The 144,179-nt window shown below is 40.4% G+C and overlaps 1 protein-coding gene across 2 annotated transcripts; it reads left to right on the forward strand.

The window, feature by feature from the left end:
- Window positions 1–17,142: 17,142 nt before the first annotated feature.
- Window positions 17,143–78,152, forward strand: fbxl18 (F-box and leucine-rich repeat protein 18). Of its 2 annotated transcripts, none has more exons than XM_059979523.1 (4): window positions 17,143–33,091; window positions 44,846–46,425; window positions 53,439–53,490; window positions 55,062–55,200. In XM_059979523.1, the coding sequence occupies exons 1-3, from the start codon at window positions 32,789–32,791 to the stop codon at window positions 53,443–53,445; spliced, it is 1,890 nt and encodes a 629-aa protein (XP_059835506.1). In that variant the 5' UTR covers window positions 17,143–32,788; the 3' UTR covers window positions 53,446–53,490; window positions 55,062–55,200. The 2 variants fall into 2 exon arrangements, with proteins under 2 accessions (XP_059835506.1, XP_059835505.1); XM_059979522.1 differs by lacking the exon at window positions 53,439–53,490 and adding an exon at window positions 77,272–78,152 and having other exon boundaries at window positions 27,492–33,091; window positions 55,062–55,280.
- The last annotated feature ends 66,027 nt before the right edge of the window (window positions 78,153–144,179 follow it).

Here is a 144,179-nt window from a genome sequence, read left to right on the forward strand (position 1 = left end):
CCATTTCCTCCCCTCAGCAACCCTATCATGCACCCTTTGTACACCCTGATGTCGGGTAACGGCAAAGACATTACTTGGGACGAGGAGGCCATGGCCGCTTTCGTTAAAACCAAGGAAGCCTTGGCAGATGCCGCAACGCTGGTACACCTCAGAATGGACGTTCTGATTGCCCTCACTGTGAACGCATCCGACTCAGCAGTTGGTGGGGGGCTGGAGCAACTCATACAAGGGGCGCTGGCAACCCCTGGCATTCTTCAGCAAGCAGCTACGAACACCCGAGCTCAAGTACAGTGCTTTTGACTGGGAGCTGTTGGCACTGTATCTGGCAATCCGGCATTTCAGGTACTTCTTAGAAGGCAGGCCGTTCACCGCGTTCACGGACCACAAACCGTTGACCTCCGTGTTCACGAAGGTGTCCGATCCCTGGTCGGCTCGCCAGCAGTGACATCTGTCCTACATCTCCAAGTACACGGCGGACATCCAGCATGTCTCAGGGAAGGACAAGGTCATGGCGGACACACACTCCAGACCAGCTGTCCAGGCCCTGTCCCTGGGGGTGGACTATGCAGCACTGGCGGAGGCGCAGCAGGCAGATGACGAGATGCCCAGCTATAGGACTGCAGTCTCGGGTTTGCAGCTGCAGGACTTCCTCGTAGGCCCAGGTGAGAGGACCCTCCTGTGTGACATGGCTACCTGCCAACCTCACCCCATCATCCCGGCAGCCTGGAGGCGGTGAGATTTCGACCATGCACGGTTTGGCGCACCTATCTATCAGGACAACCGTCCGGCTGGTCTCCAGCAGGTTCGCATGGCACGGACTTCGCAAGCAGGTCAGTGAATGGGCCAGAACGTGTGTGCAGTGCCAAACAGCCAAGGTGCAGCGGCACACTAAAGCCCCGCCGCAGCAGTTCGAACCCACCCACCGGAGGTTCGACCACACTCATGTGGATATCGTGGGCCCCCTACCAGTGTCCCAAGGAGCACAGTACCTCCTAACTATGGTAGACCGGTTCACGAGGTGGCCAGAGGCGCTCCCGCTCACCGACACATCTACCGATTCCTGCGCCCGAGCGCTGATTTCAACCTGGGTAGCACGCTTCGGGGTACCGGCCCACATTACCTCCGACAGAGGCGCCCAGTTCACCTCCAGCCTGTGGTCGGCTGTGGCCAGCCTGTTGGGAACGCAGCTGCACCACACTACTGCCTACCACCCACAGTCGAACGGACTAGTGGAACGCTTCCACCGTCACTTGAAGTCGGCTCTCATTGCCCGCCTGAGAGGACCTAACTGGGTGGACGTGCTTCCCTGGGTCCTGCTTGAAATTCGCACAGTACCCAAAGAGGATCTGCATGCCTCGACAGCCAAGTTACTATATGGTGCACCCCTGGCCGTCCCAGGAGAGTTCATACCAGCCCCAAGGGGGCAAGAGGAAGAACCTGCAGCAGTCCTGGACAGACAGGCTTGGCAACCTGGCCCCTGTACCAACTTCACGGAACGGACGGACCCCAACCCATGTACCCAAAGACCTGCAGAACTGTAAGTTTGTATTTGTACAAAGGGACGGACACTGGGCACCGCTACAGCAGCCATATGAGGGGCCGTTCAAGGTGATCAACAACAATGGGTCCACGTACGTTCTGGACATTGGGGGGAGAGAGGAGGTTTTCACGGTGAACTGACTCAAACCAGCCCATGTGGACTTGGTGTAGACAGTCGAGGTTCAGGCACCGTGGCGCAGAGGCAGACCTCCCAAACAGAGGCTGATCCAGTCTGTGGACATTGGAGGGGGGTGTTTCTCCGGTTCTGGGGGGTGGTTATGTGGTGACCCACTTCCTGCGCAGGCGAACCAGCTCACAAATAGCCAGCGCGCAGGGAGAGACTTTGGTAATGCACCTCTGATGTCATGTCCGCCTGGAGAGGGCGGGCGCTAGGGATTAAATGCCAGCACCGCGTATTTTAAATAAACTAGTCTCAAGACAACTTACCGACTGCGTGTCGTTGTCTCTAGCTCTGTATGTAGTACATTGCTACAGGATATCCATTTAGAACAGAGATACAATACATTTCTTTAGCCAGGGAATGGGGAATCTGTGAAATTCGTTGCCGCAGACAGCTGTGCAGGTCATGTAACTGGATATATTTAAGGGGTGGAGGTTGATAGGTTCTTGATTAATCACAGTGTCAAAGGTTACGGGACAAGGCAGGAGAATGGGGTTGACAGGGAAAATAAATCAGCCATTCCAAAGTGGTGGAGGAGACTCAATAAATTGAATGGCCTAATTCTGCTCCTGTACCATTTGGACTTATGTTGCTGCCAGTTCCTAATCCTAACCCCTAACCCTGACATCAACAGTCCTAACTGCACCCCCAGATGTTAACCACATCCCCAATCCAGAGCAACCCTATTAATCTTGGGCAATGCTCCCATTAACACTGGGCATCTCTACCAAAACCCACTGACTCTCAAGACCCTCCACCTCCACACAGGCACAATTTGAATCAAGAGCCCCCCACCCCAATCCAACTGCCCAGTTCACCCCACCCCCACCTTGTACACATAAACATATGACAATACCTAGGAATTTTTCCCCACTCTTAATAAGATAAATGGTTAACAAAAACAGATTCCAAGAAAGGAAAGTGGAGTAGAACCAGGTTCATGAAGGTTTGGATAATTCCAAAGAGGCAGGATCCAGAGACACTGAATTTTCACTATTGAGATTGACAAACACAAGAGAGATAGTTTTCCCACTGACCACATACTAACACAGGGTTTTCATTGCATCTATGTTTACCTGTATTTGTGCATATGATAATAAACTTGATGTTGACTTTGATTTTGATGATGGCTCACTATCATCATTTTAAGAGAACTTGGGGATGGGCAATAAATGCTGGCCTTACACACAAATCATGATATTACTTCTGCAGTATTGAATTGAATTGTCCCAGTCACACATGTTAGACTAACTAACCCTTAGTTTTATACTTCCTTTGTCCTTTTTTTAACAGTGGTGTTGAGTGCAATTCTCCAGTCTGCTGGGATCTTTCCTGAATTTAGCTTTAGAAACATAGAAGCATAGAAAACCTACAACACAATACAGGCCCTTCGGCCCACAAAGTTGTGCCGAACATGTCCCTACCTTAGAAATTACTAGGCTAAGCTATAGCCCTCTATTTTTCTAAGCTCCATGTACCTATCCAAAAGTCTCTTAAAACACCCTATCGTATCCACCTCCACCTCAAAGTGCACACTACTTTGTGTAAACTTTTGGAATTTCATTGTAGGGGAGGAGTATAGAAAGGGCAAAACCTTTTTAGTACACAATCCATTTTCATTAGAAGTTACTGGATATATAAGGACTTTGTCCACAGCACAGACCAAATCTGGCAATATGGTGGTCTCTATAGCTCAGATACTCACTATATAAAATTGTTGAAGTGCTTAAGTAGACACGTTTGATTCAGCAAAAGTAAACAAGGTTTTAATGCTGTGAACACTACCTTAGACATCACACAGTGATATAATAAGACATTCGACTTCCCCTAAAAGTGTCTTTGTAGAAGGAAGAGGTAAATTTGTTCCACTCCCAGGCAATGGCAATAGCACCATGTACAAATATAAGAAGTATAACAGAGGTAAGACACACGCCTGTTCTGCCCTTCAACAGGATCTCAGCATTGAAGTACAGCAAAAGGAACATATCTTCAGAATAGGCCACTTAGTCTAATCCACCACACTATATCATCCTTTGTTTCAGTGATGCCCTCCACCGTCTTTCAAACATTAGACTCCCCCAATCTCCAGCTCTGTCATATCTGCTTTGATAAAGCACCTTTTCCACCAGTGTTTTGAGATGTTTTACTTTTCCTTATTAACGTTTTCTCTATGCTGCTGTTAGTAAGTTCTACTTGTCCCCACTTTCATCTTACCAAGCTCCACATTCAATCTTCTATAATATCTGCCCCCTTCAACCTTTGCTGCCATCAAACACAAATTCCCTTCCTCGCACTTACAGCATTCCAGATAGACTTTTCCCATCACCACCTCCTGGCTTACTCTTCCTTTTCCACCAACTCCCAAACCTCCTCAGAGCACCATCCCAAACAAGTGCAACAAACGCAACCCCTGCACTTTTATCTCATCCCTACCCACTAAATAAGGAACCAAACTCTGATTCCGGATGAAACAGTGATTCACTTGTTAATCGTTAACATTTTAGTGCAATACATTTGGGGCAACTGCTTTCCAGGACACTTCCATCTGGTGCCCAAGAATGATCCTGAACTTTCAGTTACATGGTACTTCAATCCTCCATCTCAGGGTGTTGTTGGTGTAGAACTCTGCAAAGGACTTTATTAAAGGTCAAGAATTCATTGAGATCAGATATTTGTCACTAATAAACAGGATGATTAGAACCGGTTAAAATAAAACAATGAATTCTGGACATTGAGTGAATACGTGGTTACGTTGACACAGTGATTCTGAGATGCTCAGGATTAACCGTAGCAAATTTGAGATACAGCATGAGGTTAAAAGAAGCAGCACATAAAGAGACTGAGTGTTGACTAAAAGCCACTTTTACAGTGGAGTATCACTGTTAACGATACACATCTGACTGTGCTAGCTTCCGGGGTTTAGACACTCTGACTGTCCAGAATATGGATAGCTGGCAGCCATTAATTGGCAGACATGTTTTGGCACCAGTATTTTAATAATTAAAGAGCACCTGAACTAAAGTTTGGTCCTCAATCATCAGCTCTACTTTGGATTCTCACCTAGTGTCTAGTTTAGAACCTTGTCCTCGTTTCAGTCTCATATCGTGTCTCAATTCTAGTCTTGGATACGCCAATGCTTGGGTCCTTGGGTCACAGTACAATTAAGCCTAACATGGGCCCCACATGACATTAGAGGCTTGTGTCAGCTATGGCCATCCACAACAAGAATATTTCTCAACAGAGCCTGGAGACACACAACCTCCAGGTCGCCATGCACCAACTATGCAAGGAGGGAGCCAGAGTCACTTGGGTGATGTTGTAGGTCACTGCAGAGTCAGTCCATCTTCCAAACCTGGAGAGATTCGGCACTGACCTAGGCTCTTGCCATGGCTTCCTCACTCAGTGTCATTGGTGTTTGAACTCCAGCCATTCTGGTTCCCTACAGAGCATGGAAAGGTGGGCTTCATGATCTCTCCTGACTGTAAGAGCCCTAGCCTGGGCCACCAAGCATTAGCAACAGAGGACGGAGATTTGCTTGGATTTGGAGGAATTCAGGAATGGCATGAAGAAGCTGTTCCATCATCCCGCCAGAGCAAACAGCGCCTTGGACCATTCAATGAAGGTGCATCAAGGTTGTCAGTCAGTAGCTGACTTTGCTGTTGAGTTACAGACTTTGGCCGAGGAGCGTGGCTGGAACAGGGAAGCCTTGGCCACTCCGTACTGCCACACACTCCAAGGTGAACTAAAGGATGTCCTTGCCCTGGGAGAGCTGGGAGAAGTCTTAAAAGTCCATCTGCTTTGATAATCACCTGGCGGAGCCAAAGTAGGACTGTCTCAAGAGGTCGAAGGGGGCTAGCTCAAACCCGGCCTCAATACATCGCACTTCCACTTCCCAACCTCAGACAATGATCAGCCTGTTTCCAGCACAAAATCCTATCGAGCCAATGCAATCGACTGCACAAGACTCTCTGCCATCCTATTGAGCCAATGCAATCAACTGCACAAGACTCTCCGCCATCCTATTGAGCCAATGCAATCGACTGCACAGGACTCTCTGCCGATGAGAGATCCGACCGTTGGAGTCAAGGTTGCTACTGTTACTATGAGGGAGCATGAATCTGCAGCCGTCAAGTGGACTGTGGCTGTAACTCCCAACCCTCCTGATTCTGGAGTTGTGCTGTAGGAGGAGATCTCCTGAGGAAAGAACCGACAGGAGATGAATGCCCTTGTGGACTCTGGGGAAGCCAGAAATTTCCTGAACTTGGGATAGCCCATCAACTCAATGTCCCTCTGCAGGAGTTGAGCCAGCATGTGACTGCAACTGTGCTGGATGGTTGTCATCTTCGGTCTGAGCAGATGCTGCAGCATACATCAGTTTTGTGAATGTGGACTGGGGTACATGTGGAGGACATCTATTTCCATGTCATCAATTCTCCTCACATACCCCTGATCCTCAGACACCCTTGGCAAAGCTTTCAGGAGACCCAATCCTGCCCCCAAAGCCAGACAAGCCAGCTCTGGTCAACAAGATTGTGTGAGTCCCTGTCCAGTCGGGGATGTGCTGGAACTGGAGGGAGAGGGTCTCTAGCTCAGGAGCATGTCATTCTATCTCTGGTGTTGCCACAAACAGCGATCTTACTCTAAGAACTTGTTATTTCATGCTCTCATTATTTATTGCTTAATATTTATTTTTGCATTTGGACAGTTTATTGTTCATTGATTCTGTTTACAGTTACTGTTCTATAGATTTTCTGAGTGTGCCCACAGAAAAAAGAATCTTAGGGATGTCTGATAATAACCTTTACTTTGAACTTTGATCTGAAGCCAAGAACAGAGAGGGCATGGAGCAACCACTCCCTGCTGAACATTGACAGCTCCTCGGTAGAGATCGTAAAGAGCACCAAATTTCTTGGTTTTCACCTGACGGAGAATCTCACCTGGTCCCTCAACACCAGCTCCATAGCAAAGAAAGCCCAGCAGCGTCTCTACTTTCTGCAAAGGCTGAGGGAAGTCCATCTCCCACACCCAATCCTCATCACATTCTACAGGGGTTGTATTGAGAGCATTCTGAGCAGCTGCATCACTGCCTGGTTCGGAAATTGCACCGTCTTGGATCACAAGACCCTGCAGTGGATAGTGAGGTCAGCTGAGAAGATCATCGGGGTCTCTCTTCCTGCCATCATGGACATTTACACTACACACTGCATCCGCAAAGGAAACAGCATTATGAAGGACCCCATGTACCCCTCATACATTCTCTTCTCCCTCCTGCCATCTGGGAAAAGGCTCCAAAGCATTCGGGCTCTCGTGACTAGACTATGTAACAGTTTCTTCCCCCAAGCTATCAGACTCCTCAATACCTGAAGCCTGGACTGACACCTTGCCCTACTATCCTGTTTATTGTAATGCCTGCACTGTTTTTGTGCACTTTATACCGTCCAGTGTAAGTCTATGGTCTAGTGTAGCTTTCTCTGTGTTGTTTTTTTACGTAGTTCAGTCTAGTTTTTTGTACTGTGTCATATAACACCATGGTCCTGAAAAACGTTGTCTCATTTTTTCTATGCACTGTACCAGTAGTTATGGTCGAAATGACAAAAAAAGTTGACTTGACTTGACTTGAAGAAGCCCACCAAGGAGGTGGCCATTCAGTCTGGACCCCTAGAAGCTAAGGCCAAAGAAATCAGTTGCCAGGTCCCATTTAAGATAAAAGGTCTTTACATAGACCCTTGGAGCCTGGTCCCAGGAGCACAAAGACCATTGGTAGCATCTCGCCATCATTAAATGAGGATTTGGACTCTCATTAGGTCTCTATTGCAACAAAAGACTCACGTGAACCTATTGAAGAAACTCTGAGGTCTGCCAAATCACCTCCACTACTCAAGGAACCTCTTGAATCATCCTCGGACGGATGTTTGGGAGTAGTTACAATACCCAAGCTGGTTGAAATTCCTTCTGTCTACAAGGATTTGGAAGAAGTCTTCAGCAAGGGAGAGGCCCTTTCATTACACCTACCCTACAACTGTGCAAAATATCCACTGCCTAGTACTTGTCCTCTACAGGGTTGGTTATACACGCTCTCAAGCCCAGAGAGAAATTCTATAGAGCAGTATGTAAAGGAAGCTCTTGCCGTGGGATTTATTCGGCCCTCCACCTCACCAGCCTATGCAGGCTTCTTCTTCATAGAGAAGGACAGGAGCCTGCGGCTATGCATTGATTATAGAGGGGTGAATCATATAACAACCAAGAAGTGTTGCCTCCTTCCACTCAGAAACACTGTCTTCGAGATTCTCCAATGGGCAAGAGTATTCTCGAAGCTAGACTTGTGGAATGGGTATAATCTGGCCCACATAAAGTAGGGTGACAAATGGAAGACTGCGTTGAACACACCAGCAGGGCACTATGAGTACTTGGTCATGCGCTGTGGCCTTGTGATCATGCCAGCAGTTTTCCAAGCCTTTATAAATGATGGATTCTTTTCATAAGTATGCCTTTGTGTAATTGGAAGACATCTTAGTTTTCACGAAGTCCACAGAACAGCACATCATTCACATCAGAGATATCTTAAGGAGGTTTCTAGATCACGTACTTTACGTCAAGTTGGAGAAATCTGAATTTCATGTAACCACCATTTCATTTTCAGGTTTTGTCACATCTAATAGCAGTCTCAAGATGAACCCTACTAAGACACTGGCCACCGGAGATTGGCCACCACCATTCAATTTGAAACAAGTCCATCGATTCCTGGGATTTGCCAACTTTTACAGAAAGTTCATCAGGAAATTCAGCTCAGTGCCAGCTCTGCCTACGAGCACTAAGAGATCCACAGGCCCTTTTGTTTGCACTACCGAAGTGGAGGCTGCTTTTGTACAGCTGAAACAGTGGTTCACGACAGCTCCCATTTTGGTTTCACCTAACCCAGACCTTCACTTTATTGTGGAGATGGATGACTCAGACAATGGAGTGGGTGCAGTGTTGTCTTGATGGACACCTCCAGACAATAAACTGCACCTATGTGTGTTCTTCTCTAGGTGGCTATCCCTGGCAGAAGTGAAATACAACATCGGAAAGAGGGAGCTACTTGCAGTCAGGTTGGCTTTGGAGGAATGGCATCACTGGTTTAAGGAGGACAAGAACCCTTTTACTGTATGGACCGACTATAAAAGCCTGTCTGATTCTCAGGAGGCCAAAAGGCTGAATTCCAGGCATGCCAGGTGGTCTCTTTTCTCTAGCTAGTTCAATTTTTTTCTGACCTCGCAATCGGGGTCCAATATCAAAAAACTTATGCTTTGTCTTGTCAGTTCGATGAACCCAAAAGAGAGGAGCAGCCTACCATCATTTTGCCCCAAGCTAAGGTGACAGAGCCCATTCAATGGGAAATCGATGCACTTGTTCACAAGGCCCAGATGCAAGGGGAGATTCTCAAGAATGCTTTTCTGTGTCGCCTGTTTGTCCGAAGTTCTGCCAGGTCTAAGGTACTCCAATGCACCTAGAATGAGCCTCACCCAGGGGTTGCCAGGACCCTTGAGTTCATCAAGAGAAGATACTGGTGGCCTGAAATGGCTTAAGTGATTGACAATACATGCGGGTAATATGTGCAAAATGTGCCAGATGTTTTCCCGGAGCAAGGAGCCCCACACTCAACCTCAAGAGTTCCTTTACTCTCTACTTGTTCCGGACGGATCATAGGTGCACTCCTCCATGGGCTTTGTCACGGGTCTTCCGCCTTCCAAGGGGAAGACTGTCAATCATGGAAATTGTAGGTTGTTATTCAGAAGCCTGCAAATCCATTGCATTGGACAAACTACCTTCAGTGGCGGAGATGGCTGAGATTTCCTGCATCAAGTCTTCAGGATCCACAGTGGACATTGTGTCAGATCGGGGTCCACAATTCACATCACATCTTTGGAGGGTAATCTACACACTGATCAGGGCTACAGTGAGATTTTCCTTTGGGTTCCATTTGCAGTCCAATGGCCAGACCGAGCAAGTGTACCAGGATGTTGAACTAACACTGAGATACCTGGCCTCAGAAAAACTAGATGAGTGGTGCAACCATGTGATGTGAGCAGATGTCGCCCATAACACTTTACAGCATTCTGCGCTTGACATGTTGCCGTTCAAATGCCAATTTGGGTATTCTCTGCCACTCTTTCCTGAGCAAGAGGCCAAGGTTGGGGTACCTGTGGCTGAATATCTTGTCTGATGTTGCAAGGAAAAATGGCAAAGAAGATTTTGTTGGCCTCTTCTTGGAAGGCTGAAATGAAGGCAAACCACGTGAGATGACAGGGACCAGCTTTCCAGCCTGGGCAACAGGTCTAGCTGTCTACTCAGGATTTGCCTCTCCAGGTGGAGTTTAGGAAATTGGTGCCCAAGTTCATTGGATCCTTCAAAGTTCTCAAGAAAGTCAACCCAGTGGCTTACACCTTGTAGCTCCCCAAGGCTCTCAAAATCTATCCCACTTTCCGTATTTCCAAATTAAAACCTGTAAGCACCAGTCTTTTGGTCACACCACCATCGTCCCCACTGCCACCTAGGTTTGTCAATAGGGAACAGGTCTTCACTATAAAAAAATTCTGAATTCACAAACTATTTGGCAGTTCCTTGTCAACTGGAACGGATTTGGACCTGAGGAATGGTGGTGGGATCCTGAAAGAGACATCTTGAATCTGGCTTTTATCCTTGACCAAGCAGCCAGGCTATCAAGTGTCAGTCATAGGGGAGGGGTCCTGTTACAACATGCACTCAACTATGCCAGCTCCTGGGGTTTAGACACTCTGACTCTCCGGAATATGGGTAGTTGGTGCAGCCCCTTTAAAAATTCAGGCCTACCCCACTAATTGGGGGACACGTCTTGGCACTAGGATTTTAATATTTAAGGAGCACCTGAGCATAGATTTGGTGCTCAGTTGTCAGCTCTACTTTGGATTCTTATCCAGTGTCTAGTTTAGAACCCTGTCCTTGCTTCAGTCTCAAGGTGTGTCTTGATTCTTGTCTCGGATACTCCAGCATTTGGGTCCTAACCACCCTTGCCTGGGTCTCTCATCACAATCATTTCATCTCCATCTTAATAACATCAACTCACACCAATATTCATTGGAAACATCACTTGTTTGCGCCTCTCAAGCAGTTAGAATCATTTGAGAAATGTCTTTGATTTTATGTCCTTCCTTGTTATTCTCAGATTAAATAGTCAGCATAGATTTAATGGTATATCTTTCTAATTTTACAAAATTATTTTTATTGATGTACGTTAGATACCATCCTGTCTGGATGCATCATAGCTTGGTATGGCTCGGTCCAAGACTGTAAGAAACTGCAGAGAGTTGTGGACACTGCTCAGTACATCACAAAACCAGCCCCTCTTCATGGACGCTTTCTACATTCTTGCAGCCTCAATAAAGCTGACAGCATAATCAAAGACCCCACTCACCCCAGATACTCTTTCTTCTCCTCTCTCTTCCATTGGGCCTGAATACATGTACCACCTGTCTCAAGGACAGCTTCTATCCTATTGTTATAAAACTACTGAATAGTCCCTATAATAACATGGACTCTTGACCACACAATCTACCTTGTTATGGCCCTGCACCTTTTTGTCTGCCTGCACTAACTTTCTCTGATTTCCCCTTATACAACCTCAATGCACTAATGTGATCAACTGATCTATATGGATTGCACATAAAGTAATATTTTTCTCTATACTTCATTACGGTTAACACCAAATCACTTTGTCCCACAAAGTGTCAGCTATAAGGTGGCATCTAAATACAAAATGACTGGAGATTATAAGGAACTCTTAAAAAAAGTGGTAGGTAATGAACAATGTTCCCTGCCCATATCTTAAGAGTTCTCAAACCAGCAGTTCTGCAAAGATCATTCTGAGTGCAAAAACTGGTGCATGGTAGTGCAACAGCTAAATGAACACCTTACAGTGCCAGTTATTTCCCATGACTGTCTGTAAGGAGTTTGTATGATCTCCCCATAATCATGTGGGTTTCTTCCAGATGCTCCAATTTCTTCCCACATTCCAAAGACTTACGAGTCAGTAAATTGTGGGCATGCTATGTTTGCGCTGAAGCATGACGACACTTGTGGACTGCCCCCAGCACATTTTCAGACTGTGTTGGTGTTTCGATGAACATGTGATGAATAAAGTTACTCCAAGTATGTAAAATTTGTTTATTTTAATTTTAGTTATCATTTCAAAAATTAACAATTAGGCAAAGTAATGTTGGCTGAGAACAATGAGTGTTATTTTAAAGTTACCATCCTTTTAAGCACTGTTTAATATAACTATCTTCTTTCTAAGTTGCAACATATTTTGTAAATGTTTCAGACAGCAGTCTGTGAAGGGGCCTTGAATAAAAATGCACACTTCAAGTTCTTCATGTCTCACATATGTAAGCTTGCACTTTATGCAATGAATGTTCAGACATTAGGAATCAACTAAGCATATATAATTTTTTCCCACCTTTGTACTAAGGCTGTAATGAGGGCAAGAATCAAGATTTCTAGCAGAAACAAGAGCTTTAGTCAGCAGGTTATTGCTAAGTGCCACATTATAGCACTCTCCATCACAATACTGATGGCTAAGCTTAGAATAATTGACCGATGACATTTGTCTAAGTTTTTTTCAGATAGTTTTCCATTTTGTCAGTTAGATGTCAGTATTGTAACGATGGAAATTGGCTAGAGAAAATCCAGTGACTTCAGTTGTTTATTGATATGACATGGAGTAATCCATGGGGAAGGCAAGTTGGATCACAGGAGGTGACTGGCATGGATCATCCATTGAGTTGATAGCTGAATATTTGTCATTTGCTCCTCCTGCTGCATTCAACCATCATTGAGGATGGGGTGGTCTTGGAACCTTCTCATCTCCTTGCTGGTTAATTGTCCACTTCATATAGGATTGGATGTTACGGGACTACTGCTCTTTAATTTCAATCCTTTCTTGTTCAATTAACTAGCTATCCAGAATATATGTGTATCTGTGTGGTAGCTTCGAAAGACTGGCAGCTCAGTTGTAGGTAATGCTCCTGAAATTGAACCAGAATTGTTCCCCTGTCATGATGATAATGTGGTGAAATGAGACAACCTTATTCAGCTACTTTCATAACCCATTTTATAGATGCTAGCTTGAGTTGCCGGATGTGTTTTGAATCTGTCCTATTTAATACAGTGAAAGCAGACTACAATAGTGACCTAACTGTGAAGATTGGAATTCCATTTCCACAAGAACTGCATGATTGTCAATCTTACCAATATATTCTCATGCACAGTTTCACAGCTGCATTTACAACAGGTAAATTGGCCATTAAAAAAAAGTGAAACAAGTTCTTTTTCCATATTGATTTTCCCAGAACCTGCTGAAGGCACTTCTGATAGCCTGTCTTGATGATTCTGCTCGTGCAGTCTATGGTGATGCTCCCTTTGGTGATGGACATCATATTTCCCATCCAGAGTAATTTTGAGTCCTTGTCCTAAATATTTGTTCCCAGTTGTGTTCCAAATGACAGAGTATTGATACATCAGCTGAAGAAGCAAACCTGCCCAAGATTGAAGCAAGGCCATTAGATTCAATGAGGTCTGGATTTAGCTTTGGGAGGTCAAAAACAAAACTGCTGCCTTTGGTGTGTCTGTCATGCTAGGACAGGTCAAATCAAGGAATGTCAAGTCAAATTGAGTTTATTGTCATATGATTGTCACATGTGTGCACAGGTGCAATGAACATCTTACCTGCAGCAGTATCGCAGACACATAGCATCATGTAAGTAGCATTTATACAAAATTATACAATTAGAACACAAAGAGTCCATTTTAGTACAAAGTGAGGGAAGTGATCACTTTGCAGTGTGACTAGGTTAAACTATAGTGATTATGGTTTTGCCAGTTGGTTTAAGAACCAAGTAGCTGTTCTTGAATCTGGTAGTGTGGGACTTAAAGCTTCCGTATCTCCTGCCTAATTGCAGCTGAATAATGATTGCATAGCTTAGATGGTGGGCGTCTTTGATGATGTTGCCTTCTAGAGGCAATGCCTCCTGTAGATTCTACCAATGGTGGGGAGGTATGTGCCCATGATATACAAGGCAGAGCCCATTACACTGTGCAGTTTCTTACCTTCTTGTGCATTTAAATTGCTGTATCAGCCCATGATGCAATCAGTCAGGATACTGTCAACAGTACATTTATAGATGTTCGTTAGAGTGTTTGGTCACAAGCTGAACCTCGTTAATCTCCTACCATCTCCTAAAGATGTTGCCATGCTTTCCTTATGCCCAGGACAGGTCATCCTTTATGTTAACCCCATGAATTTAAACCTTCTGACTCTCACCACTGCCAATCCTCTAATGTAGATTGGTGCATGCTTGCTCTCCTTCATCTTCCTGAAGAGAACAATCAGTTCTTTGGTTTTGCCAATGTTGAGAGAGAGTTAATTTTTGCGGCACTCGAACAGGTGACCTATCTAACTCCAGTAAACCGACTCATCACCACTTTGGATTCATCCAACAAAAGTATTCATAGAAAAGGCTGAATGTTAGCTGAAAGTTATAATTCTGCAAGTGTGACTATGGCAAGATATTCCTTGATTAGTTGGTGGGACAGCTCTCCCAATATTTTGATAAAATCGCAGATGTTTGTGAGAAGAACTCTGCAATGACAACTAAACAGATCATATGATGCCGGATGATCTGTGTACAGTATTTTTATTTTTACTAATTTTGTTTTAACCAACTTGATAACCATTACCAATTTAGAGTTAAGTACATGACCAAATGTCAGGAAGCACATATAGGGGATATACTGTAAGGAATCCCTTAATGACATTGGTAAACCAGGTGAGTTTTTACAACTGGCTGATTTTATGTTCAGTATTATGGATACCAGCTTTCAGTTTCAAATTACCATAGGCACAGACGGTCACAATGAAGAAGTTTTCTCTTTCCCAGGTCTTCTTCATTTTAGCCTGTCCCCCAGAGGTGAAGAATGACTTGGCCCCACTAAATTGCACACAGGCTACCACTTTATCCTGAGAGAATAAAAATATTGGCTCAGAGATCCAGTGGTTAGGAGGCTTAATACAACTGGAGATGAGGCTCTAGTGCATGAATGGAACACATACAGATGCTTACTCATACTCTAACCATAAACAGACACACTTTGCCAGACCCACGTACCCAGACCAACACAGGTATACACACACAAAATGCTGGAGAAACTCAGCAGGCCAAGCAGCATCTATGGAAAAGAGTAAACAGTCAATGTTTCAGGTCCTGATGAAGTGGCTCGGCCTGAAGCGTCAACTATTTACTCTTTTCTATAGTTGCTGCCTGGCCTGCTGAGTTCCGCCAACATTTTGTGTGTGTTGCTTGGATTTCCAACAACTGCAGATCTTCTTGTCTTTGAGAAACTTTCTTGTCTCACAGGTACGCATATTTCTGACTGCCCCCTGTTCCTTAGCTCCTTTACTGAGCTGCTAATTTCCTAAACCTGTCTGAAACATTTTCCTCTTTTATACACACGTCCTTCTCACTCTCCACCACACACCAGTCCATCAGTTTCCCTCTCCTTAAATATTTTCCACCCTTAATTCTTGCATTAGTTTGCACATAGCAAGGTCAGATAATTTGCTCATATATTTGGAAAAGGCAGAGTGATCTTTTGGTTCCACCCAAGACACTTGGGTTGTCAGGGTCACAAGGTCACATCACTAGTGATTCTCACTCCTGTCTCCTTTAAGGAAACTATCATTTATCTTTATTTTTACTCAAATCGATAGAATCAGAGGTTATGGTTTGAAACCCAGGTTAGCCATGAGATTAGTTATCTCAGCTGTGATTGTAGATTGTGATAAAACCTACTCTCACCCTCCAATCCCAAACTGCCCACAAATAATTTTTATCACCTGTATGTTTCTGGCAATTTTTGGTGTATGCACTTTGAAATCATTCAAATGCTGCCCTGGAGTTTGAATAGCTCTGTGCTTAAGGGTATGGGGGAGAATAGTCATCTTGAATTTTAATAGTAATGAAGTGAGGCTGATGGGAAAGGGGGGAAAGTGACAAAATTATACTGTTTTCACTTTATGATTTTAGGAACAAGTGCTTGGAGATTCTTATCCAGAGGCAGTCTCATTCCTTTTTGAAGAACCAGATTGGTATAGTGCAGGGGGGTTTCCAACCTGGGGTCCACGGATCCCTTGCTTACTGGTGTTGGTCCCTGGCATAAAAAAGGCTGGGAAGTTATGTGTATTGTACATGGAAGCACATGTCAACATAATTAGGAAGAATAAACATGGTTTAATTTGGAAGTGAAGTCTGTATCATACTCCTAGGCATATTCAGAGGACTATGTTGGTTGCATTCTTATAGAGTTAGAGTTGATATATTTTTAATAACCAATTACATACCTATATTTAGATTTTTTTGTATCTCTTATTGATAAATAGGTGCTGAAAGACCATAAGACCATAAGACAAAGGAGCAAAATTAAGCTGTTCGGCCCATCCATCAAGTCTGCTCCACCACGGCTGATATTTTCTCCCTCCCGACCTCATTCTCCTGTCTTCTCCCCATAACCTTTGATGCTTAATCAAGAACCTATCAAGCTCCGCTTTAAATATACCCAATGACTTGGCCTCCATAGCCATCTGTAGCAATGTAGTTCTGTGGTGAACTATGTGCCTGTCTGGACACGCTCCCTGCTGACTGCTCCTGTGGCTCCTCCCACAGGCCCCTGTATAAAGGCGATCTGAGGCCTGACACTCGGCCTCAGTCTCCAGGTCATAGTATGATGGACACTCACTCCTGGTTCCTTCTTCCAGTCAATAAAAGCCGATATCTCGCCTTACGTCTCAGTGTGAGTTATTGATGGTGCATCAAGTTCACAGATTCATCACCTTCAGGCTAAATAAATTCCTCCTCTTCTCTGTTCTAAAAGGATGTCATCTGGTCCTACTGTAGGAAACATCCTCTCTGCATCCATTCTATCTAGGCCTTTCAATATTCAATAGGTTTCAATGAGATCCCTCCACTCCCCATTCTTCTAAACTCCAACAAGTACAGACCCAGAACCATCAAACGCTTGATAACCTTGTCATTCCTGGAATCATTCTTGTGAACCTCCTTTGCACCCTCTCCAATGCCAGCACATCTTTTCTTAGATAAGGGGCCCAAAATGCAAAAATAGAAATAGTGTGAATATTATAAGCACCTTGTCATCTTTGCAAGTTTGGAAAGTATTACAATAAAAGTATTTACTTACAACATTGACCAGAATAAAGAAGATAGAAGAAAGAAAATCAGTTATACTTTTATTGTTAGTAATGCTATTACATTTTGTGAAACCATGATTGATTCCTTTGATTAACTTAATAACAACAGGACCACTGATTTTATTGTGGCATTTCCACATTTTATTTTGTAGATAGAAATATATCTACTGTATCTAATAACTGTTACATGACAAGAAAAGTACCTTAGGTTTCCAGAGAGTTCTTTCTAATTGTTCTGAGCTTTGATAGCCCAGGGATGGGTTTATGAATCTGGACAAATTTAAAGCAAGCATCATCTTTAAAAACATACTGAGTAATTTCTGGCAAAGACTAATAAAATTCTACCATCTAATAACAGGATCTATAGCTTCATAATTGTTATTCAAGGGATGCTAACAATATTGAATTACTCCTGTTACTACACGTCAGAGGTAAGTTTTTTAACACAGAATGGTGAGTGTGTGGTGTTACGAAATTCCCGTAACTGGATCACTTACCAGCAAAGATAGAGAGGTCCGCTGAAGTCTGATGGTACTATTTTTAAAAGTCTTTATTTATAAAGGGGCACAAAAATAAGATTAATACAGACATTCAGATAATATACGTCGTCAATACTCAATCTAAAAATGCGGGTATAATAATAATCATCAATTAAGCAATAGCTCTATCATTTGTCTAGGGGATATTGTATTGTCCGATGGAAAGATAAAAGTCACTGTCCTTTCAAGCTGCAGCTCTTTGGGTTTAAGAGAGATGGGTTTAAACTTGCCCGGGTCTTTTATGAGGCCAATCCGTTGAGTCGGGGGAGTCGGTTCCCCGTTGTTAGTTCCAAGTCGTTTTCTGTGGTACCAGCCACCAGCCTCCAGGCAAGGGAACCGAACGCACTTGGCTTCCTTCAAATGGCTTCCCGCTATTACGGGATCACTAGCGTTTCTTCTGGTGCATCTGAGGGGCTGTCCCTACAGCCCCTCTTTTATCTTAACTCGCAGGGTAGTAGATGTCAATCAGGTTGGGGTGATGCAATCTCTCTCTCAACCAGCCCACTTTGCCCGAGGGCCTGCACATAGCATAGTCCCCAATCCACAAACGTTGTCTCCAGGAGACAATGGCCATGTCTCTCTCTCATTTCCTGGGTCCTCTGAGCCAACCCAATAATGCTCTTGCGATTCTCACAAAGGAGGGGGCTACCCCGCACCCTTCGGCCCCTCAGAGCTGTGGTACATTCATAACAGTGGAATGGGCTGCCAGCAAAGGTGGTGGAGGCGGATACGATAGGGTCTTTTAAGAGACTCCTGGATAGGTACATGGACCTTAGAAAACTAGAGGGCTGTGGGTAACCCTAGGTAATTTCTATGGTAAGGACATGTTTGGCACAGCTTTGTGGGCTGAAGGACCTGTATTATGTTGTAGGTTTTCTATGTTCTATGTTCTACTTTTGAGTATGAAAAATGGATGGTACAGATGAATATACAAGATGGTGAGATGGCTTTTGATTTTTGAGATATCGGGGTCAGTTTCAGTCAGGTGATGTTGGTACAGACCTGACATGTTGTATATCAACAGAGCTAGGATAATATTCTTGTGAAGAGATTTGCTTGTGCTGTTGCTGGGGGTATTTAAACCAGATTAGAACACTGGAAAGGAGAAAAAGTTGCATTGTGGACTGAAAGATAGCTAATGCTAGCGCAATAAATAGTAAATGTTGACATTTTTAAATGATGACAGGTTCTTGGGTTTGTGGGATTTTCATACGAGGAGAGATATAAGTAAGCTCGGCCTCTGTTCTCTCGCATTTAGAAGAATGAGGTAACCTTGTTGAGATGAATAAAATACTTAAAGAGAACTCAGAAGGAGGAAAGCAGGGAGGATATTTCCCCTTGCCAAGGAATCTAGAACTGGTCTAAAGTAGGGTTACTTTGAAATAAGATGAGAAAATGTGCTTAAATTATACAAATCACCAGATCTAGATAGAAACCATCATAAGTTGTGTACAGCACTAAAAGAGGAAAGTGTAAACACGTTGTTCATATTCTTCTGACAATAAGAAGAAATAGCATCTATAGAGAAGGCAGCAACTATGGATAGAAAATTTGTAAAGTAACTGAGAACAGAGAGATGCAGTGACAGATCTTTTTTCAAACTGCAAGGAAGTGTTCAGTGGTGTTGTCTGAGGATCAGAAAACTTTCCAAGTTTGTAGAGGACATGAACGAGGAAGAGCAATGAACCAGAGAACTTCAAGGAAGATAATAAGAACTTTGAAGAGTTACAGATCAGTTGAAGGAACGAATGTGTGTGTGTATATACATATACATACATACATACACACACACACAAATAAATAACTAGATAGATAGATAGATAAAATGAATGGTAGGTAAATCTTAATGAAAAAAGATGTATAGCACCAGGACCTTGTCCAATATAGGTGGATCAGAATAAAGACAACTTACAATTCTCCTCTGGAAGGACTGATAGATACAGAAATTCTCTAGCTCTGTCCATTATATTCAGAAATGTAAAAATATATTCTAAATAAAATAAGCAATTTAAAACATAAAGGCCTAAGAAAAATAAGCATTTTAACATAATTAGAAAAAATATATATTGCAAGCACTAGCTTTTTAAAAATACATACCATTCCTTTTTTCCACAGCCATAAAAGCTCTATTAAAATGAATGGGATTGTTAACCAGCACTGTCTAATCTGGTCTATGTTTTGAGATCAGGTTTGCCAATGTAATTGCTGGAGAATTTTAGCACAAATTTGTTAGACTATTACACCTCATCCAAGGACCAGCCAGGAGTAGTGAATTTCTGATAGAGAATTACTAGTAAAGTTCAGCCAATAAGTTTGGGATTCTGCAGAGATTAAGGGAGCTAAGAGAAACCTGGATAAACTTTACTCAAATAAGGAGTTTTCTTTATCCAAAGGATTACGGAGACTCACCAGGCCTAGAACTGCACTAACTGATGGCAGTCCCTGGAAGCCTACCCAATGGAGAAGCCTACAATTCTAGCAAAGCCCTATGCTGTGGCCTAAAGGAAAAGTGGACAAACTCATCTCAACTTCAGTATAGAGTTCGAACAGTCTCCAAAATGCAGCAAAGAGCAATCTGAAAAAGCATAGCAGGATTCAATTGCAGCAATCTGGAATAATCCAAAGGCTAGGAAGCTGATAGTGACATTACCTTGACCTCCATAGAATAAATAATTCAGATGCATATACAGTATGAGCTTGTGTTTCCACATTTCAGTGAGAGTAGAGAATATGCTTTTAATATTGGTTCTTTAAGAAGCATGATTTTAAGGGAAATAGGCTTAGCGAAAGCAAATTGTTTTGTGAGCAAGTAAGAACTATCAGAATCAGAATGAGAATCAGGTTTATTATTACTTGACACATGACGAAATTTGTTATTTGCAGGCAGCACAAGCCATAAAAAATTACAATAAAAAATAAAAAGAGTAAACTGTGCAAAAGGCCAACGGTGAGGTAGTGTTCATGGACCATTCAAAACTCTGATGGCAGAGGGGAACAAGATGTTCCTGAAAGATTGAGTGTGTGTCTTCAAGCTCCTGTACCTCCTCCTTGATGGCAGTAATGAGAAGATTACATGTCCCGAGCGGTGAGGGACCTCAATGATGGATGCCGCACTCTTGAGGCACTGCACTTGAAGATGTCCTTGATGTTGGGAAGGCTTGTGCCTACAATTTTTCAGAAAATAATCCAGTGTTTGGAGTCACACCTCATACAAAGAAAAATAGGTATGGTTGCTGAAGGACAAGCACCCCAGCCTTAAAACACAGGATACAATTCCAAAGAGTCTATATTCTTCAGTACTTTCTCAACTCATTCTGACATAGCCAACTCTTAGATTATAGCCTAAAAATTCCTCTGCAAACCTCTGGCTAAAATAATGATGGACTGGTAAAAGACTTCTGGAGTAGAACAATTGTAGAGGCTTTCTGACTTTTTTGTGCCTAGTGGGAAATTTTAACCTTGAATTTATGTCATGATTTCCATTAGTACTAGAAACTTAATTGTCATAATTCTCTCCCAAATGAAATCAATAATACTGCAATTGCCAAAATTTGCCTCTAATCTCACTTACTGCCTCCTTAGTCACACTGATGATATACAGTAGTTGAACATGATTGGGCATCGGACAATACTAACAACTCCTACTATGATGCCCTGGGGCTGTGATGTTTGCTCTTTGGCAACCACAATCACTTTCTTATGCAAAGAATAACTCAAAATTCAGCTCATTCATCCATGTCTGGATCAAGCAGTGATTGGGACTGGAGCCAAGAGGTCCTGGCAAAAACTCAAACTGAGCATCATAGAATCTTGGACACATAGATATACAGCATGGAAACAGGCCCTACGGCCTACTCAGTCTGTGCCAACATACAACCAGCCATCCGTTTACAGCAATTCCACATTAATCCCCATTTTTTTACTATTTCCCACATTACCTTCAGTTCTTGGATTTGGCAGTCCTTACACAGTAGGCACAATTTACTGTGACCAATTAATCTACCAACCCACATATCTTTAGGATTTTGGATGACAATAAAACCATAGGACTATAAGACATAGGAGCAGATTTAGGCCATTCAGCCCATTGAGTTTGCGCCAATATTCTATCACAGCTGATATATTATCCCTCTCAACCCCATTCTCCTGCCTTCTCCCCATAACCTTTGATGTCCTTACTAATCAAGAACCTAGCAACCTCTGCTTTAAAAAAATGACTTGGTCTCCATAGCTGTCAGTGGCAATGAACTCCACTGATTCACCACCTTCTGGCTAAAGAAATTCCTCCTCATCTCTGTTTTAAGGGGCCATCCCTCTATTCTGAGATCATGCCCTCTAGTCCTAGACTCTTGTACTATAGGAGATATCCACTCCACATACACTCTATCTAGGGCTTTCTATATTCAATAGTTTTCAATGAGATCACACCCCCCACCTCATTCTGGTAAACTCCAGCAAGTACAGGCCCAGAGCCATCAAACACTCCTCATATATTTTCTCTTTCATTCCTGAAATCATTCTCATGAACCTTTTCTGGCTCTCCAATGCCAGCACGTTTTCTTACATATAGGACCCAGACTTTTCACAATACTCCAAGTGCGGTCTAAACAATGCTTTATAAAGCCGCAGCTTTACATCCTTGTTTTTATATTGTAGTCCATTGCTTTTGTTATCCTTATCACTGACTCAACTTGCAAGTTAACCTTTAGGGAATCCTGCACGAGGACTTCTGAGTCCTTTTGCACCTCCAATTTCTGAATTTTCTCACCATTTAGAAAATAGTATATGCCTTTATTCCTTCTATCAAAGTGCATGACCATACAGCTTCCCAACACTATATTCCACCTGCCACTTCTTTGCCCATTCTCCTAATCTGTCTAAGCCTTTCTGCAGAATCCCTGCTTCCTCAACACTACCTGTCCTTCCACTTATCTTCGTATCATTTGCAAACTTGGCCACAAAGCCATCAACTACAGCATTCAAATCATTGACATATAATGTGAAAAGAGCAGTCCCAACACTGACCCCTGCAGAACACCACTAGTCACCAGCAGCAAAACAGAAAAGACCCACTTTATTCCCACTCTTTGCCACCAGCCAGTCAGATGATCTCCTATCTAGTATTTTTCCTGTAATATTGTGGGCTCTTACCTTGGCACCTTTTCAAAGGATTTTGTAAAATCCAAGTAGACAACGTTCACTGATTCTCCTTTGTCTATCCTACTTGTTACGTTCTTAAAGAATTCTCACAGGTTTCTCAGGCAAGATTTCCCCTTATTGCTTTTATTTGTTTGCCTTCTGTTGGCTTTTAAAAGCTTCAGAAACATTTAAATTTTGTTATGGTATTTGCCCTCTCTTTTCTTTTATGCTGTGTTTGATTTCCCTTATCATCAATGGTTGCCTCATCCTCCCACTAGAATACTTCTTCCTCTTTGGGATGCAGCTATCCTGCATTTTCTGAATTGCTTCAAAAAACTCCAACCATTGTGTTCTGCTGTCATTCCTGCTAGTGACCCCTTCCATCAGCTTTGGCCAGCTCCTATCTCATGCCTCTAATTCCCTTTACTCCACTCTCATACTGATTTATCCAATTTCACCTTCTCCCTCTCAAAATGCAATACAATCTCTGCCTCCTAAGGGTTACTTTACCTTAAGTTCCTGAATCAAATATGGATCATTACATAACACCAATTCAGAATTGCCTTTCTCCTAGTGGGGTCAACCACAAGCTGTTCTAAAAAAACATCTTGTAAGTGTAATGCCCTGGTTAAGTTTTTTACTCCAAATGTTGCAGGATATTTCATTTAGTAGCTTTCTGTAGAAGCAGTGCGTCTTGCAGGTGGCATGTTGGGGTTTCAGGTAAAGATAAGGGCTGTGATATTCAACTTAGGAATGTTGTGTCAGCCAATTAGGCTGGTGGAATTGGGAGAAGGTTCTCGAGAAAGCTGGATGGAAAGAGATTTGTGGCAGACACTGATGGGGTTTGTGGTCTTTTTGGTGGGAGCTGCAGAAAGGTCAGGAGAGAAGATGGCTGAGGATGCTGTGGGAAGGAGCGTCCTCATTGCACAAGGTGCTTTGTGCAGATGAGAGGCCTCAAGGAAGAAGGGCCAATACTCCAGAGAGAGTACCCATTTGTTTGAGATGGATTTCAGGATGTGGTGTGTGCTTTTACACAGACCATGGGTCCAGATCGTGAGTAAAAGACAACTTCAAAATGAGCTCCGCCAATGTGCACATTTAGACTGGTTTAATTGTAAAGGGCCTTTTAATTTTTCTGTAAATATACTTCCTTTATAACCTTAGATGGTGTATGACTTTTTATTTCTTGCTGACCAACATTTGTGTATGGGCTGTATTTACGCAGCATTTGCTCAAATTGAGGTTTCTTTAATCAGAACATCACAACGTTCATGCTTGGTTGAACCCCGAATCATACCAACCCTAAGCATCTATTGTTTATGAAAGGTGGCTTTCTCACCACTGAGTCCCATGGCTGTCAGTGGGGCTGACAACGAGCCAAGTTTCCATATGAACCGGTAAGGAGGCTACATTGTGGGGGCTTGTCCGGGATTCGCTGAATGCTGTTTAATTGCTGTTAAGAATTCATTAAGTGGTTTGTTTGTTTGTTTAAGCCTGTGTGTAAGCTAATGTCAGGAAAGTGACTAAAGTACTTCATTATGGGTGCCACTGGAATTAAGGGTTGGTACAATTCAAAGAGATTATCCACAAATAATGCTGGTGTTTTGAGCAAGATGGATGGCTGAATTTCCAATGAAGCAGTGCTAAATTCTATAAATATTTTGGGGAAAGTTACACTGACTAAACGGCATTTTGACCAATTGGCTGGTGAGGATGTCATGTTAATCCAGACCAGCAATGACTGAAGTCATGCCGCATGATAGGTTGGGAGACCCTAGAGAGGCGGGACCATAGGCAGTCCATATTTTTAGAAAAGTGGGGCATGTAATTGAAGGGCAAAAACTTTAAAGACAAGTTGTTCTCATTTCTGTGAAGTGAGGGAAAAGAGTTGGCTGATATGAGAAGTCTAACGGGTCCTTCAGCAGTTGATTTAAATGCTGAGCTGGTTTTGGCTATGACATCACTGGTTGATAAATGCATAAGTGAATTTGAGGAGAGCCAAAGTTATAGTCAGCTTGGAGTGTTCTCTGGGGTCAAGCCCACGCTTGATGTGGAAGAAGAACATGGGGCTTGGACTAAGCAGACATCTCAGTTTTACTGGATGGATGGCAGTGCTCAGATAATGTGAAAAAAACAATTTCTGGTAGAGAGCTTAAAGGGTTAGCCAGCTGATATAGTGAAGTTCCTAAAAGCAGAAAATCCATTAGTCATGTTAGCTAATTACCTGCAAACTCAGGAAGATGTTTTTGGCACTGCTGAAACTGCAGCCAATCTTAGGATGAAGTTTTGGCACATATTCCAGGAGGAAGGAGAGAAGTTGTCTGCCTACTTTTTCAGATTGGAGAAACTGCTGTACAATTTGTGCCACAAAGAGGACATTCTGAGAGAAATTGCTTGAGGATTGAGCAAGTTGTGAAGGGTGTGCAGACTCGTGACTTGATTGCTCTACATATTCAAATGACCTGCAAGGTGCGCCCTCCTCCATCTTTTACAGAGTTACTCAGAGAAGTTAGAAAGGAGGAAAACACGATTGAGAAGTGGGACATTTCCAAAATCCGCGTAGTCTCTTCAATGCTACTTGTTGCCTCTGTTGCTCAAGCGGTCCGTGATGCCAAAGATTTAGAACTTCTGAGGAATGAGATGGAAAACCTTTGAACTGAGCTGATTTGATGGATGTTTGCAAATGTTTCAACTAAACATGATACATCTGCTGGGAAACCTGCCTCTTCTGTAGGATTAATGATGAAGCAGACTGCTGCTGGAAAGGGTCTCTTGACTAGAGAGGTGACAGGTATTTTCTGTTACATCTGTGAAGATGGGCACTTCAAGTGAAACTATGAGGGACAGGAGAATCCTTGAAAAGTAAGGTAGTGGTTAATCAAGCAGAGAAGAAAAGAAGCAAAACTATGGACAAACCCAGTAAAGGAATGGGCTGGCGTTTTGGAGAGGATATTTTCTTATCAGTGTAGCAAGGGAAATTCTAAAGTACAAAACACTAATCCTGAAGGTTTAGTGGGATCAAGCTCTGATCAATCCATATGGATTGAAGGTGCTAGAGTCATACTTGTCACAAGTTCTCAAGTTACTTTGCTTTATAGATCCTTTTACAACTGGTATTTGGCACATTTATCATTGATGCCACTCAGTTTCTTTGAGATTTGGGGGCTTAGTACTGATGAGTACCCGTATAATGGTTACTTGTCGTTGAAACTGGAGTTTTCAGGAGTAGATGTTGGAGTAACTGAGACTATTGATCCATCAGTGTTGGTCTGCCTGGATCCAGTCAAAAACGGTGGAGCATCCATTCTTGTGAGAACAAATATTTCTGTTATGACAGGGCTCATGGGAGCATGCAAGAAGAGTAATGGAGAGAACTTTTGGAAAATCTTGTTCATTCATCCTGTGTTCAGAGGACCTGTGTGATAAACCCAGTCAAACCCTATCATGTTGTGTCCTGGATGAGTGGCTAGAGTGATAGGAATCCCCAAATTCCAGAATGCCCGATGCCTTTGGCCATCCGAGTGGATGCTCTTGTTAATCCGGAAGAAGAATCATGCTTACCTGAAGGAATGCTGTTGAGACCTGAACTGCAGAGATCTTCAGCTGTCTACACAAACAGGATGACAGTGATTATCAGGAACACCTCAGGGAGAGAGGGCACCCTCAGACATGGGGTGTTGACTGTCCCTCTTTTTCCTGTGATGGTAGTGTCTAGCTTTCCTGGGGAAATGAAAGTAAGTCGACATGCAACTTTGATGACTCGCTGATGTCTGAAGAATGGAAAAGGAGATTAACTGAGAAGATGATGGAATATGGAAACACCTTTTCTACTGACAAGTCTCTTGGTTGCTCCAAAAGTATTTGCCACACTATTAGATTGACCGAGGACAACCCTCTCTGAGAGAGGTCTTGACAGTTAGCATCAGTGGAGGTTGAAGATGTTCTGCAGCACCTGCTTAATCTGAAGGAAGCTAAATTCAGTCCTGGAGCAGGGGGACCTCAGCCGCCAGAAGGGTATGAGTGAAAGACAGGGTCAGGCAGCATCTAGCAGGCAGAAAGGATCACAAGGAGTTGTTGAAGCTGGAGAAGCTGAAGATGAGATAAGGAGGTGTCATAGAGTCATGAAACCTCCAGATAGCCTGGTATATGGTGCACCAAGGAAACAGTGTTGTGCCTATCCCCATAGTGAGATAGGTTACTACCATTTATAAATGGGATGGGTGTTCCTGAAATCAATGAAATTCCTTTGAATACTGTGTTACTAATGATGGTTTGATAAATTTCAAAGTCATGAGGACATGACTGTTTTTGGTGGGCAGGGGTGGGGGAAGAAAGGAATGCCCTGGTAAAGATTTTTTCTGCTAATGTTGTAGGTTGTTTCATTTAGTAGCTTTCTGTAGAAGCAGTGTGTCTTGCTGATAGCATGTATAGGTTTTGGGAAAAGGTAAGGGGGTGTGATATTCAACTTAGGAATGTCATGCCAACCAGTCAGGATGGTGGAATTGGGAGAAGGTTCTAGAGAAAGCTGGATGGAGAGAAATTTGTGACGGACACTGATGGGGTTTGTGGTCTTTTTGGTAGGAGCTGCAGGGAGGACAGGAGGGAAGATGGCTGGAGGATGCTGTGGGAAGGACCATCCTCATTGCACAAGGTGCTTTGTGCAGATGAGAGGCCTCAAGGAGGAAGGGCCAATACTGCAGAGAGATTTCGAATGATGTTCAGGATGTGGTGTGTGCTTTCACATAGTCCATGGGTCCAGATCGTGAGTGAAAGACGACTTCAAAATGAGCCTTTGAATCTGGACTAGATCACATAAAATGACACTGAGCTCAACTATTTCCTGATACCACTTGGAGCTGGCTTCTGTGATGGTGGGGATCTTGGGAAGAGACTTGCAGGTCTGCAGATGATATGAAGGTAGGTGGAGGGGTAGATAGTGCTAAGGAAGCAATGCGATTGCAGCAGGACTTAGACAAATTGGAAGAACAGGTAAAAAAGTGGCAGATGGAATACAGTGGGGAAATATACGATAATGCATTTTGGTAAAAAGAACAATAGTGCGAACTATTATCTAAATAGGAAGAAGGTTCAAACGTCAGAGGTGCAAAGGGACTTAGGAGTCCTCGTGCAAGAATCAGAATCAGAATCAGGTTTATTATCATCGGCAAGTGACGTGACATTTGTTAACTTAGCAGCAGCAGTTCAATGCAATATGTAATTTAGCAGAGAAAAAAATAATAAATAAGATTAAAATAATAATAAATAAAAAAGTAAATCAATTACATATATTGAATTGCTTTCCACAGTACAACTATAGAAGTTTTTCAGTGTATTTGTTAACATGCCAGATCTCTTCAAACTCCTAATAATGTATAGCTACTGTCTTGCCTTCTTCATAACTATATCGATATGTTGGGACCAGGTTAGATCCTCAGAGATCTTGAGACCCAGGAAATTGAAGCTGCTCACTCTCTCCACTTCTGATGGTATGTGTTCCTTTGTCTTACCCTTTCTGAAGTCCACAATCAGCTCTTTCGCCTTACTGATGTTGAGCGGCAGGTTGTTGCTGCGGCACGACTCCATTAGTTGGCATATCTCACTCCTGTACACCCTCTCATCACCACCTGAGATTCTACCAACAATGGCTGTGTTGCCAGCATATTTATAGATGGTATTTGAGCAATGCCTAGTCACACAATCATGTGTATATAGAGAGTAGAGCCCAGAAGATTAATTTACAGGTTGAGTCTGTGGTAGAGAAGGCAAATGCAATGTTGGCATTCATTTCGAGGGGAATAGAATGTAAAAAAGGAGATAATACTGAGCCTTTGTAAGACACTAGTCAGGCCAGACTTAGAGTATTGTCAACAGTTTTGGGCCCCGTAACTCAGAAAGGATGTGTTGTCATTGGAGGGTGTTCAGCGGAGGTTCATGATGATGATTCAGAGAGAGAAGGGATTAACATTTCAGAAGCATTTGGCAGCTTTGGGCCTGTACTCACTGGAATTTAGAAGAATACTGGTGGGGGGGGGGGCGGTGGATCTCATTGAAACCTACCGAATGTTGAAAAGACTAGATAGGGTGGATGTGGAGAGGATGTTTCCTATGGTAGGGTGTCCAGAACTAGAGGGCACAGCCTCAAAATTGAGTGGTGACACTTCACAGCAAGGGTAAGGAGGAATTATTTTAGCCAGAGAGTAGTAAATATGTGGAATGCACTGCCACAGACTGTGGTAGAGGCCAAGTCCTTGTGTATATTTAAGGTGGAAGTTGATAGTTTCCTGATCGGTCAGGGGAATCGAAGGATATGGCAAGAAGGGGTAGAGTGGGATCCAGGATCAGCCATGATGGAACGGTGGAGCAGACTCGATGGGCTAAATGGCCTAATTCTGCTCCTATCTCTTATGATCTTATGGTCTAAGAAGCAGAGATATACATCCATTAATGACATCCTCCTGCCTTTATACCACTAACTGCCCCTTTTGATGGATTTGTCCTACTGTGGAACAGGGGTTATCTAGACCTTTGATGAAGGAGTCTGTCATATTGTTTATAGGGTAAGCTAATGGGAGTATGGCTATTTCAGCCACTATATGACTAGTTTTTGTGAAATGTCTCCCAACTTAGTATAATTCTCTGGATATTTTTGAGAAATACTTTGTAATACGTTGTTGGCAAGGAAAATCAGTAATTAATCAAAGTCAAAGTAAAACTGGAAGTTCAATTTCATTATGCTTATATGGAGTTGAACATTAATTTTAAAATTCAAGTATTGAAAAAATGTGTGAGTTGTCACTTGATGGGCATTGGGGAAGAGATGGCATAGGAAGGTGTAACAAGTGATATTTTATAATGAAATTCCAGATTTGAAAGCGATTGAATGACCTAAAATACAGAGAACAGAGCTGTTTAAATTCTAACCATATGAAGCATGTAAATATTTAGGTACATAAGATATACATATATGATGCTCAACAACAGTTGAATACTTAGCATTCAGGAAAAGGTATTGATCCATGAACAATAGATAAAACATCTAATCATAACTAAAACATTCTCTCACAATTCAATTTTAAACTTTCAATGCCGATCTATAATCCTATGGACAATTCTAGTATGATAGATTTGATGAACGATCAGACAGCTGAAACGCTATCTGCTCAGTATTCCCAGCATTATTTACATTTCTTTTTCCCAGTTTTATAACTATATTTATGTAACTATATATTTATATAAACACATAACTATATTTTATATTTCTGATTTCACAGTTTTGTTTCTTGGTGAAAGTGTTTGTATTTTCTCTGACACCTGTAGGTGGCGCTGTGACACAGTCTTTAAAGTTCGGCTCTGCGGACATTAGCGACGTTAATATACTTGACTCTCACCGGAAAAAAAATCAATACCTGTTCAGAAATCAGGAAATCTTGCAGACACAAATAAGAATATTTTGTTTTAAATACAAAAGTTGGAGACTGTTAAAAAATATCAATGATAATGTGAAGGAACTCTGACCTCCTGACACATAATACAGATATTCATGGAAGTTCTCCTACCACCACCTTGTCTGAGCTCATTTAACGCACCACCACTTGACTATGGCGTTATGGATCGTCCCTAGTAGGTCATTCAGCATTGCCATTAGGAAAATTGCAGATTTCAATTTTGGTACAAGTCAAAGATCCTGATAAAGTAAAATGGATTGGCCTATCAGTTATATAGCATTTTTCACATCCACTAGACACACAAAATGCAATTTAGTGTCAGTGGAATACAGTGCTGTAATGTAGAAATACTGCAGTCAATTGCACATAACATAATCTTTTGAAAAACAACCCAATAATAGTGACATAATTTGAGGGATAAATTTTGGACATAATACTGGAGAGAATCTCTCATGCTTTTTTAAACCGATGCTTTTATAAAAATCTGAATGGACAGATGGATAAGTTTAACATTGCAATTATGGAGTTGTTAAGTCTAACAGTACTCAGCACTCATTCCCAGACTGGGTGTCTGTAGTGGAGCTTGCGTTTGACCCTTTTAACTTTAATGGTTGTTATGATCTTGGAATCCATTGACTAAGTCAAAGATGGTGTCGAATCAGCATAAAGAAGGGAGACTGAAAATCTGGCTGAGTGGTGCCAGGACAACCTCTCACTCAATGTCAGCAAAACCAAGGAGCCGATTACTGACCTCAGAAGGAGGAAACTGGAAGTCCTCATTGGGGGAATCAGAGGTACCAAGGGTCAGCAACTTCAGATCCCTGTGTTATCATTTCAGAGGATCTGAGCTGGATCCAGCACGTAAGTGATCTTATGAAGAAAGCATGGCAGTACCTCTACTTCCTCAGAAGTTCGCAAAGATTCAGCATGTCTTCTAAAACTTTGACAAACTTCTATAGATGTGTGGTGGAGAGTATGTTGACTGGTGGCATCATGGCTTGGTTTGGAAACAAGTAGCCTGGTAGAGTAGGCCAACAAAAAGTTGTGAATATGGCCCAGTCCATGGTGGGTAAAACCCTCCCCAGCACGGAACACAAGTATACAGAGTACTGTTGCAAGAAAGCAGCAACCATCATCAAAGAACCCACTGTCCAGACCATGCTCTCTTCTCATTGCTGCCATCAGGAAGACATACAGGAGCCTCAGGACCCACACTACCAGGTTCAGGAATAGTTATTACCCTTCAACCATCAGGCTCTTGAACCAGAGGGGATAACTTCACTCACCCCATCTCTGAATTGTTCCACAATCTATTGATTCACTTTCAAGGATTCCTCATCTCATGCTCTTGATATTTATTTCTTGCTTGTTTGTATGTTTGTTAATTAATCAATTTCTTTTTGTATTTGCATGGTTGATTATCTTTTTGCACGTCGGTTGTAGTTGGGTGAGGTCTTTCACGGATTCTTTTGTGTTTCTTGTACTTACTGCGGCAGCCCACAAGAAAATGAATCTCAGGGTTGTGTGTGCTGACTTTTATAATAAATTTATTTAAATTTGAGATAGTATGCTGGAAATAACTTCGATAGAAACTTCAAACGCAAACGCAAATATTAATTGAAGAGGTTGAATTGAGTAGAACCAGCTTTAGCACGGAAGGCTGGATGTTCACTTGCTGTGCTTTAGGATTCTATGAAAGTGAATCGGGCAACGGGACTACCTGACACCGATAAGGTGACACATGGTTCCTAACAGATGGCATGATTGTTGGACATCTCACAGACTGGAGTCCCTCCTCAGTCGGAGACGAAGCCATATCGCAGGTATACTTTTAATTCAGTGAAACAAATTCCTACATTAGAGTGGAATATATTTCTAACCTGGGCCGATGGCTTTCGTAATTTACTCTGCGCCTCACAAGAGGGAGGGAGGTTTGTCGAAGGAAGGGCGGCGCTGCGGCCTCGGTTCAGGGAGACGGGCTGAAGAGCCTCGGACGGCGGCGCTGCGGCCTCGGTTCAGGGAGACGGGCTGAAGAGCCTCGGACGGCGGCGCTGCGGCCTCGGTTCAGGGAGACGGGCTGAAGAGCCTCGGACGGCGGCGCTGCGTTCACCGGAAACAGGGAGACGGGCTGAAGAGCCTCGGACGGCGGCGCTGCGGCCTCGGTTCAGGGAGACGGGCTGAAGAGCCTCGGACGGCGGCGCTGCGGCCTCGGTTCAGGGAGACGGGCTGAAGAGCCTCGGACGGCGGCGCTGCGTTCACCGGAAACAGGGAGACGGGCTGAAGAGCCTCGGACGGCGGCGCTGCGGCCTCGGTTCAGGGAGACGGGCTGAAGAGCCTCGGACGGCGGCGCTGCGTTCACCGGAAACAGGGAGACGGGCTGAAGAGCCTCGGACGGCGGCGCTGCGGCCTCGGTTCAGGGAGACGGGCTGAAGAGCCTCGGACGGCGGCGCTGCGTTCACCGGAAACAGGGCTGCGTGGGCGCCCATCAAGTTCCGGAGCGACGCCGTTAGTTTCTCCGTGCCGGGACAGTGCACCCGACGCTATTGTGGGTGTTATTTCCCAAGCCGTTCTGAAATATAAGCAAACATAATTTGCTGTTTTTAAACATTTGCTTGGCTGGGGGAGGTCGCCCATCCCCGGCCTGCAGGTGCAGAGTGAGTGTTGAAGGGTGATGGAGAGCGGGGAGGACCCGGAGCAGGATTTGGAGCTAGATCTGGAGTTGCACCTGGATCCGGATCCGGACCCGGACCCAGAGCAAAAGCAGAAACCGACAGAGCAGGGACAAGAGCCCGAGCAGAAGCCAGGAGGATCCCTTAACCTGACCGAGTTTTCGGACGAGATCCTACTGAACATACTGGGTTTCGTGCCCAGCTGTGACCTGCTGTTGAATGTCAGGAAAGTGTGCAGAAAGTTAGCGGCCCTCTGTGTGGATAAGAGCCTGGTCAACTATATCTCTCTGCACAAAGAGTACCAGGTAAACGCTCGTCCTTACCAGGCTGGGATCACGGTTCACTGCGACATAATTAGAACCCTGTGGCACCAGTAATGCAGTTCCAGCTATTACATTCTAACAACTGCTTTAAATTAGGAAAATAGTCCAAGTGTTTTTGTTTTGGGGGTGATTACACAAAAACTGATATTTGTCTACATAATAATTACGACAATTGGCAAAAGTTGTATCAAGGAATTAGATTTTTAGATGCTTACAGAGAATAGGGGAAAAAAAGACCAAAGGGTTTAGCGAGGGATTTTCTGAGTTGAGGCAGCTGATGGCATATGTGGCATTGGTGAATTATGATATCTAAAGATAAACAGAGGAGCATTGGTAGCTTTGAGGGTTATAGCCAGGAGAATATAGACATGGGGATGGGTGTGACCAAGCTTTAGACAAGACAATAGGAATTTAAATTGTGTGGCATTGTTTACAGAAGCAATACAGGTCAGAGGCAGCAGGGTGAAGTGCGAATAGGAAATGTAATTAAGGCAGAGACAATGGAACTTTGGTCCCCAAGTGTTGGATGAGAAGAATGAAGCAAGTCAGCCAGAAAGTTGTAATAATCAAGTGTGGGCAACACAAAAACAAGAATGGTTGTTTTGACAACAGGTGAATTAAGAGAAGAGGTTCAAATTGGCTGATTTTGATGCTAAGGTGTGCTGATGCTTACCGTGGCAAAGGGTCTGATGTTACTCAATGAAAATGTCTGCATAACGAAGGGAGATGAGAACGAAAGAACTGTAGATATTGGGAACCTAAAGTAAAAACAGAAAACACTGCGAGCACTCAGCAGGTCAGGCAGCATCTGTGCAAGGAGAAATAAAATGAACTTTTTAGGTCAAGTGCGTTTCTTTGTCGAAGTAAATTAGGAACCAAAAAAGACAGCTTTGGAAGTGAATTTGAAAAATATTTCTATTTTCCTATTCCTGATTAGTAGGCTAATATTTGGACAGATATGAGTAGAAATTAAGTGAAGTAGTTGTGACATAGAACTTGGTGCTGCCAGTGTCCTTGAGGAAATTGACAGATTGTGACTGGGGGTAATGACTGTGAGGTTCTCTGAAATGAAAAGAGCAGATGCTGGAAGTGCTCGTTGGTCTGACAAGCACTTCCTCCTGTGGAGGAAAAGTAGTTACTAATTGCAACTTCTTGTCAGAAGTTAACTTCACCTTGTTTGCTTTTCATGCTGTTGGATAATCTAATTCTAATACAAAATTGGAATGGTCTGAAGAAAAACCAATTACTGTACTTAATGTCAGTATTTCACGTTCAAGAAAACAATTACTTGGGGGGGGGTTGAGGTTGGACACTTGTCTTCATTGTTTATTTCAAGGATTTTAAGGTCAAGGTCAGTTGTGCTGTTGAGATCATGTTGAGGTCCTTCATTTTGATTTTTAAAAACCTACAATTTTTTCCTTCTACATTTCTATATTGTACCTGCTTCTCTATCTAAGCAACATCAAAAATATTACCTATTATTCTTTATATTTTGAATTGTTAATTATAAAAATCTAAAATTTGTCTTATGTAATAATGTTTCATTGCAGTTGACTTTAAAATCCACCAAACAGTTCCAATTAATTGCCAATTTTGCTTGTGATACCTAAATCATAGTAACCAACAATGTGCTGTTTAAATTGAATGTGCTGTTTAAACAAAAATCTTTTGCTAACCTTGCAACTCATTTGTAAGCACAATGGATAGTATAAAATTATGCATACAAGCCTGGACACTTGGATGATGAGGTGCATCAAGTTTTTTATGATTTTGGGAAAGTGTTACTAACTAACATGATCGTAGTACTAATAATATGGTCGTGAATGGGGAAAATGAATTCCTGATTCTTTACCCTACCTTAGGGAGGGGTAGGGGATGAAGATAGGAGTGTAAGGTTATCAGTTTACAGGGACAGAAAGTACTTGCCCCATTGAGGGTTAGGAGGACTGGGCATATCAATTACCTAGGATAAGAGGAGCAGCTGCCCTCCCAGCCTGTCTGGTGGAATGGCTGTACAGAAGCAAGGGAACTGCGGGCCAGTGAGCCTTGCCTCTCTGGTGGGAAAAGTTACTGCAATAGTTAGGGATGGGATCCATTTGCATTTGGAAAGACGAGGACTGATTAAGAATAATTAATGTGGCTTTGTGCAAGGGGAATTGTGCCTCATGAATTTGATTGAGTTTTTTTTAAGAGGTGACCAAGAAAATTGAGGTTAGGGTAGTAGATGTTGTGGCTTTAGTAAGGCTTTTGACAAGTTTCTGTATGATGTGGAAGGTTAGAGAACATGGGATCCATGGTGAGTTTAGCAGACCACACTATAAGGAGGACATGATCAGACAGAGCGAGTACAGAAAAGATTCACAAGGATGTTGCCTGGAACTGCAGAAGAACATTGTTTGACTGTATATATGTACAGTTAGATGACAATAAACTGGCACTTGATTAGAGGACGTGATATTAGGAGAGATTGGTTGGGTGGGTCTGTTTTCCCTGGAGTGAAGTCGGCTAAGAGGCGACATGATGGAGGTATATAAAATGATGGGTGTCATTGATAAGGTTGATGGCCATCTCTGTTTCCCATGATTGCTGTGTCTCAAATTAGTGGTCCGAGGGTTAAGGTGAAAGAGAGGTGCTTTAAAGGGAATCTGAGGGATAAATGTTTAACACAAAGAGTAATTGGTATTTGAAAGAATCTGCCAGAGGAGGTACAGGTGAAGTGGTAGAGGCAGAAATAATAATGACATTTTTTTTTTAACGACATTTAAGAGGCACCTTAATGTTTACAGGCCACCTCCAAGTTAAGAACGGGCTCCATTTTTATCGACATCGATAGGTTGATATTTTTAATAAATCTGAAAATGCACAACATCACTTAATTTGGAAACCATGTCTCTTTAGATATGAATGCTGTTGAGGAGAGCTAATTCACATTACAGGGGTACAGAATTGGAATGCCCCATGCTCAGTTTCAATAGGTGAATGTGTACATTTAATGTCAGAGAAATGTATACAATATACAGTGGCATGCAGAAGTTTGGGCACCCCTGGTCAAAATTTCTGTTACTGTGAATAGCTAAGCGAGTAAAAGATGACCTGATTTCCAAAAGGCATAAAGTTAAAGATGACACATTTCTTTAATATTTTAAACAAAATTACTTTTTTTATTTTACAATTTCAAAATAACAAAAAAAGGAAAAGGGCCCCAAGCAAAAGTTTGGGCACCCTGCATGGTCAGTACTTAGTAGCACCCCCTTGGGCAAGTATCACAGCTCATAAATGCTTTCTGTAGCCAGCTAAGAGTCTTTCAGTTCTTGTTTGGGGGATTTTTGCCCATTCTTCATTGCAAAAGGCTAGATCTGTGAGATTCTTGGGCCATATTTCATGCACTGCTCTTATGAGGTCTATCCACAGATTTTCGATGATGTTTAGGTCAGGGAACTGTGAGGGCCACGGCAAAAACTTCAGCTTGCGCCTCTTGAGGTAGTCCATTGTGGATTTTGAGGTGTGTTTAGGATCATTATCCTCTTGTAGAAGCTTTCCTCTTTTTATCTTCAGCGTTTGTACAGACGGTGTGATGTTTGTTTCCAGAATTTGCCGGTATTTAATTGAATTAATTCTTCGCTCTACCAGTGAAATGTTCCCTGTGCCACTGGCTGCAACACAAGCCCAAAGCATGATCGATCCACCCCCCTTGCTTAACAGTTGGAGAGGTGTTCTTTTCATGAAATTCTGCACCCTTTTTTCTCCAAACATACCTTTGCTCATTGCAGCCAAAAAGTTCTATTTTAACTTCATCAGTCCACAGGATTAGTTCCAAAATGCATCAGGCTTGTTTAGATGTTCCTTTGCAAACTTCTGATGCTGAATTTTATGGTGAGGATGCAGGAGAGGTTTTCTTCTGATGATTTTTCCATGAAGGTCATATCTGTGCAGGTGTTGCTGCACAGTAGAACAGTGCACCACCACTCCAGAGTCTGCTAAATCTTCCTGAAGGTTTTTTGCAGTAAAACAGTGGTTTTGATTTGCCTCTCTAACAATCCTATGAGCAGTTCTCCTGGAAAGTTTTCTTGGTCTTCCAGACCTCAACTTGACCTCCACCATTCCTGTTAACTGCCATTTCTTAATTACATTTCAAACTGAGGAAACGGCTACCCAAAAACTATCTTCTTATAGCCTTCTCCTGCTTTGTGGGCATCATTTATTTTAATTTTCAGAGTTCTAGGCAGCTGATTGTTGGGACAAGGTTTGAGGAGTCAGGGTATTTATAAAGCTTTGAAATTTGCATCACCTGGCCTTTCCTAATGATGACTGTGAACAAGCTATAGCTCTAACAAGCCTATTAAGGTCTGAGACCTTGGTAAAATTTACCTGAGAGCTCAAATCTCTTGGGGTGCCCAAACTTTTGCATGCCACTGTACATCCTGAAATTCTTTTTGATAGGCTTGAAGTATAAGTGATGTTATGTTGTTTAATAGAGCATCCTTGCACAAATATTAGTGGAAGTGATTGCTTGTCAATTTCCAAAGCAACTCTCCTAACTAAAAAGCCTTACCAAAAATGGTATCCAGTTATTGTGAGGAGGTCACATGTATACTTTTTTCAAAACTCTCCGCTTCTTTCTCAATAAGTACCTATACGCTTCTATCATTATCAAGATGGCCTTAAAGCCCTCTGCTTCTTTCTCAATCAAAGAACCAGCCAGTTCCCCTCCACCACCACCCACCTCCATCTGCCAGAACTGGTCCTTACCCTTAACATTTTTTTCTTCAGCTCTTCCCACATTTTCTAGACTCACGAGGTAGCCATGGGCACATGTGTAGGCCTCAGCTATGCCTGCCCTTTCCTAAAACAGTCCATGTTCCAAGCGTTCACTGATAATGATCTCCAACTCTTCCTCCACTATGTTAATGACTGCATTGGTGTTGCTTCATGCACCCATGATGAGCTGATCAAATTAAACAACTTTGCCTCCATCTTCCACCCTGCCCTTAAATTCACCTGGTCCATTTCTGACACCTCCCTCCCCTTATCTGCCCTCTCTGTCTCCATCTCAGGAGAAGCTGTCAACTGATATATTTTATAAACCCACTGATTCCTAAGGGTATCTTAACTATACCTCTTCCCACCTTGTCTCCTGTAAAAATGCTGTTTCCTTTTCTCAGTTCCTTTGTTTCCTCTGCATCTGTTACCACATGCGACTTTCTAGGACATCACAGATATCCTCCTTTAAAGAACGGGGTTTCCCTTCCTCCACCATTGCTGTTGTCTCACCCACAAATCTTTCCATTTCCCAAACATCCATGATCACCCCATCTTCTTGTCGCCTTAACAGTGATAGAGTTCATTTTTTCTTTACCTATCACTCCATGAGCCTTTGCATCCAACACATCATCCTCCACAATGTCCAACGTCTCCAAAGGGATCCTACCACCAAACATATCTTTACCTTCTCCCCCACCTATCTGCTTTCTTTTTTTTATTCATTTTTGAGTTTCTACAACTACAAAAAAAACCCAATAACAAAATGGAAATTTAAACAGTGTAAAACAAATGTCTAATATATAATTCATAAACAATAAGGCAAAAGCACCCAAAATAACATCATATAAAGTTAGTATCCTCCCTACCCTCCCACTACAAAACTTCAGGCCAACCGCTTCAATGCGTAAAAGAAAAATTAATTGGAGCGTTCAACCCCACAGAGCTGTAATTAAAAAAAGAGCTACATAAAAAAAGAAAATATAAAGCCTACTACCAAAACTATAATGTAATTCACATCAAAAAAACCATAAAACTTACAAAATAATCTGAAAGTAAGGGATTATAGTACAAAAAAAGGGTAAACTTTATCTAAAGAGGAGTTATGAAAGTATTCAAGGAAAGGTCCCCACACATTATGAAACTTTATGTCTGAATTGAGAAGTGAATAATGAATCTTTTTAAGGTCAAAACAGGACATAATATCACTAAGCCATTGAGTATGAGTGGGTGGGGCAACATCTCTTCAACTGAGAAGAACCAACTGTCAAGGCAAAAGATAACGTTCAATGTTTAGTCGGACTCAAATGCATGTCTACTTCACCCAAGATGCCAAAAAGAGCAATCAGAGGGTTAGGTTCTGAGTGGCAATTAAGAATATGGGATAAAGTTTTAAAAAAACTTCTCTCCAAGATTTCTCTAGACTAGGACAAGCCCAGTACATATGAATAAGAGAAGCCTCGCCCCCTTTACACTTGTCACAAACGGGACTAATGTCAGGATAAAACCGCAATAATTTAGTTTTAGACATATGAGCCCCATGTATAACCTTAAACTGCAAAAGGCAGTGGCGAGCACATAAAGAGGTTGAGTTAACAGACTTAAGAATTGAATCGATAAAGAAATACTTAAATCATGCTCCCAGGAAGTTCTAATTTTATCAAAGGGGGCATGCCTTAAGATCGCTAACTTATCACGAATAGTAGATATTAAACCTCTCTGCTTTCTTCAGGGATCGGTCCCTCCATGGTTCCCTTGTCCATTCACCCCTCCCCACTTATCTCCCTCCTGGCTCTTAACCCTGCATGTGGCCAAAGTGCTACACCTGCCCATTCACCTTCTCTTTCACCTCCATTCAAGGCCCCAAACAGTCCTTCCAGGTATGGCAACACTTCACCTGCAATTCTGCTAGGGTTGTCTATTGTGTCTGATGTGGCTTCCTCTACATTGGTGAGACCTGTTCTAAATTGGAGGACCGCTTTTTCAAGCACCTCCACCAAAAGCAGAACTTTCCAATGGTCAAGCATTTTAATTCGGATTTCCATTCTGCCATGTCAGTCCGCAGCCTCCTATTGTGCCATGATAAAGCCACACTCAGGGTGGAGGAGCAACACATTATATTCTGTCTAGGCAGTTTCTAACCTGATGACATGAATGTAGATTTCCCTTCCCACTCCCCTCTTCTTCTATTTTCCACTCTGGCCCTTTAACCTCTTTTCACCTCCCCTTGGGTTCCCTCCTCATTGCCTTTCTCCTGTGGTCTCCTCTTGTCTCCTATCAGTATTCTTCCTCTCCAGCCCTTAATCTTTCCTACCACCTGACTTCATCTATCACCTTCCAGCTATCCTTCTTCCCCTTCTCCCACCTTTTTTTTTTCAGTTGTCTTCCCCCCTTCCTTTCCAGTCCTGACAAAGGGCCTCAGTTGGAAACGTTGATTCTTCATCAATTTCCATAGATGCTGCCTGACCTGCTGAGTTCCTCCAGCAGTTTGTGTGTTGCCTTAGATTTCCAGCATCTGCAGAATTTCTTGTGTTTATGATTCTTTGACCAGTTCTCATTGGAATTTAATAATATGTATGGGAGTTTGTACGTCTGGGTGATCATAACCCAGGGAGGGTCTAACAATGACCTGCTTTAAATGATGGATTTAGCATTTTCTCAATGACAGATGTGAGGCTGACTGACCTTTAGTTTACTGCTTTCTGTTTCTTTCATTTCTTGAATTAAATTTATTGTTTAAATTTTCTTCACATCCAGAATCTAGAGAATTTTACAGAGTCAGAACTATTTGCATTGATATTTCTCTTTTTGTACCCTGGGGTGTAGGCTATTGGTTCTGGAGCTCCTCTCAGCCTTTAGGTCTGTTTGAATACTTCTTTTCTGGTTTGGCCTTTATTCTGTTTGCTTCTACTTCCTTTCTTCCCTTGATTTTCCACTTTTATTGTATTGCTTTTAATCTTCTAGTTAAACAGATTCAAAGTATATGTTCAAGGTCTTGCCCTTTCTCTTTCCCATTATTAATTCCCTTATCTCATGCTGCAAAGCTGCTTTCTTTTATGTATTTGTAGTAGCTCTTATTGTTGGATTTTATATTTCTTGGTACTTTAGACTTATCATTGATTTTCTCCTTTTAGTCATCCTTTGCTGAGCTCTAATATTTTTCCCAATTTTCTGAATTGCCACTAATCTTTGTAATATTATTTGCTGTTCCTTTCAATCTGACACTATCCTTCGAAAGCTGTAGATGGATTGCTCCTCTTTTAATCTTTATTTCTCAATGGAATATATATTTATTCAAAACTGAAATATCTCAATGATAATGCCACTACTTATCTGCACTCTTATCTGTTAATTTATCTTCTCAGACCACTTTAGCTGACTCTGCCTTTGTACCTGGGAAGCTGCTTTTATTAAAGGTCAAGACGCAAGTTTCAGTCCCAAGTTCTTCACTTTCAAAGTGAATATGCAGTTCCATCATGTTGTGATCACTCTTACCCAGACGATCCTTTATTCTGAAGTCAATAATCCATGTCATTGCCAATAAAATGGTCTGTTCCCTGGATGATTCCAGAGCATATTCTTCAAAGGAACTGTCCTGAATATATTCTTTAGGCTACCTTTGCCACTTTGATTTGTATGATTTTTATCAAGGCTAAGTTGCCCACAGTAGCTGATAGAGCTTTCTTGCAGCTCCACCTTTACTTTTCTTGCTATCCCTCAGTGTGGCTGCCATGCTGGTGATGCGCCTGTAAATTCTTTCCTTGCTCATCTAAACTTATTCTACATCTTGATTTATCTGTGCTATGATAACGTCTCCTTTTTTTGTGTCCTCCTCCAAAGCGCTTAATGACAGCAAGGACAGACCATCCAGTTTGTGATTTTGCTCACTTTCTCTTTGGGGTCATTGTCTATCCACTCATCACTTCCAATCTTAACGAAACATGCTGGCTATCTATTCTACCAAGATCAGAGGCTTGAAAGTGATCTTGTTAATATGAACTTGAAGATTAACATTGAGAACTAACATTTATGTAGTAACACCAATTCTATTCTGTTGCTTTCTTACTTAGTGCAGGAACGGAGGATTTTGTCTATTCTGTTTAACTGGATAGATCTCTTGCAATAGTTCCATTTATTCAAAGTTAATCATCAAAAATGTGAATATCAAATACCCTCTGTTATCCCAGTGTTTGTTACTGTATTTTGTATTATTGTATTTGCCAATGGCTGTGAAATGGTGCAGGCAAAGATAATGATTACATATTGTTTGTGACCTTTGCAAGCCTGGAAAATGGTGAAGGAAGTGGTATTATTGGTGCTTTTGAATTTTGTCAGAATGAATAACTATTTGCAATGAATCCTAGAATATGGCATTGAAAGTTATATTTTCAGTTGTCTTTGTAGACTATATTTGTGGGAAAGCTTCATAAAATTCAGTTGCCATCTTACAGGGATGAACAACTGTGCACACGTCACTAAGTATGTGTTCTGTTGCATCTGTGTCTATGTGTGGGCCTTAAACCAAAATTAATCTGCTGGGATTCAATGTCTGAATCCTCCTTATCCTTGTGTAATGAGGAAACATCGGACAATCCAAGCCTGAATCTGCTTGAATTTAGAAGAATGAGTATTGGGGCTGGGGAGCAAAATTGAGGGAATTGATTGAAATATTTAAGATCCTAAGCAGTTTAGGTGAGGAGAATTGAAAAAGATATTTCTGTTATGGTAGAATCTGAAACTAGGTGTCTCTGTTTAAAAATAAGAGGTTGCCATTTAAGACAGATTGAGTGTATTTTTTTGCAAAGATAAATATTAAAGTTCAAAGTAAATTTATTATCAAAATACATGTATGTCACCATTTACAAGCCTGAGATTCATTTTCTTAATTACAATAAATTGCAAGATAAATGAAAAAGAAGAGAAGTAAGAAGGTAATGTTCATCAGTTTACGGACTATTTAGAAATCTGATGGCAGAGGGGAAGAAGCTGTTCCTAAGTAAATGCATGTGGGTCTTTAGGCTCTTATACCACCTACCTAATGGTAGGAACATGGGGGGGGGGCATTGCTCAGTTGGTGAAGGTCTCCAGTGATGGATATTGCCGTCTTGAGGCACTGCCTCTTGAAGATGTCCTTGATGGCGGAAGGTTTGTATCTGTGATGGAGCCTCTTGTAATTCAGTGCATTGGAACATGTGATGCAACCAGTCAGACTGTGCTCCATCATACACCTGTAGAAGTTTGCAAGAGTGGTGACATACCCAATCTCCTCAAATACGTAATGAGATAGAGCTGCTGGCGTGCCATCTTCATGATTGCATTAAGTGTTTTGGCCTAGGATAAATTCTCTGAGGTGCTGATGTCAAGAGCTTTTTATTTTGTCCCTCAAAGGCATTGGCAGCAGTGAGTATTTTTAAAGAACAGGCAGATAGATCCCTTATTAACAAGAGCTTATTGTGGGTTGATAGGAATTAACAGTTGAGTTTACATAAGAAAAGAGAGCAGGAGTAAATGATCTGGCCCGTCGAGCCTGCTCCGCCATTCAGTAGGATCTTGGCTGATCTGACCATGGACTCACCTCCACCTATGTGCCTTTTCCCCATAACCCTTAATCCCCCTATGCAAAATCTATCTAACATCTTAAATATATGTACTGAGGTAGCCTCCACTGCTTTATTGGGCAGAAAATTCCACAGATTCAACACTCTTTGGGAAAAGAAGTTCCTTCTCATCTCTGTCCTAGATTTACTCCCCTGAATCTTGAGACTATATCCCCTAGTTCCAATCTCACCTACCAGTGGAAACAACTTTCCTGCCTCTATCTATCCCTTTCATAGTTTTATATATTTCTATAAGATCTTCTCTCATCCTTCTGAATTCCAGTGAGTACTGTCCCAGGTTACTCATAGTCTAACCCGCTCATCTCTGGAATTAACCTGGTGAACCTCCTCTTCATCACCTCCAAAGCCAGTATATTCTTCCTCAAGTAAGGAGATCAGATCTGCACGTGATACTCCAGATGCAGTCTCACCAGTACCCTGTACAGTTGTAGCATAACCTACCCTCTCTTAAATTCAATCCCTTTAGCACTAAAGGCCAACATTCCATTTGCCTTCTTGATAGCCTGCTGCACCTGCAAACTAACCTTTTGTGATTCATGCACAAGCACTCCCAAGTCCTGCACAGGAGCACGCTGCAGTCTCTTACCATTTAAATGATAATCTGATCTTCCATGTTTCCTTCCAAAGTGGATGACCTCGCATTTACCAACATTGTACTCCATCTGCCAGACCCTTGCCCACTCACCTACCCTATCTATATCTCTCTGCAGACTCTCCATATACTCTGCTCAGTTTGCTTTTCCACTCAATTAAGTGTCATCAGCAAACTTAGATACACTATAATTGGTCTCCTCCTCCAGATCATTAATGCATATCATCAACAATTGCGAACCCAGCTGACCACTGATTGCCAACCAGAGAAGCACACAGAATTAGCTGTAATCTTACTGAATGGCATTGCAGGCTAAAGAGGCTAAGTGTTCCTAAACTTGCTTTTAATTCATTTGTTTGTTTGACAGGGCATGCAAATAATATTCTTTATCCATTATTTGTGTTTCTACTCCCTAACCCAAAGATGCAGTGCTTTCAATAGTGGCTTGAACTATAATCCATGCTCTGAACTTGGATTTTCTGGATACAATTACAAACCTTTGTTAGAATAAATGATCTTTGAACGAAGTTGACAAGTTTTCAGCTATTGGCAAGTTTTTTTTTGATGGCTGAGGAGTTTCATTTGTGAGGTAGTTAAGATAAAATGAATGCAGAAGTTTGGAACACAACACAGACAATAAACAAGTTGACAAAGTGTTACCTTGACCCATAAGGAAATAGTGATTTTTGTAATAGATGAGTTTCTTCTTAAAATATTTCTTGTTTTAGTAGCACAGTATTAAACTAAACTCTTACTTTTCTTTCCTAGGAAAATGATGCAAAGGTGACCTCACTACTGAAAGAAATTGCCAGTAACATTCAGTTGTTAAAACTGAGTGGCTGCTATTGGTTGTCTGGCTCAACCATCGATCTGGTGGCAAAGTGCAAAAACATCCTGAAACTTGATCTGACGGGATGCCCCATGACATCGCTGCGACTCTCTAGGATGCTCTCTGTACTACGGAATCTCCGCTCGCTTGCTTTAGATGTCAACAAAGGATTTGATGTTGGCCAGCTTAGCAGTGAATGTAAGGCAACTCTTGGCAAAGTGACTGAGCTCAAGCAGACGTTGTTCACCCCTTCCTACGGCATTGTCCCCTGTTGTACCAATTTGGAGCGGCTGTTGCTTTACTTTGAAATCCCTGACCGGACTCGGGAAGGTGAAATGCTCTCGGGCCAGCTGATGGTTGGACAAAGCAACATCCCCCACTATCAAAACCTGAAGGTATTCTATGCAAGGTTATCGCCAGGCTACGTTAACCAAGAAGTTGGGAGGTTTTACCTGTCGGTCCTGAGCATTCGGACTCCTGAGAATCTGCATGCCTTTATCCTGTCTGTCCCTGGGATATTTGTTGACACTGGATGCTCCACGCGGAATTTCCTAGATTGCATGACCAAAAACTTCAGTCTGGAAGCGTTGCAACTCCCTCGTTCTTGGTTGAATGGGTCGTCACTTCTGCACTCCTCACTTCTGCATACCATTACCTTGAGTAACCCAGTGTATTTAAACTTCAGCCACTGCATACTCTCTGGCTGCCAGCTGAGCCATCAAATAATTAATGGTGGCAAAAATGTTCAGTCATTGGTTAGTTTGAATCTCAGTGGCTGTGTCCACTGCTTACTGTCAGACTGTTCTGTCTTTCGCAAGGCCAAAGATGATATTGATTTTGATGTGGTGGAAGCACTGGTAAACTGTTGTCCTAACCTGAAGCACCTGAATCTTTCTGCAGCTCACCACCACAGCCCCGAGGGGTCAGGTAAACACTTGTGCCTGCTGTTAGCGAGATTGAAACAGTTGCGTTCATTATCACTCCCTGTGTGCTGCATTGTGCAAAGTGCCAAAAATGTTGACAAGCTGCCAAATCACACAGTGTCTGCTCTGGGTACACAGTCAGTGCGGCGGGGTCTGGGGAAGAAGGTTCGAATTGGCATTCCGACCTATCCAAAGAATATTCAGGAGCAGCAGTTACTGAATGTACCTTCAACTGTTTTTGGAACTTTGGTAGAAAACCTTGCCTTTTTAGAAGAGCTTGAACTGATTGGGTCCAGTTTTTCCTCTAATGTGCCTCGCAATGAGCCTGCCATTAGGAATATGCAACCACCCTGTGAGCGAGCCCAGCGAATTCGAGATGAAGAATTGATGCTCATTGGAAAATTGCAGTACTTGCGCATTCTAACTTTAGCTCAGCTTCCTGGCATTGTCACTGGGTCAGGTCTGATCACCATAGGATTGAAGTGTCAGCAGCTGCAGACGCTGTCTCTAGCAAATCTTGGTCTCTTGGGGAATGTTGCCTACATGCCAGCCTTGTGTGAAATGTTGAAACACTGCAAACAGTTGAAGGACTTGAGGTGAGCATATACAGCGTATTTACAGAAATCTGATTTGGAGATGTACTACAGAAATGATGGGTGGATTTTATATCTTATTGTTAAATAATTTGTAATCCTTCGTATGAAAAGGAGAGCTCCCATTTTCATAACAATTGTTACTAAATACTAGAGTTGCTGCAAAGATATTAGGGCCTGTGATTTTAAGTTGTTTTCTGCATTGACAAGTGTGGCAGTAAAATGCATGGAAAGTCCCACATGTAGCACTGTGGTAAATAAAAAGTATAATTGTGTTGTCATTACGATAGTGGTTTTGTGATCCAGAGGTTTGGATTAATCTGGAGAAACTAGGTTCAAATCTTTTCTATAGTGGCTGAAGAAATTAAATTTGAATTTAAATTTATGGGGAAAGGAGGTGATTTCATTAAAGCTGAATATATTTATGTTTTCGTAAAAAGATATCAGTGAACTAATTGCTTACAGCAATTCTAAACAGGCCGCAAGTAGCCAAATGCCCAGGCATTCCTATGAATCATTTCAAAAAGCCAGTTCATCTTTTGGTCAGGTCAGAAGCTTCCTTAGCTGTCAGCAGTACACATGTTCAGTCAAAAATTTGGGTGAAGGAAAATTAGATGTAAAACTATTGTTACTACCCATGTATTACATTCATTGTTTGACACGTTATGTCTTGGTCTTCCTTGCATGTTGGTCGCATTCAAAACTATTCATCAGCCGTATCTAATTTTTGTGGCATGTTCTGTTTATGTTAAAAGAATGGAAAATGATATGACTGCAATCAAAGGGGGAGTTACTTTTTTTTCTACTGCGTCTTAACTGTTCTGCTCTTGAGCAGTTTTGTTCAGTGCTGCTGAGTTCAATTTTGAAGGTTAATTTTACTTCACATACTTGGACCCCCAGGAGTAATATTTTTGTCCCAATAAATGCTTATTCATCTTCTGTCCAATTAACATAAGTTATACTGCACATTTAAATAATGTTTATGTGATCAGACTAGAGTTGTGGCTATGGGGAATTTTGCATCACAATCTGTAGGTTTTAATTGCCACAAATTATTAACTAACTGACCAGGTGGTTGTAGCCTTACTGCTACTGCTGCATGCTTTATTAATTTATATAATGCAAGAGTCTGTTTTGTTTGTTATGTGTTGCTATTTTTCTGTTTCCTCCCTGGCAGAAGAAAGCATTGCCAAAGGCCCGTTTTCTGCAATCTCTCCCCATTTAGGTTGTGTTTCAGTCTTGTCTTTGTCAGAATGTGGTTTCTCTTTGCCACATTCTGATCACTTTCCCTCTAGTCATCCTCAAGATTTTTCCTTTTCTTAGTTATGTCATTGCTTCCTCATTTTCTCCACACAACCACCCCACCCACATATTCTTTCTCCCTCTCTGAAGGAGTGAGATAGATTTTTTTTTGATAATTCTTTAGTTACAGTTTACTAAGTGCTCTTCCATTAACAACCACCACTATACATTATATTGCCCCTAAAATGCCTCTCTCCATTCTTTGTTGACCCTGTTGTTTTCCCTTTTTTAAGTACTCCTGGGCCTTGCATTTCTCTCCTCTCAGTGATTCAATTAAGTTTACAAACAGAAATTTAAATGCTGTCTTTGCATGTCTATCCATTGCTTGTACCTGATCTATCAGTAAGAAAATTCTGGAAGCACTGTTATCATATTACAGGGATGGGGGGGGGGGGTTGGGTGTGCAGGTGGGAGAGAAAATTATGGGTTTAATCATTCAAGCTGTTGACAGCAGTCCCAATTGCTATCACGGAAACCAACTGCTACAGATTCAGGGTTCTGACAGGCACGGGATTAACAAAGCTGGGGAAGCAGCCTCTCCGACCCTGAACCTGTCACACCTAACCTCTTGTCAGTCCCTATTCACTGGAAAAGAGATTTCTAGACCACAGATTAGGAGGACAACAGTAAGTTTTTTTTAAAATTTGTTTTCATTTCAACTTAATTTTTAATTATTTCATACTGGCTTAATATGCATTTAATATTACTTTTAATTATTCACAGCAATTTTAAAGTTTTAAAAATATTCTGCATGTCATAGTCATTTGATTTCAGATAATATTCCACCTATCTTTTACTTCCGTGAAAGGCTGATCTAGGTTAATTTTGGAGTGCAGGGAGGGAGAATGTTTGAGCCCTGGCTATAAATCCTGAGATCTTGCTGTGCCACGCTGCTCACCTTTCAGGTGCAGAGGCTGAGTTTGCTTGGTGCACCACATCTGGACCAGGTAAGTGTGGGCAGGCAGCTGGTGATTCCAGATAGTGGCCTGGATCCAGTTTCAGCTGGTCCAGCTTTTTAATTAAAATACTTGTAAACTGATACTCATGGTGCCGTTCACTGCATCAAAGGGAATGTGGACAGTTGGGTTACACTGTTATATGAAATACTGTATACCAACGGGATGATGTAGGAGGAGAAGTAGCCAGTTATAGTAGGGAGAGAAAGAAAGAGATCATCTTAGATTGGTTTCTTTGAAGGTTAAGATAATTATGATTTTTGTGTTTGTGTGTATGAGACACCCAATCGTAATAGGTGTTTTCTATCCAGCATTATATCTTGTGTTGAATAACAGACTTAAGCAGAAGCAAGCAGGGACATTCGAGACATTCTGCACATTACAGATTACAGTGTAATTAGGCACCTGGCAAGGGCCAATAAAGAGAAGATAGGTTTAAGCAGAGAGGCCATTGTTGGAGTGGGTCAGTGTTAGTGTGGGGAGTTGAGGCTTTGGCTCCTAGAAGCTCAGGAGGCTGTAAATAGATTTCAGGCAAGTTCCTTTCATTCTCATTGCACAATTAGAGCAGTGTGGGAATGCCAAGCTGGATAGTGGAATGCTCCTCTTGTGGGATGTGGGGAAGAAGGGAGACCTCTGGTAACCCCGATGACTACACCTGCATGACGTGCATGCAGCAGCAGAGTCTTACAGGCTGGGTAAAGGAATTGGATCTGGAACTGGATGAACAAGAATCATTTGGAAAGGTGAAGGGTTGATAGGTGATACAGGGAGACAGTGACATCTAAGGCACAGGACACAGATGATTGTCAGGAGAGGAAAAAGGGTGGCAGCCAATGCAGGGTACCTCTGTGGCTGTTCCCCTCAATAACAAGCATACTGCTTTGTATACTGTTTGGAGGTGAGATGACCTAACGTAGGAAAGCCACAATGGTTAGGAGTCTGGCTCTGTGGCTTAAAAGGGAATGGGGTAGGGGTGAGAGAGGGGACTCAATGGTTAGGGGAGCAGACATGAGGTTCTATGGATGAAAATGAGAATCCTAGATGCTATGTTTCTTCCCAGGTGACAGAGTTAGGGACATCACAGATTGAGTCCACAGAGTGTTTAAGTAGGAGGGTGAGCAGAGGTCATAGTCCACGTTGATATTGATGACAAAGGTATGAAGGTTGACAAGGTCCTGCCAAGTTAGTTCAAGGAGTCAGTTGCTAAGGTAAAGGACAAGACCTCCAGGGTTGTGATTTCAGTATTGGTACCCATGCCATTTGCTAGTGAGGCCAGAAATAGGAAAATTATACTAGCTAATATGCAGTTAAGGAGATGGTGCAGGAGAGAGGGCTTCAGATTTTAGAATTAATTGGGCTCTGTTTCAGGAAGTTGGGTCCTGTACAGCGGGGTAATTTACACCTAAACCAGAGGGGGACTAGTATCCTTGCAAGAAGGTTTGCTCGTGCTGTACTGGGGGTGGGGGGAGTGATCAGTTAGGGTCGCAGGAGTATGGGAACCAGAGTGCCAAAACAGATAGTGGGTTGGTTGTGACAGGTGGGCTGTTACTAGTGATGTGCTGCAGGGACCATTGTTGTTTGTCATCTATGTCAATGATCTGGATGATAAATTGGTAAACTGGATCAGCAGATTTGCCGTTAACATCAAGATAAGGCCTTAGTGGACAGAAAAGAAGGCTATCAAAGCTTGCAGTGGGATCTGGATTTTTCCATCTGAAAAAATGGGAAGATGAAATTTAATGTAGACAAATGTGAAGTGTTGCACTTTGGGAAGAAAAACCAGGGTAGAATTTCCACAGTGAATGATAGGGCACTGTGGATCATGGAAAAGCAGAGGGATCTGGGAATACAAATCTATAATTCCTTCATAGTGGTGTCAGAGATAGATATGGTCCTAACAATACGATAGAGCTATACAAAATTATAAGGGGTATAGGTAGGGTAAATGCAAGCTGGCTTTTTCCACTGAGGTTGGATGAGACAAGAACTAGAGGTCATAGGTTAAAGGTGAAAGGTGAAATATTTGAGGACCATGAGCTTCACTTAGATGGTAGTGAGAGTGTGGAACAAGCTGCCAGTGGAAGTGTGCTTGATTTCAACGTTTAAAAGAAAGTTGGATAGTTACATGGATGGGAAGGGTATTGAAGGCTATGGTCCAGGTGCAGGTCGATGGGATTAGGCAGAATAGTAGGTCAGCACAGACTAGATAGGCCAAAGGGCCTGTTTCTATGCCGTAGTGATCTGTGACTCTATTTGAAAACAGTAGATTTTGCATTGCAAAATACAAGCTGCTCTGTGATGTTCCAAGGAGAAGAGTGAGAAGAAAATCCTCTTACTGTTTCAGGTCTCCACTGTGTTCAACGTACTAATCCTTCACAGTTTTCAGAGTTTGGTTATCAGTGTCATTGTGGGCTTCGTTTTTTTTCTTGTAATTATGTAAGTCTCTTTCTAATCTATTTTTTTCTGTACCTTTCTCGGTCGTTCCAATGTTCAGATTGTGTACAATTCGCTTAGTTTAAAACCCAGGATGCATAGCACAATGACAACAGATTAAGTCAGATTTGAGGTGTGTTCTTAAAAAGTAGCTGCAATCGGTAATGAAATAAATGAATTGTAAGTAAGGGAAGAAAGGACTTGGAGAAAAGCTGCTAGTACTGTGACTTAATTTGAGCATTGGAGTCAATGATAATGAAAATAATAGCTTTTGGAAAACCAGAATCACACAGTGTGATCAGGTATACTGTAAGTGTTGTTATGAAGATGTTTGTATCTGAACTACTCGTAAGGTTATCATTGCGCTAGCTGTATCAAGGAAATTGGAGAACGTACAACACAGGCACAGACCCTTCAACAACACTATCTATGCCAACCATGATGCCAGAGACAAGATGAAATGATGTTTACTACTACGTGGGAAGGTTATATAGGAGAGTTCAGGTGAACATTTGGGCAGCAGAAGTGGATATACATGCCCTGGGAATATCTGGAAGAGTCAATGTTGGTGTGAGAACATTGGAAGAAATCTAGTTTCATAATACCTATTTGCATATGTGAGTCTTGTCAAAGCCAATGTTAATTTTTATTCTTTAATTTCCCTGGGCAGAATGATTATCCATTTTCTTGAACTATTACAGAGTGTGTAGTGAAGTCTTTTTGTAGTACAGTTGGGTAGGTAATTCTGAAATTTTAACTCATTTGCAGTGAAGAAACTGCCAGCAGTTCCGATAGCCAATTTGAAAAGTATCACTTGCATCTCTTGGAGCCCTATATTTCAGGATAGTTGAGGAGCTAGGTTTGAAATGTACTTTCAAAGAAGCTGTAAGTTGCATTGAAATTTGTAAATGGAGCATAAGCAGCTACTGTGTAATAGTGGTGGACGTAGTGAATGTTGATTTGCAAGTTTCCTGAGCTGTTGGTGCTATGATAATTCAAACAGGTTTACTTTTAGATGACAGGGAGGCTATGGTGAGTTTGGGTAAGGAGTCACTTGCCACTGTATATTCAGTCTCTAACTTGCTGTTGCTGCCATTGTGATGATAATCCAAGTTTAATTAAACTGGTCAATAGGAGCAGCATTGATCCCGACTGCTCCCCCAACCTCCTGTCAGGTGGCCAGTGGACTTGATGACAGCAAAGCCTGTGAACATAAAGAGGGAATGATTTAACTTGTTTGAGTTAAGTTGCTTTTCAGTAACCTAGGGGGCATAAACAAATATTATGTGTTAAGCATGAATTTATGCAGACCTTGCTTCATGAAATATCCACTCCTCATGTTATGAGGAAGAAATTATAGTCTCTGGGAAATTGTACATTGATATTCTGAGGTGAGTAGGTGACTCTCCAACAGGGAATACTTGCATTTGTGTAATATCTTTCATATCTATTTAGGTGTATCATAAAGTTCCAATGAAGAGCAATAACTCACACTTTGTTGAGGGGGGTGGTGGTGGGAAACATTGCAGCCAATTTGTGCACAGGCTATTATCACAAGCAGCAATGTGATAAAATTATATAATCTCTTAATGATATTGCTTGAGAAATAAACATTGGTCCACTGGTCCTTTTCAAAATTGTGCCGTAGAACCTTTTCTCTATCCAAGAGTGGAGAAAGGGTTTTGTTTTAAAACCTTACCGTTGATTGCAGCAGTTCCTTGAAAGTGTATCTAGATTTGTGTGCTCCAGTTTCAAGACTGGATCTTAAATGGGCAGCTTTCTGAGGATACTGGTCATCAACGGAACAATAGCTGATATATCTCTCATTATGCTCGGTATGATTTCAATCACATTGACTTCATTTTTACTTGGGCTCAGTGCTGCCTTAATATCAAGGGGTGACTCCCTTGGCTCTCCTCTGTAATTCAGATGTTTTTACCTGTGTTTGAACCAAGGTAGGTAATATTTCGAATCTAGTAATCCTGAGAGATCCCAGATGGAGCAAAGAGTCCACGTTTTCAACTACTTCCTTTGTAGATTGTTGAGAGCAGCAGTTAAGTTAATAATTGTTTGGATTGGATTTGTACTACCATTGTGGGCATGGCACCACTGAATGGTCTCCATTTTATAGGGTAAATGTTTGTGTTGTAGTTGCTTGGCGAAGCTTGGCCAGAGGTGTGGAGAGCAAGGCTCCAGTAGATGGGATGTTATTGGAATTTATTGTTTTTGTAGTATTTGGGCATTTGAATTTGGAATCTGTTTAGTGAAGGAGGCTAACTGCAGGCATGGTTTCAAAATTGTTCCTTCTCTGGTCTTTCTTTATAGGAAATGATTTAATGAAGAGTTCCACAGAAGCCAGAACCCTCTAACTTTTAAGGTCACATCCATCATCACTTTTACTCTGTTTATTTTTTTTTGTAACTTGTGATTTTATGTTTTCCACTGTATTGCTGCTGCAAAACAACAAATTTCACAAAGTATGTCAATGATAATAAACCTGATTCTGATTGCATCCCATTCACCTTTATTGCAGAGCATGTTGTATGTGAGGCACCTCACATGACTGTGCATGTTTATACTTCTGCTGTGCTCTGGTTAATGGTCTTTGGATCCCTGTTTAACAGTAAAGTACTTCAAAACCATATCCATGTATGTTTTGAAATAGATTAACTGGACTGATAAGGTGAACAGAACAAGTTCCCCTTAAGTATAACAGCGTAACACCAAAAGTAGAAATAACTGTAGGACATTCTGCCCCTTTTACCTGGTTTGTAATTCAGCAAATTGATGGTTTATCAATTACCTCAGTGTCACTTTCTAATTCTAGCTCCATACCCCTTGATTCTATTAACATCCAAAGTATGCTGATCTTTGTCTTAATGACTAAGCATCCATAGCCAACTTGCATCAAGAAATCCAGAGATTTATAACAGTTACAATTTCTTCTCATCTCAGTCTTGAATGGCTGACCACATGTTTTGAAATTATGATCACTGGTTTTTAATATTGTAGCCATGGGAAATAATGCATCTGCCCAGTCAAATCCTTTAAGAATTTTGAGTAGTGCAATGACATTGCGTCTTATTTGTCTAAACTGTGGAGGTTAGATCCTGCCTATTTAATCCCTTCTTATAGGACAATCCTCTCATCCCCAGAAATCAATATATTATACCTTTTTGTCATAAGTGTATTCTTCCACAAGTAACACGACCAGACCTGTATATGGTGTTCCATGTGCAGTCCTACCACGTTGCCAATATGATGCCTTTACTCTTGTATTTAAATCTTCTTGAAATAAAAACCAGCATTTTATGATAATAGGAGTGCTTTAAAAACAAAGTCACAAAAATGAATGTTTTATCTGGGTCTATAAGATCTGAGGCATGCATAGTTTCATCCTCCTTCCAGAATTCTCCAAACATCATCTGAAGATTTTGACAGAAGCTGAGATACAATCCCAGGTGTATACCTGCAAGGCCCTTCCTTGCTCAAGAGGTTGCTCTTGCGGTATTCAGTGAGTTTTACCAGACTATTTCAGAGGCAATGCAACACAGTTGTCGATTATTCTCAATGGCTATTTACTCTTGGATTCAGGATGATAAAGTAGGAGAGGCAATTTTGAAGTACTGTTGCCTAATGAATTTCCATCAAAGATGCTAAAACTTTGGGTATTGGGGATAAGATTTAATTTGGGGTAACTGATGGAGATGTAAGATTTTTCTGAATCTCAATATGGTTTCTTTAGTCAGTTGGTACTTCGTTTCTGTACTATGGATGGCTCAAGATGCACATTTATTATTTTTCATTATTATTAGCCAAATATTTTACATTTGAAATTTTATGTGGGGTAGATCTCTGTAGATTTTTTTTATACTTAGCACTTGATAGATCTGTAGAATACTTCTGTAAGATTTAGATTTAATTGTTTGCTTTTCATTTCTCCTGCAGACTAGAACAGCCATACCTGTCAGCCTGTGCACAATTCTTCCAGGTGCTGAGCCACTGCTCATCACTGAAACGATTATGCATAGTTTCTCGTCATGGAACTTTCCAACATGATGCAGTTATCTCATTTATGACCAACTGCCCGGATGTCATCATGTGCCACATGTTCACAGGAGAAACCCTAGTGGCTTGCAAAAAGCTCCAGCAGGCTCTGATTCGAGGGTAAGTGAAAGAGATGGCTCATGTTCACCAGCAGTAAATTACCAATGAGATGCAAAAAGAAGCAATGAAGTAAGAATTCTTGATACCCAGAGGGTGGTATGTCCATTAAATGATAAACAAATTGCACTGATTAGCCAGCAGCTTATTTTTATATCTCATTATACATTTTATGGATTTCGAAATGCTTGCTAAAGGAATGAACCATTATTTTAAAATTCATAATTAGCACATTTTATAAATTTGCCACATGGTGGAAGTCTCCTATTCTAGTTTTTAGTTTTTCTGAGACTTGGTACTTTGACACTAGGTTGTAGGCACCTGTACTTCCTGATATAGGAAGTATATATCTAACGAATTTAATATTAAACACAGCGTGTATTTTCCTTGCATGAATATAGTGATAAGTCAATTATGTCTCACTTATAAGTCAATAGCATCATAACATTTTAATTAACATTTGGATATTAAACACAGTGCATAGTTTTCTCATGTGAACATATAAAATCATTGCAACACACCAGTGAGAGGACAAGGTAAGGGCCGGAGGTCCCCGTGCCGGGGCCGCAGTGGTCACAATCTGGAGAGAGCGACCGACTGAGCGAGCGAGGAGTTCAACAGGGCGCAAGCCTGCCCCCCTTGTAGGTAGGTAGGATCTATCGGCTGACAAAAGTTTGGCTCGAGGGATGACTTTCAGTAGATCGCAGCGAAGTAGCTGCCCTGCTACTTATGAAACCCTGAGCCTGGATTAGGTCGTCTGCAAATATTTTAGCACCAAGTTCCCCATGAACTTTCAATGTGGTAAACAATAGAGGCGCCGCCCATCTGTCCGCACTCCAAGCCAGTAGCATCGGCACTTCTCGCCGGCCACCTGAGGTGGCTGGATACCTGACACCAACCAGTGATCCCTGGCACAAGGGTATCACTGCATTTAGGCGACTGATGACCTCGCGTGGGTAATGACTTTGCATGTGTAATGACCTCGTGTGCATTCAAGTTCAACAGTGGGCGTGCCAGGGAATGAGGAAAGGTGCAACTGACTCATATCGTTTCATATCGCCAAATCATATCATTTCCTTGCGGCGTGGTAGCACTGTGTTTAGATTTGCATTGGTGAATTGTTTGGTTTCCAACTGCCCTACCCTTGTATTCATCCCAGTCATGTATCCTGTTATCACTGTTCAATTCCCATGAGTGAAGGTCACAGACGATTCTAGCAGAGTACAGGTAGACCCCGAGTTACGAACGACAGACTTATGGACAACTCGTACTTATGAACCAAGGAAGGAGAACACCATCCACCATTCTTAAGTCGGATTGCGATGCCGTCTGTCATTCTAAGTCGGATTGTGACGCTGTCCGCCATTTTAAGTTGTTGACGTTGACACTGTGTTGAGTGTTTAACTTTGTATTTGGCCTAAATTTTTCTTAGTAAGATTCACCCTGACCCCGCCCCCCTCCCCATTCCATTCGGCTGGTGGCGCAGTCAGATCAGCACTGGGCTAGAGAACGGAGGTTCCCAAGTTCGATTTAGTGACAGACCACTCCCATGCTGGGTTGATGTTGGTCCAGTGATTCCCGTACCATCTGTGCTGGGTTGATGTCGAGCTCGCAACTTGACCTCGTAAAAAAAAAACACTGCCACCTCCAGTTTAAATTCCCATATGGAATATTGTGAAGGATCAAATACCCAAACCCAGCACAGCTCCCATTTGTCCCATTTAGCCTGTCTCAGTGCGGTGGAGTTTAGGACCCGGGCAATTCAGTGCTGTGGTCCTTAGGACCCAGTGGACCTCGTGACCCACAGCCTGCAGTGTTTCTGTTCCATTGATGGGAAAAGATCATGATTGAAAATAAAGTGGAAATAATAAAGCGGTTGGAAAGAGGTGAAACACCATCGGTCATTGGAAAAGTGTTAGGCTACAGTCGGTCAACGATCAGAACAATTTTAAAGGATAACAGATAAAGTGAGAATAATGGAACATGTGAAAGATAGAAAGGTAAAATATATACTATATACTAAGACAAATGTTTGACTAACTGACGCTAAATAATACCGGATGTATTTGTTCCGACTTACATACAAATCTGACTTAAAGACGGAACTCGTACGTAACCCGGGGACTACCTGTATAGCATATTCTTCAGCCTTAAAAACAGTGATGCTGGAGCTTGACTTGCATGAGAAATTTTAATATGAGGTCCAAAACAATTTTCTTTTGGAAATAAGTGGGTTGTGTTAATGCAATTGGCTCCTACTATTTGAATCTTGTACAGTCTATATCAACACTGTACGGTCATTACAGTGGGTGATGTGCATGTTCTATAGTTGGAAAAGATTCTTTGAAGCATGAATGAGTGTATTAGGCTGTGTTTGACTTTTGTTAATCCATTCTGGAAAATAATACCAGGCCAAAATGTTCTGAATTTCTGATCTTTCTGTTCTGCATTTTTAATTTGAACAAAAGTGATTTCCCTCCTTGAACCCAAGTCAAATTGGTAAATATATTGAGATTTATTTGCTTTGACAGCAGGGGGCAGCATTGTTGGAGGTATTTGTAGTTGCATTTCCATTTTCCATACATGGCTGTCAGTCAGTTGGAGCCTGTTTTTCAATCTCAATTCTAACTGAATATGAACGGGTCTAAAGTGTTTAACTGCAGCATACTGACATGTTGAACATATTCTGTAAGTGATGTTTCAGCAGAAAGGCTGCAAATAGCACGGAATTTTTCCCTTTACTATCTTGCTCTTGTACTGCATCACCCAGGCACATTTTTGTGTGAATAAAAGAGCAGCAGTGCTGCAAAGTTATTAGTGGATTGTTTGATTTATATGGTCGATGTGGACTCATAAATGATTCATGTGTACATTATCCTTTTCATAATGGATAGAGGTACTTAATCCCTCTGGATTTCCTGAAAATGTTATCTGTAATCTACATTCCTATGTGTGATGTATGTGCGTTTGAGGTAACTGCACTCTGCAAGGAGAAATAGGAGGGAAAGCAGAAATTAATGGCTTCAGACCAAGGAATAGTAAAATGCAGAAAGGAGGGGGAAAGGCTACAGTCAGAGAAGTGTTGGGTGAAAATTAACAGCTATGACCAGAGGTGCAGAGAATATATATTGTGTAGCAGCATGGTAAATTGCTTTCTTTTATAGAACTTAATTCAAGCCCTTAATTCAAAGGGCTTGAATTAAGTACGTTTTCCTCCTTAAGAAACACAAGGCTTGTAAGGCCAGCTTTTGAGTTCCTTGAGGTTTCATTGGAATAAAGATCTGTTTGGTGAATGTCTTCAGATTTTAATTCGTGTTGCCTTTGGAGAATCAATCACTGATTCAGTTATGGATGTCTTTTTGAAAAGATGGCCTGAAGCTGATTTTTATTTTATTTTCTTAAAATTGCATTCACCCTCTTTTTCCTCCCCCTCTGCATGCTCTACTTTCATTGCAGTACAGCCAGTCACAAGAGGAACGGTGGGATTAATGAGCATCATAGGAAAAGGTATCTCTGTGCTGGCTTTAAGTTCAGTCGCATTCTTAGTTCACACTTTCTTCTGCATTGAAATTCACACCAAATACAGTAAAGGGATTGTTATTTGACATAAAGCATGCTTTGCAATAGTTCTATTTGTGGCAATCCTCCTGCAGAGGCAAAATGTACTGATTACTGTCTTCTAGGGGAAATAAAATTGTGGAGGGGGTAATTCTTTTAAAAATAGAGCGCATTAGACTTTATTTTGAGTTTGATTGATCTTATTAGTTTATGGTGAATGTCGGGATGTAGCTTCGAATTCTTGAACATCTTACCATCAGCCCCTTGTGATTTTAATTTGCAGTAACTTCATGATACATGGTTTATTTCCTGTAATTTCACAGATCATTTGGTGGGAGTATGCATAGGAGCTAGTCAGGCAGGCTTGCCACATTTATCGGTGCATCCATGAGATGGGTTATCAGTCATGCTGTGTAGATCTGGCAGATAATTTTAATATGATGGTTGGCTTGGTACATTAAGCATGACATCTATTTATGTGAGAGCTTCTGCTTCAATAGAATTATAAAGGGTTAATGTAGAAAATAGATAAGAATTAAAAATTAATATGTAGCTTCACTGGCAAAAGAGAAAAATCCAATTCAGAAATTATGAATCAGATTTGTAATTCTTCCTCAGGCTTGAGATGAGCACTGCTGTTATTGCTCAGTAATTGCCAAGTTTTTTTTTAATTGTTTCCTCCCACTCAACAATCATGATTTAATTCAGTAATCTGTACCCAATTGGCACTCCTGTCTGTCGTTTATTTCCACCCTTGATATTTGATTGCTTTCTTTTCTAATGTTTTAGTCAGGGACAACTCTGATTTACCAACCAGATTCGTGTCAACAACAGATTCAGAAGAATAATGTCTTTTCCTCACATTCCCAGCAATTTCAAACTAACCCATTCTCTCTCTCTCTCTCTCTCTCTCTCTCTCTCTCTCTCTCTCTCTCTCTCTCTCTCTCTCTCTCTCACTCTCACTCTCACTCTCACTCTCACTCTCACTCTCACTCTCACTCTCACTCTCACTCTCACTCTCACTCTCACTCTCACTCTCACTCTCACTCTCACTCTCACTCTCACTCTCACTCTCACTCTCACTCTCACTCTCTCATATTACCTCTATTTCCCTTTCTATAGATGCTGCCTGATGTACACATTTTCAGCAGTTGCTGTTTTATATTTTTCAACACAATCTGCACTTTTGTTTGGATCTTAACATCCTTACAGGGATTGATCAGTGTGACGTATTTTGAACATGTATAGTAGGCAAAGATGATCAATCATGCTTTATGATTAACTCTTCGCGTTGCACAAACATGGTGGTTGTTTCTGGGTCCTGCTCACCTGACCTGGAACATTTTATCTGCCGAGGGAGTTTTGCGCCATTATCCTGATAGCGGTGTGCATTCTACCTCAGGCCAATGTCAGGCAGGCACTGGAGGAGATGAGCAATGCCATCAGTAGGTGCGAACCTGCACATCCTGATGCCTTCCCAGTCATAGTGGGAGATTTCAACCAGGCCAGCTTGAAGAAATCTCCAACAAACATATCACCTAGAGAAGCCATTAGGCCACTGTTATACCACCATCAAGAACATTTGCAGTACCATCCCTTGGCTGCACTTTGGAAAGTCTGATCATCTGGCTGTTCTCCTACCCGCAGAGTATAGGCAGAGACCAAAGACCGCAGCATCAGTGGTGAGCACCAAGTGGTATGATCGAGGGGGGCGGAGGAGCACTTACAGTACTGTGTTGAGTTGGTGGAGCGGACAATGTTCAGGGAATCATCTTCAAGTCTGAATAAATATGCAGCAGTTGTCAACGACTTCATTAAGACGTGTAGATGAGTGTGTGCTTTCGAAAACATACCAGCCATACCCAAACCAAAAGCTGTGGATGAACCAGGAGATTTGTAGTCTGCTGAGGGCTAGTTCTGTGGCATTCAAGACTGGTGATCCAGAACTATACAAGAAGTCCAGGTTTGACCTATGGAAGGCTATTTTAAGGGCTAAAAAGCAATTCTGATTGTTAAGAGATGGATTTGGATGGCAGAGTTTGCAGGTCATTACTTCCTACAAAGCGAAACCTATCTTCATAAATGGCTGAGATGCTTCACTCCCAGATGAGCTCATTGCCTTTTTATGCACATTTTGAAATGGATAATAAAACTACACCTGGGCAAATCCCTGCAGCATCTGGTGACCCTGTGCTCTGTCCCAGAGTCTGTCAACACTGGCACCCCTTAAGGATGTGTGCTTGGCTCACTCCTGTACCCTCTCTGTACCCACAATTGTACTGCTCAAGCATCATCTATAAATTTGCTGGCAACACAACTGTTGTCAGAATTTCAGGTGGTGATGAGGAGGCATACATGGGTGAAATAGATCAGCTGGTTGAGTGGTGTCATAGCAACAAACTTGCACTCAGTGTCAGTAAGACCAAGGAATTGATTGTGGACTTCAGAAAAGGGAAATCGAGGAAACACTCACCAGACTTCATCAAGGGATCCGAAAGGGAAATGGTGAGCTGTCTCAAGTTTGGGTGTCAATATCTGAGGATCTATCCTTGGCCTAACATTGATGCAATTACAAAGAAGGCATGATAGCGGCTATATTTCATTAGGGGGTTGAGGAGAATTGGTATGTCACCAAAGACATTCACAAAGTTCTACAAATTTACTGTGGAAAGCATTCTAACTAGTTGCATCACTGTCTATATGGGGGGGGGGGGGGGACTCTGCACAGGATCATGAAAAACTGCAGAAAGTTGTAAACTGTGCCAGCTCCATCATGGGCACTAGCCTCCCCAGCATCCAGCTTGCCTTCAAAAGGCAATGGATCAAAAAGTTGGCATCCATCATTAACGTCTCCCATCACCCAGGATATGCCCTCTTCTCATTACTACCATCAAGGAGGAGATACAGGAGCCTGAAGACATATACTCAGCATTTCAGGAACATCTCTTTCTCTGCCCTTTCTGAATGAACAATGAATCCATGAACATTACCTCAGTATTTTTTTCCTCTTTTTGTGCTACTTATTTAATTAATTTTGTGTTTTTATTGTCATTTATAGTTTTTATTATTATGTATTGTAATGTACTGCTGCCATAAAACACCAAATTTCATGACATATGCCAGTGATATTAAACTTGATTCTGATTCTGCTTGTTTTAAGTTGAAGGTGATAGAAATGGAATACTCTGAAATAGGTTGGAAGGTGTGCTCATTGAAGTCCTCTGCAGTGACTTTGGAATGTACTTGGTGATGGGCAGGTATGGAAAGGCCAGTCCATTAAATGATCAGTGATAGAAGTCAGTGCCATTTGACTGATTGAACAAGCACGCCACCTAGAGGATCAGCAGAACCTGACCAGTTAGAAATTTGCTGAACTGCATTAAGCAGTTTCGAAGATTCACTGATCTGCTGAGGTATCGACTTCTTAATGGTATTGGCTTTTATTATGATTAAGTTTTTAAAAATATCATGCAGTACTACCAGCATTACCTCTGTCTCTTCCTTAAGTTTCTCTTCTTCTAGTGCCATTTATTCACTAAGTGGGTATAATCTTTCAACAGCGTTTCCTTCTTTAGTCACAATACAAAATGGACTCCTATCAAGTCATCAGGAAGTCCAATATGAATATCTTGTGATGCTCTGAACCTATTTTGAACGTCTTGGGACTGTTGCCAGATAATCATTCTCTGGTGTCTCTATCAGTAACCTGCTGAGTGGGATCATATGTGCTCTGTTCCATTCAAATCAATCACATTGTATTCAAACAATCAGCTGAAATGGCTTCTCTTCCTGTGCCTGTGCATTTACCCTTGTGTTTACAAAGGTATGTCCTCAACCTCATAGAATTTTACAACATTCAAGCAAGCAGTGTCACTGTCTATATTTATATTGATGATACTTCCTCTCAACCCCACCACTAAGTCTCCAAGCTCTGAAGTTGTATTTAACATGAAAGTTTCCGTTGTTCAATGGCTAAGTGTGGTACTTTTTCGTATTGATCAAGATCATGGAGTTAGGTGATTATTGGGAGATGTGGAAGGTAGCAGTGGTGAAAGGCTGAGGTATATCTACTCACACAGGAGTTGGTATGTATAACAAAAATCTATGTACTTTGCTATCTTGTTATCCTGGCTGGAGATTGGCCACTGGAAAGAGATGAGGCTGCTGGTTCAGCAGTAATCCATACTGTGTTGAAGTTGCTGCCTCCAGAAGAGGAGGAAGAAAGATAAGGGAAAGAAACTCCTGCCTTGACCATTATTAAAGTTGTAAATGCATTGTTCCCATTCTTGTTCATTTCTGTTTTTTTATTTTCACTACAAATGATTAAGACTTATCTCAAATCCTGAAATATTTTTAGACACCTAGAATTTTGGTTTCAAGATAAAGCTTCAATTTTGAACTGCTTGTTTACTATAGGACTACAAACTTTTATCTTGTAATTCTAATGTATTTTTTTTATTACAAAATGTCTGGAGGTATATCTCATGTTACAATGTTAAACTTTTTAACGTAGTTTTCCTTGGGAATTATATGTATATAAAATCAACAAGATTGTGAACCCAAGAGTGTTTAGCTGTACTGAAGAATTATAACACAAATACAGCATGTCCTGACACATGAGAAAAGCACAGATGTGCTCCTCAGTCATTAGCCATGCATTACGCCTCATTGGAGACCAGATTTCTAGGCCCAGCTAGCGGTGTCTGTCAACTACAATCTCGGTAGCAAGATGAGAATAAGCAAGAAAATGAGGCAGCCTTTGTTCTGCAGCATGAGCATCACTGGCAACTAAGTAAGTTAGATGGATTTACCAGTGGCGTACAAGCATTCATTTACTTGGGAAGTGGGGAGATGCCTTCAACTGTCTGTGGACAACAGCGTGATTCTTGATTTTTCTAATTTAGAAATTGTTTTTTAAGTTTTTTAAGTATTTAAGTATCTAAGTATTTTTAGCCCAGGCAAATCGGATATGGTAATGTTTAATACACCTTTTATGGGATTTTAATATGGTTATTGCTTCAGATTGTAAGGAGTTGGAAACATGTCTTGTAATGTATCTTTTAAAATGTGGCTCTAGACCAAAAGACCATTTTAGCTACAAATCATGGAGACCTTGTGCTCTTAAAACAAGCACAATCTTGAAAGCAGTGTTTAATTGTGAGACTCTTTAAATATGTGAAAGTAAATAAGTTTTTCAGGAGGATGTTAACTTCAAACAAAATGTTATAGAGAAGTATAATAATTTTTATAACTTTGTTTAAAATCCTTCAATCAATTGATGAATTTATTTAAATATATTCTGTTTCATTTAGCAAGGATTTTAGCCACTTTTCCTCAGAATCCCTAAGTAACAAACAAAATCTTACAGAGCAAAATAAAAGTCTCATGTTAGAATTTGGGAGGGTTGTTAAATAGTGGAATTTGAGTCCAAAAGGATTGCTTGGACAGTTTTAGAGAAACAGGAGCCTTGGGTGGTTTTGTTTTTCCGTCACCACCAAATGGATGCAGGGTGAAACATACAGTGGGAATTGGAAAATGGGATTATTTTAGTTTGCGCAGCTCAATGTTCATTTATCCATTGAACCACAGGAAGAGGCATCCTACAGTAGAATTCATAAAATGCAAATACCTTTAACAACTTCCAGCTGCTCCAGAGTGCTTTCTCCACTCTAAGCTCTCTTAAGCAGGTGTTGTGAGCAAGTAATTTGTGTTTTGGTTCTGGTTGAGGAATAATTATTGGCCTAGATACCAAGAGGAAAATTCCCCTGATCTTCAAGATAGCACTATGGAAAGTTTTATATCTACCTGAGGGATAGATGGTCCCCTCACCTTTTCTGCTGGAGGTGAGTATGCTGCCACTAAGCCATAACTGACTGTTCTAAAAGCTCCTTATTGAAAGATAAGCAAGCCAGTGAGGGATTGAATTGTTTTTCATCTTCACTGTTGATGTGTGATAATAACCTGGTTAATGTTGACACTGACCGTTACCTCAAATCGTGTATTTTAATGCAGACTGCCAGTAAGTACTAATATAATTTATACTGACTAGAGAAACCAAACTAACTCATGTCTTCAGCCCTGCAATTGTAAAATATATCTTGACATGAATCTATCTGATCAACAGTGCAAATAGGAATGGATGGTTTTGACTTATTTTGGAAAATCATATCGCACCAATTCTTCTAGGTAATGCATAATAAATTGAATGACCAGTATGTAATCTATTCAGTTGGCAATCAAATGCATAAATTAAAATCAAATTAAGTAACAGAAAAACAAGGCATCAGTATATAGTTCACTATAATTATTATTTGAATACTGGCAAAAGCAGCTGCTTAAGCAACTTGAGCTTGCTTGATCAATTTAGTATCAAGGTACAAATACCACAGACTGAAGCTCAGTAAGATTTCCATTTATTTAAACAATGATTCCTTTGTTGAAGTAGCTTGGCTGGATTGCTATGCTCATGGTGAGAGAGTACAATGTTGAATATGAATTTTGGCTTGAAGTATTTTGATGTTTCAATGCTAATACTTTAATGATGTCTAGTTGCATGGTCTGGTCTAGACATCTTGACTGTTGTCAATGGTCCTGGTTTGGACAAAATTTCAAATCAAGACATGTCAGTCCTGATGATGAATAAACTACCAATGATGGTTGTTACTGATAATATTATTGGAAACTAAAGATACATTGCCCAATCTTAAAATTAGGAAATTCCATCTGTGCATCATTCCATTAGTCAAATCTTGTAGTTCAGGGCAAGTCAAAGTTATGATCAACTGTATAAAACAAAGGCTTAGCAAGCTCAATATTCAAACCAATATCATAAGGTTTATCAGGTCATCATAACATTGAAGTTTATGTAACCACACTATAGACAATTCAACTGCTGAAATTCTACATTATAGCAGTGAAGCACTTCTGAAGTGCTTAAATTAATTGTAAAGACCAAAGGCAGGGGAAAATTAAATGCAAGTTTTCTTTATTGCTCACTGGTGAATTTTTAATTGTTTTTGTTTGTGAGCCAATAGGATGTGTGATAAATCTGCTAATTCAAAAATTTTAAAAAGTTAAACTTCTTTGCATTGTGTACTGTTGGTGCTCAATTAAAATAATCACCTAAAAATACTAAATGTATGTGCTTTGTTTGATCTGCATTGAACATTAACTTAACAATAAATTCTTCCGGGTTATCCTGACATATACTATTTAATGTTTAGGTAGAAGGTCTAAGGAGCTTGCAGCAAGTGAGGGAACTGGGAAAACTGTAATCAAACCCAGTAGTGTGTAACTGCATAAATTACAAGGATGTTTCATGTCTATTTTAAAGGTGAAAAATGCTAAGACTCAATATTTCAGTAGTTCTAGTCTAACGTTGGTTGTTATGCCAACACCTTTACCTTAGTAATTGGGCATGTAAGGTGTCTGTCGCAGAAGCCAGTTTAGTCCCAGCAATTTGTAACAGTAAGTATCCCTTTTAAATACCAGTGAGTGGCATGGTTTAATATGTAGAATTTGATACTTTGTACTCCAGTAGTGTAGTATGTATTGTATACTTAACATAGTTGAATGAAATGATATTTCAGCAATTCTCTTTACCCCTGGTTTTACATGGATTTATTTAAAAGCTTGACAGCTAGTATAAAATGGATGTTCATGTACAGACTTTAACAGTAGAGAAAATAAGAATTTTCTGTTTTCAAGCAATAGTGGAAAATGTAATATTAGAAGGGAAATTCTGGTCAAACCCAAGAAAAGTTTGAATAACAATTTAAATCTTGTATGGAATTTTATGTTCAATTCAGATCTTGCATCTTATCAAGTCTTCATCCAAACGAGTGGCCAGATGGCTTGCTGCCAGAACACTGCCAGTGGCAGTCTGTAATTACTCACTAGGAGGTTGGTGAGATGAGCCAGGAAGACTTTCCATTGCTTCCTATGGGATGCACCATTAACAGTATTCTGGCCATCGTTAGCAATATATTGAATTAAATTATGTGCTGTGTTTCATACTTACCTCAAAAAAAGACCAATCCCTTTTGTATTTGCTCCTTAACTAGTAAGTAATTTTACAACAACCAGTTTGAGGCTAATTTACAGGAAGACTTACCTAAGCAGTGTAATGGTGTGTACAGTTTGAATTATATTTTAATATTTCATTACCCTTTGTCTTTTGTTCCACCCATCTCTCCTCTGACAATCTTCTGTCTATTGTTTTTTTTTTCCCTTTGGTTCTGAGGTGGACATAATTTGATTGGATGACATTGTCCGCTCACATTTTTGGCACTCTGGAACCCTCCCCTTGTGACCATTTGTTGTGAGTGTGAGTCAGACTATTGAGTGTCGGTTGGTTGTTTGAGCAGCTTCCAAATTGTTTTATTGCACAAGAGGTTCATTTTGAAGTGACTTGGCAGAGTCCTTTCAGCTGGACAAAGCAGGTCTAGATACTGGTCACTGAGCAATTATGAAAGAATTGGAGCAATAATTTAACCTGTTGGAGCACAGGTACACTCTGTAAACAGAAGTGAGGAACGGTAGGCAGCTTTTTCATTTCACAATGTCAGTGTAATTAAAGCCTATTTTGAATAAGCATCTTTCAGCCTTTTTGCTATGTTTGAATTCCTTCTGTGGGGGTTTGCATTTCTTTTCAATCATAGGTTGGACCATGTATCCTGCAGGCATTTGTGCACTCTCAATTGTAGGAATCATCACCTTTCTACAAGGCTTTCTCTCCACTTTATGTTTCATGAGGTAAGCTTTTTGGAGGAGGAGAGAACAAGAAAAAGGTGGTGTCCAAAAGTTGCTTCCTGTGACCCTGCTTTAGTTAGTTTCATTGATTTTTTAGCTTTGCTAGTGAATACCAGTGGAAAAATTCCAACCTGAAATGTCATCCTTTCTTCTTCTGTCAGTGCAGTGAAGAAGTGAGAAAAAGAATGCTGGTCTCTTTGAACACAGATTAAAAGAGAGATGGTTTTTGTACTTCTAAATGATGCACACCCATGGGTGGGGCATAGTTCTTGAGTCCTGCATTCTTTTGCCTGATTCTTTTCTAAATTTAAAAAATGAGCTAAAGATAGTATAGAGAGAGAGAGCGCAAATGAGCTCAAAAAATCAAATGATGGCATAACTTTGGGTGGAAGTCAGAAACAGCGAGAAAGGAGACATTGGTAGTTGTATATAAATAGGCTCCCAAGCAATCATGCATGCCATAAATATAATTCAGGAAATTAAAATTTCCTCTAACAAAGGCAATACAATAAATGCCTACATATAGACAAGCCAATCTAAATAATCAGTAATATGAGGAGCACAAGTTCATTGGTAGTATAAGATATGATTCTCTATATTAGTATATTAAGGCAATGAAGGATAGGCTACTTTGGTTCTAGTGTTATGTAATAAGGAAGGGTTAATTGACTACAGTTAAAGGGCCTTCAGCAAACCATTACAAATTCTATTTAAAGATTAAAAGTGATTCTAGTTCATTCTGAAATCAATCTTAAATATAATTAAAACAAACTACAAAAGCATGAGCTGGCTATATGGTAGGTTAAGAGGTATAGCAGTAACAAAACAAAGTTCATTTTAATAAATATAGCTTAGCAGTAAAATATATTAGACAAAAAAATCATTGGGGGACGTGATCCAGCTGTGGTTATCAAGAAAAGTTAAAAATAGTTAATGATGAAAGGAAAAAATGTATGATTTTGCCAGAAACAGCAATAAATCTCTGGATTGGGAAAAGCTCAGAATCCAACAATGCATCATCAAGACAGTGACAAAGAAGAAAGAAGTAGAATAGAAGGGTAGGATAGTGGGACAAAATAAAACAAACTAGAACATTTAAGGATCAATAAAAACAAAAAAGATTAGCTGAAGTTAAAATGGTTCCCTCACAGAGTGAAAGAACACAGCTTGCGTTGAACAAAATTGGACTGCACTGAATCCTCACAAACTGAAGATTGATAAATGGACAGACATCAGAGAAGGGTTTCTGTGACTATCAGGTGCGGGAGGGATTGATGCTGGGAGCCTGTATGCTCACCATCTATATTAATGACTTGGAGAAAGGTATAAGGTTTGCTGATGATACAAAGCTAGATGGCACTGTGGACTATGGAGAGGATGCAGTGATGTTTTTTTGGAGATGTACAGAAGTAAGAAGAAGGACATGGCAGATGAAATACAATGTTGAAAAATATGAGGTCATCCACTTTGTTTAAAAAAAGCAGAAAATTTTTTGTAAGTGTTGGAGTTACATACATAGAATCATAGAAATGCATAGCACAGAAACAGGCCTTTACACTTCATCTTGTCCGTAACAACTGATGTTTAGATATACTAATCCCGTTTGCTAGCATTAGGCATATAACCCTCTACTTATTTTCTATCTAAGTGCCGGTCCAAGTATCTTTTAAATATTGTAATAACATCTTCCCCTACCTCTTCCTCTAGCTGTTCGATCCAGATATTCACCACTCCCTGTATGGAAAAACTTAACCCCACATCAGTCTGTACTCTTTGGTTGTAGACTCTCCTGCTCTGAGAAAAAGATTCTATCTGCGCCCCTCGTAGGAATACACCTAGCCTATTCATTCTCTATAAGTACAGCCCATTCTCTATTGTTACCTCATCTTTCCTGTAGCGTAGTGACTAGAACTGAACACAGTACTCTAGGTGCAGGTTAACCAATGATACATTTGCAACATGGCGTCACTATGAAACCAAGTGTACCAAATGCCCTTTTTGCTACCCTGTCCGCCTGTGTCATCATCTTCAGAGAGCTATGAAATACACCCCAAGTACTGTACATAAATGCTCTGAAGGTCCCTGCCATTTATTCGCTATATGTTTAACAGAATTTAACCCCCGAAGTTCATCTTGTCACACTTGTCTAGATTAAATTTGATCTGTCACTGCATTATAACCATATAACAATTACAGCACGGTAACATGCCCCCTCGGCCCTACTAGTCCGTGCCGAACGCTTACTCTCACCTAGTCCCACTGACCTGCACTTAGCCTGTGACCGTTCATTTCTTTCCTGTCCATATACCTATCCAATTTTTTTTTTTAAATAAAATCGAACCTACCTCTACTGCTTCTACTGGAAGCTCGTTCCACACAGCTACCTCCCTAAGTAAAGAAGTTCCCCCTCGTGTTACCCCTAAACTTTTGCCACTTAACTCTCAACTTATTGACCTACTTTCCAGCTGAATGATATTCCATTGTATTTTTAAACAGCCTTCATTATTTTCAATTCCACCAATTCTTGTGTTGCCTATAAACTTACGAATCATACCCATGATATTCTCATCCAATCATTTATATATACAAAGGCCTCAGCATCATTCCCTATGGTACACGATATATTAGGTTTCTAGTCAAAAAAACCATCCATTCACTACCTCTCTCTGCCTTCTATCACCTAGCCAGTTTTGGATCCAGTACACCAATATGCATCAGATCTCTTGTCCCTTTCAGACTTTGTTGAAATCTTTACTCAGGTCCATGTAGACAACATGTGCTGCCCTGCCTTCATCAGTCTTATTGGTTACTTCAAGTAAAATCTCAATCAAATTTGAGAGATATGATCTCTCCTGTCCAAAACTCTGCTGACTTCTAATCAGTGAACGTAAATCTTGTCCAACAGATTTCCTATTGCAGATGTGAGGCTCACTGGCCTGTAGTTTCCTGGGTTATCTTGTAATGTAAACAACTGAATATAAACAAAAATGTACAGCAAGCACTTTAGAAGCCAACTGATATATTGGTCTTCATTGCAGCAGGATTTGAGTACAAGAGGAAGGATGTCTGCAGTTATATAGAAACCCCAGTGAAGCAGCATCTGGAATATTATGTACAAGTCTGGTATCCCTACCCAAGCAAAGTTATATTTTGCAAAAGAAGGAATGCAATGAATTTTCCCCAGATAGATCCCAGAGACGGCAGGATTATCACGCAGGAGAAATTTAACCAACTAGTCATATACTTGAAGTTAGAAGAAATGTGGTGATCTTACTGAAACAAACAAAATTCTTCTGGAATTTGATGGGTTAGATGTGGAGTTGATATTTCTCTGACTGGGGTATGGTCTCAGAATGGCAGCTGGTGTTTACCAAAAGAGTTGAAAGAAATGGTGCAGAAATTGGAGTTGAGGTAAAAGGTTAATCATGATCTTGAATAGCAGAACATGAATGAAGGACTGAATAGCCTCCTCCTATTTCCTATTCTTAACCTCTTTTAGTCAAAGGTTGCTAAATAATGAAATGGGCCATTTATACTATTTGAACTCATTCTGAGTTGAATTAGCACTGTGCCGTAAGGAATATTGCCACAGCAGGCTAGGGACCACCAAGCAAAACAACTTCACTGGACCAAGATGTACAACACAGTACATGTACCTCACACACATAACACAAAATAAATAAATGAATACCACAAATAAATTAACAAAATATAACATGCATGTACAATACTAGTTTAAAAAGTAAACAGTATAACACTCCTGGCACTTCATATTTGATGAGGTCTGTGTGGTAGCAGAGAGTTCAATAGTCTTACAGCCTTTGAGGAAGAAGCTGTTTCCCATCCTAACAGTTCTTTCCTGATGTTAAAGTACCTCCTGCCTATTGGTTGGTGTCAAAAAGATTGTTCAAGATTACATCCCTGCTCTTAGCAGTCTTCAAACTTCTAACTTCTCTACATACAGACAACAATCTGATAAAACATTGCAAGTTTCTGAGGAATAAACGAGGTGGCCGAGCTGTTCTTTTCTCCTTTATGCAGGTGATATCTGTATAAAAACTTCAGTTGCTAAGGTTCTGAGAAAACCTTGAGGCTTTTGAACAAATTTTAAAAGCTTTTGATCAGCAACATGCAGTTGCTATCAAAGACTTTAAGATTCACATATGGAATAATAAAAAAAACAACTTAATTACAATTGCCTTAATAACTCATTTTAAGTTAATAAAAATGTAATTCCCCTCGGTTATAATAAATTCCACAATTTGCACAGGTGGGAACTATGCATTCCACACTTCTCGAAGTGGCGGAGAAAGGTCAAACTTGGGGATTGGTGGAGCTTGGCATTTTCATGGAGAGTACTGCTTTCAGTGAAACTTTGAACATCAAAGCTATTTCTCACAAAAGCTTTAAAGCATGAAACACTTTCGTCTAACCCTATTATATAAATACTCAAATTTTTATCGATCATTTCCTTCAGATTGATGTCCTTCATGTTGGTTTTTGTCCTCCTTAACACTTTGATGTTTCACAGTTAATCAGAATTTCTTTTTACTTTCTGGTGGTAGAGGTTAGAGTCCCAAAATTGCACAGTAACTCTGATCTTAAATACAATATCCTTAAGACTTGGTTTACTCAGAGTCAAGATAACAGCCAGAAAATTGTTAAACAAATCATCGAGTGGTGGCTGGAGAATGTTACTGACCAGAGAATTTTTAATTGTTGTTCTTGTAGTAACTGCTTGCTGTCTGATAATGCATTATGCAAGTGCAAGTTATGTTAATGTTGAAAAAAATTCATGATGTGTAAGGGAGCTTCAAAAAAAAACTGGTAATATGGAATATCTTGGTTGACATTTTTTTTCATTGATGGTCCTGGCAGGTCTGGTAAATGTGAGATACTTGCCTAATGGATATTGTCTTATTCTGATCTCTGCAAAGTAAATCACCCAAACTTGTTATCAAGTCTGAATCCTGTGACCTCAGTAGGTAAAAATAAATTACTAAACTTTATGAACTTGCACTGAAACATATGGTACATTTCTAATGATGGGTCTTCAACTTGAACCATTAGGTGTTTCTCTTTCTATTGGTGCTACCTAATCTGCTCTGTTTATGGCATTTACTATTTTATTTCAGATTTCCAGCACTTTCAGTTTAAAAAAAATAGTACGGTAAAGACAGTTTGTTCATCTCTAACCTGCTTGCTGGAAATGCATGTGTGCCCTTGAGTAGGTAGCCAGGATTTTGCGTGTCTCTACAAAGTTGGCTCATGAATTAGTTAACCTTTAAAGAGAGTAAACTAAAAACTTCAAATGTCTGTTTACACTAATCGCATTAAGGATTTTTAAAAAGTATGGCACTAAAGATGTTACAAATCTGAAATCAAGTCAAAATTATTCAACTACTCGGGTAGATTGTGGACCTGTATCATTAAGTTTTTTTCTTTCTGCCTTCCACAGATTATACTTGATCTGGTCATTCTAAGATTTATGTTGATTCTTGGATTTGTTTGGTTCACTGCCACTTCCCCTTCAAGAAGTTCTGCTGTTATTTCTGATAGGATTTTGCTGTGTTTCCATTTGTCATCCCACCTTTCCAGGACTCCTTTGCTGAAAGCTTGTCAATTTTCTAGCTTACTCATGTTACGATGAAATGTTCATTCTTTTTCTCTCCCCACAGATGCTGCCTGACTAACATGTTTGCGCTATTTCATACTTTAAGTAATTATGTTATTAGTTGACATACTCACCATCTAGTTTGTTTATTTGAGTTAGTAAAATGATTCTCCATTTAGTCTCCAGCTTCTTTGAGTTTGCAGTTTATGCTTCCTGTCACATGCCCCTCCACTGCCAAATATAAAGTTCGCATGAATATAGTTGGCTTGTCGTGTCATGCAGTCAGGATGTATTGAAGAAGATGCGCTGTGCATGATATACTATGAAGTACTTGCATACTGCTTCAACACGTACTGTCAGTATTTCTGGGTTTTTTTCATCTTTAAATGTCAAATGAAAAACCAAAGTGGTCCTACTTGTAGAATGTTGGAGGTGCTTTGGGCTGTAAGCTGAACAATACTTGATTGATTCCAGGCCTTTGGTTGAAGCAAAAAAAGAATATCATCATGTTGTCCTAGATCTTAAAATGGGAACAATGGATAATTTCAGTGTTGCAAGTAAATGCCAAAACCATTAAGCAGTTTTGCTATACAGTATTGAATGAAATACTAGCCTTAATATATAGCAGAAAAATTGTCTTAATTGGTCTTAAATGTGAATTTCTATTCCAAAATAGCTTGGAAATAATTAATACTCTGCCTCGCTTATGATAAATTGGGCATACTTTGTACATCTGCAGGTATTTTTTTAATGCAGTATCTCCACAGGTGCACTATAATTTTGATATTTCATGTGATTGGGTTCTATAATTATTTGATGCTTTATGGCTTCTTCCATCTCTAGCAGTTTGATGTTCTTTGGTTAATACTGTCTCTATCTCTCATACTTTTTATGAAGGAAAAATACAGAATCTTTGCCAAACAAAATATATAACTCTGCACAAAATTTGGAACTCTGCTGGCCTGGCGTAAAAACAAACCCCACATGTAACTGATCCAGATTCTTAAAAAAAGTCCTGCTTTTCATGAAATAGGCCCTTATCTTGATTGAAAAGCTTTCTCAAATGTAATCTACAAAGAAAAGCAGCAGTACTTTGGCCAGCAAAGGCACATAGTTTATCTAGTTCCTGTAAATAACTCCTGTAGTTAGAATCTAGTCAAGTCAAGTCACTTTTTATTTGCATTACGACCATAACTGCTGGTACAGTACACAGTAAAGACGAGACAACATTTTTCAGGACCATGGTGTTACATGAAACAGTACAAAATCTGCACTGAACTACGTAAAAACAACACAGAAAAAAAAAACTACACTAGAATACAGACCTACCCAGGACTGCATAAAGTGCATAAAACAGTGCAGGCATTACAATAAATAATAAACAGGACAATAGGGCAAGGTGTCAGTCCAGGCTTCGGGTACGAGGAGTCTGTTAGCTTGGGGGAAGAAACTGCTACATATTCTGGTCGTGAGAGCCTGAATGCTTTGGAGCCTTTTCCCAGACGGCTGGAGGGAGAAGAGATTGTATGAGGGGTGTGCGGGGTCCTTAATAATGCTGTTTGCTTTGCGGACGCAGCGTGTAGTGTAAATGTCCGTGATGGCGGGACGAGAGACCCTGATGATCTCCTCGGCTGACCTCACTATCCGCTGCAGGGTCTTGCGACCTGGTTGGTTCCAAATTCTCCAGATTTTTTTTTCCCTTTCCATTGAAAGACTGCTTTCAATTTCTGTTCCTCCACTCAAGTTTGTAAACTTTCACAATTCCTTAATGTTTCTGGTTAAATTTTGCATTTTCCTTGAAGGAACCTTTATTTTAAACTATAACTCTTATCCAGAAGGTGTACCTAACACATTGTTCTTCTGGATCCAAATCCAAATCTAAGTTTAAGATTGGAGTGCTTGCTTTTCATAGGCATCGTAAAAAATCTATTTACATCATCAAATTAATTTCTGTGAAAGAGAATGTGCTGTCCTTGCCTGTAACATTCACTGCAATGTGGTTGACTCTAAACTGCCCAATAAAATGGTCAATCAACAAGCCTGCTGAACTGCATATCAGAAGAAATTAAAAACAAGCAGTAATACACATCACATCTACTGTTGCAAGAAGTTTGTGAATCCTTTGCAGTTACCTGGTTTTCTGCATTAATTACTTATAAAATGTTGTTTGATCTTCATCTAAGTCACAATAATAGACAAACACAATCTGTCTAAACTAATAACACAAAAATTGCACTTTTCATTCCTTTGTTGAACACATTATTTAATCACTCACAGTCTAGGCAAGAAAAGTGTGTGAACCTTTGTATTTAATATTTGGTAGAACCTCCTTTAGCATCAATAATCGCCACCAAATATTTTCTGTAGCTGCTGATCAGACTTGCACAATGGCAAGGAAGAATTTGACCATTCCTTCAGCTTTGGTTCATCAATATTTCTGGAATACGTAGCATGAACAGTCCTCTAAAGGTCATGCCTCAGCATCTCAATTATGTTAAGTTCTGGACTCTGAATTGGCCATTCCAAAACATGAATATTCTTTTTAAACCATTCTGTTGATTTACTCTTGTGTTTCAGATCATTGTCTTGTTGCATCATCGAGCCACAACTAAGCTTCAGGTGATGGACTGCTACCCTGATATTCTCCTGTAAAATGATACAATTTTGAACTCATTGTTCCCTCAAAGATTACAAGCTGTCCAGGCCCTGAGACAGCAGTGCCGCCCCAAACCATGATGCTCCTTCCATTATGCTTCACATTTGGAATGAGGTTTTGGTTTTGGTGTGCAGTGCTCTTTTTCCTCCAAACATTGCGGTTTGCATTTCTGCCAAAAAGTTTAATTTTTTTCCCAGAAGCATCGTGGAACATCAAGGTTATCTTTTGCAAACTTGAGACATGCAGTAATGTTTTGTTTTGGAGAGCAGTGGTTTCCTCAGTGGTGTCCTTCCACAAACACCAATTCAGTGTTTTTCTTATAGTGGACACGTGAACAGAGACTTTAGTGAGTTCCAGAGATTTCTTCAGGTCTTTTGCCATTACCCTTGGGTTATTTCTCACCTCCTTCAGCATTGCATGTTGTGCTCTTAGTGTGATCTTTGCAGGATGCCCACTCCTAGAGAGAGTAGCAACAGTACTGAATTTCCTCCATTTGTAGACAGTTTCTCATACTGTGCACTGATGAACACTCAGGTCTTTAGAAGTGCTTTTGTAACCTTTTCCAGCTTTGTGCATCTCTGCAATTCTTCTAAGGTCCTCTGAAAGTTATTTTGATTGAGCATAGTGCACATAAACAGATCTTTCTTGAGAAGAGCAGGCTAACCTGACTTAACCTCTACAGTCTACACTTCCAGTCTCACCTCATTGATTTGAACATGTGCCCCTCCAAATAGCTTTTGTGGAAGGCATTACCTCAGAGGTTCACATCTTTTTTTGAACCTAGACCGTGATTGTTTAAATGGTGTGCTCAGTATTGATAGTTACAATTGTTTGTGTGTTACTAGTTTGAGCAGATTGTGTTTGTCTATTATTGTGACTTAGATAAAGATCAGACCACATGTTATGAGTAATTCTGAAAACCAGGTAATTGCGAAGGGCTCACAACTTTTTCTTGCATCTGTATGTGTAGTACAATAAACTAGTTGACTTTGTCCTGTTCTTTACATTTGTGAAAGACCATTTTTTTAACCTGAACTTTCTGATGTTGATGAATGTGTTAATGATCAGTATTTAACCATTGGATCAATGCTGGGACCTTTGCCGGTCATGGTGTATATTTAACAACTGAGATTTGAAGGTACAATTAGTAAGTGTGTAAATGACATGAAAATTTCTGATAGCGAAGGAAGTCATAGACTACAAAATTATATTGATCAGTAGCAAATTGAAGCTAGTAATGTCCCCTCTAGACGTCTTGGGAGGCCATTATCCCACAGAATGTAAAAGACGATCCCATTTCCTTGTACTCTGGCCTGTTAAAGATTCACCTCCACCATCAGCAATGCCATTAAATATTTAAAGGAGATAAATATCACTTTGCCGCTGCTAACATGTTGCCTTGTGTTTCCCTCCAGATTTCAGTCTGAGAGGCCAGCATTGAATGTGGCCATATTCCCACTACTACATGAAGGACTTGCTGATGTCATCCGGGATGTTCCAATGATGCATTTGGATGAAATAACTTTGTTTAAAAGTCGTGTTGCAGAAGATCCTCAGCATCTCTGGTGGTGAAGGAAGAGGAATTGTATCTATTGGTGTTGTGTAATCCTGTGTGTGATTATCTTCATGAATCTCCCCTGCCTGTTGATGACGCTGTCATTTTAAAATAAAAACGCACAATGTTTTCTGTCTTGTGAAAACTGTAAAAGTGTCAAAAGTTTGGAAACCTGCATAAGTGTTTTGTGTTTTTTTTCCATTGCCACATTTTCCTGAAAAACTTTACAAAATTTGGGTCAGCACCAATAGTGATGGATTTTGTGAGGTATTTTTTTTTTGTTGTGCCTGCTGTAGCCTTCACAATATTAAGATTAAGAAGTCGTAGCCAAGGACAAGTAATAATCCATCAGCTGTCATCGCCCTTGTGCTGTAACTCTCCCAGAATAGCATTCCATTCTGTTTTAAGGGTAACTAATGTTTCAGTAGATAATATCCTCTGGTTCTACTTTTCTTGGCTGATCTTGTAAAAATCTAGATGAAGCCAAATTTGGCATGTGTCCCCATTAACTGGTGCTTTTCTAGACGGTGCATGAACTGCAATCATTCTTCTGCTGAGAAACTTTATATGAGGATCATTTTAGTTCTTTGCACACTCTTCAATATTTATGTGTGTTCTTTGTGATTTGGTAACCAAATTAAATACACTTCAAGTGTGTTTTGATCAGTGTGTTGAAGTCTCTCTCTATTCTGGCTAAATATCTTATCATTTTGTTTGGCAATTAAAATGCTTTTAATTTCATTGTCAATGTTATAAGTGATGATTCCTTCAATTCTCTTTCCAGGTCCCTCAGTACAACTTGCTACACAGTTATGCACATTGCTGGCAGTTTAGAACACAGCAAAAGCCATTTCTTCCAACCAGCACATCCCAGCATTCTATCCACATGATCTTCTTCCCACCTGCTTCTTATCAAACCTGAGTATTTCTTTTATTCCATTTTTCTTAAATGATTATATGGCTTATTCTTCAACGTAGCTGATTAATCTATATTTCATACTTCGTTGTGCAGAATGCATTTTCTGTTTGTATGTGCAGAACTGAGACAGTTTATTGCAGCATTTTTCTGTTAGTCAGCACTAGTGAATAGTGTTTTACTGACTATATTATTTCTAGTGTGGTGAGGCTCAGTTTGCAAATTGTTTATTGGATTCTGCATTTTCTGCTCCTGAGATTTATAAAAGTTGAAATTCTCAAAGTTCAAAGTAAACTTATTATCAAGGTGCACACATGCCATCATTTACAATCTTTTTGAGATTCATTTTCTTGTAGGCATTCTCAGTAAGTCCAAGAACCGTAATAGAATCAATGCAAGACCACATGCAGCAAGGTGGACAAACAATCGATGTGCAAAAAATGACAAACTCTGCAAACAAAAAGAGAATAATAAATAAGCAATAAATACAGAGAACATGAGTTCTTGATAGTTAGTTCTTAGGTTAGGGATGGGATGAAGCTGAGTGATGTTATCTCACTGATTCAAGAGTCTGATGATTGAGGGGTAGTAACTGTTTCTGAACCTGATGGTATGAGTCCTGAGACTCCTGTACCACCTTCCTGATGGTGGTGACGCAGCAGCGAGAAGAGAGCTTGACCTGTGTAATGGGGGTGTTTGATGATGGATGCTGCTTTCCTGCAACAGTGCTCCATGTAGATGTGTTCAGTGGTGGGGAGGACTTTATTTATGATGGACTGGGCCGTATTCACTATTATTTTGTAGGATATTTCATTCAAGAGCACTGGTACTTCCGTACCAGGATGTGATGCAGCCAGTCAATACACTCTCCACTACACATCTATAGAAGTTTGTCAAAGTTTTAGATGTCATGCCAAATCTCCGCAAATTCATAAGGAAGTAGAGGTGTTGCTGTGCTTTCTTCGTATTTGCACTTGAATGTTGGGCGCAGGACAGATCTTCTGAAATGATAACACTGAGGAATTTAAAGGTGCAGACCCTCTCTGTCTTTGTTCCCCCTACTGGACTGACTCATGGACCTTCAGTTTCCTACTCCTGAAGTCAATAATCAGCTCCTTGGTCTTACTGGCACTGAGTGAGAGGTGGTTGTTGCGGCACCACTCAGCCAGATTTTCAATCTCCCTCGTATATGCTGATTCGTCACCATCTTTGAAATGGTGTAACTGCATTTCATTGTGGTAGTGTGTGGTCATTCAAGTCAAGTATGATTCAGATTCAGTTTATTGTCATTTAGAAACCACAAATGCAATGCAGTTTAAAAAATGAGACAACGTTCCCCCAGAATGATATCATAAAAGCATATGACAAAACAGACTACATTAGAAAATACACGTAACGTTTGGCAATCCCCAATCCAGAGTCCGGAGAGGCTGCTGCGTATTAATATCGTGCTACCATCTAGCGTGTTCCCCAGAAAGGAGCTCCAAATCTACCAGACAAAAACAAGACCAAAAACTAAAGCTACAAGACCTGCACAAAACCACATAGTTACAACATATAGTTACAACAGTGCAAGCAATAACATAATTGATTAAAAAAACAGACTATGGGCACAGTAAAAATAATCCAAGATGTTAAAGGACTGTAAGTTCAAAAGAAATCACCACCGTTTTCACAAGTCCCCAGGGTCCTGACAGACTCGCCATCCCACGCCGGCGGCAGAAGGGAATACCCCCGCTATGGACTTCCAAGGCGCCGCCCGACACAGCACACACCGAAAGCAACCTGAGTCCGTCAAGCCTCCAAGCTGACAACTATCCCCTCTGGCACAGCTTCTTCGAGCACCATCCTCTGCTGAGCGTATTAAGACGGCCCTGCCAATGGGCATCAGCAACACGACCCAGAGGATGTGCAGGACTTCTTTTTAAATGTGTGCAGGTTGATGCATGGGAAGTCACATCATTGTCCTTGACAGATCAGGGTCAGGGTGCAGTGTCATGGAATGCCAGATGAATGGCGATCCTTCATTGCCGCAGCTTTTCTCTGCCTTCACTGCTATTGAAATATCATCATCTTCTGCCAGTTCTGCTGTTGAGGTCTTGGTTGGATCACTCTTTGTCTGAAGTCCTTGACTTTAACACCATGGTTGACCCAACCAAGTGCTAAGCTCCAGTTGGCATCGCTTTCATGACCTCAGGAACTTACAAGCCTCTCCACCTCAAAAAGGTAATGATCCTCAGAACAGAAATCCATTATATGATGTGTGTGAATGGAGTTACTTGACTAATAACAAAACCATTTTCAGGTTTCCAGTGATAGACAAAATTCCCATGCATACGGACCAGCCAGTTTCCAGGTTCCACACAAGGTCATGCAAAGGCAGCCGGTCTTGGGGCCATTACCCATGGTTACAGCTGGCTTCCTTGATCAGTGGTGGGGAGCACAATGCTGAAGTACAGAAATCCTGATTTGTATCCCAAATGCTGAGATTTAAACATGTAGATATTATTTGTGGTGATGGGAGCTGTCTCTTGACATGATTTAGTATATTTTGGATGTTTGTAGGAAGAAATTTCACAGGATGCTGAGATACATCCTAAGATGTGCTGGGACACATCATCAGTGATGTAACCCATGGTTATTGGGTGTTTGGATCTTTCAACATGTTTCACCCTTGCCCAGGCAACCCAGCTAGGTATGATCAGGCTCTGGCTTGTGTCTCACCAACGTCAGTCCATGGGTCCACCTCTTAATCCACAGGCACCTGGAGGCTTGCACTGCAGCTTCTGTGACAGCCCTGATGGCTCTTTTTTTTGCAGCCCCTATAATGTCAAGGAGAGAGTACATTTTGCACAGCGAGCAACCAACAAAACTTCTACCCCCCACCTCTGTCAGCTCCCATCATGCCCACCACCTCTGTCTGTGGTACTGCTCTACCTGCTCCGGGTATTTGACTTTATCACTTTCAAACACCTCTTCATTCTTATCGTCCCAAGGCACTGGGGCACCTGTTAATGAGATTTGTGACAGGATGTCCATGTCAGGCTTCAGGGATGATGATGTGATGTAGTTAGGGAACTTGAATTGCTTGCCAATATTGACTTCCAGTTGCCAGTCAGACTCCATGCTGAGCGAGCCTGCTGGTGATTGGGCTGAACTGTTGACAAAGGCTCTGGGCTTTCTGGGTTGGCGGAGGTGCTTATTGTTGTTAATGGCCAAGGAGGTACTTTCTGCCACTGCCTTCAGCACCTGGTCATGACACCAGCAGTGGTGTCCTTCCCTCAAGGCTTTTGGGTAGTTGCTAAGGATGTGCTTCACGGTCCTTCTGTCAGAGCAGAGAGGACATGATGGTGCCTCACTTTTGCCCCAAGCAAAAAGGTTCAATGGACTAGGCAGGAAGTCGTACACAGCCTGGATTATGAACTTAATGCATTGGAGTTCTGCTTGTCTGATGTAGGACCAGGAGATCTTCTGCTTCAGCACACCCTCTCACTTTGTCCAAGCTCCATGCTTGCCCCATTTCTACCATCCTGGTGTTAGGCACTTCCTCAATAGCTGCTTTAGCCTCTTCCTGCACCAGTTTGTGTCTGTCCCTACTCTGGGCCCTGTCAAAGCAGGTTGAAGGAAAGCTGACCAGATGTCACTATCCTTACCAGATTCCTGTGCATCAGACATGACACAGCCATCTGCACTGTGTCCTAGGCCTTCCATTTCCTTTCTGCCTAGACCTCAATGCCTGCTGATGAGACCTTGTGGTTGCTGGAATCTCTGTACAGGAGCAATTCTCTTGTATGTGAAACCATGATCTCCTCGTTCATACTGCTGAAGAGAAGCTCAGTTTATTTCTCTTCCTGTACAGACCAATGCTGCTCAGACTATGTGAGAGGGCCAGCCATCTTCAAACGTACCATGGATTTTTCTTTCAGGAGTCTTAACTGTTGACAGGGGTACCTCATATACCATCATGGGCCAGACGATTCGGGGGAGAATGTCATTTTGGTAGATCTAGGCCTTAAACTTGCCAGGTAAGCCTGGGTTGTCCACACTAGTGAGCTAAACATTAATATTAATCCAAATTTTTTTTGGATTGGTAGCTCAACCTGTTGCAGGACTGTTGAGCACCCGAGCCATTAAATATCTGTGGTGTCACAGCAACATCACCTTGAATGTAATGGTATTGTAGTCAGTCAAAACCACTTACATTTTACATACTGCCTGTATATTGGTCCTATTATTTTTCTGATGTATAGAATTAATTACATTATAAAAGGAAGCCATTTGGCTTATGTATCAGTACTAGCATTTCAGCTTCATAGATTTATTTTGCCCATTCTCTTTCTTAATTGTTTTATTAATTCCTTCAATTAGCTGTTCAGTGCAGATCCTCAATCAAACATTATCTGAAAATGGGTGAACCTTTTTTGCCTCTGTTCTGTCAATGTTCAGTCGTGATTGTAGATGTATGAAAATGACATTGGACTGACTACCATCTTGTATTAGATATGGAGCAACTACTACTAAATAGATCTGTATAATCCTTAACCATGTAAAAGGGCAGAAAGAAAATACCTTTAGCATAGCCATGGACAAGGATAAGAGCAGATGGTATGGGAAAGTATTTAATTGAAGAAGGGCTAATTACGAGGGTATTAGGCAGGAACTTGGGTGCGTAAATTGGGGCAGATGTTCTCAGGGACACAGCAGGAGGTTGTTTAAGGAGCATGTGTGGGGTTCTGGATAGGTTTGTCCCCTTGAGACAGGGAAAGGATGGTAGAGTAAACTTCAAATTCATGATTGATTTCAATGCAGCATCTAATAATGCCCCCTCTCCTTGAGTAACTGGAAAACTTTTTTTGTCCCAAAGTGATGAATCTATGGAATTCTCTGCCCAATGAAGCAGTGGAAGCTACCTCAGTAAATATATTGAAGACAAGGTTGGATAGATTTTTGCATTGCAGGGGAATTGAGGGTTGTGGGGAAAAAGCAGGTAGGTGGAGATGAGTCCATGATCAGATCAACCATGATCTTATTGAATGGCGGAGCAGGCCGACAGGCCAGATGGCCTACTCCTGCTCCTATTTCTTATGCTTTTATGAGTGGTGGATGTGGTGTATATGGACTTTACTAAAGTGTTTGACAAGGTCTCCCATGGTAGAGACGTCCAGAAAATAATGAGACATAGGATACATGGAAACTTAGTAATGTAGATTTGGAATTGGCTGGTCCACAGAAAGTTCAGGGTGGTAGTAGATAGAGTGTGTTCTCGCTGAAGGTCAGTGACTAGTCGTGTTCCACCGGAATCTGTTCTAAGTCTCCTAGTCTTTGTGATATTTATAAGTGACTTTGATGAAGAAATGAAAGGGTGAGTTAGTAAGTTTGCCAACGGCACAAAGGTTGTGGTGTTGTGCATAGTATGGAAGGTTATTGTAGGTTACAATGGGACATGGACAAGATGCAGAGCTGGGCTGAGAAGTCGCAGGTGAACTCAGTCTGCAAAAGTGTGAGGTGTTCCACTTTAGAAGGTTGAATTTTGAAGGATTAATGGTATGATTTTTAGCAATGTGGAGGTATAGAGGCATCTTGGGGTCCAAGTCCTTAAGTCCCACAAAGTTGCCAAGTTGTTCAGGTGGTTAAGATGGTGTATGGTGTGTTGGCCTTTGTTTGTCAGGGGGTTGCGTTGAAGAGCCATGACGTAATGTTGCAGCTCTTTATATCTCTGCTTAGACCACACTTGGAATATTGTGTTCAGTTCTGGTTGCCTCGCTATAGGAAGGCAATGGGAGCTTTAGAGAGGGTGTTGAAGAGGTTTACCAGAATGCTGCCTGGATTAGAGAATTTTCTTATGAGGAAAGATTGAACAATCTATGGCTTTTCACTTTGGAGCAAAGGAGGATGTGGGAGACCAGACTGAGGTATATAAGATGATAACAGGCAGAGCTAGATTGGATAGCCAGCATCTTTTCCCCAGATGGCAATGTGTAATAACAGAGGACATCCTTTTAAGGCAGGGGTTCTCAACCTTTTTAATGCCATGCAACTCTACCATTAACCGAGGGGTCTGTGGACCTCAGGTTGGGAACCCCTGTTTTAAGGTGAGTGGAGGGAAGATTAGGGGAGATATCAAAGGTAGGTTTTTATTACACAGAGAGTGGTTAGTGACTGAAACGCACAGCTGGGGGTGGTGGTAAGAGGCTGATACATTAAGAACATTTAATAGGCTCATAGATGTACACCTAGATGAAAGAAAAATGGAGGGTTATGGACTATGTAGGAGGGGAGGGTTATTTTGATTGTGGAGTACGTTTTTATATGTGGGCACAACATTGGGCCAAAAGTCGCATAATATGCTATACTGTTCTATGTTGTAGTCTCAGGCAGCAAGAATAATTCCTCTTCAACTCCCCTATTTCACCTCAATATCCTAATCTTAAAACAAATCAAAATGCCCAGAAATGTACCTCCAGTTTGGTGAGTGTTTCCAACATTTTTTTCTTTCAGTCCTAGTTTATGTAGCATGTCCAGTTAATTGGTATCAGTTATTTCTAGCCCCAAGACATCCTTGCAGAGTGTCACTGGTAGGGCACTACTTTAGAGAAATATAGCGAATGTATCAACCAAATACATTCTGGTTCCAATCTGTGCCAACTAAGTTGTATTATTAGGATTTATCTTCACATTTTACTGAGTTTTTAAAGATGCCATCCACAGCCAATATCTCAAACCACCTAGAGCCTACCAATCTCTTCCTTCTTTAAGATACAGTTAGACTGCAAATAATTTCACCTGTATTAAATCTGCATGTTAATGTGATAGCTCTTTTATCATATTTAGAATATTTGACATACTGGCTTATGTGCGTGGAGACCAAAACTGACTGACATGTACTGGATGAAATGTGCATGTAACAAGTCTTTGTATAGCCTGTAACTTTCAAAAAAACTTTCCAAATAATTATTTGATCTCCCTTTAGCTAACCTACAGCACCTGTTCTTTTTGATGGAGCTGTCAACTAACCCTAAGTATTTCATACTGTTGCATGTTAATTAGTACCCCTCAAGGTGTAGACATACCTGAAGCTTTCACTTACCAAGTCAATGCTGTATTTTTCTTTATGGAAAGTTATCTGTCACACCTGGGGCTGATTTTCCTAAATTATTTTGAAGCATTCATCTGTTTTGTAATTTCCACCCTCCAGCTCCTCCACATCCCAATATTACGCAAGAAAATAGGAGCATGAATAAGCACCATATCATTCAAGCCTGTCCCACCTTTCAAACTGAAAATGACTGACCTATGCTGATCTCAGCACTTGTACCAGTAGCCAGTTTTTCATCACTCTCAATTCTGTGATCCTTCAAATATTTAAGTACTGTAGCTTCTAATGATCTGGCCTTCACTATCATAATAGGAAAAAGATTTCAGAGATTCACTATCACTGAGTGAAGAAATTTCTCTGTGTTCAAATATTTAAATATCTTCATCTTCTATCGATCTGGCCTCCACTATCATTATGAGAAGAGGATTTCTAAGATTTACTACCCTCTTGAGAAGAAATTTCTATGTGCTCAGTTTTAAATGACTGACTTACAATATTCTGCTGCTCTGTCCCACTATGACTCTATTGGGTCTTCCTAGGATTGTGTATGTTTTAATAAGATCACTCTTCACTCATCTAAGTTCAAAAGCATACAGACGCAAAGTGTCCAGCCTCTCTTGACAGGACAGTCCTTTCTTTGCAGGAATTAGGCTGGTGAATTATTTATACCTAAATGGATCAAAACTACACAGTGTTCCATGGGTAGCCTCACAAACACAATTAAACCTCAATATTCTTAAACTCCAACCCCTTGCAATGAAGCCCTATGTGCTGTTTGTCTTTTTAACTGTGTTGGAACTGCATGCAAACTTTTTGCGATCCATGCACGTGAGTATTTTGATCTGTCTAAAATTCTGTCATTTTAATTCTCCATTCAGATAATCTGCCTTTTGATTCTTACTGCAGTAAGAATGCAATCTCTCATTGCTTGCATTAAACCTCATGTTTCAGGTTCTTGCACATTCACTGAATCTATTGTGGGATCACAATGTGCCTTTCCTCTTTTTTATATTATCAGCAAACTTGGAAGCCTTACATTTCATTCTCTCCTCCAAGTTAATTAATGTAAATAATTAAAGACCAAGAATCAGTCCCTGGGGTACTCCACTAATTGCATCCATCCAGTTCAAAAAGAACCCTTTTATCCTCATTCTATGTTTTAATGTGACAGCCAGCTTTCAATATATGTTAAAACATCTCCTCCAATACTTGGGCTCTTAATTTATGCACCAGCCTCTTGTATGATACCTAAGTACGCTACATCTACATAGTCACCTCTTTCAGATCTCCCTGTCACATCCTCAAAGAATTTGAGCAAAGTGTCGAAAACATGATTTACCTTTCAAAAAGCACTGACTCGCTTTGACTATATTCAGCTTTCGTATCTGATTAGTTACTTCCTTTTTGATTATTGACTCTTCAGCTTGCCAACGAGTAATCTTAAACTGCTGGGCTTATAGTTTGCTGATATTTGTATTTTTTGAGCAAGGGAGTAGCCTTCTTTAAAAATTTGCTGAGTTCTAGAACTGCAGTCTGGGTACAGTCCATCATGTCCTGGTGATGGTCTGCCTTTACACCGATGTGTTTTTCTAAGCCTTCTGTTTCTTGTGGTTGGGATGATTACAAGTTCTCCCTGTTGTTTGAAATAAGTCCATCTGCTAACTGAATAATACCTTCAGTGTCCTCCACGGTAAAAATTAATGCAAAAGATTTATTTAGCATATCAGTCATTTCATTGTTTCCTATTATCAATTCACCAGCCTTGTTCTCTAAAGGGCCCACATCTACCTTAGTTACCCTATTTATATATCTATAGAAACACTTGCTGTTTGATATTGCAAACTTTTCTCTCAAAATCAACTTTTGTTTTCACTTGAGCTTTTTTTTTGTTTTTTTTTGGGGCTTGATCCTAAAAGCCTCCAGTCCTCAGGTGTAACACCTGCCCTTGCCACTTTGTGTACCCTACTTTTTGAATTAATATTATCCTTGTCCTCCTCTGTTAACCAAAGATCATGCCAGTTATGTCATTGAATCTCTCTTTCTAACTAGAATAAATCCCTGCTGAATATTTTGGGTTAGCTATTTGAATTTATGTCCCCGTTCATTTGCTGACATGTCTGTTAGCTTATTTACCCAGTTCAGCATACATAACTCCACCTTTGTGCCATTATAATTGTTCTTATTTAAGTTGAAAACAGTACAGTAGTTTAGATTCTGTGATGTTTACCTTCAAACTGCATCTGGAATTCTTTCATATTGTGGTCATAGCCTCAGAGAGGATTTTTAACCAGATCTCTTTTCAATCCTTTCTCATTACTCGTGAACAAATCTAATATGGCCTATTTCTGGGTTGGTTGTATAAAATACTGTTCTATGAATCAATCTATGATACACTACGAATTCTTCTACATACCCTTGCTAGTTGAGTTTGTCCAGTCAATAAGTAAATTAAAATCTCCCTGGACATGACAACACACACAAAATACTGGAGGAAATCAACAGGCCAGGCAGCATCTGTGGGGGAAAAAAAGTACAGTCAGCGTTTCAGACCAGGACCCTTTGGCAGGACAATTGCAGTTCCCTTCAAGCGTTACCCAGATATTTCAACATTTATGTTCCATACTATAAAGAAGTCACATTTCAGAGCTTTATAAACTACACCCACCTGTGTTTGCTGTGCTATTCATATTTCAGAGTAAAACGTGATTGCAACTAAAATAGTGTGGATCTCTTTGACCCAGGCCATATGCTAAGAAGAACAAAGAGACACTGATATCTGCTCTTAAATAATGAAATCGTTCATGACTCCTGGAAATTTGTTGGGACCAGTCTAGATTATCAAATGATTGTGCCAATAGTTCACATATGATCTTCTGTATATACTTTTGGATAAATGGAAAAATTGCCATCAGCTTTAGTTGCCTTAATTCTACCTAAGAAAGTTACAGTAATTCTTCCCATTGAAGCAATTAGCATCTGGACTGGACTTCAAGTTCAAAGGATGAAGCAATCTTCCCAGTACTTACTTCAGTTATCTTTGATTCTTTTTGCTTTTATTTTTTTGGTATATACAAACTTGGGCAGTTGTGTTAAGTTAATTTTTTTCATATTTTAGCTGAATTTCCCCACAAAGCCTGCTTAGCTATTTATCCACAAGTTCCGGATATTTACAAGTTTTCCTTGACAGTTCACTGCTTTAAAAATGTATATTCTGCATTACTGCAAATACTTCAGACTAGCAGCATTTTGGTGTTCCTTATTTCTGATGAAAAATAGCACAGGAATATTTTAGGATATGTCTATCCAAATGAAATGGAAAGATGAATTGTTGCTAGAAGATATTTTCCCATATGGAGATTGGTTATCCAGTTAAATCTCATTTGATGGCCATGCCATATTGTTCTGCTGTCTTTCTAATTTGACTACTGTAATGGAAATCAAGTTTCAAGGGAGTTTCTGTTTAGGTAAAGACCTTTGCAACCCACAAGGCATACCTTAGTTGTTTACCAATTGTTGCCTAATATGACACAAAACTGTAGGGATGTTTATTTTGGAGCAGATGAATCACTTGTGAATAAAAAGCAACATGGGTACATCTAAAAGTGCACATCTTGCTACACTTAGCATTTTTTGACTTATTTTAACAGGTTTAAAAACTATTGTGTTTGTTTTTTTTTTGACAAATCACAACCTGTATTATATAGACAAGCTACTAAGGAATGCACAGAGCTAAAAAGAAAGTCTCGGGCCCTTAAAAGCCTCATAGTTAAAATGCTCAAAGTTCAATTGAGTCCCCATTCGGTTTACTTAAATTTCTCACTTAATGTACAGAGCTTATCTTAAAGTTCCTAATGCTGTCTATCTCTTCCACTTTTCTGAATGGTCCAGTCCAAATCTTCACCACCCTCTTTCCCGAGTTGCTGTCTATGTCCTATCAGAGCCAGGGTGAGTCATTTCCCAGAGGGTTCAATTTAACATCGTGAAATGCTTCAATAAGCTCCATTCTCAATCTTCCATTATTTGAATGACTTCAGCACTTCTGGTCTTTTAACTCAACTTATTTATTACCCATATCCTTTGGTATATTAAAAAACTGAAGTAGAAACTGTTTCCATTGGCAGAACAGTTGGTAATCACAAAATGTAGGACTAAAGGTGATTTTGCCAAAAGAAACAGATGTGAGAGAAAAATAAATTTACAGAGTTATGATCTGGAATGCATTTCCTTACCTGAAAGGACAACGGGAACAACTTCAGAAATAAGTTTTAAAACTGAACTGGATAAGTACTTGAGAAGGAGAATGTGACAGGGCAATAGGAAAAGGCTAGAAAGTGGGACAAATTTTATAGCCTATTCTTGGATTGGGCATAAGCAGAATAGCTCAGGAACTCCTGTTTAGCATCAATGTATGAAGGGTACCTGTCCTTTAATTTGACAATTTAAGATGGGCTAAATTACATCAATATCTATCTATTATGATCACACAAACCAACGTCCTACTTCCTTTACCTAATGTTTCACCACAGATCTGATTTTGATCACCCATTAATTAACCCAATTAGAGATAAAATTAAAGATTAGCTTTATCTGTCACAAGTACAACCCACAGATAATCTCAACTTCTATTCTCTACCTAGAGCTCCTCATTTTTTCCCATCTATGCCTCAGAAAGGTTGTCAGCTGCACCTTGTGAAGCGTAAATCCTTATCCTTTTAGATTTTACATAATGCTGAAAAGAAGTCCTTGAAACTCAGAAATCTTCCAATTTATGTTGAATTCTTGAGGTTCAAATGTAGGCAGAAGACCTCCAGAATACCCACAACCTGTACTACACAGACTGAGAGCCTTTGTCCTACAGTTTCTAGGTTTGTACACTTGATGGAAAAAATAAATCAATTCTTTCAATGATCCCTCAGTTCACTATCTGCGCTGGGCCAATTTCAGAGCAGATAAACTTGTAGCTTTCTTTTCCTGTAGCTGTAGCTTCAGCTTCCTTGTGATGTTTAAGATGACAATATTTTCCACAAAACGTACATGTACTGTGTAATTGTACGTTAATTAGGTTAAAGTAACTTCAAACTTGACCTTTCTAGATAGTGCCAGCCTGAACTTTCACCATGATCACCAAAGGATAGTAAGGGATAAAATTGGTCCTCTTGAAGATTAGAGTGGTCAGTTATGTATGGAATCAAAAGAAATGGGGGAGATATTAAATGGGTTTTTTGCATCTGTATTTATTAAGGAAACTGGCATGGAGTCTATGGAAATAAGGCAAACAGGTAGTGAGGTCATGGAACCTATACAGATTGAAGAGGAGGAGGTGCTTGCTGTCTTGAGGCAAATCAGAGTAGATAAATCCCCAGGACCTGACAGGGTATTCCCTCAGACCTGGAAAGAGACTAGTGTTGAAATTGCAGGGTCCCTGGAAGATATATTTTAAATGTTGGTATCTACGGGTGAGGTGCCGGAGGATTGGAGGATAGTTCATGTTGTTCCATTGTTTAAAAAAGGCTCTGTAAGTAATCCAGGAAATTATAGGCCGATAAGTTTGATGCCAGTAGTAGGTAAGTTATTGGAAGGAGTACTAAGAGATAGGGTCTATAAGTCTTTGGATAGACAGGGACTTATTAGGGAGAGTCAACATGGCTTTGTGTGTGGTAGGTCATGTTTAACCAATCTATTAGAGTTTTTCAAGGAGGTTATAAGGAAAGTGGATGAAGGGAAGGCAGTGGATGTTGCCTACATGGACTTCAGTAAGGCATTTGACAAGGTCCCGCATGGGAGGTTAGTTAGGAAGGTTCAGTCACTAGGTATACATGGTGAGGTAGTTAATTGGATTAGACATTGGCTCAGTGGGAGAAGCCAGAGAGTGGTAGTGGAGGATTGCTTCTCTGAGTGGAGGCCTGTGACTAGTGGTGTGCCACAGGGATCGGTGCTGGGTCCATTGTTATTTGCCATCTATATCAATGGTCTGGATGATAATATGGTAATTTGGATCAGCAAATTTGCTGATGATACAAAGTTTGGAGGTGTCATGGAGAGTGAGGAAGGTTTTCAAAGCTTGCAGTTGGATGTGGACCAGCTGGAAAAATAGGCTGAAAATTGGCAGATGGAGTTTAATGCAGACAAGTGTGAGATATTGCATTTTGGAAGGACAAACCAAGGTAGAACATACAAGGTAAATGGTAGGACACTGAGGAGTGCTGTAGAACAGAGGGATCTGGGGATACAGATACAAAATTCCCTAAAAGTGGCATCACAAATAGATAGGGTCATAAAGAGAGCTTTTGGTACATTGGCCTTTATAAATCAAAGTATTGAGTATAAGGGTTGAAATGTTATGGTGAGGTTTTATAAGACATTGGTGAGGCCGAACTTGGAGTATTGTGAACAGTTTTGGTCACCTAATTACAGGAAGGATATTAATAAGGTTGAAAGAGTGCAGCGAAGATTTACAAGAATGTTTCCGGAACTTGAGAAACTGAGTTACAGAGAAAGGTTGAATAGGTTAGGACTTTATTCCCTGGAGCGTAGAAGAATAAGGGGAGATTTAATAGAGGTATATAAAATTATGATGGGTATAGATAGAGTGAATGCAAGCAGGCTTTTTCCACTGAAGCTAGGGGGGGAAAAAACCAGAGGACGTAGGTTAATGGTGAAGGGGGGATACGTTTAAAGGGAGCATTAGCAGAGGCTTCTTCACACAGAGAGTGGTAGGAGTGTGGAATGAGCTGCCAGATGAAGTGGTAAATGCGGGCTCACTTTTAACATTTAAGAAAAACTTGGACAGATACAGGATGATAGGGGTATGGAGGGATATGGTCCAGGTGCAGGTCAGTGAGACTAGGCAGAAAAATGGTTTGGCACAGCCAAGAAGGGCCGATGGGCCTGTTTCTGCGCTGTAATGTTCTATGGTTCTATCAAACATCTACCCATAATGGTTCTTTTTTTTGCTCACTCTTCCCTTGCATTTCACAGATGTTAAGAAATGCTATTTTTATAATTGAAACCAATCTTGCTGTGGAAACTTCACAGTAAATATCTTGAACTAATTTGCGCAAAGCATCTTCCAGTACATTTTTGGTCTTGCCTCCCAATTCCCTCACCCCCAGAAGATTCAATGATTACATGCCCATTTTTTTCAGTTTGTGTTTTTATAAGATAAATGAGGAGAAAAGAGGTTCACTAGTAAAACTATTGCTAACCAGAGGATATGGCTTTAGGATAGTTAACAAAAGAGCCAGGAAAGGTGAAGATAATATCTGCAAGTCATTATAATTTGGAGTGGCCTGAAAGTGAGGTGAAGTAGATTCAGGCACAGCTTTCTATAAGGAAATTGATGAAAACTGAAAAGCAAGGATTTGTTGGGAGTACTAGTGAAGAAAAAGGAAGTAGGACTAAAGGTTTGTGTCATTCAAAGTGATGGAAACAGGCATGAAGAACAAATATCTATGCTGTTGCTTTTTATCTGTTAATTGGACAAAGCAATATGTGAAGTTTTAGAATTTTCAATAGGTTACTTCCCTGCCATTCCCATCTGTTCACAACTAATACTTAATTGCAAAGTATTAGGGAGAAATCTCACCATTTATTGGCAGTTCATACTCCCTAGTTTACAAGTGTTCCCGATAGATATTTGAACCTGAATGTCTTTTATAATCCAACCTTTCAACTGCAAAGTTTTGTCATTTCATTATTTTCTATCTTGGAACTACATTTTTTTCATTATCAGGATTGGTCCAATTATTCCTACTATAGTTATATCTCACAACTCTTGTCTTTTGCAGTCCTGTACCTGCTCAGAAAATGGAGTCTTCAATATTTGGCCATGTATAAGAGAATTACAGCCTTTAAGTAAAGTTATGCAGAATGTCACTCATTGCTATGTGAAAAAAATCTTTTTTTAAAAATTAATCAAATTTCACTGCTAGTTTGGATCCTTAGGAAGGGGGTCCTTTAAAAATGGTTGCTGTGAGTATATTCTTCAAAATATATAGCTGATATTTTTCACTATATAATTTGGTCACTATTCCAAGGTGTTTGTATTAAAAGTAGTTCCATATTGATGAAATATTTTACTTTAGATTTGTGTACTGTGTATGTATAAGGCTTTAATTCATTGTGCAGTACTTTCTTAGATTTGTTTTTATTTACGCCTTCCTTAAAAAGCTGCATGTTAAAATGTTATTAAGGTAATTTAGTCTCTGTGTCAGCTGAACCTCAAGCAGGTAAGTTCTTTTCTTGACCTTTAAAAGCTCGACTACGGTCAATTCTGCAACAATTCACATTACAGTTGATTATTATTCAATGAATTTAGTATAGGGAAACCTTTGCCTTAATGCGCATATATTGCTATTTTTAATTTGTAATTACAACACACCTAGGTTGTGGTAAATAGGTTCCTAATTCTACAATTAATTTGTATTGGTTTATTATTGTCCCATGTACCATGATACAATGAAAGGTTTGCCTTGCATACCATTTATACAGATCAAATTATTATGCAATGCTTTGAGGTAGAATAAGGTAAAACAATAACAAAGCAGATAAAGTTTAAGATTCAGATTTGTGCAACAGCTTACCGGTAGCTCAGAAGGCAAGAAGTGTGACTAAAAATATTACTAGTAACACTTCTTCTGAAGTAAATTGCTGGTGAGCCGTGCTGGTCTATCGCAAAGCTGAAACACATGCTCAAGACAGGGTTGTAGATGGAGTCCATATTGCTGTCCCTGTTGGAGTGAACGATTTGGAGAGGAGTCGATGCAGAAGAGTTTCGGTGCCCATCCACCTAACCTGGGTGTGAGGTTAGATTGCTCCAAACTAAGCCGATTTGGTGAGATCAAGAATGTCCAAGGGCCATGTGGCCCAGGTGAGTCACTGTGCCGGGGCCTGGGTCCTAGAGCAAGGCACTACCTGGACAACTTAACTGCCAGCCCAGATAGACCAGAAAGCCCGAGTGTCAGGACTGAAGGCAAGGGTCGGACTGATTTTGCTTGCTCTTTTGCGATATGCATTCCTCTCTCCAGCAGCTGTCGTCTCTGTGAGTTTCACGGCATTTTTGCCCTACTAATATGATGTACCGAGATCGAGGTTTGGGCTGACTCTGGCTCCTCCAGGGAGCAGATCTAAGGACAGTCTGGTTTGGAACACTGCTTCTATTGTTTGTGTGATGTGTCTCTTTTTCCCTTCTTTTATGGTCTTTTTTAAATTTGGTTCTTCATGTTTCTTACTTTGTTGCTGCCTGTAAGCAAAAAAAATTTCAAGGTGAAAGATTTCTACATTCTTTGATAATAAATGTACTTGAATCTTGAATCAAAACACAGTGAAATGCACTGTTTGTATTAACAACCATTACAACCAAGGGGTGTTCCGAGGGCATCCTGCAATTGTTTCACACATTTCAGTGTCAACATAACATGCCCACAGTGCTTGACACAACTGCACAGAACACAACAAGCAAGAAAACAACAACAGAAAACAAGCCCATTTCCAGTCCCACCCACCCACACAATTGGACAGTCCTCCAGCCTCCAGGCTTCAGTCATCATACTTTGGATTGTCCTTTACACTCCAATCTTCAGTATCAACTGATGACGAGGTGCCAAATTCCAGGCTCAAGATTGGGAACATCAACTGACCAACTCTCATGCCTTCTGCTCGTGTGGACTTCAAGCACAGCTTGGTGACCTGGACTGAGGATGTCCTTTGTCACCCACCCATGTTGCTGGACTGTATAAAAGCTACATAGAAAGCACAATGCAGGTAAACGATAAAGTGCATGATCAAAATGACATATATTGTGAGATCAAGAGTCCATCTTATCATATAAGAGGTCCTTTGAAGAGTGATAATAGCAGGATAGAAGCTACAATGAGCCTGGTGGTAAATGTTTTCAGGGTTTTGTATCTTTTCCCCAGTGGGACATGTCTGGGTTGGGTGGGGTCTTTGATTATGCTGACTACCTTGAGTCAAAAGTATAGACAGAATCCACAGATGGGAGGCTAAGCTTCATCCTCAACTCCCTGCAGTTTCTTGTGGCCATGTGCAGAGTAGTTGCAATACCAAATCAGGCAAAGCGGGAATGAACTTTCTGTTAATGCAACCATTGATTATCAGTAATAAGAAGTGAAATACACAGGAGACCAAATGGAATATGTAGGGAAAGGAAACAAATTAACTTTTTTTTATAAGACATCATACAAAATGCAGCAACGTAATGGCTCTTGGGTTTAGAAGTAATAGATAGCGAATTAGTTAAAGACAGAAAACTGAATATGAATGTATGAATGAATTGTCTTTTAAGTTGTCAGACTTCTGTTAATGGACTGCCAGAGGATAGATATTGGCTCCTCAGCTGTTCACAATTTATATTAATGACATATGTGAAAAGTTGGGGAGTAATGTATTCCAGTTTGCTAATGAAACAATGCAAAGAAGGAAATTAAATAGTGAAAAGGGAGCAATAAGTCTTCAGGGGAGCTTGTCAAATTTGGCAAGGGGGTGTCAAATGGAGTATAATGTGGAAAAATGTGAGGATATTTTATTATGGTTCTTCTCATCATTAAGTAAATATTGGTATATAGAGGGATCTGGGTGTGTTGGTTCGTGAAATGCAGAAAGTAATCTTTATGTATAGCAAGCAATAAAGAGGACAAATAGTCTTTTGATATTTACTGCAAAGAAGACTTGCTGAGATTTTATAAGGCGATGGTCCAAGCAAATCTGAAGTAATGTATAGGGGCTTCACAATGGCACAGCTTATACAGTTCCTGCTTCACAGCTTCATTCCTGACCTTCAATGCTGTCTGTGTGGAGTCTGCACATTCTCCCTGTGGCCATGTGGGCATCCTCTGGGAGCTCACCATACCTCCTAGATCTCAAAGTATGCTGATTGTTGGCCACTTCAGTGTGAAGATGAGTGGTGCAATCTGGAGAAAATTGATGGAAATTTAGGCAGAATAAAGTGGGACTGGTGTCGGTGATTGGTGTAGACTTGGTCTGCCAAAGGGTCATTTTTGAGTTTACTGTCGTTCAACCACACACATAGAGACATGAAACAAAATGTCATTCCTCTGGGGCCAAGGTGCATTACACAGATCGTATAGTCACATACAGCACATATACAGTAGTTGCAATCCAGCACATACAGTCAAAAAATAATAATAGCTCAAGTCCCTGAGTGGTGGGCCTGAAAACTGACTGGTTGACATAAAGCATGCTGTGTAGCACTATGACTCCATATTCAATTTTAGTCTGCACTGGAATAATGTGCGCAGTTCTGGTCACTGTGTAATTGGAAGGATGTGATGAAACGAGAGAAGATGCAGAACAGTTAGACAAAAATGTTGCTGGGATTGGAAGGCTTGAGTTATAATGAGAGACTGGAAAGTTGTGCCTACTTTCCATGGATCAAAGGAGGCTGAGGGGTAACATTACAGAGGTTTATAAAATCATAAGGCACTTAGATAAAATGAATGGTCATAGATATTTTTTCTCCGGTGTAGAAGAGTCTAAAACTAGATGGCATAATTTAAAATGATAGGGGAAAGCTTTAAAGGGAAACTGAGTGGCAAGATTTTCACAGAAGGTGGATGGTATATGAAATGAGCAGAGGAAAGTGGTGGGTGTGGGTACAACAAGGATGCCTAAAGGACATTTGGGTAGGTTTGTATAGGAATGGTTTCAAAGGATATGGGCCTAATGCAGGTGAATGGGGGATAGCTCAAGAAGGCACTTTGGTCAGTATAGACAAGATGAGCTGAGGGCTCATTTCTGTGCTGTAAAATTGAGGGTTCAACTAAGAGTCACCATGTTAGGAAAAGGATTTTAGATTTGAACTTATGTTGTGCGGGGGTCTGTTAACCCTTAGATTTCAGAGATTTTATGATACCTGCCAATTGGAATACAGGGATTGGACCTGAGGCAGAGGACCAGTCCAATCTCACTGAATCTCAATTTCCTTCTACTTCTTAATTATACAGATCAATGGCCTTTCATCAGTACTAGAAAACCTTAAAGACTAAAGAGCACAAATTGGTAAAGAGAGTTGATTGACATGGAAGCATCTGGACAATTGAAATCAGAATGATAGCTACTGTAAACCCAAAAAATGATTTGGATTTAACTAAAACCTCCCTACAAACTTTTATAGTGTGTACATAATATCTATGGAGATCTGGGAATAATTACCAAGCAGTAGTCTAATTGAAGGGTTGATGTGATGTTCATGAACTGCATGAGGTTTGCACTTAGGCTTAATGACATCAATTTAACCCCATAATTAGATTATAGTCTTATAATCATTCCCAGGTATCCATTATTTTGAAATTATTTTGCCAGAGTTGGGTTTCTGTTGGAAGTGAGTTTTGGACACTGAATGCAGCTGTGCTTTAACCAGAACATATGTAGGCTGCAAAGGCTGTGTGCAGCCTGTTCGATCTATAAATAGTATTTTTCTTGGTTCAATCCATTAAGGGTTTGAATGTAGGAATTTCAATTACTATAGGTGTAACATGAACCGGGTTCCCATTTACTCGTCTTCAATGAAGATATTGCCTTGGTACGTGCATGGATACCAGTCTTTTTATATCATCATTAGACCAATATTTTTACATTTACAACCTATTGGAGTGGAAAGACTCATAGTTGAGACCCTCTCTGTTTAATGTAGAGTGAAGAGTATCTGAACTGGATGTATCACAGCCTGGTATGGAAACACCAAAGCCCTTAAATGGAAAAGACGAAGTGGGGGAGTCAGCCAGTCCAACATAAGAAAAGCCCTCCCCACCATTGAACACATCTACAAGGAAACAGTCTGCATTATCGAGGACACCCCACCATCAAGGCCATGCTCTCTTCTTGCTGCAGCCGTAGGGAAGGAGGTACAGGAGCGTTAGGTCCCAAGCCACCAGGTTGAAGAACAGTTATTACTCTTCAACCATCAGGCTCCCAAACCAGCATGGATAACTTCACCTCAACACTGAACTGATTCCTCAACCTATGGACTGACTTTCAAGGACTTTACAACTCATGTTTTCAATATTATTTACTTATTTATTATTTATTATTGGTGGTTGTATTTGCAGTTTGTCTTTTGCATGTTGGTTGTGTGTGTGTGTAGTTTTTCATTGGTTCTATTTTATTTCTTTGTTCTACTATGAATGCCCACAAGAAGATGGATCTCAGGATAGTAAATGTACAGTGGCATCGGCGTACTTTGATAATAAATTTACTTTAAACTTTTCAACTTTGAAAACTCAGTATAGTGACAGCCATGGTTCGGTATTAACACACTCTGTCTGAGTCTACAAGCTTGTGGGGTAAGGTCCCACTGACTTTGTGGAGCAATGGAAATTAGTTTGCTAGATTAGCATAGTATTGCCAGACTCATGGGTTTGATCTCTCTTGTGCAAGTTCAGAAATTCAAATTCAGTAAATAAATATTCATTTTAAAACCTATATGTCTCTCTAATCACCCAAGGGAAAAAAAAATCTGCTATTCTTAGCTGGCTAGCATACATATAACTCTATAACCACAGCCAAACAGTTGACCCTTAATTCCCTTCTGAGAAGTCATATCAAGCAGAAGTACAAAAAATAAAATGCTATAGTAAGAACAAAATCAGATGAAACATTTAGAGAAATCTCAACTCAATCTTGTGCATATTGGAGATGTGATATACACTTGTCAAAAGCTGTCATATGTAAGAGTACTGCTTTTCAGCTAATGCACAGGTCACAATTGCTGAGTATCAAGTCTCAGCAAAAGAAAGATTCATCAGAAATTGTCATTAAGAGCCCAGGAAGACTTCAGTCATGATTCAGGATGCCATGCAACCTCATAGCATCAAGTGAGATGTGGACAGGAAAGAATCAGCCCTTCTTCATACTAAGGGCCATATGGAACAAACCCTGATGGTAGTTAATAGAATCTGCATGCCGGTTATGCTGCAGCAAACAAGATGTTCATTGTACCTGTACCTCACTGTACTTGTACATAGGACAACAAACTCAATTTGACTTGTCCTTTGGGTGGTGAACCTCAATGGCCACCAATGACCAAATTGATTGAGTGTTCTAGGACATTGTTGCCATACTGAGCATGTGAAAGCTAAAGAGTCCATATATTTGAACTTAATCTTGATTAAGGATGCTTAATGTTTGTGCTGAATGCAAGTAGAAGAATTGTTCAATTTGATTGGTTGATTGGTTCAATGAAGTTTTATCATCCAATGGCTTTGAGTGATCTATTTAGGTTTTGAATTTGTCATCTGTTGGCTGTTCATCTTGAGAACAGCTAAATAGATAAAACAGTAAATAATCTATATATACCATTTGAGATCAGGTCTCTTGACTGTTTGATGCGTTTTAGCCCATACAGTAAAAAGGACTGGGTGGAACAAATTTTGCCAAATGTATTCAGGAAAGTTTCCTTTATCAATATGTAGAGGTCCTAATTGAGGGATATTGAGACTTTGATAAAGAAAAATGAGGAACATAAGCAGTTAAGATCAAGTGAGGTACCTGAAAAATGCAAGAGATCACTTAGGAAAAAAAATCAGCAGGGCTAAAAGAAAACATGACATTGCTTTTACAGACTATGTGAAGAGAAGCCCAAAGGCTTCTATAGTTATATTACATCAAAATAATAGCAAGGGACAAAATTGGCCCTCTTGAAAAGCAGCATAGCCATCTATGCTTGGGGTCGAAAGAGATGCAGGGGATCTCAAATACATTTTGAGCATCTGTATTTTCTTGGGAGATAGACACAGAATCTACTGAATTGAAGAATAAGAGTTGTGAAGGCATGGACCATATCTGGACGATGCAAAAGGATGTGCTTGCTATCTTGAGGCAAATTAGCATGGATAAATCTTCAGGGCCTGACAGGGTATTCCCTCGGATCTTGTGGGAGCCTAGTGAAGAAATCTTGTGAAAGGGCCTTGATAGAAATATTTTAAAAGTCCTTAACCATAGAGAAGTGCCAGAGGACTGGAAGATAGCTAATGTTGTTTGGTTGTTTAAGAAAGGGTCTAAGAATCAACAAGGAAACTATAGGTTGGTGAACCTGATATCAGTCATGAGTAAATTATTGGAAGGTAATTTAAGGGACAGTATATATAAGTATTTGGATAGATAAAGATCGATTAGGGTGATCAACATGGCTCTGTGTGTGTCAGGTCATGTCTAACCAATTTTATAGAAATTTTCCAAGTGGTTGCCAAGAAGATTGATAAGGGAAGGAGGTGGATGTTGTTTACATGGACTTTAGCGGAGCTCTGACAAACACCTGCACAGTAGGCTGATCCAGAAAGTTAGTTGCTTAGCATTCAGGATGAAGAAGTCAATTGGATTCAAGGTTGGTTTAGTGGAAGAAACTAGAGAATGGTATTAAATAATTGTCACTCTGACAGGAGGTCTCTGACTAGTGGTGTAGTGCAGGGGTTGTTGTTGTTTATCATCTATATAAACAATTTGGATGATAATGAGAATGACATGAAGACTGGGGGTGTAGTAGCCAGTGAGGAAGGCTGTCAAAGCTTGTAGCCGCATCTGGACCAGCTGGGGAAATGGGCTGAAAAATGGCAGGTGGAATTTAATGCAGATAAGTGCAAGGTGTTGCACTTAGGGTGAACAAACAGAATGAGACTTATACAGTAAATGGTAGGAGACTGAAGTGTGCGGAAGAAGAGGGACTTAGGAATATAGATCCATGATTCCTTGGAAGTGGCATCACAGATAGATAGGATCATAGAGCTTTAGGCATATGGCCCTTAGTAAATCAGAGTACATACAAGCATTGGAATGTTATGTTGAAGAAGATGGTGTAGTTTAATTTAGACTATTGTGTGCAGTTCTGGTTACCTACCTACAAGAAACATATCAATAGATTTGAAAGAGCGCAGAGAATACTTTCATGGGCATTGCTGGGACTTGAGGACCTGAGTTACAGAGATATGTTAATTAGTTAGATTTTATTCCCTGGAGCACAGGATAATAAGGGGAGATCTTATAGAGGTGTGCATAATAATGAGAGGTATAGGTAGGTTGAAAGTACATAGGCTTTTTCCCTTCAGGCTGGGTGAGCCTAGAACTAGAGGTCATAGGTTTAATGTGAAAAGGAAATCTGAGGGGGATCTGAGGGGGTGCAAATATGGAATGAGATGCCAGTGAAAATGGTAGATGAGGTTCAATTGTAACATTTAAGAAGAATTTGGATAGGTACATGGATGAAAGAGATATGAAGAGCTATGTTGGTCTACCTTATCTGTGCCCTTTGTGATGTTACATATCTCTTCCGGTTATTTCTCAGCCTTCTTTGCTCCAGAGAAAATAAGCTCAGCCTGTCCAAAGAGTTAAAAGTTTTTGCAACATTTTAATGTGGTTTTGGCTGGAGTATTGTGCCCAATTCTGCTTACCATCTTGTATGAAGAATGTGAGGTATTAGAAAGGGTCCAGTAAAGAATTATGAAGATGGCTCCCAGGATGATGAAGGATAGATTAGAGAGAAAATACTGATAAGAGATTTGATAGAATTACATAAAGTGATGAGGGATCTAGATAGAGAGCAGAATAAAGGATTAGAGATCACATATAAAACAAAGAGGAAAAGGATGAAGAGTGACATGAGGATTTTTTTTGTGTGCAGATTGTATTTGGAATCTGAATTGAGTTGCCTGCAGCTGTGGCAGAGGCTGGTTTCACTGTAACCTTTAATAAGGAAATAGATAAGTATATTATGAGGGAATGCTTGCCAGGCTACAGAGAAGGAGCTGGTGAGTGGAACTGGACTGTTAGTTTAATAGAGGATTCACATCAATTTGAACCATATGGTCTTTTTCTGTGCCATAACCATTCTATAATTCCACAATATGATGAACCTAACCCCAGGGGTTCAATGAGAGACAAATCATAAACACGAGAAATTCTGCCAATGCTGGGAATCCAAAGCAACACACACAAACTGCTGGAGGAGCTCAGCAGGTCAGGCAGCGTCCACAGAAATGAATGAACAGTTAATGTTTTCGACTGAGATTCTTCTTCTGGACTGAGAAGGAAAGGGGAAGATGCCAGAATAAAGAGGTGAGGGGAGGGGAAGGAGGATAGCTAGAAGCTGATAGGTGAAGTCAGGAGGGCCGAAATGGTAGAGGAATGAAACTGATAGGAGAGGAGAATGGACCATAGGACCAAGGAAAGGAAGAGGAGGTCCAGGGGGTGACAATGAAAGACAACAAGTTTGAGCAAAAATATTATTATTTGGTTTCCAATATGAGAAAAGAAGCAGCTTCTTCCTCTCTGCCATTCAATTCCTAAATGCACATTGAATCTTTGGCTAGTACCTCACTTTTTTTTAATATACAGTATTTCTGTTTTTGCACTTTAAAAAAATCTATTCAGTATATGTAATTGATTTACTTGTTTATTTATTATTATTACTTTGTTTTTTATTATTTTATTTATTATTATTTTTCCCTCTCTGCTAGATTATGTATTGCATTGAACTGTTGCTGCTAAGTTAACAAATTTCACATCCCATGCCAGTGTTAATAAACCTGATTCTGATTCTGATACTTTAAAAAATCTTATCTTGTAAGTATCTGCTGGGGCCTGACTTACTGTGGTAATATGAAATCATAGCAAAAGTGCAAACAACATCACCAGCCAATTCTTTAAAGATGAGAATGTGAGCACTAGTTATAGAAAAGAATACAAAATTGCACCAACAGATAGATCTTGGACGAATACATTTGAGACCAATGACCACAATTCATCCAATAATGGATGGCCCTGCACAGTTTAACATCTGGTGAGAGGAATAGCCTCTCTTCAGTGATACTGAAGCTCAGCACCTGATTGATAAATACAAGACTGAATCATTTACGTTTTCAACTAGTAACTTATTATCCATCTCATTCTTACCATCATAAAAAGTCAGTTTTGAGTAAATTCACATTATTTCTGCATGATCCTAAAAAGTTCCAAGAGCAGTGGATACGGCGTGGCTGTGGGACCACATAACATTAGGCTGTAGTGTTGAAGACTTCCACTAAAGAATTATCTGCATCTCCAGTTATTCCTACCTAACAATATATAGGAGTCTATCTTACTGTGCAGGATACTGTCCAATATGTCCAGTCCATAACAGCAAGCAAAGCTCTGTATATTTACCCTCAATCAATAGTAGGTTGATGGACAAATCTATCATCACATCCTGGACATTAATTTGATCACCAATGATCAATTTAGGTTTAATCAGATCCAGTCAGCTGCAGACCTCAGTTTTTATATGAGGGGAAAAAAGGCAAATTAAGAGTGATTGTTAGTGACAGCAAGCCTGCATTTGTTTGATCATGGTATCAAGGAGCTTCAATGGAATTGAATTTAATGCGAGGCATGGTTGTTGGATATGATTACTCTCAGCTCTAGAATCTTGATGCAGAGTTCCATAGGGCAGTGTTGCTATGCTTAGCCATCCTCAGCTGCTTCATCAGTAATCCTTCCTGCGTTGAATCACAAACAGAGGTATCACGTCACTTCAACCTACTCATTACTCCTCAGCAATCGGAGCAGTCCATGCCAGTTAAATCCCAGAGAGACGCAATCTCTTTCAAGAGAAAATTGACCAGTTATTCAATATCCTTTGCCATTAACATTTCAGGATCAGAAACATAACTAAATCAGTTGCTTAAATATTGTGACAATAGAAGCAGGTCAGATGTTACAAGTGACTCACCTCCTGACTCCCCAAGGCCTTTTGACCATCTAAGGTGCACAACTTACGAAAATGTTACAATGCCAACAACCTTCAAGAAGTGCAACAACATCCCAGTGAAAGCAGATGAGTGGACTGACTCCAGTCTGAGCACCCTAAACATTTACACTCTCCTTGAAGTGAGCCATCTGATAGCATGTACCATCTATAAAATTTATTGCAATTTACAAGGGATCTTCAATAGTACCTTAAAAATCGAAACCATCTAGGATTATGGCAGTAGGTGAATAGAAATGCAGCCTGGAACAAAGTTCACTTCCAAGTCATATACTGTATATGATAATATTTTGTCTTTCTTCTTTGCCATTGGGTCTAACTTTTGGAAATGCCTGCCATGGGAGAATTTTACACAGCACTACAAGGAGGGGATTCAGCACTATCCGTTCAAGGGGAACAAGATATGAAGAATATATTTTAACCTTGCCAATGATCACAGCATTTCTTAAATGTAAGTTTTTTTTATTACCAATGTAATCCCAGTGTAAACATGTAAAAAAAAAAGTCCCATACATGATGCAGCAGTGTAGTGGTTAATGTAACACTATTACAGAGCCAGTGACCTGGGTTCAATTCCACCATTGTATGTTCTCCCCATGACTGTGACGGCTTCCTTCACAAGCTTGGGTTTTGTTCCACATTACAAAGGTGTGTGATTTAGTACTTCAGTTGGTCACATGGGTGTAATTGGTGGCATATGCTTCTTGGGCTGGAAAGGCCTGTTACCATGAACTATGTCTAAAAACAATTTTTTTTAAATGACACATATTCATTTTGAGCCAATAACTTGTGTATTTACCAGAAATGGTCAGCCTAAAGTCTAGGAAAACACCATGACAGGAAACCAAAGGAAAGTGTTTTATTCATACACAGAGCAATAAAGCTATGCCAAGTGTTAGACTGACAGCTGGGAGAGAATATAAAATCACAAATACTTGGAATCCGAAGTGGAAACTGATGAAATTGTTAACCATGGCAAGGAAAACAGCAGGATGGTTGTTCCTGATCATGGCTCAGATGGTGAATTGTTTTCTTCCTACAGTCTCTGTCTTTTGTTTTATTTATTGATAGTAAAATTCATTACATCGGAATGTGAAATAACAAGAATTCTTTTTTTAAGCTCAGACTGTTGCACTACAAGACTGCAATGATGTACAATAGCACAGTGATTAAATTACTGGACTATTCATCTGGAAACTGGAGTTTGGAACCTATTTAACAGCAGGGGAATTCCAATTCAATTATCCAAATTGGAAATTAATAAGTTAGTATCAGTAACCATGAAACTACCAAAGTGTCATAAAATTTTAACTGAATGACTGCTGTTCTTCAGAGAAGGAAATCACTACATTTACCCACTTTGTTTTACATGCAAGCCCAGGGCACATCAATGTTCACCTTTTCTTCTTTGGCAGTTCATTGGCACAACTGGCATCATCTCCAGTTCTGGGACTGTAAGGTGACTGATAACATTTGATCATATTTGATCATAGGTAGGCAGGAACTGCTTGGTGGGGTGGATTGTGTATGCAATAGGGTGGGTGATCTGCTCCTACAGCTATTTTTAGTGGGTTTCTATCAGCTCCTGACAAATATGCTCGAGGTTCTTAATGCATCTTCTCCATTTTCAGTGCTCATAGGTTTGGGATTCTCACAACTGCTGAGAATGCTACATTTTTTCTTCTGTCTTCCTTGTATTCTCATGGTTTGATTGAGGTCAAATGATCATATGTAAAGGGGGTTTCTTCTTTTTTCTTTGTTACTGTTGGGAAAGGGTTTCTTTTTGTTAACTAGCAGGAATGCTAATTTACTGATAACGAGAATGGTATTCCTTTGTAAACCAAATGGGGATTAATGTTCTTTCTTCTGAGTCTGTAAGCTTTTGTTGACGGGCTTTTGGGCAGATCGGCGCGAGGGGGTCGAGAGAGAGGACGCAATGCTCTAAGCTGGGCGAGGATCGGACCCCAAAGGGGGGTCCGAGGCCGGGAGATTCTCCGGGGGGGGGGGATGAAGCTAGATGTGCTTGGTTGACCACTCGGAGGGTCCTGAGCTGTTTGGAGAGTCGAGGAGTTCGGAGGGTCCTGAGCTGTTTGGAGAGTCGAGGAGTTCGGAGGGTCCTGAGCTGTTTGGAGAGTCGAGGAGTTCGGAGGGGATCGAATGGTGGCCAGAAGACTTCAGTAATTGAGCTCCAACGGTTGTGCACGAAGTGGTTTGGACTTTGATAAGTTTGGCGCCTTTTCTTTAATTTTCTCTTCATATATACTGTATCGTTATTAATCACTTAGTTATAGTAACCTTTATAAATTGTACTCATTTAATCGCATATGGTGTACTGTCTGTTTGTGGGCGAGGCGGGGACATCACACAGCATCCACACCAGCTGATTACCCAGTTTGGCGGGGCCGAAGGCTGCTCCCCCTAGACAAGAACGAGCTGAGCGAGCCTGAGGCGACCCAGGGTGTTACACATACAATATGGTTGTCTCTTAGTTTCCCCCAGAAATAGCTGAGGAAGCAGTTAGGATTGGGTAATAATGCTGGGCTAACCAGTGATGACATCCAATGAATGACTAAATAAAAGAAAAGCAAGTGGCCATTGTAGCTATTGAGTTTGATTCTCATCATAACAACAGCCTATTTCACAACAGTTCTTAAAGAACAAATAATGGTAGAAGCTCTTGGCATCCTGATAGTTAATAAATGCATTAAACCCTTATCTCCTGATGAATACATTCCTTTTCTTTCCAATGGGCAAGCTTTTAGATAAATTCAGGAAACAAGCTCCTGTTAGTTTCACATTTGACAAACTCCCACATGGGTTTAGTGAAGCAAACTGGCATTTGTTATCTGTAGCACATTCCATTTCTATACTTCCAGTTAAAAAATGAGAATTGGTTGTATTTTTCTGTTATAATCCAATAACCAGAGGTTCTTTCATTATTAAGTTATATTACTCTATGAAGGCTGTTCAAAAACTAGATTTAACTTTGGAAGTACTTATTGACAACATAATGCTTTATTATTAATATATATATTTTCCTCAGCTCAAGCTGGTTAAAGCTGAGGCATGGGCATAGCCAAACACACTCATTTCTCAATTACTAGGAAAATTTCAGACTATTCTAGTAGTCAGTATTGTGGTTTTCTGAAGATTTACATACATATTTCCGTGTAGCCCTAATTGTTTAATGCTATTGTGTAGTGCCTTTGGGATGGGTACCAGTTGAAGATATTACCATTGGGACAATGCATACCCTGTTCATGTTCCAAAGTCTTTCAATTTCCTGTTTTGATGCAGCATATTTCTGGTGTTTTTCACTTATTGATTTCTGTATGTTAGGAATGGCTAAATCTATTGAGTAAATTGTTCTTACTTATTTATCCTGTATTATTATATACGGAAGGGTAGTGTGATTTGTCCTATCCGTAATTACAGATCAGTTATATTATAATTTGTGGGATTCTGACTCTAAAACTGGATCAGGCCTGTATTTATAGTAAGGTATGGTTTCTTTTATGAGTTTTTATTTTAAAGCAAGATTTTAGTGAATGATGTTTGCTACTTTATTGTACCTGTGTAGGTAATCAGATTGAGTTAAATTGCTGGAGGATCCTGTAATGTGTTGGATTGTTTCTGTTTTTTCTTGTCATTTTCTACAGCTATCCACTTGAATTTGTTTGTTTTTTATTATATATTTTTGATAATTTTTGTGTTAATCACCTGGTCCTGTATTGCCAGAAGGAACCCTTCTGTTTCTTGAAAGAAGTCTCCAATGTTGAGCCAGGCATTCAACACTTCCTTGGCAACATTTAGTCTGCTCAGATCATGGGGATATCTTCCATGGAGGGTCATATTATTTCATTGGTCAACTTTTTCTTCAATAGTGATAATTTCTTCACTTTTTTGGGTTGTGCTCTCGTTTAAGTTTAGTGTGTAAGCTTGTTATCAGAATTGCATATTCTTGAGTGGAATGGGGAATCCAGTTTTCATTGACGAAAGTATATCCTTAAGAAGTTTTATCTGACCATTGTGCAGATTTTTAATGTCTGTTATTCCTCTCCCCCTTTCTGTCTTAGGTAGTGTTAATCAAGCACATTTGAGTGTACATAATGTTTTCTGAAATTTGTAATTTCTGTTCTTATTTTTCTGTGTAAATTTTCCAGGTCCTTTTCAGACTAAGATATTATGGCAAATGAATACGCTTATATAGATATAGTGAAAATGTTTATTACCTTTGTTATATTTTTACTGTTGAGCTCTGTTTAGTAGATTTTCTTAAGCCTTGAAGTTAATTCGTCAAAAGTTTTTCCTTTACTACACTATGATCTATTTTTTGTTGATATCCCAGATATTTATATGTTTCATATTCATCCATCAGTTTTATTGTATTCTGCTGTTCTGTCGTGTATTCTATTAGCTCCTTTCTTTATATTTAATGTTCTGCACTTATCCAGTCCAAAGTTCATGTTTATATCTTTTGAAAATAGTTCCACTATTTGAATTAATTGCTTTCACTTTTCTGATGAAGGAGCAAATAATTTCAAATCATCCATATATAGAGGGTGTGTCAGGATATAATTCATTTCATTGCCTCTAATTTGATCATTTTCATCCGATTCACTAAATTAGAGAGCAAGGTAAAGCTAGACAGAACCATAGTGAACTTAGAGGGTCACCCTGGAAAATGCCTCAGTTTATTTTGGTAATGATGGTTGTTCTTTTCTGGTGTTAATAGACAGGGTGATTATAGATGTAGAATGAATTTCACAAGTAGTACTATTATTATTATTTTCCCATAATAAACTAAAAATGTTCAAACTATTACTTCTGTATAGGACCATGAGTGGAGCATCTTCACAGAGAAGGACATCAATCTGTCTGAGCAGCGTTTATTTAACTACCTTCACACACTTACAGTAAACCATAAACTAAAATATACATCCCAGCAAGCCAGTTACTAGAGAACAGTTTCTTTGTATCCTTAGTTTGGCAAAAGATTAGTGGTAGAAAAGGGATACGAATAGTTCAAATGAGAATTTAGCCTTCAGTAAAATAAATAAAAGCCTTTGGATGTTAAGTCAAACATAAAATTTTATTGCCAAAATATTATTGCTTCCTTTTTTGTTTGGAACACTTTGCAATTGAATACGTTTAATAATGTGGGGGGAATATGAGAAGGAAGGGTGAATCAGCTGTTGATTCTGCAAATTGGTTCAAACCGAGTTTAGATCAATGAGGTGCTCAGGATTGGTGCTCCAATCTGTCAGTTCTGTGAGTATTATACCTGTAATTAGATTCAGCGCTGCTAGAAGACAACTATTCTTTGCTGCCCGTGCGTGCGCACCCACGTATGGATGTATACATGCATCTGTTTGTGGCTGCTTGCATGTAGGTGGTGATGGATCTGTGGAATTTGTGAAAACGGCTGTGGAAGCCAAGTCTTTAAGAAAATACACTCAAGTGGAGAATGATATAGACAATAGACAATAGGTGCAGAAATAGACCATTCGGCCCCTCGAGTCTGCACCGCCATTCTGAGATCATGGCTGTTCATTCACTATCAATACCTAGTCCCTGCCTTGTCCCCATATCCCTTGATTCCCCTATCTATCTAGATATGTTCTTGATTAGTCAAGGCATCAAAGATTATGGGGAAAAGGCAGGAGAATGGGATAATAAATCAGCCATGATGGAATGGCAGACCAGATTCAATGGGCTGAATGGCCTAATTCTGCTCCTATGTCTTATGTTTTTATGTCTACTAGTATGTGTCCATATATAGATGCAGCACAGATGCCAGCCTCTGTGTGTGTGTGTGTGTGTGTGTATATTTCTATAAGTTCTTCTGAATGTGTATAGTAATGTATGTAACATTTGATTCTATGTGCAATAGCCTCCCCACTATCAAAGGCATCTTCAAAAAGTGAGGGTCATCTTGTTTGGATGGACCAGCCTCACAGTCAAGTGATCCTGAAGAACATCCATTTAGGCTGGACTATGCCAGCACCTACCAACTCAAACATTGGTCATGAACTTCAAGCAGAGAAGGCAGCAAATTAGTCTGAGTCTTGCTAACAGTGAATGACTAACTTTAAGAAGATGCTTATTTGCTCCAAGATAACATCATCCTGCAGGCAGCAAATGGTGGGTGAATTCTTCAACTTAACCTTTCTATAAACTCAGTCCATCGTGGAATGGAATTCAATTTCAATCATTTGGAGATCTTTGACATACAGATAACATTTTAATCTTGCATCTATGAAGCATTCTTTTTCCATATTTTGCACTTTACACAGACTCCTTTATCTATATTTAGAAAAAAACTTTCCCTATGTATGATGCACAATTACTCAATCTATCTAGCAGAGCCTAAATGTGCAAAATCAGAAATGAAAGAAAATCTATTTTTTTCCCTCAAGAGTAAATAAGTTGGTATTCAACCATGATTTTAAATATAATTCCAAAATGAAAGAACATATAAATTGGAGCCAGAGTAGCCATTTGGCCTTTTGAGCCTGGCACTATTTCCCTGGATTATCCCCATGCCTGCTAATCTCTCCTTTGAACAAACTCAATCTACAAGCAAGTAAAACTTGCCATGACCCGTAAAATGGAGGGGGGTAACATTGTGTTTCTATTCATTCACAATATTAGTAAATAACACTCCTAAAATTAATTGTTGCACTCTGCAGCCAAGATAGACAAAGGATTTAACCATTCAGCTCCACCTTGTCCAGAAACAATGTCTTTAGGTATAGGCTTCCCTATGCTGTTTCAAATCTCCTGTGGTACAAAACCTCGTGTGTGTAAATCTCAGAGCTACATGAATCTGCAAAGCTGTGTTTACAGCAAGCAAGATCAGGTTTGTTTTAATTGTTGCTCCCCCGCCCCCATCTTAAACTTAATGAAATCATAACCTTTTATCTCAAGAGCCACTCTTCAACACAAAGGGCAGCAAACAAACACTCCACTTAAGTTGAAAATGGTAATTTTTTCTGGTAATGCGTACAACATCTGCACCTCACATCAGACTCTATTTAAAAAACTTTGATCAGTTTCTTCTGACTCTTGTGTGATCAAAAGAAAGTTAACAGGAAATACAAACAGCATAATCAGGTTTCTGTTTTCTTAAAAATGCAAGTAACTCTTTGAGTAAATTTTTAACTTCAAAGCGGAGAAGTGGGATTTTTATCACCCGCATTCTGCACAATCTGTTTTATAATTTTCCAAAACCACAGGCTCAGCTGAACACAATAAAGCGCATTTAGCTTATTATGCAGGGCATGCTACTGATGTTTTGGATTATAAATGTGGAGAAAAACTTGGTTAGTGTAACATCAGATCCAATCCAATCAGAGAGTATGCACCACTTCACCAGACAGGGTAGGCAACTGTATTAATGAGGCCAGAGGTGAAAACAACTTGCGGGCAACTCCTAAGTTATAAGCTTTGTTTAAATCACAATTACAATACAGGGAGTTTCTAGGTGAAGGCAGATGGTACAACTGTCAGATGTGGATGGACCACTAGCTTGTGATCACAATGGCAAAATATGTTCCTAACAAGACTCCTAGATCTGGCCGCAGGTTACACTCATTGTCATTTGCACATTAGGCTGTTGGTTTCCCAGTCATTACCAGGTTTTCTTCCTTGTCAATTGGCTCTGAATTCATATGGGCATTTCCCAGGTGAAAATTGCTCAGGTTCCCCAGCGGACATTGCACAGATAGGCATTGTTCAGCTAGGCAAGGTTTAAATGCAAATATTGAACAGGTAGTCCTTATTCAAGTGGACATTCTCCAGGTAGGCATTGCTCAGGTGTAATCCTTGGCCCTCCATGCCCACAATCTATTAATTGCAGGGTTCACAATGTTCACAATTTACTCTGAATTCCACTCACTTTTTCTTTTCCGCTAAGATAGTGGCGTGCATAATCACTGTGGTCTCTCTGGGTCCAATAAATGGTGCAAGTGTTTAGCTTAAATATTTTTCTTATGATCGCAGGTCCCTGTTGGACATTGCTAATATAAAACACCGCAAGTCCGGTTCATTGGTACATTGGTGAGACTGGTGGTGAGGGAGCTGCGTGGCCTTGGTTTTTGCACAGAAAGGCTATTGTGCTGCGCAGTCACCTGTTGTAGCCACCCAGAGGAGTAGGCACCAGAGGCAGGCTGGGAGAGAACAGAAGTGCGGCTGGCTTGCTCTCCAGTGTCAGATCTTCTGAAGACAAGCTAGATTGCCTTCATCTGCAGCTATCCAGATGCTTTGGCTTGACCTGCACTGGACCCACAATGAGACAACCTTCTTCTGTGGCTGATCCAGTGTGAGACAAGCCTTCATCTGTGAGATGAGGAACTGTTGCAAACTTGTGCTTGCAGAAATGAGGCTTTAGGACGACATCCCATGCACCATCAATTTTCAGGCCATGACACTCAGCAACTTGTGCTCACACTATTTTGTGGCACTGTATGTATTACCATAACTATGTGTGATGTGTGTGATTGTATGTACTGTGCTTTACATCTTGGCCCCAGAGGAATGCTGTTTCATTTAACTGTATACATGTATATAGTTGAATGACATTAAACTAGAACTTGAACTTTACTGTTCTTGCCGACCTTTTAATCTGCTCTTGGCAGCCTCAGTAATAACCAGGGATCAAGCCTGAAACTTTTCAACTTTGGATTGGCCACACCGTGTAAGCCAAGTACCTGTTCTCTATTTGCATTGTATCCTGTGTTGTGTGTTTATTATTTTATTCTGGTAATTAGTCACATGAGTGGGGGCGTGGTAAAAGCAAAGTTACATATTGTTGCTTATTTTGTGGCAGTTTGTACTTGGGACTGGCGGAGGTCTATCTTTGCTGATCACTTCATATTGCTTCAAGATTGTGTGTTTGCTAATTGCTAATCAAGGATTGAACAAAGGGTCTGACTCTTGAGAACAATCATTTCATTAGAGTTGAAGGTGCATCATACAATTATAGCAGCCCCATGACGATTGCAGGATAGCGGCAATCGCTTTGTCTAGATTTTGGACTAGTTTTACTGTTACATTTTGTCAGCAAAAATTTCAGCACTTAGACTTATACCAAATGAACATCAGAACTCAGATGTGTCTGAGAAATTGGAAGCACCAGCCTGGAGCAGCTTGTGGCGAGTAATGATCTCTTTTGTCATTTCCTGCTCTGTGTTTGGATTTGAAACACAGAGCATGAAATGACACAGTTTTGAGTGGTCAAACATTGTTATAGCCAACTGGGTTGGGAAACATTCGAGCCTTGGTTCTGTTATAAAGGAACCAACCCATTAGTTTTATTTCATTTGACAAAATGAAATATTGCTTCCATTGTTGAAAAGAAGAATTGAAACTGCCATTGTTTTGTCTGGTTTATGGACTTGGAAGGCAAAATGAGTTCAGCTGGAAGCAGTGACCTTGAAGCCAAGACTCAGAGTGAAATTAAACAATCATGTGATGCTGAAGGTCAGTTCTCTGGGGAAATGAAAATATTTAGAAACACAAAGAACAGACTGTGACTACATAGAATGTTGAAGACATATGCGCAGCCAGTTCTGTTGCCAGCAGAACATCCCATGCATTTGATAACACATCGGTACGCATTAGAATGCAGACTGATTTAGCTGAGTTATACACAAGAGAACAGGTGCTGAAGGACATCCACGCTTTGGAAGAAAAATTGTAACAACTTCAATGAAGCCAGATTAAAATGTAACTTCGGAAGAAAATGGAGTAGCTTAAGTTACAGGAAGAAATTGCAGCCAAGATTGCCAGAGTTAAAGTGGTGAGGGCTTTAAGACCTGTGAGTACTTAACATGCTCCAGTAGAGCAGTTCTCTCATGAGAGTTCCTTTGTTGGCATGGAACAGAGAAAATCCAACATACTCAATATCAAGGTGGAAACATTAGAGGATCAAATATCTATGAGCTACAAGTTTGAACCGCAAGGGGTAGTTCACTTTCAGCCTGTACCAAGGAAGCACACTGAACCTATGCCATATCCAATAGCACAAGATGCTGCTGAGGACATTGATTTGCAGTATGATTATACTTGTGTTTCAGATAATAATGATTTAAATGCTGCATTGAAGGCCATAGGACACGAAAGTTAATAACAAGCACAGTGCTGCAGCATCAATGCATTGCATCCCTGTCCAAAAGAGAGATTCAAATCTGCAATGCAATCCATTGCAGTATCATTCTTTTATGAGGGCTTTCAAGAATAGCATTGAAAGTAAGACAAAAGATTATGGTGACTATCCCTATTTTCTCAAACTGTACACTGGAGGTTACCCTAAAGAGCTTGTCAAAATTTGCAATCAAGCCAGCCTAGAAAAAGGATATCTGAGGCCCAGAGCTTTACTGCAGGAATGTTTTGGTGATGAGTAGATAATTGCTGTGGCCTACATGGTAAAGGCTATTTCTTGGTGAAATATTAAACCAAAAGACGCAAGAGCTCTTCAAAACTAGTCTTTTTCTTAGAAGTTGTTACAATGCCATTGAAGACGTGCAGGACGTGCATGAGTTGAATATGCCTGCTAATACAAAGATCGTTGTAACTGTGGATACAGTAGGATCTTTTAAGAGGCTCCTGGATAGGTGCATGAAGCTTAGAAAAATAGAGGGCTATGCGTATCCCTAGGTAATTTCTAAAGTAAGTACATGTTCGGCACAGCATTGTGGACTGAAGGTCCTGTATCGTGCCTATAGGTTTTCTATGGTCTAAATTGCCCTATGAACTTAGAAAAGAATGGAGATTGGCGGGTAATAAACTGTAAAAAAAAAGCACGACCATCAGGTTACTTTCACTGGCATTGCTGATTTTATTGAAAGGCAAAGAAAGATTGTTACGCACCCAGTGTTTAGGAAAGTATACAAGAAGTGAACAAAACTGGATCTCAGATGCATTCTCAAGCTAAAAGAAGCAGCTTTGCATCAACTGTGGAAAGTGAAGATGAATGAGCTGGAGCTGATGGAAAAAGGTGCAGATTCAAGACAAGCCATGACTGAAGCAAACACAGCAGTGAGTACTGCCCTGGTATCTAAAGGTCTTATGAGGGCTGGTGATCATGTTTGGAGACTTCCTATCATTCCGGTTCAGGTGAAGTCTAAGAAAAGTAACAAGACAATGGTTACTTATGCTTTCATAGATCAAGTGAGCCTCAGGAACAAGCTCAACTTGACAGGAAAGGGAACGCACATAGGGTCTTATGTACCATGCGTCAAGAGAAGGCTGTGAGTGGCTACATCATTTCAGGATTGGAAGTGGCTTGTTTGCATAGTGAAAACTATTGTGAACTGTCTAACGTCTATACTTGGGAATATATGCCTGTCTACAAAGGGAACAGTCCTCATCAGTGAGATTTTCTGGAGTGGTCTCATCTGAAGCATATTTATTCGACAAAAATTGAGCTGCTGATGGGGCAAATGTGCCTAAGGTATTGGAGCTGTTGCAAGTGATTCACAATGTTAATGATGGACCCTATGCAACCAGAACGATGTTGGGTTGGACTGTTAATAGGTTATTGAAAGGAGACTGTGGTTGTGGAAGTGACTACCCTTGGCTAGAGCTGACAGTTAATGGGATTTCAGTTTGGCAATTCAATGAGCTTTGGCAGTGGCAATTTCCTCAATGCAGTCAAGAAGGATAACCTGGTTTGGCAGGAGAAGAGAACAATGCAGGATAGACTGCTTACCAAAAGCGGACATTTGTGTAAGCATTGAGATTTCATGTCTCTTGTGTCATAATAATATGTAGTTGTAATTATTGTAGCATAATAATTAGGGGGCTGGAATGCAGGAGCCTTGTAACTGATCTCAATTTGCTTTGTATTCTGTGTTGCACATTTACTATGTTTATTTTGGTAACTAGTCATATGAGTGTGGTAACATCAAAGGGAATAAATTACATATTGTTGCTTATTTGGTGGCATTTTGTAGCTTGCGACCGACGGAGGTCATATCTTCGCTGACCACTTAATATTGCTTCAAGGCTGTATGTTTGCTAATTGCTAAAGGATTGAACAAAGGATTTGACTCTTTGGAATAGTCATTTGATTGCAGCTGAGGATGCCTCATGCAAGTATAATAGGTGGTCGCAGGTTAGCGACAATTGTTTTGATTTTGGATTTGTTTCGCCATGACACATATGGTTCTCAATTTTATGGTTAATTAAATGTATATATGTTTTATATAAGTGCTTATCGGCTTAATTTACAAATTCCAACCTTGCTTTGAAATCACTTCTTGCCCTCACCCATCATTGCTTTGTCCAGCTTATCAACACTCTGAGGTCTCTGCATTCATGGAGCTTCTTCAGTCCATCACTTGTAGGCATGCGTACAGCTGCCTCAGCCCAGTGCTCTGGAATTCCTCCCCTAGACATTTCTAACTCAGCATCTTCCTTCAGATGAAAATCAGAGACCCCAAATCTTCAGCTAATCGGAAAACATCTGGAGAAAGAGGTCCCTTCATCAGAGCTGGGAAAGAGAGCAGGCAAGTTGGTTTTAAGTTCAAAGTAAAATTTGTTATCAGAGTATCTAAATGTCACCACATAGATTCTTTTTCCTGCGGGCATACTTAGCAACTCTATAGAATGGTAACTGTAAACAGCATCAATTAAAAACTAATGGCGCAAATGCAAATATAAATAAATAATAATAATGAGAGCATGAAATAACAAGATAAAGAATCCTTAAAGTGATTTCACTGTGGGTGGGAACACCTGAAATAGAATGAGTGTTGTTATCCTCTTTTGTTCAGGAGCCTAATGGTTGAAGAGAGGATGGAGTCAAGAATAGTCAAATGGATTTACATATCTAAAAAGGTGAGGTGGAGGCTGTTTTTAAATGAAGTCAGCCAGCTGATGGGTTAATTGGGGTTGTTGAAGAGAGAGAATCAGAACAAAAGGGCGTAGATGCCGAGAAATGCAGAACTGATGGAAATATTCAGGTTATTGAATTCAGTACTGAATTGTGATGGCTACACTGTGTACAGACATACAGAGTGCTGTTCCTCATCTTGTTATAACACTGCAGGAGGTCACAGACAGGTAGGTAATACTAGGAGTGAGATCAAGTATTAAAGTTGGAGGCATTAGACTCTATGGAATGAGTGCAGATGCATCAAAAAGCAGTCCCTCAATCTATGTTTGCTTTCTTCAGTGTAGTGGGCACCACACTGTGAACACTAAAAGTAGCAAACTAAGAAACACCAGGTGAATCGCTTCTTCACCTGGAAGGATTGGATCCTTGGATGGTGGGAAGGGATGAGGTTAAATGGCAGGCATTGCATGGGGAAGTGCCACGCGGAATGACAGGTGGAGATGGAAGAATAGACCAGGGTATGATCCTTCTGAAATGCTACAGGGGATGAGAATGAAAGGTGTGTCTGGAGTCTCTTCGATGGTGGCAGAAATGACAAAGGCTGATCCATTGAATGGCATAACTAGCAAAGAGGATTTCACTAAAATTAAACATTTTCCCTTTTATGTGCGGAATATGTAATTTTGTATTTGTTCAAGCAATGGGATAAACCCAAACAACATGCAGGAAGCTACTTCTCCCAATCTCTGGCCATAAATTCAAAATCCTAATTTAGCTGGATATTTGACATGGGTCTCGGCCAACAATTTGTATCCCTTAAGAAATCAAAATGCTGTAAATTAGCCAATCCTTCTTTGTTCTTAAATGACAGATGCATATAAATAATGACTGCCCCATAGCAGATTAAACAATCTAACGAGTTCTTTCTTGTTTAGATGTATTTAACGCAGGAATGCAATTGACTGTTCTCCTGTACTTGGCTACACTCCTAAGTACGAACAGGCCAGGGAGAAGAAAGAACACAGATGGCTGGAAGCAGAATAAATCTATTCTGCCTTCAGACTAAAAGTGAATTTCAAAAGATAACTGGAAACGGAGCAGGCCATTCAGCCATTTGAGCCTCCCTCCTCATTATCGATGAGTAGCCATTCGGCACAGCTCTTTGCTTCAGTAAGTTTTAATACTCTACCCTAGCAAAATTCTATCATTACCTGTTTTGACATTTTTAAAAATTTCCTGTGGAAGAGTATTGTTGGTTTGCCCATTTAGTGTAGGAACTAATGTCCTTAGGTATCTATGGCTCCTATGCAGCCTCAGCAATATGGTTGGTTCTTAACATTGACAGGTCATTGTCTGAAATAATTGAGAAAGGTACTCAGTTCAAGGAGAACTGAGAGATGCATATCGTTACTCGTGGCCAGATTGTCACGTCTCTTGTTTTCTGGTTGCTACATAGTGTGTGCTGTACAGTCCAATAAATTCCTAGCTTAGGGAATGGGAGTAATAGAGTGAGAGTGAAGGAAGATTTCCCACCACATGAACAAATCAGAAACTTCCCAATGCCCTCTACGTGAAGCAATGCTTCCTCACTTCAAACCTGAACAACTCTTAATTTATTCGGCCCCTTAGTCTGGAATTTCTCTCCATCTAATCAATTCAACAATTTAATAATGTTCTGTATTCATCACACATACATCCCCTGACTATCCAGAATGTGGGTTATAAACGTGAGATTTCTGTGCAGGTAATTCTCACTGCTACAACCAGACAGGAGGGATAGAAGGCAGAAGTCCCACATCACCAGGTTCAAGAATAGCTACTTCCCTCGAGCAACCAGGTTCTTGAATGGACTTGCACAACCCTAATCCTTCACCAGCAAAGGAATATCACAGACCACTACTATGGATGTCTCTGATAGTGAGTTTTTGCACTATTGTGCACAATCTATTTCTCTCTTCAGTGCCTTGTTTAATTTATGTACAACTTATGTTTTATGTGTTATATGAACCTACATGCCTGTGATACTGCTGCAAGCAAGGTTTTTATTGTACTTCTACTTCACTGTATTTGTAGTCATGGCAATAGACTTGACTTGACTTCACGCTCTTATCTATTTCATCCCCTACAAGCAAAAGAGAGAATAGGTTTGCTGCCACAAGCTTTGTGTTCTTTGTTCTGCAATGAGAATGGAGGGATCCAGGCCAAAAACACTCTCTTGTGCAGATTTACTTGCCCCACAGTGTGAGCATGAAGGACTGGACCAACTACTTTCCCGCTCACTCTTGCATAAATCTCTTTGAAATATTCCATTCAGTCAAAGTCCAAACATGCAGTCCTTTTGCGGATGTTTGGATTTGGTTGGGTTTCTAGATTGATCTTAACAAACTTACCTGTTCCTCTCTTACATTCCAATTGAAGGCCAGTTATTATTAACTTAGCAGGGAGTGGGGGAATGAATGAAGACAATTTTGTCCTGCCACTGTGCTAAGTGTTCCAGATGTTTACCTCTAGTTCTTCCAAAACCTTCCATAACCTCTGTAGAAGATAGCAATATTCCTTCGATACTGCTTTTGTCACAATAAGAATGAACAAGCATTTGAAGTTGCACTGCAAATATTTCAGAAAGGCATATACTCCAATAAAATAGAATAGTTCTTTTGTTTTTTGTAAAAAGAAATATGGACCTGTTCTTGGAGTCTTGTCCATAACATTCCTAGAAGAAGAAAGCAGATCAGCAGCAGAGAATTTAGTGCAGATTGATTAGAGCACCATTTCATCCTCCCAAACTCAACCAAGGAGTCCGCTAATATACGAGGTTACTTCTCATCAGGCCTCAATTAAACGCTGAGTATGCAGAACAAATTGCTTCAATTCAAAGATCAAAAAGGTCATAGTAAATTTATTATCAAAGTATATTTACGCCACCATATACTGTAATACCATGAGATTCATTTTCTTGCAGGCATTTACAGAAGCACAATAGAATCAATGAAAATCTGCAAATAACCAATGTGCAAAAGACAACAAATTGTGAAAATACAAAAAAAGGGAAAAAACAGCAAAAATTATAACAATAATAAATAAATAATAAATAGTGAGAACATGAGTTCAGTGTTAGGATGAGTGAAGCTATCCACTCTGGTTGGAGAGCCTAATGGATAAGGGGTAATAAATGTTTCTGAACCTGGTGGTGTGGGTCCTGAGGCTCCAGTACCTTCTTCCTGATGGCAGCAGTGAGAAGAGAGGATAACCAGGATGGTGGGGGCCTTTGATTATGGATCAACAGAACTCTTCGTAGTTGTACTCAATGTTGGGGAGGGCTTTATCTGTGATAGACTTGGCTGCATCTACTAATTTCTGCAGGATTTTCCATTCGAAGGCATTGGCATTTCCATGCCAGGCTGTGATGCAACCAGTCAGTGTATTCTCCACCACTCATTTATAGAAGTTTGTCAAAGTTTTAGAAGACATGCCAAATCTTCACAAAACTTCTAGGAAAGTAGTGGCACTGCCGTGCCTTCTTTGTAATGGCACTTACGTGCTGGACCCAGGACTGATCTTCTGAAATGAGAAATCCAAGGAATTTACAGTTGCTGACTCGCTCCATCTCTTACCCCAATGAGAGTCAAGGACCTCTGATTTTTTTCCCTCCTATTAGTCAATAATCAGCTCTTTGGTTTCGCTGACGTTGAATGAGAGATTACTGTAGTGGCATCATTCAGCCAGACATTCAGTCTTCCTCCTATGATTCATCACCACCTATGACAGTAGTGTCATCAGCAAACTCAAACTGTACTTTGCCTCACAGTCATAAATATAAAGTGAGCAGATCAGGGTCCTGTGAGGCAGCTGCTTTGCACCAATTCATGTACTCATCAATATCGCCATCATTTATATCTCCAAATCAGAAATTTGCTGGTTCAAGTATCACTCCAGAGATCTGAGCAAAAAAAAATAGGCTGCCATTACAGTACAGAACAGAGGGAGTATTTTAGTTTGGAGGCCTGTTGTATTTCAGATAGGAGTCTAAGCTGCAGACCTATTGTCTCTCAGAACTGGATGCAAAAATATAACCAGGAATTATTCTGAAGTGCAGGGAAGCTACCTTGGTAAATTTTTAAGTCCTGATCAACAAAACTGCAATGGGTTAACAGCTCTCATAACACTGATTTTGATTAGAATCAGAATCAGGTTTATTATCACTGACATATCTATGAAATTTATTGTTTCATGACAGCAGTACAGTGCAATACAAAAAAATCATAAGAAATATAAAAAGATGTACAAAAGAAAGCAAAATAGTGTTCACAGATTTGTGGAACATTCGGAAATTTGATGGTGGTGGGGAAGGAGGTGTTCCTAAATCTTGAGTGTGTAACTTCAGGCTCCTGTTTGTAGTAATGTGATGAGGGCATGTCCTGGGTGGTGAAGGTTCCTAACATTGGATACCACCTTTTTAAATCATCACTTTCCGTAACTCTCCTCAGTGGGTGGAGGCTGGTGCCCATGATGCACCTAGATGGGGTAACAACCTTCTGCAGCTTTTTCCGATCCTGTTCGTTGGCACCTCTCCCCACACCAGGCGGCTATGCAGCCAGTCAGAATGCTCTCCAAGATACATCTGTAGAAATTTGCTAGAATATTTGGTTACATGCCAAATCTCCTCAAACTGCAAATGAAATATTGCCACTGGTGTGTCTTCTTCATAACTGGGCCCAAGATAGACTGTCAGAGATGTTGACACCCAGAAGCTTGAAACCACTCAGCTTTTCCATTGTTGACCTCTCATTAAGGGTGTGTGTGTGTGTGTGTGTGCGTGTGTGTGTGTGTGTGTGTGTGTGTGTGTGTGTGTGTGTGTGTGTGTGTGTGTGTGTGTGTGTGTGTGTGTGTAACTTATTCAGATTACTAACCTTCCTATTTTCCACCTTTATTTTCTCTTTAATAAATATTTAATTTGTTTCAAAGGCCTTTGTGATGCTCTGAGATTGTGAAGTTGTGATATAAATACTAGACTTTTTATCTCTTTCCAGAAAGATGTAACTGTATTGAAACCTTAATGTATACCTACTGTACACTGCTCCTTGGTAGAATTCTCACTCTCTGGGTGCGAATGGTTCAGGCCACTGCAAAGACCTGTATACACATTCACCCAGCACGTTAAAAATCCCTTATTTGAAAAAGAGTAAGGAAGTTGCTCCTGTGGTGCTGATGAGTATTTTATCCTGCAGTAAAGAGATTATTTGGTTATATAAAGCTACTGATTCATACTAGCTGTCTGCTGCTTGACTGCTGTGTGTCCTACAACAATGACCAAGCTCATTTCCGTTGCCTTTAAGTCATGAAATTTGCTTTAAATGTCTGTTATTTTCTTGGTCCTGTGCAGTCAGAATGTACAAAAACTGAAAATTTGTATTCAGACAAATACCCTTGTAAAGTGCTCAGAATAGTCCAGCAAGTTCTATAATAAGTATCCAAACCTCCCTATTGGATTACCACCAGCCCTCAAAGATGAAAATCAGCTTCCATATCTTGTGTGCGATGAGTTATGAAATGTTGGAAGTATCCTGTAGTAGGTCACAGTACAAGTGACCTTCTCTTTGTCATTCTGTAAATTTCTGTTGCTTCTGCCCCCACATGAGATAGAATGAGTGGGAAGAATAACGAATATTTGCAATGACAGATGATGTGTGCACCACCAGAACTCACTGCACTAGACGCTTCACAGCAGTGAGAGAGGACAGGAGTACCATTGTGCATTTCTGCCCTGCTCCTGATGGATGTAGATGAGGGAAACTCAATTTGTTTAAGTGATAAGGGTGATTTTTTTAAATGGTGAATTGAGTGTTAGCCTTCCAGTGCAAACCCTAACACTATGCAAATGACATAACTCAATTGCAAACCCTCCAGGATTGTCTTGGAGTAAATATTAATCCCGAATACATTGTGGCAAGCAGCTAGGAAAAAAATTATTGATGAAATAAAAAGACATGCTTTTGTCATGTGCTTCAGTGCAGATGAAAGATCTTGACGCATAACATTGACTGTCCATTACCATCCACAGATACTACCTGACACATAGGTTCCTTTGCAGCTTGTTATATATTTTTAATGTCACTGTTTACCAGCTTCATAAGTAATGCGATATTGTAACAATCAGCTTTGATGGCAGTCAAGCAGAACGAAAGTCGGTTCAGTTTGTAAGTACTGTAATAGAGTTGGTTGTATTGGTTGATTGGTTGGAAATCTTGCTCTGAAACCTCCAGGAATATATTCCTTTATTGTCAGTAACCTGAGCTATAGCTCATGCCAACTAGCCTAGATCACACAGCAGGGAATGTGACAGGTTTGACCCGAACTACTTCACCTCAGCTGGAAGTTTCTTGTACAAAAACCCAGGTGTACATAGTTCAGAGTCGCAGGTTCTTGCAGCACAGAACTTTACACTCCGTGTTCCTCCTGTGCCTAATAAAATGGCCATTGAGTGTTTTTCTCTATGTTCATGGTCTTCTGCTGCTGTGGCCCATCCACTTCAAGGTTTCGACATGTTGTGCATTCAGAGATGCTCCTCTGCACACCACTGTTATAATGTGTGGCTATTTGAGTTACTGTTGCCTTCCTGTCAGCTTGAACCAGTCTGGCTATTATTCTCTGACCTCTCTCATTTTCAAAGAATTTTGGCCCACAGAACTGCCACTCACTTGATGTTGTATGTTTTTTTCCACCAGCCTCTTTAGAGACTATTGTGTGTAAATAAGTAAATAAAAAAAATTTTTAAATCCCAAAAGAGATCAGCAGTTTCTGAGATACTCCAACCATTCCATCTGTCACCAATGATTATTCCACAATCAAAGTCACTTAGGTCACATTTCTTCCCGATTTGAATGTTTGGGCTGAACAAAAACTGAACCTCCTGACCATGCCTGCATGCTTTTATCCATTGAGTTGCTGCCGCGTGATTGGCTGATCAGATGTATGCATTAACAAGCAGATGTACCTAATAAAGTGGCCATTGAGTGTATAAGTACATGCACAGCCACTGTTCCAATCTCTAGTTTTCTCCACAAAAACCAATTCATCTAACCTTTTTTCTCCTCTCTTTTTAATAATTTTCAAATGGACATCTAATTTTCCTTTAAACCAGCTGGTGGATTTTCCACAAATATTTGTTTGTAGTTTTAAAAATATTGCAAAAAGCAAATAATTGCAAGCCAGATGATCTGTTTTGTTGGTGCTCATCTCAAATATATTCCATCTTGCTACTGTCACAGTGGCCACTGAAAACATTTAACACTATTAATTTTGTTGTGACATTTTGTAATCTGAAAATATCCAATATGTAGCCTTTAACCCTTGCAGCTAGAGTGCAAGGAGTTCTGCTTTGTAAGTCTCTCTACATAACTGTATCTGTTTGCTCATGATAACACTGGGAAATTTCCATCACTTTCATACTCTTCTAAAATGGGCTGATCAAAGCAGTGCTCAGTATTTCAACTGCAGGCTGCTTTGCACAAGTTTATATTAAAACCTGTGTCTACCATTAGTTTTAAATGGATTTAAATTTGCTTTCACTGCAATCACCAGCATTCTGCAGATTTGAACACAAAGGTCGTTCAGTCCTTGAAACTCTTACTGATTCCTCTCTTTGTACACATTTCCAAATTGTACTCCCAGAATGCTACAGCACAGGAGGTCGTTGAACTTATCATGTTTAAAAGAGCTAGCCAACTAATCTGACATCCCCTGCTCTTTCTCCAGTTCCCAAATTATATTGGCTTTTAATGACCACTCACTGAGTAAATTTGCACGTAACAGACAAAGAATAAACTGCTAAACTCATTCACAATGCTGCAGTTTTTCACGTTAACAGTTCCCCGTACCTCCCAATTTTCTGCAAGGAGTATATTTCACATGGGTCTGGTTTTCAGATGAAAATCAGGTTTGACTGTGGCAGTCAGCATTGTCCGTGAAATGCTGCTCCTTCACCTCTTCTGTGGGCAATGAGACGAAAGCTGTATGTTGTTGGCTGCCATTTTTTTTGGAAGTCATTGGTGGAAGTACAGAGCATGGGGCAATGATGTAAAATGATGGGGCAATGCATTGTCGGCGGGACGATGAAAGCAAGTCATGGCATTGGGAGGAACAAAACAATCATCAATTCAATCAATCAGTCAGGTCATTTGTTAGGTAGCTCCAACTGGGGGCTCAGGAAGCAAGTTATCCCCACTCTCTTTCAGTTGTGAGGAGGGCACAGAGAGGAAGAAGGAAAGACATACTTTCTTCATAAAGAAACTGATTGCAAAGATAACATTAATACTCACTGATAGCAAAGACATATCTCTGTTCACAGTTTTTTCCCTGATTTTATGGTAAGCTACAATTTGACTTCAGGCTGGCTTTAGTGGCAGAAATGTTGCCAAGGACCATTTCAGGGTGAGCCCCAGGCGGGATCTCTCACAGATTAATGTGATTTATGAATTTCATGGTGGAGTGAAAACAGATTATAAGATTATATTTGGACTGTATACATCGCAACAGGTCAATGCCGAGTTTTGTTATTTCATATGTAACATGAATTGTAATAAGACTGAGTGCCTTAGCACCCTGAGCCAAAAATTTCATTATGGAATTGAAGCCAGCATAGAATGACATTCTTTATCTTTGCTTCCCCAAGTATGTAAATGCAGGATAATAATGAGAGGGGATGAGTTACCAACCTGTAATTCAATCAAACCTTTCAGATGACTTCATAAACTGAGTCATCATAAGCCATCAGCTGACTATACAGAATGAATTACTCACAAACTGTGTTCATATAAACCTTCTTTGTTATATTAATCCAATTATTTTAATGTTTGTTAGGTTTGGCTGTTCCTTGAGAACTTTTCTGGGGGAAGGGTGTTAGACTCTGCTAAATCTGAAGCATTCTTTCAATGAATAATGTAAAATTGATTTCAAAAAACAGCTCTTGCTGTTTGGCTAACCTAAGCAGGTGGGCAGGATGGCAAGGTCAACAGCATGTGGATTCCTTCTACAGGAAATACAATTGATACCATCTGGGTAAAGGTACATCTGGTACATTGCTCTCACCAAAGTAACGCATGCGGGAAGTGCGTATGACCATGACCTTTAAGAACTGAATCTATCATGTGGTAAGATTCCCGATACATTGTTGTACCAGCCATTGCTATTGGCTTTGCATTGACAGTCCTCAATTAAGGACGGTGTCACTACTTCTGTCACCTTCAATTCAATAGTGTCTCTACTTCTGTCATCTGCCTTGATAAGGAAAAATAACAGAAACCTAGTAACACCATACAAGCAACAAGATTCAAAATTAAAGTAAATATATTATCAAAGTAGTAACATGTTATTATGTAGCGGTGTGCTACATGCAGCACTGAAATAATGACACAGAGTCAGTAAACTGCAGTTAAAGAAGATTTTATTCGAACTTCGCGGCCTCGCTTTAAAGCCTCCCTGATCCCGCCCTCCCTGGGTGCGGATGCTGTAGGAGGCACGTATTCACAGTCCCGCGTGAGCTTTTCCCTTTGTTAGTGAAGCAGACCTGGCGCCCTTTTGGGACTGGCCTTTATGCCAGCGCACTGGCTATTTGTGAGCCGGTTCGAGTGCACTAGGAAGTGGGTCGCCACAATTATATAATACCTTGAGATTCAAACGTGGCACCCGCCAGGGATGCCCCTTAAGTCCCTTTCTCTTTGATTTGGCTATGGAACCTCTGGTGATAGCATTTCGAAACTGCCCCGAATTGACTGGGATTTGGAGAGGGGGTGTTGAGCATAAAGTTTCTCTTTATGCTGATGACTTATTACTCTTTCTCTCAAATCCGTCTACATCCTTACCTCTAATGTTTTCACTTCTTGACCAGTTTAGCCAGATCTCTGGCTATAAACTTAATTTACATAAGAGTGAACTTCTCCCAATTAATAAAGAAGCACAAGAACTAACATTTCATGATCTCCCTTTTAAAGTAGTCCATAATCAATTTACACCTTGGAATTACAGTCACAAGGAAGTTTAAAGATCTCTTTCGTGAAAACTTTGCCAATCTTTCGTATGCTATAAAACAGAGTCTGGTACAATGGTCACCTCTATCTATGTCTTTGGTAGGTCGTATTAATGTTGTTAAAATATATGTTCTCCTCAAATTTCAATCTATCTCAATTTTTATTCCTAAATCTTTTTTTGATTCCATAGACTCTATTATTTTGTCATATCTGTGGCAGAATAAGCGCTCTAGAATTAATAAAATCCATCTCCAAAAATCTAAAAAAGAGGGTGGCATGGCTTTACCTAACTTTCGTTTATATTATTGGGCAGCTAATATACGTTCTGGTCTTTCTTCCATGGCCAACCCGAGTGCCCTAACTGGGTGGCGATGGAGCTGAGCTTCACTAAAGAATTATCTATCTCTGCACTTCTTGGCTCCGCACTCCCTAGTAGTCTGCCCAGATCAATAGCTAATCCTCTTGTTAGACACACTTTGCGTATATGGGCTCAGATCAGGAAATGCTATGGTTTCCAGGGAGTTTTCTGTTTCCAGCCCTATTGCTCATAATCACCTTTTTTTTACCTACTACATACGATTCAGCATTCCAGGTTTGGTATAGGAAGGACATTAGACATTTTGAAGATCTTTTCATTGATAATCGCTTCGCTTCTTTTCAGCAGCTCTCTGTTAAGTTCAATCTGCCCAATGCTCATTTTTTCAGATATCTCCAAATCCGACACTTTATTGCTCCTTTAATTCCTAACTTCCCTGCAATGCCTGCGAAAAATGCTATGGACCTATTTCTTTCCTTGAATCCACTAGGTAAAGGCTTAATATCAATCATCCGAGATAAACTAGCAGCCTTACGACGGGCCCCCATGGATAAAATCAAAATGGCCTGGGAGCAGGATTTAAATATCTCCTTATCTGAGGAGAGCTGGGATTCAGTTCTCAAATCGGTTAACTCAACCTCTCTTTGTGCTCGCCACTGCCTTTTGCAGTTTAAGATTGTTCATAGAGCCCATATGTCTAAATCTAAACTATCTCGATTCTACCCTAGCGTTAGTCCACTCTGTGATAAATGCAAGAGGGGCGTGGCCTCTCTCATCCATATGTACTGGTTCTATCCAAGCTTGGAGAAATTCTGGAAAGATGTCTTCACTACATTATCGTGTATTCTGAATCAGCACCTAGAACCAAACCCCTTAATTGCTCTGTTCGGTTTTTGGGGCGAGACAGATTTATGTCTGGGTCCAACCAAATGCCGAATATTATCCTTTGCCTCTCTCCTGGCGAGACGCTTGATCCTCCTCAGATGGAGAGATGTTGCCCCGCCCACTCATGCTCAATGGCTTAACGACATCATGGCCTGTTTGGACCTCGAAAAAATTCATTATTCAGTTCTCAATTTGGATCTAAGGTTCCATAAGGTCTGGGGACCTTTTATCGAGTACTTTCATAACCTTCCTCTTGACTAGGGTTTTTTTTTTCTTTTCGGTCCCTTGCTTTCAGCTCCTTTTTTTTTCTGGTAGAAGGCATTATTATCCTCTGTTGCTGAGTGTATTCACAGTCTGGGAGTTTGGCTGTCCTGACTTACACTCTCTATATTGTGTTGTGGTTGGTCTCGAGTTGTTGTTGTTTTTTCTTGTGTTGTGGGGCTTGGGGAGGACACTAGCTTACTTGTCTTTAATTTAGGTGCTTTTTTTTTTGCAAAATTCTCTTCCTTTGTAGCATATTGTTATTGTATGCTTAATTTTGCACTGTTTTAATGTTCCTCATTGGAATTTGGGGTTTTTAATTTGTAAAATGTTTTGAAAAACTAATTAAATTTTTTTAAATAAATAAATAAATAATACCTTGAGATTAATTTTCTTGCAGGCATTTTCAGGAGAATAATGAAGCATGTTGTGTATTTAATATTTCAGTAATCTTTGAGTAATATTGTAAATGTATTGTTTGATTAAGCATTATTTGTTTAAATAATTCACTATGTGAAAGTACATGTTAGACATACATCATAAGTGTATGCCTTGCTAAAGGCAAAAAAAATGAAATAAGATTAGATGGGTTCTTCTGGGCTCGCAGCTTTTTTCAATTAGTTTTATGTTTTGGGATTAAAAATAACAGTGGTGATGAGAAAGTTCTAAATGGACATGAGACGACTAGCTACCTGCTGAAGTGCAGCGAGATGTTCAAGTTTTAAAAGGAATGCAGACATTCGAGTTGAAAATAAATAGCAACTCCTGTTCAGTGGAAGGATAGAGACAGTCCATTTTAAAAACAAGGCAGAACAAGGAAGAATTCATGGGTACATAAATGATGAGAACCAAGTAATAGAAATAATAAATAAATAAAACCAGAAATGGCTGGCTACATCAGAAAGGTAAAAACATTTGATTGCCCAAGAGATAATGTGTTGATGTACATTAAATGGATTACGCAGTATTTTGAAGCAAATGAAATAACCAATGAAAAGTCAGTGTCAAATTTGCTAAGTGCATTGGGTGGAAAAGCATACAGCTTGCTTAGAAGTTTGACCGCTCCAACCAAACCAGCTGAAATGAGTTTTGCTGATATTGTGAAAATAATGTAGGAACATTTAAAAACTGAAACCATTGTTGATTGCAGAATAATTTAGGTTTCATAAATGGAATAAAAATGAAGGGGACTCATTCATTTCCTCTATAACTTCTATAAATGTATTGTGGAAAGTGTACTGACTGGTTGCATTATGGCCTGGTATGGGAACACCAATGCCTTTGCGTGGAAAATCCTAAAAAAGGTAAAGGATTCAATCCAGTACGTTATGGGTAAAGTCCTCTCAACTACTGAGCATATCTACATGAAATATTGACGAAGAAGAGCAGCATCCATCTTCAACGATCCTCGCCACCCAGGCCATGTTCTTTTCTCGCTGTTGCCATCAGGTAGAAAGTACAAGTGCCTGAGGACTTGTACCACCAGGTTCAAAAATAATTATTACCCCTCAACCATCAGGCTCTTGATCAAAACAGGATAACTACGCTCATTCTATTTCTGGTGTTCCCACAACCGATGTTCTCACTTTAAGGACTTGTTATCTTGTTATTTCATGCTCTTGTTATTTATTGCTATTTATTCATATTTGCATTTGCACAGTTTGTTATTCATTTATCCTGTTTACAGCTAATTTTCTATAGATTTGCTAAGTATGCCCACAGGAAAAAGAATCTCAGGATTGTATGTGGTGACATGTATGTACTCTGATAATAAATTTTACTTTGCAATTTGAATTTCAGCATATGTGGCTGAATTGAAGAGACTGTCTGGGCATTGTCAGTTCAATGATGGGTTAATGATGCAATTAGTTTACGGAATCTTAGAAGAAAACATTCAAAAATGCCCCCTAACTGAGGCACAACAGAAGTTTAAAAGAAATTGCTGTATCAATGGAAACCACAACCAGAGATACAATTGAGCTGCAGTCAGGAATGAAAATGAATGTGAAAAGAATTGAACTTCTAAACAGCAACCTGCCTGGCTGAACGAGTTGTGTTACTGTTGCGGCAGGGGCTCACATACACTAGAATGCAGGTGTAAAAACAAAACTTGTAGGAAACGCAACAAAGAAGGACACATACAAAGGGCATGTCAGGCAGTCAAAAATAAATGGACTGCACAAGGTGGACAAAAAGATAAAAGGTTAAGTTGCATTTTCCAAAGAAGCATTAATCTGCATACTGTTGAAGAAAAATCTAATAATGATGAGAGTGACACAGGATGGTGTAGCCTTGAGATTTACAAACTGAAAACTAACAATAGACAAGCAACATGGCTTACTCCAGAAGTGAATGGCAAATTAAATAAAATGGAATTGATCACTGGCTCAGCTGCTCCTGTCATTCCACAAAATGAGCGTGAATAGCATTTCAAAGATCTCAAAAATATCCAGCTAAGAATATATAATGGAGAAAAGATAACTCCTGTGGGAATGATGTTTGTAACGGTGAAATACACCAATCAACAAGTCACATTGACCTTGTATGTGGTTAAAATCAGGAGGGCTGGCATTGGGGGCCATGATTGGTTGTGAATTACAACTTGATTGGAAATCCATCATTACTTGCAATGCCACATCCCCTGCAAAAGAGTCAACAGAAAGTGAACTAAGAATGGTACTGGATGATGTCACAGGAGTGTTCAAGGATAGCATTGGAAAATTCAAACATATCAGGGGTAAAATAGTGTTAAACGAAAATGCCACACCCAAGTTTTGCAAAGCCTGTCCAGTTCCTTATACAGTACCATCCATGATAACGTAGCCAGGGAACTAGATCACATGAAGGTTGAAAGAGTTCTTTCCAAGGCTGAGTGGAGCCCATGAGCAATGCCAGTGGTCTAGAAGAACAGATCTGTCTGGATCTGTGGTGACTTTAAGGTCACCATCTACCCAGAACAGAAAGTAGTTCAATATCTTCTGCCCAGCATAGAGGATATTTTTTCAAATCTTTGCAGAACAATTTATTGTGGAATAGTTCAGTCATTCCTGGAAATGAATGGAATAAGGTATATTCCATCTGTACCATACCACTCAGCAACAAATGGCTTGGCGGAAAGGTTTGTCCAGATTCTAAAGAGCAAGCTGCAAGCAAAGTCAGTAGAACACACTACTCTGACACTGAACCAGAAACTCGCCAATTTCCTCCTCGAATATTGCAATGAGCACACTTTACAACCAACAACTGCTGTTCCTGGGTCGTCCTTTGCATTCACATTTGGATCTTTTCAAACCCAACCAGTATGCAGGACAAACAGCTGAGACAGACTGAGGGCTCCTCAAACAAGGAAGTTTGATGTTCTACTCTGGATAAGGAGTCTTGGTGTGAGGCGACAGAGATGTTTAAAAGTAGGTACTTGAAAATTAAGGACTGGACCACTCTCCTATGGGGTGTGTGTGTGTATATATATATATATATATATATGAGAGAGATGCATTCAATATTGAGTTGGAGCTTATACCTAAATAGGGAAGAGCATCGTCTATTTAATATTTCATTAATATTTGAGTAACATTGTAAATATATTGTTTGATTAAGCATTCTTTGTGTAAATAATTCTTTATGGGTTGTACAGTATGTGAAAGTACGTGAATGGCATATGTTATCACATCACCACATCACAAGTGTGCACCTTGCTAAAAGTAAAAAAAGTAAAACTGCAGGGCTACTTCATCAGTGAACTCCGCGTTGATCGGAGTAGTTGTACTGGTGTTGGCGGTGGAGTCGGGTGAGGTGTCAAAGGAGTTGGTCGGGATATCGGAGGAACCCATCCATATGTTGGAGCAACTAGGAGCTGACCTAGCTGCAGACCATGTTGCTGCCTGCTACTCAGAAGCATTGAAGTTGGTGCAAAATAACCGTGGGAGATGCTCTTGGATATTTCACTTGTGATTGCAAGACTCTGCTGGACAGTGATAATGTAAGTTGCCACAGACCTGTTATCCTTGCCTGGTGGAGGGACAGTCGACTTTGTAGCTGTGTAGCCTCCATTGTAATGAGAACTAGGCCTCAAGGCTCAGGGTTGCCTGCTGCTGCTGACCAGGTGAGAGATGCGAAAGTGCTACAGTGTGGTTGAGCTTGTGTAGCCTTACCCATCAGTATTTGAGCAGTGGAATGACATGCTGGATTGTGTGCTTCTGTACACTGCTGGGAGACTGTGCCATCAATTGCTGGATATTGTCGCTCAGGGTATTGGACTACATAGGTTTTCTTTTTGAGTGAGTATGCTTCTTTGATCAATATTTTGAATTATGTTACTCGCTGTTTTTGAATGTTTTGCACCTTGGCCCCTGAGGAATGCTTTCTTGTTCGGCTGTGTCTATGTATGGTTTGAATGATAATTAAACTTGATTTGATTTAAAAACTAAGGGTAGACATGTTTTCCTAGGTTTCCATCTTTTTCTTTCAATTAACTTTATGTTTTGGAGTTACAAAACATAACAAAATACAATGGAATTGATGAAAAACCGTACATAACCAAAGACTAACAAACATCCAATGTGCAAGATTGTGCAAATAAAAAAGTAATACTCAGAATATAAGTTGGAGAGTCCCTAAACATGTTGAAGTTCAGAGATGTGGTGAAAGAAGTTATCCACACTGATTCAGAAGTCTGATGGTCGAAGGTTAATAACTGTTCCTGAACCTGGTGGTGGGGGACCTCCTGCCTGATGGTAGCAATGAGAAGAGTTGCATGGACTGGATTGTGATGGGGGGGGGGGGGGTCTTTAATGATGGATGCTGCTTTCTTGTGGCAGCACTCTATGTAACTGTTTCCACCATTTTCTGTAGACGTTGCTGTTCCTGGGCACTGGGAGCTGTCCCATACCCGGCCACGATGCAACCAGTTAGGATACTTTCAACTTTGCATCTGAGAAGTTTGTCAAAGTTTTAGGTGTTGTGCTGAATCTACGCCACCTTCTAAGAACACAGATTGCTGCTGTGCTGTCTTTGTGAAGTTTGGGTCGTTGTTACTTGAGGGAAAATGAGGACCATAATCAAGTGTGAACGTAGCAGAGAACAGGATCCTATAGATGGAATAGTGATGAATACAGATACTCAAAATGATGGACATGCTGGTGAGTTTGAGAACTACAGTTGGTTACAACCAATTGCCTGGTACTTGGAATGAGTGGCAATGTTCCTGAGTGTGAGTAAAGTGTTGCTCAGATTCTGAGGGAGGACACAGACAGAGGAATGTGCTCATACCTATGCAGAGAAGGTAATGTTAGCAGTGAGGTGGAAACAGTTAAAACACTGATGAGTCTATCAACAGCTAAAACTGTGCATGGAGTGCAGTAAAAGCCCTAAAAGAATATTTTAATTCAGCGCTCTCAGAAACTTTCAAGAACAATGCATCAGACACATGTGAAATTTGGTAACTGGAGAAAATAATTGGTGAACACATGGTTAAGGGGCACCCTATCACGTGAAATCTGATATATAAAATGGCAGAGCACAGATTTGGGTGCTACAAGCTCACAAAGCAGACCAAAACTTCGAGGGTAAGTTCACTGCCATGGGTGACGTCCTACAGATTACTGAAGTATAGTTACGATAAATGGTCATCCAGTGAAGGAAGCCATTAGCATGACTCCAGATTTGTTAAAGGGCCACAACATGAATATGAAGCTGATACGAGCGACTCCAGTAATGACCTGCAGTGCCATCATGTGGCTGTACTCTGGGAGGTCTTGCAAACTCTCAGAGAAATATCATGTAGAGGGTCTGGTACAAAAGCATGAGAGGAATCAGAAATTGTGGCCAACCACACACCATGTCCAGTTCTAATGACCACAGGTTCTATATTTTGACAGGATATTAATCTATAGAGGTGGCAATGTAACCAGAACAAAATGAAATAACTTCTCACCAATTTGAACACCAGTTAATGTTACACCCACATTTGAATTTGTCCAGTAGCCAAGCCCATTGTTATCCCTGTGCTTGTAAATGTAGCTTGAAGAGTAGGCATATGAGTTAATGAGACTGGGTTTTTAGTGAAGGTCTGGCATGCATATGGTATTGAACGCAAGGCAGGCAAAATTATGCAATAATATAGGGGCTGCAAAGTTACCTCAGTAGAACTGATGACGGTGTGCATAGATTCCTACGTTGCCCAATTTATTCATGGAGTCTTGGGATCCTGATACTCAAGGATAGTATTTCAGACAGAAGGAGAAGACTTATGACCCCAGAGGAACGCTCTCTCATTCGGCCGTATCCATGTATGGTTTGAATGACAATTGATTTGATAATGTCACTAAAGAAGCTGGGTCGCCTATTTTGCAAAATTTTCAGAATTCAGCGAAGGAACAAGAAATCAGTGAGGAAAAGAAAACAGAATTCAAGTCTATTGAAAAACATAAAGATACAGGCAAAAATTTCTGGAAATATTAAAAAGGAAATTAAGAGGAATTATTTTAAGAGGAATAGACAGAGTGGACAGCCAGTGCCTCTTCCCCAGGGCACCACTGCTCAGTACAAGAGGACATGGCTTTAAGGTAAGGGGTGGGAAGATCAAGGGGATATTAGAGGAAGGTTTTTCACTCAAAGAGTGGTTGGTGCGTGGAATGCACTGCCTGAGTCAGTGGTGGAGGCAGATACACGAATGAAATTTAAGAGACTACTAGACAGGTATATGGAGGAATTTAAGGTGGGGGGTTATATGGGAGGCAGGGTTTGAGGGGTAGCACAACTTTGTGGACCGAAGGGCCTGTAATGTGCTGTACTATTCTATGTTCTATGAAAATACTACTAAAATCTGGTATAGATAGTCAAAATGATGGACATGTTGGTGAGTTTGAGAATTACATTTGGATCCTCATAGTCTTTGCCCTATCATAGATCTCCCCCTCCCTCATCCTCCCTGTAGCTTATCCAGTATCTTTACTCATATGCAGTTCTGAGAAAAGACAATTGGATTGGAGTGCTGATTGTTGTTATTATTCTGTTTTTATTAGTTTTAGCTTTCTTTACACTTGCCGATATGTTTGTATAATCACCTGTTTGTCTGTAAACTTTTAGTAACGTAGTATACCTTGTTCCATAGTTCTGTAGTTTCTTTATCAGCAAAGTTGAATTGACTCAGTTGGTACCTGTTTGCAGGTTTCTTACCTGAACTGGTCCAGATCAGTTTGCAGTATGAGAGGAAAGCATATGCTCAAGTTCTTTACCTGCCTTGCCTGCTGATACAGGCTGACCCTGTTGTGGTGAACTACATATACCATATACCTGTCTGGACACGCCCCCCCCCCCCCCCCCCCCCGCTGACTGCTCCTATGGCTCAGACCCCAGTATAAAGGTGATTGAGGCCACAGACTCTTCCTCAGTCTCCAGGATGTTCTGTGGTGGTCGCTTGCTGCTTGTGCTTTCTTCCAGCCAATAAAAGCCTACCTTAACCCACGTCTCAGAGTTACTGATGGTGCATCACCTGTACTTTGGTGAACATCTAACAAAGCAGCTGCAACCATAAGATTTTGTCTCATTCTTGGGTTCTGAAGATTCTTCAGGACACTATCAACTCTGGATTTAACAGGGCCTTTGACCTGAAACCTTAGCTCTGAATCCTGTTTTCCTTCCCAGCAACCCACCTATTTAAACTAGCCTAATCACAGGACAATTTAAAATGACTAATTAACCTACTGACCAGTACGTCTTTGGACTGTGGGAGGAAACTGGAGCACCCAGAGGAAACCCACAGGGTCATGGGGAGAACATAAAACCCCTTACAGACAGCACTGGAATTGAACTGTGAACTCCAACACCCTGAGCATTAATAGCATTGCACTAACTGCTATGCTACTATGTCCTCCAAACTGTTGAATAGCTCCAGCATTTTCTGATTTTGTATTATTAAAGGTTAGCAAAAAATCCTGTGGATTCTTTTGAGACTGAGACAGGTGAAAATATATTGTGTAGTAAGGAGGTGGCGGAGAAATTAAGTCAATATTTAGTGTCTATCTCCATGGAAGAAAAGGGAAAACTTTCTGGAAGTAGTGGAGAATAATGTCTCCAAAGTGAACGAAGATCTGATGAATGGATGCTGCTTATCATCTTGGCCAGGTACTAGACATAAAAGAGATTTTAGTTCTACTGTCCTGTTTATTATTTATTGTAATGCCTGCCCTGTTTTTGTTTACTTTATGCAGTCCAGTGTAGGTCTGTAGTCTAGTGTAGCTTTCTCTGTGTTTTTTTTAAATTATGTAGATCAGTCATGTTTTTTGTAATGTGTCATGTAACACCATGGTCCTGAAAAATGTTGTCTCATTTTTACTATGCACTGTACCAACAGTTATGGTCAAAATGACAATAAAAGTTGACTTGACTTGACTTAACTGGTGAGCAGCTAGTTGTCAATGCCTGATAGCCTGACAGCCTGACATAATGCATTCATTCTGTGTCTGCCTGTGCACCAGCTATACTTGCACCACAATGGGAAACCAAATGTTGGTTGCTGGAAGACGATGATGATGATGATGATGACAATGGGTGGATGCAGCAGACTACAAGCATTTCTATGCAAGCACATTTGTCTGTCTTATTACAGCTAAGTATGGCCTTGGTGAGATCACAACTGGGATACCCTGAGTAATGTATCTAATTTTGATCTCATGACCGTTTTTCATATAAAGAAGAATATAGAGGAGATATAGTGAAGACCCATCTCAAACCATTCTCAAACATTTGATCTGATTAGGAGATACACAACTGTTTTTCCTGTTCCATCAGGTCTTGGATGCCCTATTTCCTTCAAAGTTCTGTTATCAACTTGCACTTTCAGCACCAGGCTTCTCAAAAACTTAAACGTTCAAGGCCAGCCCACCAACAGCACAATCTGCGAGATTTCCTTTGTAAATCCATGGCACAAAGAAGGAAGCTGCTTGCATCTTCATATCTCCTTTCACAATGTCGGGTGATCTGAACTGCTTTTCGTGAGAGATGGACTTTGTTGCATCCTATAGGAAATACAACGATCCATTTGTACACGGCAAAGCCCACAATTCACAATGGGTTAACTGATCAAATCAGGGAATCTGTTGCATTGATATTAGTTAAAGTACAAATATTAGCCAGAGCCCCAGTGTGGTTGGATCTTTTAGATCTATCTCAAACAGCAGGTGAGACCTGAATTTAATATAAGGCGACACTCTCCTTGCAATGCAGTCCCTTAATTTTGCACTGGGGCGCAAACCTCGTATGCATGGTCGCGTTTTTGCAGTACAACTGAGCTTCTGCCTCTGACAGGTGGCATCTGCGCAAACTGAAAATTATGCTGGTTTGAGGTTAATATAAAATCAAATCCCACTTTCTCAGATGCCACTTGTTCCCAATCCTGTTAGAGGTGTGAAAATACATTGTTGTAACTTGTATTGACACCATTCTGGAGCTTTTGTTTCCAACCTGAAATAGTTTGTAATCCTTAAAGATGATATGTAAAACACATGTCTCTGGGCTGGGCAATGATGGTAGTGAATGATTTAAATTAAGTGTCCTTCTATCTGTTCCCCATTTTTGAAGGCTGATGTGTGAGATGCAAATAATTTCCAGTCTTGCCTGCTTCAACATGTATTATGTCAATGTGAGAGTGTCACTTATACATTCTTCACCCCTTGAAGGTTGTCTTTTGCTGTCAGTAACATGGCAAATCTCCGCTGCATTAACCAAATGAGATGCACTGCTCAGATCAGTCTACAAAATGGTGACATGAACGAGCTTCCATCCCTGCCTACTCCTCCTACCTGATAGCAGCATACTGTCATAATAATCATGGATAAACTGCTTTGGCCATTTCAATTACTGTCCCAGCTGCCCATTAACTCAATTGACAAGTAGCTTTTAAAAAGCACTATGTTTTTCAGATGCAACAAATGTTCTTTGACCTTTTCATCCATATTCAGTAAGGTGATCCATTTTCACTGGAATGTTTTTTAATGCCTATATTCAAATAAGATTGGATACAAGGACTTTGTTGGATTTGCATGGTTGGTAAGTTTAGAACTGTTCTGAGCTTGGCAGATTGATTGTTACTCAGATCAGGGCTTGGAAAAGGTAACCAGGACACCATCTCTGTCCCCTCTCACATAAATTCAGATAACGAGGCACCATACTAAGCTGGTTTTGCTCATTAGGCACAGATACTTTCTTGTCTTCTGTTCTCTTTGTTCCGATCCTCTCCTGCTATTCTCTGATTCCATGGAGTTCGTGAATCCACCTGAGGATTTCATCCATGCTAACACTCAGGCCCAGCAGTGAGGGAATGTTTCAGTGTCTGAGATGCTTTCTTGCTAATGAAATGTCAAATCTTGCTCCTTTTGGTGTTCTGGAATATTCAGCCTTCAACTTACAATTGTAAATAGATTCTAGGTTTTTGTAATCTATCCAAAATAAACAAAGCCCCATTTCTATTAATTTTAGGCCATAACACCATAAGATATAGGAGCAGAAGTAGGCCATTCGACCCAATGAATCTACTCTGCCATTCAATCATGGGCTGATCCAATTCTTTCAGTCATCCCCACTCCCCTGCCTTAACCCCATACCCTTTAATGCCCTGGCTAATCAAGAATCTATCTATCTCTGCCTTAAACGCATCCAATGACTTGGCCTCCACAGCAGCTTGTAGCAACAAATTCCACAGATTTGCCACTCTCTGACTAAAGTAATTTCTCCACATCTCTGTTCTAAATGGATGTCCTTCAATCCTGAAGTCGTGCCCTCTTGTCCTGGACTACCCTACTATGGGAAATAACTTTGCCATATCTAATCTGTTCAGGCCTTTTTAATTCATTTTTTAGTTCTCTATTCATTCCTCGAAATAAGGTTTCATATTGAGATTCAATTCTAACTCAGTGATACTCTTCAATATAAGATCAAGTGGCAATTCTTGCTATGTGAAATGGAACAACAGGTATTCACAGATCATTTGGTTTGGAGACATCAGCTGTGGATGATCATTCCAGTAATACAGTCCTGTGACTCTCATTGCCATGGGATGTCTTTATTGTGCATTTCAGTGCTTTATTTGAATTTTGTACAAGTGAATCTGAGGTTTTAGTAAAGCTTTCAAAAATATCTCACACCTCTGCATTCACCAACTGTCACTCTGGTTGCTAACTTACCTTGGCTCCTGATCACCTAGCAGCTTAAAGTCTTATCCTCCCATTCAAAGTGCTTCCAGCCTTACAGATTCCTCCATCCTCCCACACCCACACACTGTGTCCCACCATTTTCAGCCATGGTTTCAGATGTCAAGGCCATAGTTCTGAAATTCCTTCTCTACACTGCTTCCTTTCTCTCCTGCCTTAAAGCCCTCATTAAAACGTACGCCTTTGGCCAAACTTCAGGTTAGCTACAGATCTGGAATGAAGGCCACAGTGCCTGACTCCAGCGATACTGAATGTGTAAGCAAGCACAGAAAGGCACTTCAATAAGTACTGATGAGGCAAACTAATCCCAGATTCCAGACAGCCAAACAAACAAAAGCTCTGAAGCTTATATCTGAAGAGGAACAGATATAAAATGACTTGCTGCAAAGTCTGAGATGATTATTCTTGCTTTATGGATGAAAGCAACTTCGTTTTTTGTTAATTTGGTCATCACGCTAATGTTGCTCATTTAACACATTTGTACTGATTTGTAAGACACTATTAATCACATACAGTTTAATAATACTCCACTCCCTTGCATCATCAGAACTGATGGAGATTACTGAGTTGGTTGAAAATTTAGCCCTTCTTACCAGTATTGGTGCTATCCCATAATAGCCTGCTTCTATCAATGTCTTTAAGGTTTTTGTAAAGCTGTGTTCCAAGTGGCAGGTGCACTTCAGGGTTCATGAGTTGTATGAGCCTTTGTTCAACAGGACAGCCTATGAATCAACCTCTCTTTTGCTTCTCTTTTCCATTTTACTGTTTGGACTCCATTTATTTTGTTTCCATTTGAAGCTAGTTGGAAACAAGTTTTAGAAATTTTCTTTACAACAAAAGTAGCTAGCTACATTTCCTTGTGAAGTGATATAGCTTTTGAGGGACACTGAATGAGATTCAGTTCTAATGACAGGGATTGGAACCTCAAATAAAAATGAACTTTATTCTGTTAACAAATGAGGTATAAAGTTAGCAGATGTCCTTCCTCAAAGTTCATTAATGTACTAATTTGGTAGCTTCATAGTTATCTTTACCGATACTTGGCTGTACTTCAACACTTACTCCATTTTTTATTTAAACCCCCATTTGAAGAACTTTAGCACAGGCCTCAGATGTTAGTTGCAGGGATGCAGAATGATTAGTTTAATGTGAGAGGCACGAGGAGTTAAATTAAATTGACTTTGTCTACTGTTGTTATTTTAAACCCATGATATTGTATTGTTATAAATACAACAATAACCAAAAACAAACCAATGTTTACTACATGTTTGACTTCCCAAATGAAGGTCAGATGTGGTGATGTCCATCTTCAAAGTTCAAAGTTAATAATACATTTATTGTCAAAAGTATATATACTACATACAACCTTGAGTTTCATCTTCTTGCAAGCAGCCACAAAACAAAGAAACACAATAGAACCCATTTAGAAAACTCACATATCAAAGACCGTCAAACCCCCAATGCGCAGAAAAAAGAACAAATCGTGCAAATAATAAATAAGTAAACAAATAACTCATTGAACATTAACTGCAGAATTCCTGAAAGTGAGTGCACAGCCATGGAGCCAGTTCAGTGCTGGGGTGAAGCCTGTGCAGGAGCCTGAAAGCTGCAGGCCACAGCCATGGAGCCAGTTCAGTGCTGGGGTGAAGCCCGTCCAGGAGCCTGAAAGCTGCAGGCCACAGCCACGGAGCCAATTCAGTGCTGGGGTGAAGCCCGTCCAGGAGCCTGAAAGCTGCAGGCCACAGCCACGGAGCCAGTTCAGTGCTGGGGTGAAGCCCGTCCAGGAGCCTGAAAGCTGCAGGCCACAGCCATGGAGCCAGTTCAGTGCTGGGGTGAGTGCCAATGGTTGCAGGCCACAGCTGCAGAGTCAGTTCAGCGCTGAGGTGAGTAAATCTCAAGGAGTAATGAGCTGAACACCAGTTCGTCCTTCACCCTCGCCCTTGACGCCTTGCTCTTTCTACTCTGACTCGGCACTTAAATTGGCCAAACATTGGTTCGTTTTTGCTCTCGGGCCCAGACCCTGGTGTTTCGATACAGTCCAAGTCCACCAGCAATGGTCAAACATTGATTGTGGATATTTGTTATGCCCTTGGTAATAGTTTTGGCCTCTCTTTCTCAAGGATGCGGTAATCTTCTGAGAATTAGTTTGCACGATGCACCCAAGTGTTTCCAAGTAGAAGGACCATTAATCTGACCTGCATGGGAATGAAAATGAGAGTGGGTATGAGGAGTGGGTATGGTGGTGAATGGGAATACAGTCACTAGGAGAAGTCATGCAGAGATATATAGAAGGCATGAAGTGTTACACACTTTGAGGCCTACAGAGGAATTTTAAGACCTGGCAGAGAGGTAATTCTGTTCTGTTATTTTAAGAGGAATACAAATGAGAGCTGAAATCAATTGCAGTGAGACTTTCATTTGACTAAGATGCAAGAAGTTCTTGTAGGGCTGGGTACTTTTGTCGGACCTGGGTGCAGGCAGAAAACACATTAATATGTTATAAATGGTGAGGTCACTATCCTTCCTTCATCTGTGCCTGTTCGTTACAGGAGAAATCCACCAGCCCTGCAGAGATTTCTGTGTAATCCCTGGTCAACACTGACCTTAAGGGAGAGGGTTTTTGGATTTATAAGTGGCCTTTGCAGGTAGGGCTGAGGGGAGAAAAGGCAAAGTGCAAATCTGCATTATAAGAGAGGAGAGGATGTTGTTCAATAGCCTTCTTGCCAATGTCAATTGAAGCTCCGGGTGTGATGTTATCAGACAGAACTAGTATTGTAATAAACAGCTTTCAGCATTCCCTTATAAAGGTGACCTCAGTGTCCCAGGTTTTAAGAAGCATCTTCAAAGGAGAAGGAAAAGGCAAAGTCTCAGAGGGAAATTATAGAAAGTACAGCAGCAGTTCGGGTGGCACTGTAGAGCAGTGGTTATTTAACACTATTACAGTGAGATCTGGGTTCAATTCCTGTAGCTGTTTATAAGGAGTTTGCATGTTCTCTCCATTACCATGTGGGTTTCCTCCCAGTGCTCTGATTTCCTCCTAGATTCCAAAGACGTACAGTTAGGGTTAGTAAGTTGTGGGGAAGCTATGTTGGTGCAAGTAACATGGTGATATTTGCAGCTGCCCACCACATGTGATGTGATGTGATACAAAAATGCAAGTTACTCTGTATGTTTTGAAGTACATGTGACATGTAAAGCTAATCTTTCTTACTGGCCAGAGCAAGGTCTACAGACAAGGGGCCAGGATTGTGAGTGGGAGGGGGTTGCGCAGGTGGGGCTGTGGTGGGATCTGGATGCATATGTGAGAATTTGGAAATTGAGACAACAGAGGCACAAAGTGAAAGCAGCTCAAAGTTTTGTGGCTCAAGGTGTGAATATAAACAAAGTTGTGTTCCTGGACATTAGGGAGATAATCCTCTACTTGTCAAGTTTCTTTTGAAAAGGCAACAATTCAGAAATTTACCAGAATGTTTTTGGACTCTCAGAATCAGCAAAAAAAAATGCTTTGCCCTTCCTCAAGTAATTTCATGATATCTCAGGTTGCTTGGTGGCCTTGTTAGTCACTGACTCATGTGCGGGGCATGGACTGGCAGATAGAATTGGAAGGCAAGTCATGGAGAGCAGCTTGGTTACTGAAAACAATGAGAATCAGAATCAGGTTTATTATCACTGGCATGCGATGTGAAATTTGTTAACTTAGCAGCAGCAGTTCAATGCAATACATAATATAGAGGAAAAAATAAATAATAAGTAAAATTTAAAAATAATAGCAGTAAATAAGTAAATCAATTACAGTATACATTTATTGAATAGATTTTTTTTAATGTGCAAAAACAGAAATACTGTATATTTTTTTAAAAGTGAGGTAGTGTCCAAGGGTTCAATGTCCATTTAGGAATTGGATGGCAGAGGGGAAGAAGCCGTTCCTGAATTGCTGAGTGTGTGCCTTCAGGTTTCTGTACCTCCTACCTGATGATAACAATGAGAAAAGGGCATGCCCTGGGTGCTGTATGTCCTTAATAATGGATGCTGCCTTTCTGAGACACCACTCCCTGAAGATGTCCTGGGTACTTTGTAAGCTAGTACCCAAGATGGAGTTAACTAGATTTACAACCTTCTGCAGCTTCCTTCAGTCCTGTGCAGTAGCCCTTCCATACCAGACAGTGATGCAGCCTGTCAGAATGCTCTCCACAGTACAATATAGAAGTTTTTGAGTGTACTTGTTAACATGCCAAATCTCTTCAAACTCCTAATGAAGTATAGCCACTGTCTTGCCTTCTTTATAACTACATTGTTACATTGGGGCCAGATTAGATCCTCAGAGATCTTGACACCCAGGAACTTGAAACTGCTCACTCTCCCCACTTCAGATCCGTCTATGAGGATTGGTATGTGTTCCTTCGTCTTACCCTTCCTGAAGTCTACAATCAGCTCTTTCGTCTTACTGACGTT

The sequence above is a fragment of the Hypanus sabinus genome, chromosome 9 (assembly GCF_030144855.1).
Source record: "Hypanus sabinus isolate sHypSab1 chromosome 9, sHypSab1.hap1, whole genome shotgun sequence".
NCBI classification, from domain to species: Eukaryota; Metazoa; Chordata; class Chondrichthyes; order Myliobatiformes; family Dasyatidae; genus Hypanus; species Hypanus sabinus.

Coding starts and splice junctions, on each gene's coding strand:
- fbxl18 (XM_059979522.1), top strand. CDS start 32,789: ATGGAGAGCGGGGAGGACCCGGAGCAGGATTTGGAGCTAGATCTGGAG. Junction 46,426..55,061: donor AAACAGTTGAAGGACTTGAG/GTGAGCATATAC, acceptor TTTCTCCTGCAG/ACTAGAACAGCCATACCTGT. Junction 55,281..77,271: donor CAGCAGGCTCTGATTCGAGG/GTAAGTGAAAGA, acceptor GTTTCCCTCCAG/ATTTCAGTCTGAGAGGCCAG.